The sequence below is a fragment of the Carcharodon carcharias genome, chromosome 16, assembly GCF_017639515.1.
Source record: "Carcharodon carcharias isolate sCarCar2 chromosome 16, sCarCar2.pri, whole genome shotgun sequence".
Classification (NCBI taxonomy): Eukaryota; Metazoa; Chordata; class Chondrichthyes; order Lamniformes; family Lamnidae; genus Carcharodon; species Carcharodon carcharias.
In genome coordinates, this window is record NC_054482.1 from 12,870,705 (window position 1) to 12,984,509 (window position 113,805).

The 113,805-nt window shown below is 44.5% G+C and overlaps 1 protein-coding gene across 1 annotated transcript; it reads left to right on the forward strand.

Annotated features, from left to right (window-relative positions):
- Window positions 1–56,080: 56,080 nt before the first annotated feature.
- Window positions 56,081–94,417, forward strand: LOC121289389 (coiled-coil domain-containing protein 190). Its single transcript, XM_041208779.1, has 4 exons — window positions 56,081–56,167; window positions 72,013–72,219; window positions 75,623–75,776; window positions 91,116–94,417. Exons 2-4 carry the CDS (start codon window positions 72,027–72,029, stop codon window positions 91,792–91,794), a joined length of 1,026 nt encoding a protein of 341 aa, XP_041064713.1. The 5' UTR covers window positions 56,081–56,167; window positions 72,013–72,026; the 3' UTR covers window positions 91,795–94,417.
- The last annotated feature ends 19,388 nt before the right edge of the window (window positions 94,418–113,805 follow it).

A 113,805-nucleotide genomic window follows, 5' to 3' on the forward strand; every position in this document is an offset into this window, starting at 1 on the left:
TGACAAGTATACCAGAGTGTCACGGACAGAACAATCCCTTTGGAAGGCTGAAAGGGCAAGGTGAGGCAAGATGTGATTGATGATGGTATCACATCGCAAGTGGTGGAACTGGTGGACGATCATTCATTGAATGTGAATGTTCGTAGAGTGGAAGGTGAGGACAAGGGGAACTCTCCATTATTCCGGAATAATGGAGAAGGGATGGGAGCAGAGATGCAGGCAGTGGATGGATAGCCAAGGGCCCTGTCAACCACAGAAGATGGGAATCCTCGAACGAGGAAAAAGAAAGACAAGTCAGAAGCACTGGTCAGAACAAATGCGATGGAGATGGAGAAACTGAAGGAATGGAATAGAATTCTTATAGGAAGCGGGAGGAAGCATAATCTAGTTAACTGTGGGAAGCAGTGTGCGTATAATAGGACTGAAACAAAGAATAATCCATGTATCGCATGAAAAGGCCCAGATGGGTTCCCATAGCTACATCTTTTATTTGGGGGAAGTGAGTGGAGTTTCTGCATTCCTTCTGAGATCAACTGTGAATGCACAGCTAGGTGTGAGGAGTTTTGTTCGTTGGGTTGATTGTTGTAGAACTTGCTCTGTAGTTTAAACAAGACACGAGGCAGACCCGAGCCAATGTTTCTAAAGCAGTTTTATGAAATAAATGTCATAGCCAATACACCAAAGTTATTTCTTAGAAACAACAGCTGCTAACCTTGTATAATCACACCATGTAATAATTTTCAATGGAACATTCTGGGGGTATCGCCTTTAAGGACTATCTGAAAGTTACACATTAACTGATATAAGACATTAGCCTTTTATGTGAGGAGGCTAAAGAGGTTTTGTCAACTTGGATAGTCCTTTATTTGCTTTAGAAACAATTCCATTAAACTAACATTGATTAACATCAAGGTAATGAAGTATTTTTTCTTGTTTAATACCTAAGCAAAGGACTTATTTGATTTGTACAGCAGCCAATACTTATTGAACATGGAAAATGTTACTTTGGGACCACATACTTGCAAGGTTTTCTCTCACAGCTCACCGCAGCAAATGTTTTGGCTTGAGAGTGTGTGGTTCTGGAGACCCATGACTAACCTTTGTACTGAATTGTTAACATGTCACATTTACAGGTGGATGGTAAACAAATGGGGCACAATGTTAGAGACTGGAAATTATGCTGTGCAACATGAACACTTCACAGTGTTAAAGTCCAAAGGCCCAGGATGATCCATGATCCTGGTATTCCCAGGCACACCTGCAAGTAAGGCCACACTGCCAGATTGTGCTGAGACAGAACTGTTGCTTAGGTTAAAACAGGCTGTTGTGATCTAAAATACACTTGTTCACAAATCACCTTAAAAAGCAGTGTTGGGACCACAGCAACTTTTAAAAGGTTACATCCAGGGTCATATTACTCAACTCTAGGTAGAACCTTGCTCATCTGAAAGAAAAGCTCACTCGAATCTGGCAGTAACTGTTACTGTTTTAACATTAGTTAATTCCTGGGCGGGGATTTTCCGTGCCCACCGGCGCTGGGCGTGTTCCTTGGTGTGAGTGGACAATATGGTGCGATCGGTTTCATGACAGCGTGAAACCAGATGAAAATTGTCCAACAGCTTGCCAATGGCGGGCCAGGTTCTCCACCATTGGATGTCGGGAAACCTCATTGTAATACTTCGGCATATCATTATTAGGCCTGCCACCGATATCGTTCTCCCCACCCCCCCACCTTCCCGCACCCACCCTTTGGATTGTCTGCCCACGTCGGCGGGAAAACATGCCAGTGTAGAACACATCTTGACAACTGCGACGTTCAGAAGTTGGGACTTAGCCACCAGGGCCTTGCTCAAATCGCAGTCATCCAAGGAGCAGAAGGTGCTGGAGCCCGACACCAATGGCACACTGGAGGGGCGTCCATGGCATGCTGGGTGGATTCTCACGGACGTGGCTCTGCCGTGAAGCAGCTCATGGAAGTTGGAAAGTCACCGTTGATGTTCACAATGGATGATGGTCAAGGGGATGGGAGAGGAAGGTCTAGAATCGGCTGGGATAGGACGAGGTGTCGGGTGTTGAGGTTAGGAGGGGGGAATGGAGGTGTCAGGATGGGGTGAGATTGGGAGGGGGGAATGAAGGGGTTCCAGGCTGGAATGGGTTCCGGGGGGGGAAGGGTGCGGAGGGGGTGGTGTGCAGGTGAATGTGCATGGGAGGGGTCAGATCGATCCATGTCTGCCTCCTGGCAAATTGAGGAGGGGTGTGGTATGTAGGAACGGTGTGAATGACCAAGGGCAGGGTGAGGTGGTAGAGTGGGAGGTTGAAGGTTTGACGGTAGTGATAAAAGGGGTGGTGAGGATGGTTGGTGGGGACCCGGAGGCAGACAAGGACCCTGAGGGTGGGAAGGAGGAGGTCAGGGAGGTGCATGTGGATGGGGGTGGGATTTTCAGGAAGGAAAGGAATATGCATGTTCACCTGGACATCCCTGAAGGAAAAGCTTTGGGGCTGGTAGATAATGGGGGGGTAGGTGGAATGTGATGCCGGAGGGGTGGTCAACTGTGATGGGGGAGAGGAAGTGGGTGACTGAGGGAGGGTAAAGGGCGGGGGAGTGAAAGTAAAACCGAATTAGCACCATGCTGTCCAAATCGAAAGTGAAACGAAACGAGAGTCATCATGGGCAAGAACATGTGCTGCATGGGGGTGTGGTCAGTGGGTAGGTGGAGAATCAGGTCAGCTCAGATGGACAAATGAAAGTGAACTCCAGCAGGCAGCATTCAAAACTCTCAGGACATTGAGATGAGTGTGAAACGTGAAGGATCCGCGTGCGTGGGAGAGTGCTTGCACGAGGCTCCGCAAGGTCCTGTCACACACATACGCTTTTCCCTCCAGAATCACTTGTGTACCGCTGCTCCCTCTGTGGTGATGGGTCTTCCAGGCTGCTTATTTCCACTTCTTCACTGGAGGAGGTGTCCTCTTGGCTGCAGATGAGGATGTGGATGGAGCTGAGGGACTGGCTGGCTGAGGGTGTTGGTCCCCTGACAGAGCTCCCAGCAAACCAAGGTAGAGATCATTAATGCATGGCAGCAGAGTCAAAAGCAGGAGAGAGAGCACCCACAGTTGCGTTGAGGGAGGGATGATGTGGTCCAGGATCCTCAGGTGGGTGTTCGCCGCCGACCTCACCATCGCCTCAGGCAGAGTCCACGTCCTCACCAGTCAGTATGTTAGCACGCTCCTCAAAGTGAGTGAGGGGCTTAATGTGGGCCACTCCACCCCTGGTCTGGGACCTCTCCAAGCTGATGTGAGCCAGCTTCTCCTGCATGTAAACAGATGGAAAGAGTGTGAATAGGATGCATGGCACTGTGTGGAATGTTTGTGTGGTGAGCGGAGCTATGGACAGGAATGAGGATGTGAATTTGAGAGGGTATGAGCCTGATGGAGATGTGAGGGTGTGTGTGAGAGTTGACAGTGTTGCCCCTTGAGGTGTGAGATCCCTGTGGACATGTGATGGGTTTGTGAGTGTGTGTGATTTGAGAGTGATGAGAAGAGTGAATTACCCTGGGGGAACAAATGAGACAATTCATCCTGTAGTGGCACTGGGTGGCTGTTCTCTTTTTCAGGGCACTGGCGCTGACCACCGCTGCCACCAAGCCTGGTTGGTCACGCCGCTGCTAATCCTGCAGCCAGAGCGGGGGTAGAGAACATCATGATGGGCCTCCGTCGCACCCAAAAGACATTCCAGTGCCCCATCACTAAACATGGGGCTGCAGTCTGCGTGCCTTTTGTGGACATCTTCACAGCAGTAATTGTGGGCTGGAAGCGCTGAGATGTGCCCACGACTGGATTTTAAATATGGCGCCTGACGTGAAGAAGCGGTGAGGTGATGGCAAGCGGGTGGGCGAAGAGAGCCAGCCTACCATGGAAGCAGCCTGTTTCCCGGGAATGCATAAACAATGTGGCGGGACTGGAACGATACAGCCTGAAAACCCATCATCGCTTTACTCGCTCGCTACCGCACTTAGTACAAATCTGGGATGATTCTGCCCCCAATTTTGAATCTTCTTATTTTGCTTTAAATCTGCAATCCCCTTGTTAATTCCTTAAGTGTCATGACTGCCTCCAGTGGAAAAAGCAACGAAGCTACCTTGAGCATCTGGTTGTTATACAAAGTGAGGAAAGATCAGCTACCGTCCAAGGTACAGATTTATTAAAGGACCTGCAGCTGATTCCTCTACTAGGACAATTGCCATTTCTTGTTTGTATTTTGAGGCTGAATTTCTTTCAACTTGTTCAATTATTTACCGCAGCTATATACATTAATGCATCATACCTGCAAAAGGGTCACTTAAGACTTTTCTGCTTTACGAAACAATCAATATAATCCTTGCCATGCAACAAGATTAAATCCAACACTTAAAAAGCATTCAGTTCTGAAGAAGACTCATATTGGACTCCAAACGTTAACTCTGTTTCTCTCTACACTGATGCTGCCGGGCCTGCTGAGTTTGTCCAGCATTTTCTGTTTTTATTACTTAAGAAGTATACTCACACTCAACACTTCAAAGGATCTAAAGCTTGGTCTTTATAGGAACATAAAGGAACTGTGCAAGCTCATATGCTAATGTTAGTGTGGTTGGTTGACTGTTGTGTCTTCAAAGCAACCTCCTATTTCCAGCAATCCAACTTCATATAAATAAATTATTAAAAATTATCCTTGCACAGATAAAACAGCCGAGGGATAAATTTACGAAGTGCCAATTCTAGTGGCAGTTCAAGTATTGCAATGGGGTGGGGTCTGATGGAATTCTAATATTCACAAGGTCCTCATGTACATTTGAATGGTTCTCAGTCCCCATCTTTGTGGAAAACTAAGCTCATCAATAAACAATGTGAGAAGAAAAGAGTTGATGTTTTGAGTCCTCATGACCCTTCGACAGAAATTGAGTGAATCCAAGGAAGGGGTGAAGAGGTAGAGGTCAGTGCTACCTCGCGGAGGCTGAGCGTCAACTCGCAGACACTTCCTCCTACCTCTCCCTGGACCATGACCCCACCACTAAACATCAAGCCATTGTTGCCAGGACTGTCACTGACCTCATCTCCTCTGGGGATCTTCCTCCCACAGCTTCCAACCTGATAGTCGCCCAACCTCGGACGGCCCGCTTCTACCTCCTACCCAAAATCCACAAACAGGACTGTCCCGGTAGACCGATCGTCTCAGCTTGCTCCTGCCCCACAGAACTCATTTCTCGTTATCTTGACTCCCTTCTCTCTCCCCTTGTCCAGTCCCTTCCCACCTACATCCGTGATTCCTCTGACACCTTACGTCACATCAACAATTTCCAGTTTCCTGGCCCCAATCGCTTCCTCTTCACCATGGACATCCAATCCCTCTACACCTCCATCCCCCACCAGGATGATCTGAGGGCCCTTAGCTTCTTCCTCGAACAGAGGCCCGAAAAATCCCCATCCACCACTACTCTCCTCCATCTGGCTGAACTTGTTTTCACGCTGAACAATTTCTCCTTCAACTCCTCTCACTTCCTCCAAATAAAAGGTGTGGCTATGGGTACCCGCCTGGGCCCCAGCTATGCCTGTCTCTTTATGGGGCATGTGGAACATTCCTTGTTCCAGTCCTCCCATTCTCTCAGTTCCTTCGCCTCCGTTGCATCTGTTCCGATGATGCTACCTTCAAAAACAGTTCCTCTGACATGTCCCCCTTCTTCCTTAACCGAGGTTTTCCACCCACGGTCGTTGACAGGGCCCTCAACCGTGTCCGGCCCATCTCCCGCACATCTGTCCTCACGCCTTCTCCTCCCTCCCAGAAACATGATAGGGTCCCCCTTGTCCTCACTTATCACCCCACCAGCCTCCTCATTCAAAGGATCATCCTCCGCCATTTCCGCCAACTCCAGCATGATGCCACCACCAAACTCATCTTCCCTTAACCCCCCCATCAGCATTGCATAGGGATCGTTCCCTCTGGGACACCCTGGTCCACTCCTCCATCACCCCCTACTCCTCAACCCCCTCCTATGGCACCACCCCATGCCCATGCAAAAGACGTAACACCTGTCCCTTCACTTCCTCTCTCCTCACCGTCCAAGGGCCCAAACACTCCTTTCAAGTGAAGCAGCATTTCACTTGCATTTCCCCCAACTTAGTCTACTGCATTCGTTGCTCCCAATGTGGTCTCCTCTACATTGGAGAGACCAAAGGTAAACTAGGCGACCGCTTTGCAGAACACCTGCGGTCTGTCCGAAAGAATGACCCAAACCTCCCTGTCGCTTTCCATTTTAACACTCCACTCTGCTCTCTTGCCCACATGTCTGTCCTTGGATTGCTGCATTGTTCCAGTGAAGCACAACGCAAACTGGAGGAACAACACCTCATCTTCCGACTAGGCACTTTACAGCCTTCCGGACTGAATATTGAATTCAACAACTTTAGGTCTTGAGCTCCCTCCTCCATCCCCACCCCCTTTCTGTTTCTTCCCCCTTCCTTTTGTTTTGTTTTTTCTCCAATAATTTATATAGATTTTTCTTTTCCCACCTATTTCCATTATTTTTAAATATTTTTAAATCTTTTATGCTCCCCCCACCCTCACTAGAGCTATACCTTGAGTGCCCTACCATCCATTCTTAATTAGCACATTCGTTTAGATAATATCACCAACTTTAACACCTGTGTTCTTTTGTTCTTTTGTCTGTGACATCTTTTGATGATCTGCTTCTATCACTGCTTGTTTGTCCCTACAACCACACCAACCCCCTCCACTTCTCTCCCCCCACCCAGCACCACCACCACCCCCCATCCGCCCCCACCCACCCCCACCTTAAACCAGCTTATATTTCACCCCTTTCTTGGATTCACTCAAGTTCTGTCGAAGGGTCATGAGGACCCGAAACATCAATTCTTTTCTTCTCCGCCGATGCTGCCAGACCTGCTGAGTTTTTCCAGGTAATTCTGTTTTTGTTTTGGATTTCCAGCATCCGCAGTTTTTTTGTTTTTAATAAACAATGTGACTATTGTGAAACAGAATCAAATCAATGCAACAGAATCAAAGTGTCTGTGGAAGGAACAAATAACAACAGGAATATCACTGGGAAAAACAGTACATATATCCCATTATAATTTCACACAGGGAATAACTGTGTGTGTTCCATGTTGTAGCCTTCTGGCAATTCTTTAATTCTCAATTTTCTTAAGCCAGTGACGGTTCAAAGAAAAAATACAAAGGGGCTGGATTTTCATCTTTGAGGTGGGGAGAGGGAGTCAGGAAGGTTCTGGGCTTGGCCCTCCTGTCTCTGGAGAAAGTGCCCACGCGGTCAGGATTTTCATTGTGGGTAAGGCGGGTGTGGGCTGCAGCTGGGCCAGCCAACCTGGAAACAAGTTCGGAGGCTGCCGGGTGCACAGGTGGGCTGCTTAAAAAGCTGTGGGACTTCATCCCAGTTCTAATAAAGACAGAAAAGTCTTCCAGCCCCCACCCCTCAACCTCTACAAACTCCCTATGTCCCACTGATGCCACCTCATGTCCCCCCCCCCCACCCCTCCACCATGCCAAGTCCTCCAAACAACTCCTATGATCCCTCATGCCCAATTATAGCCCCTACAGTGCCACAAACTCCACCACAGGTAGGGCAAGGAGGCAACTCCTAAAACAACTCCAGCCAGAATAGAATTGAACCATTGATGAGGCACGAACCTCAATCACACCATCTGTCCAGCCAACTGAGCCACCCAGCTCCCCCAAGGAGTCTGAGTTGCTGTGGCAACATACTCTTTTACATGCATGTTGTAGTCTGGAGCTATGGATAAAGACGGTGGAGGCTCCAATTTCTTTCCATCACATGGTTGACCAGGAATCTCTTCCGCTCTTACTGCCTGCCCTTGGTGTGTGTTGGAAGGATTTACAAGTTGAGAATCAATCTGTTAGGTTGCATTGTGAACACACCTACCATGGCTGTCAAGTCCTGGAGTGGGACTTGAACCCAGAGCTTCTGGCTCAGAGACAGGCATTATCTCCATAAGCCGCTGCATCACAGGACCACCGTTTGGATGAATACAAAACGATACAATTTCCTAGGCATTCAGCTAGACCTTCACCGTAAATTCAGTGGCAGAACAAGGCTAGATTCCAGGTGTACCATGTCCCAGTTTCAGCTGAGAAATTACATATTTTTAACTTATTTCTGGGATATGGGCATCACTGGCAAGGCCAGCAATTATTGCTCATCCCTAATTGCCCTTGAGAAGGTGGTTATGAACTGCTTTCTTGAACTGCTCTCGTTTGTGTGGTTTAGCATACCCACAGTGCTGCTAGGGAGGGATTTTGACCCAGTAAAAGGACAGCAATATGGTCCCAGGAATGGTTCCCATGTGCCTTCTATCCTTGTTCTTCTAGATTTTAAAGGTTATGGGTTTAGAAGGTGCTGTAGAACGAGGTTTGGTGAGTTGTAATGCATCTTGTAGTTGGTGCACACTGTTGCCACTGTGCATCGGTGGTGGAGGGAGTGAATGAGTCAGGTAATGGATGGGGTGCTGATCTAGTGGACTGCATTGCCCTGGATGGTGTTGAACTTCTTGAGTGTTGTTGGAGTTGCATTCATCCAGCAAGTGGAGAGTATTCTATCACACTCCTGACTTGTGCCTTGTAGATGGTGGGCAGGCTTTGGGGAGTCAGGAGGTGAGTTACTCACCACAAAATTCCCAACCTCTGGCCTGTTCTTGTAGCCACAATATTTTTATGACTAGTCCAGGTAAGTTTCTAATCAATGATAACCCCTAGGAATTCGACAGTGGGGGATACAGCGATGATAATGTCATTGAATTTCAAGGGAAGATGGTTAGATTCTCTCATGTTGGAGATGGTCAATGTCTGGTGCTTGTGTGGCATGAATGCTACTTGCCACTTGTCAGCCAAGCCTGAATACTGTCCAGGTCTTGTTGCATTTAGACATGGACTTCTTCAGTATCTGAGGAGTCTCAAATGGTGCTGAACATCATGCAATCTTCAGTGAACATTTCCACTTCTGACCTCACAATGGATGGAAGGCCATTGATGAAGCAACTGAAGATGGTTGGGTCTATTCCTGTCACAAATGGCAGATAGTTCACATTTCCCATATGAGGCCCAGTGTGAGACTGGAGGCCAGTACGTCAATTCAGGTATACCAGCCTCCAGTGGAAATGGGTGATACCAGCAGGTTTGTGGGCAGAAGCAAATATAATCCCGGTATCAATTGCGGGGTCACAGCCTGGGGATGTCCAGCCCCAAATTGCCGAGGTTCAACTCCGGTAACTCTTTTGGTGCTACAATGAAGCAGGAGCACCCAGCTCTCTCAAAATGTTGATTCAGTAGTTCTCCCATTCAATCACAAACCTCGGTCTGAAATAGATACTTCTCTTCTCATCTGATACATTGGGAGGTGAGTCGAGCGCCTATTGTGAGTTGGTTGCTTGACAACTTGGCCTCCTCTTAGTCTTTTTATGTCATTGAATTGCTGACAGTATTTTATTTGCTTTCGGATGGGGGTTAGGGAACACAGCTGATAAACTTGCACAAGTGAATTCTACATTGCCGAGCATTTGAATTAGAGCAACAGTACACTTCCTTCAAGCATTATATGCCAGCAATCCCAACTCATTCTTTCACTGACATTGTGGATTTCAAAGATGAAGAGGGTCATGCTCGCTTCTACACCAGCAATGATTAGATTTAAGGAGAAAACACATCACTCCTATTCCTGAAATATTGCATTGCATCTGTGTCAGAAATGTGCATAAATAATGGCCCTGACAGATTAGCAACTAGGCAGTTGTCAAGCACCAATTTAAAAAGTCAGGACTTGCATGTCTTATTGAGGGGTGCACCAAGAATGTTCCTTTAGCTAACATCAAAAGTCAACCACCCTCAACCGTGTCCGGCCCATCTCCCCCGCATCCGCCCTCACACCTTCCTCTCCCTCCCACAACCATGATATGGTCCCCCTTGTCCTCACTTATCACCTCACCAGCCTCCGTATTCAAAGGACCATCCTCCGCCATTTCCGCTAACTCCAGCATGATGCCACCACCAAACCCATCTTCCCTTCACTCCCCCCGGCGGCATTCCGCAGGGATCGTTCCCTCCGGGACAACCTGGTCCACTCCTCCATCACCCCCTACACCTCAACCCCCTCCCACGGCACCTTCCTATGCAACCGCAGAAGGTGCAACAACTGTCCCTTTACTTCCCCTCTCCTCACCGTCCAAGGCCCCTTTCAATTGAAGCAGCATTTCACTTGCACTTTCCTCAATTTAGTCTACTGCATTCGCTGCTCTCAATGCAGTTTCCTCTACATTGGAGAGACCAAACGTAGACTGGGTGACCGCTTTGCGGAATACCTTCAGTCTGTCTGCAAACATGACCCAGACCTCCCTGTCGCTTGCCATTTCAACACTCCACCCTGCTCTCATGCCCACATGTCCGTCCTTGACTTGCTGCATTGTTCCAGTGAAGCTCAACGCAAACTGGAGGAACAGCACCTCATCTTCCGACTAGGCACTTTACAGCCTTCCGGACTGAATATTGAGTTCAACAATTTTAGATCATGAACTCTCTCCTCCATCCCCACCCCCTTTCTGGAAACCCCCTTTTATTTTCCCCCAATAATTTATATAGATTTTTCTTTTCCCACCTATTTCCATTATTTTTAAATGTATTTCCATCCATTGTTTTATCTCTACCTTTTAACCACTTTCGATCCCTTCCCCCCACCCCACCCCCACTAGGGCTATCTGTACCTTGCTCGTCCTGCTTTCTACCCTTAATTAGCACATTCCTTAGATAATATCACCACCTTCAACACCTCTTTTTCCTTTTGTCTATGACATCTTTTGGTTGTCCCACCTATCACTGGCCCTCTATCCAGCTCTACCTGTCCCACCCCCCCTTAAACCGTCGTATATTTCACCTCTTTTCTATTTTTCCTTAGTTCTGTTGAAGACTCATATGGACTCGAAACGTTAACTGTATCCCTCTCCGCAGATGCTGCCAGACCTGCTGAGTTTTTCCAGGTATTTTTATTTTTGTTTTGGATTTACAGCATCCGCAGTTTTTTGCTTTCATCTTACTTTTTAATTGCTGCTTGACACATGAACCTGATCTCTTACCTGTACCTCAGATTACAAAGTGATTAGCTTCTCAATGTCTTGTGTCCAGGAGATAAGAGGTGTTATGTACCATTGTAAACAGGGGAAAATCAATTTACTTCTGTTCTTTGAAATACCAACCAGGATTGCTCCAGACTTCTTTGCTTATTCTGTGCTGATCTCAGCCAGGGTGGCAATAGGATTGATATATTTGACCATCAAGTCACTGGGTTAGCTGTAGAAATCTGCCTCTAACTCCTGATCACTGTTCAGTAACCCCAGCAATATCAAGTCAGGGGAGGATTAGATTTAACTGACGCACCCCATGGCCAAATATCCACTGGTTGCCTGGATTTCAACTTCGACAAGGCAAGGGTGACACCCATGGAAACAGGGCCCAGTGAGGAATTGATACTTACAGGTGAGAGTTAAGGGGAGATGAGAATTGAGGAAAAGAGAAACAAGCCAACAGTGTTTAGAATGGTGGTTTGAGGAATGTTTCAGATGTGAGAGAATGGACTCATCTCTCCAGCAGAATGCTGCATATCTGCTGCATCACGGATTAGGCAGAAAAGATTTCCTCCAAGTGCCACTTCTGACCTATAACACGTGCCAAGAGCTGTTCTTTTCTTTTTAATCTTGATATTTGACATGCATTCCGGTTGAAGTGGGAAATAATGATGTGGTTAGAATGAAAGAAGTAGTACAGGTGAACTATGATGAGCTGCCTCCTCAAACATATTTCCCCTCACCTCTTCCTTTCATCCCACCCCCAGCCCTTAGCCTAATGTTAAGCACAAAGGGCTCATGAATTTCCTTGGATATCTGAGGCTATCTGTGCTGCTATCTCTACCACTGCTTTACCCTGTGTTTGATCTCTCTTTCTCTCACCCCTCTCCCGGTCTCTCCACTTCAATCTCTCCTATCTCTCTCTCTCTGCCCTCTTCCAAGCCCATCTCTTCTTACAGACCCAATCCAGGCTCCTTCATTTCTCTTCTTATCCAACTCCTAACTACTTAACTGTCCTTATGCTATCAGGTCACATGCTATCTGCCGTTGTTAGTGATTCCCTATGTTGCAGGTAATGTGCACTTTCATAGTTTCTGAATAGAAGAACCAACTGTAGACTGACAAAGTTAGGAGTGTCCCTCTTAACATTGTGACAGGGTAGACAGAAAGTGTTGGAAGCAAATTCAATAGTAACTTTGAAAAAAGAATTTGCAAGACTTTGAGGAAAGAGCAGGAGATTGGGATGACTTGAATAGCTCTTTCAAAGAGCTGGCACAGGCAAAATGGGCTGAATGGCCCCTGTTTTGCTGTATTATTCTATGACTCTAAAGCAACATGTGGTACATTTTATAAATGAGTACACTTGGCTTCCAAATACTATCTATTCTTGTTGCACAAAGCTCCATCGTGTTCAATGAGAGTTAATGATTGATAAATTTATAAAAGCTCACACTATACTTCAGTTCTGCTTGCACTATTATTGCAATGATTACAACAGGACAAAACAGGAAGACATGTTGATGTTCTGTGTATGAAAATGAAGCAGAGACTTTGAGTTTATTTAATTTTGGAAAAATTTGTTCGCAGGATGTGGTGTGAAGTTACTCAGTGAGTTCCTTCATTTCAGTCATGCAGTGATCATTTGCAGCTCTCCTGTATCAGTCCAGTAGGTGGCACAGATTTCTCACTGAGTAACTTCACACCACATCCTGCGAACAAATTTTTCCAAAATTAAATAAACTCAAAGTCTCTGCTTCATTTTCATACACAGAACATCAACATGTCTTCCTGTTTTGTCCTGTTGTAATCATTGCAATAATAGTGCAAGCAGAACTGAAGTATAGTGTGAGCTTTTATAAATTTATCAATCATTAACTCTCATTGAACACGATGGAGCTTTGTGCAACAAGAATAGATAGTATTTGGAAGCCAAGGGTACTCATTTATAAGATGTACCACATGTTGCTTTAGAGTCATAGAATAATACAGCAAAACAGGGGCCATTCAGCCCATTTTGCCTGTGCCAGCTCTTTGAAAGAGCTATTCAAGTCATCCCAATCTCCTGCTCTTTCCTCAAAGTCTTGCAAATTCTTTTTTCAAAGTTACTATTGAATTTGCTTCCAACACCCTTTCAGGCAGTGTGTTCCAGGTCATAGTAATTCAATGCAAAAATCATCCTCATTTCTGGTTCTTCTACCAGTTACCTTAAATCAGAGTCCTCTGGTTAATCAATCTTCCTGCCAGTAGAAACTAATTCTCCTTATTTCATCTATCAAACCTTTTCATAATCTTAGGCACCTTCATTAAATCCCCCCTTAACTTTCTCTGCTCTAAGGAGAAAAACCCCAGCTTCTCTATCTCTTCGCGTAACAAGGAACATAGGACACATAGGACTTAGGAGCAGGAGTAGGGCATTCGGGATAAGATCATGGCTGATCTGGTCGTGGTCTCAACTCCACCACCCTGTTGTGATGAAACTTAGATTCTTACCTCCTTTAGTTTGGAGGTTGGGAACTCCGGTTCCCGAAGAACCTTAGACCTTCCACATATGCGCTGGCCACGAAATGGCCACACATGTGTAGTTTGGTTATTTTACTCTCTTCAGTCTGAGGACCGGCCCTGCTCACCTGCGCAGCAGGAAAGAAAAAGAACAGAGTGAAAATGCAGGTGAGATGACCTGAGATGGAGCACCATTATCAAGAGACTGTCCCAGGGAGCAGGACACGGGATGGGGGGCAGGGAGAAGTCCCTAAAGGAAGTCCCAGTCAGGGGATAAAAGTTAGGGAACAGAAGTAGGTCCTGTTAAGACAAGTTATAAGAAAGGAGCAGAGTGGGCTCAAGAGAAGTCCTGTAGATCCGAGAAGGCAGCCTTCGTGAGAGAAGGTGACTCTATACCGCAGGCCGCTGGGGCAAAGGTACCCCTTTTGAGCAGTGGTGTGCTGCTTGGCACAGCCAAAGATCTGAAATTGTGCTTGGAAGGTGAAACTTGAGGGTACTCAGAGATCCAGGGGAAAGGAATTTCAGAAGGTGAGATTGAAACCCTGTCAGGTGGCTCATTGTTGAAGCCGTCTGAGTGGGAGTGACTTTTGGAGAGATTTCCAAGGTAAAATCTTCAAATGTGGTGACTGGAAACCCTCGTGAGAATGATGAAATTTCAGTGAGATTGGTTGGCTCACAATGTGACAAACATCTGGGTCGGTTGTTGAAAAATACACGGAATCTGTTTTGGTTGCATCTGTCATCCATTGTGTAGAGTGGTGTGTCCGACCACAGTGCATCTGTTAATTCATATATACCTCATGCTTACCCTGAGCATTAGAGTGTAAGATAGATATTGTAAATTGTTTTGTCTTTCTGAACTTGTATAGTAAAGTTTATTTTTATTTGTTCAAAACCCATGGAATCATGGGACTTTATTTACTTAGTAAACATCTGGAATCTCAAACTTTATCTACTTAAAACAAAATGTTATTGGTCCCTAACCTGATTTCCCCTCACAATCCAGGGTGTGGCCAAGGATCACAATACTCTCTGCCCCCATAACACTTGACTGTCTTGTCTGTCAAAAATCTAATTCAGCCTTGCATAAATTCAATGAATCTGTCTCCATTGCTCTGTGGGGAAGAGAGTACCACATGCTAACAACCCTCTGAGAGAGAAAAATTCTCCTTATTTCAGTCTTAAAAGGAAGCCTCTTATTCTTAAACTGTGTCCATTAATTCTAGACTCCCCTACGAGTGGGAACATCCTCCTACATCCCCTGGTAGCTACACTGTCAAATCCCCTCAGGATCTTAAATGTTTCAATAAGATCACCTCCTATTCTTCTAAACTGCAATGGGTATAGGCCCAACCTGTTCAACCTTTCTAAGCCCTTCATCCCAGGAATGAGTCAAATGAACCTTCTCTGAACTGCTTCTAACACAGTTATATCCTTTTCAAATAAGGAGACCTAAACTGAACACAGTATTCCAGATGTGGTCTCACCAGTGCCTCATGAAACTTCTGTACTTTTATATTCCATTCCCCTTGCAATAAATGCCAAATTTCCATTTGCCTTTCCAGTAACTTGCTAAAGTAATGCTTTTACTATTTTGCTGTAAACAGACACCAGAGGAAATGTTGCCCAAGATCTGTAATTCAGGTAAATCATATAATCTCATATTCTTTATCCATGACATAAACCATAATTATTGGAGTGCAGTAGATTGTCATCTCAACTTTGCATTTGAAGCCGGCCATTAAGATAAAAGTCCACTTTATCTGCCAACCACAAGGTTTCGAACAAGTTCCCATGGGATGAGAACATAACATCACTCTGTTCATAAAAACAAACGAGCAAACAAATTAACTAATAATCTGTTTCAGGTAAGTTCTCCCATTAGCAATCTCTTTAACCAGTTAGCAAACTCCCTCACCAGCATCACCTGCAGGGAAAGCATGGTTAAAAGAAAGAAAGGCTTGCAGTTGTACAATGCCTTTCACAACCTCAGGTTAATTAGGCCTCAGTGAGTTAATGTATCCCCTAATAATTGAGGATCTATCCTTAGCTCATTGTCAGCTCATAACCTAACCTAACACTCTTGTGCGGGACTGAAGGAGTGTTGCACTGTTAGAGGTGCTGTCTTTTGATTGAAATGTTAAACCGAGGCCCCGCCTGTCCTCTTAAGTGGACGTAAAAGGTCTTTGGCATAGCTTGAAGAAGAGGGAAGAATTTCTCCCAGTGCCCTGTTTGATATATATCCCTTAGCCAACATCATTGCTGTTTGTGGGACCTTGTTATATGAAAATTAGCTATTGTGTGATTACACTTCAAAAGTACTTCATTGGCTGTGAAGCACTTTAGAATGTCCTAATGTCATGAAAGGCGCTATTTAAATGCAATATTTCTTCTTTTTGAGAATTCCAACTAGCTGCATTTGCAATGCTGCCAAAGATTATTTTTTCAGTAGAAACTCCTATTTCTTAGACAGCTGTTTCATGGAAAGAAGATGTTTGTGTTGGCTACTTGCAAATCAAGTCATGTTGTCAGCCACTACAGAAACACCAGGAAAAGTTTGCTTTGGATTCACTAGCAACAGTGGATGTTTCCATAGCAACCAGTTCAAGACTTCAACCTTTACAAGGGTAATATTTTTGAGGGTTAAAAGAAGAGGTTGTTAAACAATCAGTGCAAAGGATAACAAAATAATGTTGGACTTATTTAGCACACCATCAGGTGTGTGTTAGACAAGAAACCAGTGGGCCATACTCTTATGACGATAACACTGAGAATCATTTAAGAAACAGGTGGGTTGAAAAGTAAAAGCATTGAAAATATTTTGATAAAATTCTCAGCTCTTTGCTACATGTTAAATTTCTGCTCTAGGAATTTTCAATTTGGACCATTGGTTCATATGTATGTTTCTTAGTCTCATTCCCCATATTCCTAGCTCAATATTTTGGGTTTCTCTATCTACCTGTCTCTTCCATATATATCTATGGATATATGTTGTGAACAAAGGGAATAATGGAAACACTTGCTGCAGAATGTTTTGTTTACAAATTAAATTAGTCCATCTAAATCTGGCTGATCAGAATGGAAAGAATATCAGACAGGAAGTATATAAGTGCAGTACAGCATTTATATAGCATCTGTAAAACAGTGGGGGTGTGGGGAGTGGAGGAAGCAGGTTAACTGGATGCAACAAATAAGTAGAGAAGTGCATACCTCTTGCATCCAGCAGTACTCACCTTCCTTTAACTGTCGAGTATCCCAGTAGGCTAGAGTTAAATTTAAAATGGTGATTATTTCAGAGGCACGCATCCTCATTATAACATTTAAAGGACTAACCCTCCTCCTGTGAGCGGCTTGAGTGCTTGCCTTCGTTAAATCCAGAAGTGGGCAGGTTGGAGGTATTTTGGGTTGGCTTTCTGGTCTTTAACACCTTTACATTCACATAGGAACAGGAGTAAGCCATTCAACCCATTGAGCCTACTTCACTATTCAATACAATCATGGCTGGTCATTCACTTCAGTGCTTTTTTCCCCACAGTACCCCCATATCCCTTTATGTCATTGGTATGTAGAAACCTGTCAATCTCTGCTTTAAACATGCTCGATGATTGAGCTTCCACAGTTCTCTGAGGTAGACAATTCCAAAGATTCACAGCCCCCAGAGTAAAGAAATTTCTCCTCACCTCAGTCCTAAGTGGCTTCCTCCTTATTTTGAAATTATGTCCCCTGGTTCTAGACTCCCCAACCAGAGAAAACATCTACTCTGTCTATCCCCTTAAAAATTTTGTAGGTTTCAATGAGATCACCTCTCATTCTTCGAAACACTCCTGACTATAAGCCCAGTTTCCCCAATCTCGCTTCATCCCCAGTCCCATCATCGCAAGAGCAAGTCTAGTGAACCTTTGTTGCGCTCCCTCTATAGTAATAATATCCTTCCTAATGTAAGGGGACCAAAACTGCACACAGTACTCCAGGTGCTGTCTAACCAAACTTCCATACAATTGAAACAGGGCTTAGCTAGGGTTGTGCACAAATCCTCTTTCAAAAAAGGCTAACATTAGCCTTCCTAATTGCTTGCTGCACCTGCATGTTAGCCTTCAGTGACTTACTGATGAGGACACCGAGGTCCCTTTGTACATTTACACTTTCTAATCTCTCAGCACTTAAGAAATGCGCTGCACATCTGTTCCTCCTGCCAAATTGAATAATCTCACATTTTTCCACATCATAGTCCATCTGCCATGTTTTTGCTTACTCACTAAGTCTGTCCAAATCCTCTTGAAGCCACGTTGCATCTTCCTCACAACATACATTCCCATCTAGCTTTATGTCATCCGCAAACTTGGAAATGTTACAGTTGGTCCCCACTTTCAAAAGATTGATATATATACTGAACGGCTGGGGCCCAAGTACTGATCCTTGCAGTACCCCACTAGTCATATCCTGCCAACATGAGAATGACCCTTTTATTCCTACTTTCTCTTTTCAGCCCGTTAACCAATCCTTAATCCATACTAGTATATTACCTCCCAATCCACAGCTACTTGTTCTTGGGAAGTAAAGTTTCCCCAGCTGTATTGCTTTGGATGGTGAAGACAGGTCTGTCTGTGGACACCTAGGCGAGTGATCTGCCCAGTTTGTATGCATGTGTTCTGGACTGTTCAGCAGCCAGAAATTGTAAGACTATGCCATATCTAAAATTTAGAAATAATTGAGTTTGTACAATGTAGTGCACAATGGACTGTCAAGCATTTTTTCCATTTTGTTTTTGTCTGTTCTCAATCATTTACTTTCTGATGTTTTTTGAAATTTGGTATTGTAATGGACAAAGATCTCACACTGTATATTTTTATTAAAACTATATATATTATATATATATATATATATATACACACACACATTGCCATTTCTAAATTTTAAAACTGGACCTTGGATGAACAAGATTCTTAAAATGGCTGAACCTATGTCTGTCTGTGACCCCAGAGCAAAAGAAGCCACTTTGCAGTTTCAGGAAAACTCACACCTCGTTATCTCTGAGGAGACACTAACGATTACCTGGGGACTGCACAGCCCAACTTTAAAGAGAGCTATACAAAGGCTATTTGCATTTGATAACCCAGGCTTGCCAGCAGAAGACACAGGGTCTGCTAAGACAAAAGGCCCCACAAGCATTATGTTCAACTTAAAATGGCTGGGATGCTTAGCAGTCTTTGAGAGCCAGCCGAATTAAAAACGATAGATACACAATCTTTTTGAAGACCTGGTGGAGGGGGGGGTCATGTGACCTAGGCCTCTGGCTTGTTGAGCAAATTAATCTCGCCTTGCTGAGCTGAATTGCTCAGTCTGCTCTTTAACATCTGACTAGCAGCCACACAGAAAGGAGCTTTGCACAGGTTGACCTGCCCTTATCTACACTGCTTCTACTGGAAGTTCTGTTCCATTGCCTACAAGACTGATTCTCTGCATGTCTACCTCATCTCGTGAAGTCAACACCACGGGGAAAAGTGAAATTGTATTGCATTGGTTTTCAACCCACTGACCTCCATGAAGGAAAATCTCATTGGACTTTGATTCTGGACTCTGGACCTCACGTGAGCCAATATTTATTTTCTCTGTGGCCTCTGTATTGTAAAACTTTCTTTTTTTTTAATCCCTCTCTTTACTGTCTGAGTGTGGAGGTGATGTTGTGAACCCTCCTTCCTGCATTTTGAGTGTACATAAATAAACTAACCCTTTGAGTTCATCCTATCTTGAGTTTGCTATGGGGTTATTAATAGAAACTTGGATCACACAAAAAGCGAGGGGTTGAAGAAAAATGGCACTGCTTATAAAGAGGGAAACAAATCAAAACACCTTTCTGTTTACAGGCAAGTGGTGAGAGGAAAAATCAGGGTTGTTTAAATTAAGCCCCTCCTGTCCGTAACAGGATAATATTTGCTCTGGATCATGTATGTGAGCTAAAGTTTAATTTGTACACACCTATGTGTCCCTTATGTAGATGGATGGAAACCCTTCTGTCAGACAAAATAAATGAGTATGTTTATTTCCATTGCAGCTCAGTTCTTAATGGCTCATAAAACAGACTTTTCAATTGACCCTCATTTCAAGAGTGGCACACCCACTTCTGAACAATCGACCACACATTTTAATATACGAAGACTTATTAATTAGGTCACTGCTATATTTTTGTGTCGAATGGAACAAGGCAAAATAACCTAAAGCTTTTGGAGAATGAAGGCAGTTCTTGAATCTCCAGTCTATCTGGCCAAACAATGAGTCTCTGGTACTTGATGGATATTTTCACTTACATAAAATGTCCTTCCAGTTAGAAGGCAGATTGACTTGTAACTTTAAAAGATGTGAGGAGTCAGAGATTTCAAGAGGTCAGTGACTGTTTAGCAGAATCCACTGAATATTACCTATACAGTTAATAAAATGGTGCATCATTTGATGTTTTGTGGTTATTTCCCTTATTTCATTCACGGGATGCTAACAAGGCCACAGATATTACCCAGCCCCACTTGCCCAGTGAAGATGGTGGTACGAATCCCATCTCAAACCATTGGATTGCTTGTGCTGATAGTGCTGCTTGTGACTGAATTAATGCCCCCAGTGCATTGCCTTATACTTATCAGCGGCTGCGTTTTATTGCATGGGCCCAACTGCTCAGGAATTGGAAACAACCTCTGCCCTTACAGCAACACATTTTAAACCATGTGTCTGCTTTCCTGTTTCTTTCCCTTTCCAGCATTGGCAGGATATCATCCCACAAGGGGCATTGCTTGGTTATTAATGGCACAATGACAATGTGTGCATAAGGTTACAAATCAAGTTACCCACAAACTTCCAGGCACTCCACCCTGCCCCCCCCCCACCCCCACCTTTAGTGCAGTGATACAGAGCAGCTTACTGTAGGCCCACACTTTCTTATATCATTGCAGTAGTACAGGGAATATAATTTCAGCTTTACCCCACTCTTGTCACGCTAAAGCTGAAGAAAAGGGCAAGCCAGTTGTTTCCTGAAAGCCTCAATTGTTTAGACGGTGTAAAAATGGTTCATGAATACAGGACTATAATATACAATGCTTGATCTTTTGTCTCCTGCAGAGATGCTGATGGATTTTCTCCAGGCAGTTACTGGCTGTTCTTGCACTAAGATCACAAGAAAGTGTACAATGATTATGTTCAGCACAGCTCAGTGGAGTTTAGCAACACTGCTGGCCAAGAGTTTTGCTATTAACAGAATAAGTAATCGTTCACAGAATTATACAGTGTGTACTTCAAAGGCCAGTGCCTTGTGTGATAAGGGGGAACACAAAGATCTCAGATGGAAGCATTTCAGTCTGATAGCACTGTGAGAATGGATGTTATTTTTTAAAATATTTTTTGGGGAATACTGTGTTATTCGGTAAAGAATGCTGAGTATGTTTGTGTGTGTGTTTGATTTAATGATGCTGGGCAAGAGGTTGATGGGCATCAGGTTATCTGGGGGTTTGGAAACGAGGTGTTAAGTTGAAGTACAAGTAAATAGTAAAATGGGGATAGCTATAGAGCTGGATAGCTGTTGAGCTAGAGATGGCTGAAGCTGTTTGAGCTGTTGAGATAGCCAGAGCACTTGAACTGGGAGAGGATGCAGTTTGAATCACCTAACCAGTCAAGCCAGAAAAGTATTGAGCTACAGCAAGCACTTTTATTCTGAAGTGGATTCCACCGCGGAGTGGAAGAGGGTAAAGGTCATGTGGTACACCTTTATCAAAACTACAGCAGTTTGTCTTGTGCGATATTACTGGATTTATAAGGGAGTGTTGCTTGGAAAGTGGTTATTTGTGGGTTTGACCAAGTAGAGAGTCTTTTTGGGGAATGTTCTGTAAGACTGATCTTAATTGTGTAACTGTAATCTTATGTGCTTAAGTTTTTTTTTTGTTAATAAAGCTTATACTTTAATTTTTAAAATCACAAAAGTGTTACTGGACCTTTTACTGCTGAGATCAGTATGTCCTCTTCTCAGTTTCAGACTACAAAAATAAATGACTGTGGCCCGTAAGCCAAGTTGGTTTGCACAGCTGTGGTCATAACAGCACTAAGCTCTGAATAGTGAGACAATCACATTTCCTCCCGGGGCCTTTCTGTCTAGCCAATCACATTTTTCTCATTTTAGGTTGGAGTGAAACATGTTGCCATCTGGGTAATGTTTCAATCATTCTTTTACAGCATCCTGCTCTTTTCCTAATCTTCTCTGCTCCATTCCTCTCAAGGAAGTAATGACATATCTAGTTCTGATGAAAGACCATTGACCGAAACATTGACCCTGGCTAGGATTTTTGGTCCCCGCCTGAGGTGGGACCTGTCCCGGGCGGGACAGAAAACTCAGCGAGGCAGCCAAATGTCCATTGACTTTGGGCAGCAGTTTTCAGTCCCGCCAAAAATTCCACCTCTGTTTCCCTCACTAGAAATGGGGAAAACATTTTCTGTTTTTAATTCAGATTTTGCCTTTAGCATAGAATCTTACAGCACAGGAGGAGGCCATTCAGCCCATCAGGCTTCTGCCAGCTCTTTCATAGAGCTATCCAATTAGTCCTACATCCTTGCTCTTTCCCTGTGCTCCTTCAAATGTTTCCCTTTCAAATTACTATTGAATCGTCTTTCACCGCTCATTCTGGTAGACCATTCCAGATCATAGATGCTTGCTACATAAACCTATTATTCTTCAGCCTACCTCTGGTTCTTTTGACATCTGTTAGCTGTCATTCCATTGATGCCAGCTGCCCTAATGTATCTTTGCCAGGTTCATGAGATGTGGGTATCACTGGCAAGGCCAGCATTTGTTGCCCATTCCTAATTGCCCTTTAACTGGGTCCTTCTAGGCCATTTCAGAGGGCAGTAAGAGTCAGCCACATTGCTTTGGGTCTGGAGTCACATGTAGGCCAGGCCGGGTAAGGATGATGGATTTCCTTCCCTAAAAGAAGGGCCAGATGAGCTTTCACAACAATTAATGATTGTTTCATTGTCACCAATAGTGAGGCTAGCTTTACATTCCAGATTTATTAATTAATTGAATTTAAATTTAACCAGCTGCCCTGGTGGGATTTGAACCCATGTCCCAAGAGCATTAACCCAGGCCAATGGATTACCAGCCCAGTGACATTACCACAACAGCACCATCTCCCCATTTGAGCCTTGACAAGTGTTGGTTAAGTAACTTGTAGCATGGTGTGACCCCAAAGCTCTGAAGCTGTCCTCATCTGAATTCTACACATAGACATGCCTTCCTGTGAGAGTTTTTAGATAGTGGTCAGTGCTGGAGGCCCGGAGTGGTTTTCTCCAGTGAAGTCAATAGTAATACTCCATTCAACCACTGCAGCTGAGATATGTTAATTCAGCACAGGCTGAGGAATGAATCTTTCCTGATCTGTGTTGCTCAGGAAGACTCCAGGTAGTGCATTTAATCAAAGGGGAAGTGGATTATCATTTTACAGTTTACCATTTACACCTCTATCATCTATAGGTTGAGACACCAGCTCAGGTCGCGAGTGGGCAAGAATACATGGCTGCAATTCACTCAACCCATCCACATGTCAACTGAGGCTCTGTTGGCAACACCCTCATCTCTGACTCAGCAGGTTGTGAGTTGAAATCCCATTCCCAAGATTTGGGCACAAGATCTAGCTGGCCACACTGTGTAGCACTGAGATAGTGCTTCACTGTTGTAGGTGCCATCTTTTACATTGTGTCAACAGCACAGAAACAGGTCAGTTCTGGTTTATCCACCATGCAAGCCTTCACCCACACTTCTTTGTCCAACCCTATCACTGTATCCTTCTATTCTGTTCTCCCTCATGTGCTTACCTGGACTCCTGTTAAAAGCATCAATGCTACTTGTCGCAGCTAGTCCTTGTGGTAGCATGTTTCACATTCTTATCTGTCTTTTGGTAACAAAGTTTCTCCTGAATACCCTATTGGACTTATCAATAACTATATCATGACCTCTAATTTTAGACTCCGCTACAGGCAGAAAGATTTTCTCTACGTCTGTCCTATAAACACTTCCATTTCACCAAGATCATCATCGCCTTCAGTTCTACACCAGAGGATCTTTCTAGGTGGGAATAGCAATATCTCACAGTCGATTGCTACATTATGGAGTTGACAGAGACCCACTATAGAAGGTGAAGGGACTTCATCATCTTCTCCCTGGCCAAATGGAAACAGGAGGAGACAGTGTAGCGTTGCCAAACTGGCAGCATTTCCATTGATGTAGGGTGCCATCGACTGTGTGCACATGGCTCTGTGGGATCCATGTGTTAATGGGGAGATGTTCTGTAACCACAAGTTTCAGGTCTATTAACGTTCAGTTGATTTGTGACCATGCCCAGAAGATCCTCTCGGTGAACACCTACTACCCTGACAGCAGCCACAACACATTCATTCCATAGCAGTCAGCTCCACCCACCATCTTTGAACCACCATAAGGAACCCAAAGCTGGCCACTGGGTGACTAGTGAAAGCCACTGAACACCTGGTTCATGACTCCGCACCACCATCCAATCGCTCGAGGGCTATAATGAAAGTCATGCAGCAACCAATTCATGAAGCAAACCATTTGCGCCCTTAAATAACAGTTCTGCTGCCTGGACCTCTCAGGGGAAGCACTCCAGTACGCCCCAGGGTATGTGACCCAGTTTGTGATGCTCTGCTGTGTCCTCCATAACCTCCCTATCATGAGGGCATAGCCAGAAGCAAAATACTGCAGATGCCAGAAATCTGTAATATTAAACAGAAAATGCTGGAAATGCTCAGGTGGCATCTGTGGTGAGAAAAACAGAGTTAACATTTCATGACCTTATCATCAGATTTCCAGCATCCACAGTATTTTGCTTTTGGCTACGCCTTCATGATAGCTGGGTTTGGCACCTTTGTTACCTCTAGACTTAGCTATTCCAACCCACTCCTGGCTGGTCTCCTACATTCTACCCTTTGTAAGCCTGGTTATTTAAAACTTTGCTACCCTTGTTTTAACTGAACTAAGTCCCATTCACATATTAACCCTGTGTAACAGAGCATCACAAACTTGGACACATACTGGAGTGCTCCCTCTGAGAGGCCCAGGCAACTGAACCATTTTCGGTTACTGCAGGATTTTATATGCACACTGACATTGTGTGGCTGGGTGGCAGAAAAGGGTCATTAATCGGGTGTTTAGTGTCCTTAATCACGCCATACCCCATTCATCCATCACCCCTATGTGCACTGACCCACATTGGCTTCCGGTCAAGCAACCCTTCAGCTTTAAAATTCTCATCCGTATTATGAAATCCCTCCATGCCCTTATCAATACCCTATCTCTGAAATCTCCTCCAGCCAAATAACCCTCTGAGAAATCTGTACTCATTTAATTCTGGCCTCTGTTGGCAAATGCCTTTAAGGAATAGCAGCGTGCCATCACTAGAAGGGAAGTGCGTCATGTGATCCATTCTTAGTTTCACTTTGGCCTGTGAGCAGAACACAGCATGCACAGCAAAGCTGCTGATGTCTTCAAGCTTTCTAATCTTTATATATGTTCTCATGTGCCTGGTTTAAATAAATGAACCCATATGTTTATACAATCCCTTATGAGTGATTGGTACCTTTATATCATTATAAAAACACAACATCCTCAATTTTAATCATTCCACCATTGGTGACCATTCTTTCAGCTGCCTAGGCTCAAAGCTCTGGACTCCCTTCCTAAACCCTTCCCTGTCTCTACCTCTCATTCCTCCTTTAAGACTCTCCTGAAAATTTACCTCTTTAACCAAGCTTTTGGTCATCTGCACTAATATTGTGTCACGAATGCTGAACTTTACAAGACATTGTTTATGTTTAAAAGGTCCCCTTTAACTTAAGGTAAGACAGAGGGTTCTGAGAAAGGGGGAGAAGAGCAAATTCCTGATGAACACCTCAGTCTGGAGAAATGCTCATGTAATCCGGTTGTCATGGGGAAAGAAACTCAAATGGGAATCCATTGAGGTAGGGTGGAAGTTTTAACACCTTTCGCAGTGTCTCACAGAAAGAGGGCAGCTGCTGTGGAGAGGCAGGCAAGCAGGAGAAGAATTAGAACTCTCCCAGAAATAGGTCTTTGCTATTCTGTAAGAAATGATGGCGACCAGAAGTAAAGGTCTTTATGGGGAAAGCAGTTTTACCAGAGCCAACTAAACCATTTAAAGGAATTGGATGCTGGAATCTCTGGAATTCTGAATTGTCGGTACTGTTGTGACCCGAGGGAGAGGGGGATTCAGTGAGGTGTATCTTCTGGTGATAATGGCATCAGGGAACACTAGGGTGGAATGGGATGATTGCCAGAAAACAATGGCCAGAATTTTATGCATTAGTAGCTGGCGCACATTCAACCCAGAAGAGCATAAAATATCACGAGAAGACATTGGGTGCGTGTTCCAACATTATCACATGTTTGTGTGATATTTCAGTTGGTAGGCATGCACAGGACTCAGACACTTGCTGACAATTTTTAAAAATTTGTTCATGGGATGTGGGCATTGCTGGCTAGGCCAGCATTTATTGCCCATCTCTAATTGCCCTTGTTCAGAGAGCAGTTAAGAGTCAACCACACACTGCTGTGGGTTTGAGGTCTGGAGTCACATATAGGCCAGATGATTTCCTTCCCTAAAGGACATTAATGATGTGTTTTTAACAATTGACAAAGGTTTCATGGTCATGAGTTTTACTTCCAGATTTCCATTGAATTCAAATTTCACCATCTGCTGTGGTGGGATTTGAACCCAGGTCCCCAGAGCATTACCCCTGGGTCTCTGGAATACCAGTCCAGTGACAATAAAACTCTGCCACCACCTACCCCAGTCATTTAAGGCAATTAAAAGTGCAATTGAAGGCAATTTCACGTTGTCCATGCGATATTGTGCTAGTCGCACAGGCAGACGGCTAAACTCCTTCTTTTCATTTTTCTCATCCAAGGTTGGGATAAAAGGGACTGGAACGTTGCCTGTGTGAGTTGTTAGCTGTTGAGGTAAGAGGTTGCTGCTGCTTGTTTGCAGAGATTTCAGACCTTTTCCTGTGGTTTCTTCTGAAGTTTTCGCTTTGTTAGGTTTGTTTTGAGGATTTTTTTTTGTTTTGTCAGCTCCCGTGGAGCATTTCTGATGAGTGTAGCCTTCAGTAGACGGGACAGTGCCATCTACATCTCAGGAGATGGAGATTGCCTACTCCGCTGGGGTACCTGCTCTGCGGAGGAAGAGAGGGGTAGAAGGTAGAGGAGGACAGCTATCCGCAGGCAATGTCGCAGGGAGAGATCTGTAGGAGGATAGGCACAGGAGGTACAGGGCCAGCAGGGAGAGCAAGGTGGAAGGGACCACAGAAGACAACACTATCCAGCTGCCAGAGTGTACAGGCAGCGATCCAGCTCCCTCAATATGTCTGAGGTCCAGTGCCGCAGGAGGCTCTGCGTCTCTGGGGACACTGTGATATCAAATGCCAGATGATTGGTCCTGAGATCGCCTCCAACTGTGTGGGTGGGCTCTGACAGTCACAGTAGCGCTCAATTTTTTTGCATCTGGATCGTTCTAGGGGTCAGTTGGGGATCTGTGTGGAATGTCTCAAACAGCTGTCCATAGCTGCGTCAGGCTCATCACTGATGCTCTGTTCAGGTGGGCCCTCGCGTTCATTCATTACTGGACCAAGCCAGCCAGTCTGAGCGAGCCAGATGCTTTGCAGCTATTGCTGGGTTTCCCTGCATCCAGGGTGCCATAGACTGCACACATGCGGCCATCAAGGCACCAGTGGGTCAGCTGGGTGCCTTCGTGAACAGAAAGGTCTTCCACTCCATGAACATCTAGATAGTGTGCGACCACCAGACACAGATTCTGCAAGACAAAAACAGAATTACCTGGAAAAACTCAGCAGGTCTGGCAGCATCGGCGGAGAAGAAAAGAGTTGACGTTTCGAGTCCTCATGACCCTTCGACAGAACTTGAGTTCGAGTCCAGGAAAGAGCTGAAATATAAGCTGGTTTAAGGTGTGTGTGTGGGGGGCGGAGAGATAGAGAGACAGAGAGGTGGAGGGGGGGGGTGTGGTTGTAGGGACAAACAAGCAGTGATAGAAGCAGATCATCAAAAGATGTCAACGACAATAGTACAATAGAACACATAGGTGTTAAAGTTAAAGTTGGTGATATTATCTAAACGAATGTGCTAATTAAGAATGGATGGTAGGGCACTCAAGGTATATCTCTAGTGGGGTTTTTTTTATAATGGAAATAGGTGGGAAAAGGAAAATCTTTATAATTTATTGGAAAAAAAAAGAAGGGGGAAACAGAAAGGGGGTGGGGATGGGGGATGGGGGAGGGAGCTCACGACCTAAAGTTGTTGAATTCAATATTCAGTCCAGAAGGCTGTAAAGTCCCTAGTCGGAAGATGAGGTGTTGTTCCTCCAGTTTGGGTTGGGCTTCACTGGAACAATGAACTCTGAACTTACTGCACTCCATTCTCTCAGGTCCAACCCTGACATTGTCATCAAACCCGCTGACAAGGGTGGTGCTGTTGTTGTCTGGCGCACTGACCTCTACCTCGCGGAGGCTGAGTGTCAACTCGCAGACACTTCCTCCTACCTCTCCCTGGACCATGACCCCACCACTGAACATCAAGCCACTGTTTCCAGGACTGTCACTGACCTCATCTCCTCTGGGGATCTCCCTCCCACAGCTTCCAACCTGATAGTCGCCCAACCTTGGACGGCCCGCTTCTATCTCCTACCCAAAATCCACAAACAGAACTGCCCCGGTAGACCGATCGTCTCAGCTTGCTCCTGCCCCACAGAACTCATTTCTCGTTATCTTGACTCCCTTCTCTCTCCCCTTGTCCAGTCCCTTCCCACCTACATCCGTGATTCCTCTGACACTTTACGTCACATCAACAATTTCCAGTTCCCTGGCCCCTACCGCTTCCTCTTCACCATGGACGTCCAATCCCTCTACACCCCCATCCCCCACCAGGATGGTCTGAGGGCCCTTAGCTTCTTCCTCGAACAGAGGCCCGAAAAATCCCCATCCACCACTACTCTCCTCCGTCTGGCTGAACTTGTTCTCACGCTGAACAATTTCTCCTTCAACTCCTCTCACTTCCTCCAAATAAAAGGTGTGGCTATGGGTACCCGCATGGGCCCCAGCTATGCCTGTCTCTTTATGGGGTATGTGGAACATTCCTTGTTGCAGTCCTACTCCGGCCCCCTTCCACAACTCTTTCTCCGGTACATCGATGATTACTTCGGTGCCGCTTCATGCTCTCGTCAGGACTTGGAAAAATTTATTAATTTTGCTTCCAATCTCCACCCCTCCATCATTTTCACGTGGTCCATCTCTGACACTTCCCTTCCCTTCCTTGACCTCTCTGTCTCAATCTCTGGTGATAGACTGTCCACCAATATCTATTACAAACCCACCGACTCCCACAGCTATCTCGACTACAGCTCCTCACACCCCGCTTCCTGTAAGGACTCCATCCCATTCTCTCAGTTCCTTCGCCTCCGTCGCATCTGTTCCGATGATGCTACATTCAAAAACAGTTCCTCTGACATGTCCTCCTTCTTCCTTAACCGAGGTTTTCCACCCACGGTCGTTGACAGGGCCCTCAACCGTGTCCAGCCCATCTCCCGTGCATCCGCCCTCACGCCTTCTCCTCCCTCCCAGAAACATGATAGGGTCCCCCTTGTCCTCACTTATCACCCCACCAGCCTCCGCATTCAAAGGATCATCCTCCGCCATTTCCGCCAACTCCAGCATGATGCCACCACCAAACACATCTTCCCTTGATGTATCCGTCCTTCTCTCCACGTTCCATGTTCGGACTCTGCTTGCTGTTTCATTCTTTCTGTTGTGTCTCCTCTTCTTTGCATCTCTCTGTTTTGTCTTGTGGTGGATCTCTCTTTATTTCTCAGCTGTCTTTGTTCCTCTCATGCTCTCTCTCTCTCCCTTTCCTGTCTGCCTTTTTCTTTCCATCTCTCTCCCCAGTCTGTGTGTATCTGTCTTCTTTGCCTCTGCATTCCCTCTATCTCTGATTCAGTATGAGTTGTCTCCAAATTCCTTTGCCCTGTTTTATCCTGTGCTTGCATCCCTCTTTCTCTCACTCTCTGTTTCATGCTGGGTTCTTACTCATTCTCTCACTATTTTACATCTCCTTCAGCAGTTTCTCTCACTCATTTACGATGAACATCCTCTCATCGGTCTGTCCGCAAGAATGACCCAAACCTCCCTGTCGCTTGCCATTTTAACACTCCACCCTGCTCTCTTGCCCACATGTCTGTCCTTGGCTTGCTGCATTGTTCCAGTGAAGCCCAACGCAAACTGGAGGAACAACACCTCATCTTCCGACTAGGGACTTTACAGCCTTCCGGACTGAATATTGAATTCAGTCTCTTCTGGGTTGAATGTGCGCCAGCTACTAATGCATAAAATTCTGGCCATTGTTTTCTGGCAATCATCCCATTCCACCCTAGTGTTCCCTGATGCCATTATCACCAGAAGATACACCTCACTGAATCCCCCTCTCCCTCGGGTCACAACAGTACCGACAATTCAGAATTCCAGAGATTCCAGCATCCAATTCCTTTAAATGGTTTAGTTGGCTCTGGTAAAACTGCTTTCCCCATAAAGACCTTTACTTCTGGTCGCCATCATTTCTTACAGAATAGCAAAGACCTATTTCTGGGAGAGTTCTAATTCTTCTCCTGCTTGCCTGCCTCTCCACAGCAGCTGCCCTCTTTCTGTGAGACACTGCGAAAGGTGTTAAAACTTCCACCCTACCTCAATGGATTCCCATTTGAGTTTCTTTCCCCATGACAACCGGATTACATGAGCATTTCTCCAGACTGAGGTGTTCATCAGGAATTTGCTCTTCTCCCCCTTTCTCAGAACCCTCTGTCTTACCTTAAGTTAAAGGGGACCTTTTAAACATAAACAATGTCTTGTAAAGTTCAGCATTCGTGACACAATATTAGTGCAGATGACCAAAAGCTTGGTTAAAGAGGTAAATTTTCAGGAGAGTCTTAAAGGAGGAATGAGAGGTAGAGACAGGGAAGGGTTTAGGAAGGGAGTCCAGAGCTTTGAGCCTAGGCAGCTGAAAGAATGGTCACCAATGGTGGAATGATTAAAATTGAGGATGTTGTGTTTTTATAATGATATAAAGGTACCAATCACATAACATTATTTTGTTGCTGTCATACAAAAACAATCCATAACACTGATGAAATGAATGAATATCACCCGTGATAACCCCATCTTGTGCTCACGGTGCCTTAAACGTACGCTTGCAAGCTTTGCGTCTTAGTGTCACACCTCCCCCCCACAACACACCACCCCGCCCCCCCCCCCCCCCCCCCCCCCCCCCCCCACCACCCCCACCACCCAAGACCATTGCTGGAGGCAGAGAGACTGGGTGCCTCATCCATCTCTCATACTGGCACTGACCTCCTGAGGTCACTGCCTGTGTATGGGTTTGCAGGTCCGAGCGCGATCCCAGGAACCCCTGATTCTGTCCCTGGAGCTGCCTCTCCATGAGAGTCGCCACTCTCTCAATGGAGAAGGCTGTGAGCTCGGTGCTCAGAGTCAACGCAGTGCTCAAGTTCCTCAAGGACTCCTCGATGACAGAGACAATGGCATGCAGACCCTCAGGGATCTCTGCCAGGTCTCCATGTGCATCCTGCTGGACATTCAGCATCAGTCATGTGATGGACAAATCCAGAGGCTCATCATCTGCCTCAGACTCAATATCATCCTGGTCTCCAACTGCCCTCTGACAGCTGGCACCCTGGCACTCTCTGTTTCCGCCAGCTCCTCATGCAAATGTGCTGTGACCCCCCCACAGTGTACAACCATTTGGGCCAATGAAACACAGCCCACCGACATTGCTTACATCTGAGCTGATGCCTGGTAGCAAGAAAGGGTGTGACATAGGTGGATCTATATGTGACTCCTCCTCTGGTGTCAATTGTGGATCTTTGGGGTCCCAGCTGCCTCTGGAGGATGGTGCAGCTGAGGGAGAAAGACAATATGTCAGTGATATCAATCATCACATATTGAATGTGTACGCTAGGTGGCCTGTTGAGACTATGGACAGCAGCATCATGGTGCTATCGTCATTGCTGGATCACTGGGGACTCTTGATTAGAAGTTATCTTTTGAGATGAGCAGGCTCTACATTGTATGCAGTTTCTGCCTGTCCTGCATCTGTCCACTGGACTCTTACCTTCCTCCGAGATGCCTGCCTAACCTGATGACCTTGATGCGCACTCGTACTCGAGCTCTGAGGTGTCCAACTCACATTTACTCAGGATGAGCAGGTTGCCCACCCCACCACCAGCTCTTGTGAGCTCAGCAGCAATATGGCTTCTCTTCTCCTGTATGGACATCGGTCCATTCATTAGCCCACCCTCTACCTGCAACACCTTACGAGGCTCGCCCCACCCCTGACGCCTCCACCACCCCCGGGAAGCAGGTTGAAGTGTCCGTCATTTTTGCACACCTGACCCTTATATGCACCCAGGGCTACTAGTCTGATCTCCCAACCTTGCCAGGCACAGGTATATGTGCCTTCTGTTACTCTGAATCTTACACCCCAGAGCACCACGAAGGAAAGCCACCCTTCAAGACTTCTCCACACAGTACCATGCCATATTGGATCTCACCCTTCCCGGGCATAGAAGATCATTAAACCTTTTTCAGCACTGAATCCAGCTGCGGCACAGCACGTCATGCCCGCTGACCTGGGCTGCCACCTCTGTCCCAGGCCTTCTTCATTTGGTGGGGTGGCCTTCTCTTGCCATCCTGCAGCATCAAGATGTCCTGCCTGGCACTCACTGCCTCCACAAAAGTGCACAGGCGCTCTTCCAAGAAGCAGGTGAGGCAGAGTGCCCACCTGCATTGCCCTTCCGCCTGGCTTGTCAAGTGGGTGCTAATGCCATACATTCAGCTTAGATTTGGACAGCTCCCTGTGACTCCTATGGAACTCCTGGCCACCTTCAGGGTGGTGCCTCAGCCATTTAAAAACACCCTGCCGGGTCTCCAGTGGTCCCAGCGCCTGCCATGCTCCCACCCCTGCCTGCAGCCCTTCCCCAATGCGGGAGGGCATTTCATGTTGGCCAGCCCTTAATTGGCCGGCCAGCGTGAAATTGTGTTTTTCTGATGAGCGGAAGCGGCAATCGTGGCCACTCCCAGACCCACAAACCCCGCACGCACAACATGTGTAAAATTCAGACCAGTGGAAATTTTGACCTGACATGGCTGGGAGAGGTGACCCTCCACAGGAGAATTGGGAGTGGCTTTGGGATGGTTCCTTTAGTGTTACATATCTGCCAGAAGTGTGACATTGAGTAAACGTGTTTCATAAGACACATTTCAGCTCTGGTAGTTTGTGACTGTGAAACTCACCTTGTTCTTTAGTTTGACGTGTTAGTTGCCTGTTAATTAATGCTTGATCTGTATTAGTTTTAGTTTGTTTGTTACAGTAAAAGTTTTAAAAAGTGAACTTGTTTTCTTCAGTTCCTTTCATTGCTGTTTGGGAAGTTCATCTTTTTTAAAAGGTTATTGGTCTCTGCAGGGATTGTAACAATTGGCTTCTGAGGCTCAGTGTAAAATTTGCTTTGTAACTTTCTTGTCTGGAAGTGTGGTGGAGGTAGGTTCAATTGAAGCATTCAAGAAGGCAATAGCTTAGTATTTAAAGAGAAACAATGTGCAAGGGCACAGGGAAAAAGCAGGAGAATGGCACTAAGTCATGATGCTCATTTGGAGAGCTGGTGCAGACACAATGGGCTGAATGGCCTCCTTATGCGCCATAACAATTCTGTGATTCTGTCAAGTGCCTTGGGATATTTTAGAAGGTCAAAGACCCTATATAAATGCAAGTTGTTGCTGTCGTTGTTGAAGAGGAGGCACCCGGGACCCCTCCACTCTGGATAGGCTTTCCGTGAGCAGCTATGGGGACTCCAGTTCGCCTAAGTTACCATCTCTACACCACAACCCCCCCATCTTACAACACATCTGCTATGTTCCTTCACTGTATCCTCTTACCCAAAATCCTGAAATAAAAGCCACCAAAAAAAATCATAAAAACTTTAACAAATAACATTTGCAATAACACATATGTGCATTCTCTTGGTTTCTTAAATATATCTCCCTAGTGCTTCCACACAGTGCTATTCCAGTGGCCACAGCACGGAGAGTGGAAGGCTGCTGACTTTCACTGGGAGAGACTGCAGATGGCCTTGCAGGACAAACTCGAGCAGCACTTGAGGGCCTGGCTTTGGACTGCTCCAACTGGGCCCGGGTAGCAGCAGCCTGGGGCTAAAATAAAAGCAAAATACTGCGGAAGCTGGAAACCTGGTATGAAACAGAAAATGATGGTAAAACTCAGCAAGCCTGGCAGCATCTGTGGAGAGAGAAACAGAGTTAACATTTTGAGTCCGTATGACTTTTCCTTGGAGTAGTCTGGGCTGCCTGGCTGATGAACAACAGCAAGGGCACTGGCAGAGTGGCAGTGGTGGGGAGAAGAATGTTGCCGTCCTGAGAGAAGACAGCAGGATGGGGCTCCCCACAGCCAGTGTCACTCCCATGAGTGGCATACCAGTAATCCTGGTAATCTGTTGGAGGACATATTGCTGGACTGTTGTGGGGATTTCCAAACCCCTTTGTGTACTGGTAGCTACAGCCATTCTGGTAGCAATCCAAGCCTGCATGGTGTTAATTATATATTAATTATATTTAGTTTTATGCAGCTGGTGAGCATTAACTAGAGATTCACTTGTGCCCATATAAATAGACTGAAAGCTGTGATTGTTGGGTTAGGAGGTGCATGCTTATAATGTGTACCTCTGCAAAGAAATGCTTATAAAAGTGTGGAAAGATTGGCTCCAGTTCTATCCTTCACCACCTGGCTTTCTGGAATATAACACATAGCACCATGGGCTGATATGGCAACAAGCATGGATCTCATGAGCTCAGTCCGAGTTTCCACTGCAGAGCTGAGACATTGGGCGGCTTCCACCCATATTGCAATGGAAGCTGAGATATCAGTCATCAGACAATGCAGCCCGGTGGTTCCCAATAGGTCTCATGGAGCTGGCCACCATTTGCATTGTGGAAAGGATGGACTCCAAACTCTGTGCAAAGCCATGTCTAATTGGAGCTGGACTCTACCATGCTCTTTGACAGTGACAGGTTATCTAGGAGGCCTGACAATGTACCAAGCAACTTGGTGTGAATAATCCTCAGTGTTGTGCTGTATGCTGTCCCATCCAAGTCTTCAGCAAAGAACTCGTTATGGCCTCGCTGTCTGGCGAGTTAGTGCATAAGCTACCCACTTCCCCTTCCCCTGCAGCCCACTCATACCTGGTGACACACCATGTTCTGATGCCAACTCTACATTACCCTCTAAGATACATGATGTGCCAGAATCTGAGCTGATGGCTGCAGGGCCAGGGAGAGAAATCAGGGGCCCTGGAGGCTTCTCCTGTTCCTGGGGCCTCAGGTGTGTCTGTGTAACACAACATTTTTAACAGGCCAGAGAACAAAGACTGAATGGTTCACAATTGTATCTGTTTCATGATCAGCAAGTCTGAAGACTCTGCTGATTTCTGCTTCCCGCTACATTATATCCACTTTATCATGGCATTTCAATACCTCAAAAAACTCATAATAAGCACCAAGATAGATTGGATAATTGATAAGTCGACAAATAGGACAAGATTGAAGTCAAAGGATAAAACTCTTGAGAATCATGTGCAGTGTAAAACAGGTTACTGATTCAATTTGAGGCCGTTAGACACTCCTGTCCTGGCAATCTCACCCCACAAAGCTCACTCACAGTAAACTCTCCTTAGCAAAATAAACAGAACTCCAGCCATGAGTCTACCCTCTGTTCGCAAGATAATCATGGATGACAAAGGCCATCTAGCCCAGCTCATCTCATCCGTCTCAGAATGACATACGAACATACTTATTAGGAGCAGGACTAGACCATTCAGCCCACCAAGCCTGCTCTGCCATTTGATAATCTTGCCTATGTTATATCAGTGACTACAACTCATAAGTACTGAATTGGCTTTAAAGCAATTTGGGACGCCCTGAAAGGTGCTGCATAAATGTACATTTTATCATTCTTTCATTACACCTACATGAAGTACGCAGAGTGACTGTAGCAACAGTGAAATTGAAGGCCCAGTGCTGATTCCCTCAGGATAATTAATCACAGGGCAATCAACTGATGTTAGGAAAGTGGCTAAGAAATCACTGCATTTAAAAAAACAATTCAAATTTGTAGCTAATCTCCCCCCAACCCCACATCCTAACCTCCCCAAACTCCCAAACCCCCATTCCAACCTCCCCCCCCACAAACAACCCCACCAATATTCCTCCAACCCGCCTAACCTCCCCAACCCCCCGACCTTCTCCTGCACCCTCCTTCAACCTTCCACCCACATCCCCAACCTTTCCCCCAGCTTCCCCTCCAACCTGCCCCTCAACACCACCCCCCCACCACCAACCTTCCCCCAAAAGTCCCCCTCCAACCCCCCTCCAGCCCCTACACGACGCGCCCCCACCCTTCGCCCATAGCATCCCATCAGTTCTAAAACTAGAGATTTTTGAAGCAGGAACATTCTCAGTTGCTGCTGATGTTGCTTCTCACCATTGGGCTGCTTTGTGGTACCCTGGTGGGCTTTTCAAAAATGAAAATTGGAATTGCAAAGCTGCCCAAAGGTCAGAAGCAGCAGCAACAACTAGTGAAATTGACCTGACGCTGACAGACCAGCTTAAAATATATCGCAACTCTCAGCCTGACAGATCTGGGGATTTTTCAGCGGGTCTTTCAGGCCTGCAGGTCTGGCTGCTCAGCGTGGACGATGAGAAACTGTTTGAAACACCAAGTCTGAGCCAGGGCACCCCCCACCACCCCAATTCCAGTTTTTGGTACCATTATTGCACACCGCTCTCCCAGGCCCTGGGTAGCTGCTAGTGTCACATCAATTCCGGTGCTTCCTCATCAGAAGTCTTGCGTAGCTCTCCCCTTCCTCGTGAGGCTGCACTAGCTGGTCAGGCAGCAGATCTTGGGTTTCCCCGTAAGCAGGAACGCAGAAGGGGAGGGTTGGGGTGTGTGGGGGGGCAGGGGTGGGGGGGAGGTGGGTTGGAAAGCAAGAGGGTCCACGGTCACACCATCTTCCTGTCAGATAGCAGGATGAGGGTGAAGTGAGATTTGAGAAGGTGCAAAGGCAGGAATAAACTGTTATGTTGAATGTTCTTCAGTGTGACCGGATGCTACAGCGTTCAGTCACAGCTGACTCCATGACGTAACAAACTATCTCCTTTAGAGGCCTCAAGTGATGCAGGCCTGCCTGTTACCTACCAATCCCCAGCTGCTCCTCACGGCTATAGGCTGCCTTGTCCTGCAAGACAAAGGGGAGAGTGTCAGTCAATGTGTTGCAATGCATTTGGGAGATATGCCTGCCACAGCTGAATAGTCAGAGATATGCAGAAACTGCAAGAGGTGGCTGTGGTGTTGGCAGCATTAGTATGTGTGAGCATGAAGTGAAATATCTGAATGTTAGGCCTGGCGCCTGATTGCTAGGGAGTAAAATTGGGTGAGTGGGGAGCATGCGATGCATTGAGCAGCGCGAGAGGTGGGCGGTCTGGTGGTCGGCGGATGTCATGTGATGATGTATTAATTGACCTTGACCACTGTGTGAAGTGACTGAACTTCTCCCAGCACAGCAGCCAGGTCCTTGAAGCCAGACTCCAGGAATTGATCTCCGAGGCCCCATGCTCCCACTCCATTCTCAGGGTTTGCCTTGAGAGACTTCTGCACACCATCCCCCACTCCCCCTCCAGCCCTGGCCCCACCCCGTAGAAACATTACACCTCTCCTCCATTCTACCTCCATCGCTAAGGCCTCCAATGTTACACCAGAAAACCTGGGAGCCCTCTCTCTCTCTTCCCTGTTTCTCCACTTGTTGTACTTTTCCTTCAGCCAAGTGCTCCAGAAGCAGTCTGCAGCAGCGTCTGTGGACTGAACGCAGCTCTCCTTTAAGAGGAGCAGGGTACCTTAAAGAGGTCCAAGATATCTGTGTATTGTGCTGCTTGGGCCCCTGATAAACATGAAGCCAGTCAGCAGCACTTCACCCTTGGCTGCAGGCTGCTTATCTCGATGAGCAGGCAGAACCTGCTTAAACAGAACATCAAAATCCCTGTGCCTGAAAATAGGCCTTATCACATGTCCCCCCCTTATCTGGATACTAAAATCATTAAAAGTCATATCTAGGTTCTTAAACACTGCAGAGTATTGACCTGCTTGGTCTCCCCAAAGTCTGTTAACTCCCCTTGAGCAAACCCATTGAAAAACAGCTTTTGAGAACAGTTGGATATCATATATACAGAAAATTCATTAAAATAGTACTTTTGACAATATGATATACAATGTTTTTCTAATAGTAGAACGGCTATTCTTTCAAGCATTTATTTCAAAAACATTGGAGTGATACTTATTCATGATACGATTGCATTATATCTCCATGGTGACTGTTAATCAGCCAATCAGTAAATAATGTACTGGCACATTCTGATCCCTTTTACCTAGCAGCAAGCCGCTCACTGAAAGCTTGTCAAAAGAACATGAACATTGAAGAAACAGTACTGTTCGAGTACCGCTCCTACACAACAAAGCTGAGGTGGGGAGGCTGTGTGTGCCCAGATCAGAAAGGATAGATTGGAAAGATCATATTCATATAGCAGTACATGATTTCATAAAATTAGCAGATACCTTATTCAAAGCTCTTGAGGCTGTGAACTACAGGCCTGCTCTAAGAATTATATGATTATGATCACAGGCTTGATTTCAATCATGAAAGTCAAAAGAGTTGAATTAAATCATACTGTGCCAAATTAGCATACTGGACTTAGAACCAGAAGACCATAGAAAAGTTACAGAAAGAGGCCATTCAGTCCATTGTGCCTGTGCTGGACGAACAAGAAAAAATGAAAAAACTAGCAGCTCATTTTAATCCCACTTTCCAGCACCTGGTCTCTAGCCTTGCAGGTTACAGCACTTCAGGTTCAGATCCAGGTGCCTTTTAAATGAGCTGAGGGTTTTCTGTCTCCACCACCAAACCAGGCAGTGAATTCCAGACACCCAGCACCCTCTGGGTGAAGAAGTTATTCCTCATGTCCCCATCTAATCCATATATGACCCCTGGTAACTGACGTCTCTGCTAGGGGAAACAGGGCATCCCTGTCTACTCTATCTAGTCCACTCAATCTTGTACAGCTCAATCAGGTCATCCCTCAGCCTCTTCAGCTCCAAGCAAAACATCCCCAGCCTCTCCAATCATTCCTCACAGCTGCAATTTTCCAGCCCTGGTAAATTCTCGTAAATCCCCTTTGTACTCTCTCCAGAGCAGTTATGTCCTTCCTGTAATGCAGTGGCCAGAACTGTACACAAAATTCCTGCTGTGTCCTAACCAGTGTTTTATACAGTTCCATCATTACATCCTTGCTTTTGTGTACAATACCTCTCCCAGTAAAGGAAAGCATTCCATATGCTTTTTTTAACCACCTTATCCACCTGTCCTGCCACCTTCAGTGACCTGTGGACATGCACTCCAAGGTCTCTCACTTCCTCCACTCCTCCCAGTAACCTGCCATGGATTATTTTCCCTCCCTAAATGCATTACTTCACAATTCTCTGGATTGAATTCCATCTGCCACTTTTCCACCCACTGAACCAAACCATTGATATAATTCCAGAGACAACAGCTATCCTCTTCATTATCAACTACACAGGAAATTTTTGTGTCAAATTTCTGAATCATGCCACTCATCTTCAAGTCCAAATCATTAATGTATACAACAAACAGCAAGGGACCAAACACTGAGCCCTGTGGAATGCCACTGAAAACCGTTTTCCATTCGCAAAAACATCCACCAACTATTACCCTTTGTTTCCTGTCGCTGAGCCAATTTTGAATCCAACTCACCACATTCCCCTGTATCCCATGAGGTCTCACTATCCTGATCAGTCTGCCATGTGGAACTTTGTCAAATGCCTTACTAAAATCCATGTAGACAACATCCACTGCACTACCCTCATCAATCCTTCCTGTTACTGCCTCAAAAAAAATTGATAAATTAGGAAGCCATGAACTCTCCCTAACAAAACCAGGCTGATTATCCTTGATTAATCCATTCCATTCTATCAGTTTATGCTGTTTCTCAGAATTGATTCTATTAATTTTCCCACCACAGAAGTCAGGCTGACCAACCTATAATTATTTGGCCTATCCCTCGCACCCTTTTCAAATAATGGAACAATGTTCCCAGACCTTCAATCCTCCAGTACCTCACCTGTATCTAGTGAAGATTGGAAACTGACCCTCAGAGCATCCATTATTTCCTACCTGGCTTCCTTTAACAGCCTGGGATACAATCCATCCGGCCCTGGTGACTTATCCACCTTCAAGCGTGCCAATCCCTCCGGTACATCCTCTCTCACTATGCTTATTGTATCTAATATTTCACACTCCTCCTCTTTAACTAGAATATCTGCTTCATCCCTCTCCTTCGTGAAGACAGAAACAAAGTATTCATTGAGAACCCTGCCCATATCTTCAGCATCAGAGCACAAGTTACCGTATACACCTCTGATTGGCCCTACCCTTTCCTTAGTTATTCTCTTGTTCTTCATGTACTGGTAAAGCATCTTTGGGTTTTCTTTGATTTTACCTGCCAATATTTTTTCATATTCTCACTTTGCTTTCCTAATAACCTTTTTCGCTTCACCCTGTGCTTTCTATACTCCTCTAGGCTTTCGACAGTATTAAGTTTTTTTGTGACTGCCATAAGCTTTCTTCTTCTGCTTTATCTTACCTTGCATACTATTTATTTAGAACACGCAAAGATATCACAGGCAATTGCAGTTGTGATGTATTTAGACTTCAGAAGCTATTTAATATGATTCACTATATAATTAAAATGAGGAGGAGCAGTAATGGGAGGTTGTGATTCAAAATTGGCTCAGCGACAGGAAAAAAGGGTAATAGTTAATGGATGTTTTTGCGAATGGAAAACGATTTCCAGTGGCATTCGACAGGGCTCAGTGTTTGGTCCCTTGCAGTTTGTTGTATACATTAATAAAAATCATCTGGATAGATAAGCAATTTGACAACAGAAGGAAAAGTTTAACAATGTTTTAACAGCTGACAAAACCAAGGAGCTTCATTAATTCATACATCATGATATTGACAACAAACATTAAGTTCAGGGTTAATAAGACACTCAGTTGTCTAATATAAATGCTTATAATTCAATAAAATTAAAAATAAATATTCAAACACTTTGATTTTGTATCCTCTGCCATATTTTTGCAAAGGTTTTCAAATGGGATCTGGGCTGTATTAACCAGAACAGAATGAGGGGTTGGAGGAATAATGACTAGAAAGCACATGTGAGAAGAATTTGAAGGAATTGTTAGCCGGTGAAAGTGATTTCAGAAAGTTAAGAAGATTGATGCTACTCAATAATCCATTAACTAAAATAAACATCCAACTGTACATTCAATCCTGATCTCCACACTTCTATACAGAGAAATACTTTGAAAAACATGAGAAACTAGAAAGATTCCCAGGCTCAACTCCTAAAACTATGAGAAAGTTTGAAAGTTACATGTCTGTTATCCAATGGGACAAAGTTAGGATCAAAAGTGATGTTTCCTATTGGTTGAAAAGTCTATTGTCACTCATTAAGCTGACATGAAGTGTAGTCACCCAGGTCAAATACTGGAGGGCTACCATAAAATATTAGTTTGGAGAGAGGGAGGTGCAAAAGAGAGAAACTTGGAAAAGAAGTACACCAGGATATTCTGCTGAAAGCAAGAAATATACCATCAGCCGTTTGAAATCATCTGGGAGTTTATTGTGGCGAATTTGCTCTGGACTCCTCCCAACTGCCACCATAACAGTGGGGGAGATTTGGAGGAAATCCCATTTATACATAGAAACAGGGCTTACACTAGAGCTATGGCAACAGATTGGAAGAATCCTGAGAAGATTCCCAATGTATTGATATTACTCTGATACTGGAATCCATGGAGTAGAATCATAAATACACAACATTTGGCAGTAATGATTGAGCAGAAGACATGGGCTGCAGTTCTCCTAACAAATGGATGTTGTAAGCTATGTCTAATGCAGTTGATGTAATAACAACCAGTTAGAAATGAACCAGAGGAACTGTGTAGCAGCATCATTAGGTTGGTGCTCCAACATGATGTGTGAGGTTACAGAAAATCAATTTGTGGCTGGAGCCTCTGCAGAGTGAGTTCCCATCAGAGATCAGCATTGGTTCTCATCAGTGATCAGGGCATCTTCAAGTGAATGATTGGGAAGGAGAAAGTAAATTCCACTGGCTCACTTTCATAGTCAGAGCAATGATGAAAGAATGTTCTCTGACAAGTCTCTCAATGAAACAATGAACAAGTGGACAAATCCTAAGGATTTTTTAAAATCTTTTTCTCTGAGCAGAATCAAAGGTGGAATCCAACATTAAGAAAGAAGTACCATTGGGGCAAAAATAGCTTATTACCTTCAATAAAGGCAAAACTGCTAATACACATGTAATGGTTGAATTTTTGTGACCAATTTTCTAAGCCAAAAGTCATGGAGTCGGCCCTTGCACAGGTAATGCTTTCGAAGGGTCATCGTGCATCCTTGATTCGTCTCAAGTGAAATCCAAAACAATAGGCTGTTGCAATACAATAAAGCAAAAACAAACAACGTTAAAGAATTCATTTTAATTATTTAACATTTATTAATTTATTTACCAGAACTCATTTGCATCAGTATATTTACATTTGCAATGAAATCAAATTGTTAACATTTCCAGGATTATACTTTGGTTCTGAAATTTTTAAGCTTTGATCCCTGAGAAACTAGAGTCAAATCCTTCACAAGGTACGTGGAAGATTATGGGTTCTTTAGGCCCTAAATCATGGGGACAACTTTTACATGAGTCTATATGGTGAATACTAATAATAACAGAGACAGTTAGCAATTAAACACTGAGCAATTATGTTGGAATATCCCAGAATCTGTTGACGTGGAGCATCTTGTAGTCTTCTTATCGTGTCCATGGACAGTCTATACATGGCCCAGCCAGAACTGGACATATTTTTGCGCCTTGTTGTTGAATCGGCAAGATCTGCAACAGTGCAGGGTTCCTCTAGCGATAGGCATTGCAGGAGATGTTGCATAGTCTGTGGCTCAGTTCCACATTCACAAGTTGTCCGGCTTGTAGTGAGCACTGTTAAATGTTTTCCTGCATCATTCAGCTCAAAAAAATTTTGCCCTGTAAGTTCCTAGAAGTACAAGCTGAGAACAGCGCATCGAGACCTTTGGCGAATGACAGAACTAATGGTCCGACTCCTTAACTAATGATATATAAATGTCTTTATTATTCTTTCTTGGGACGTGAGCATCGCTAGCAGGCCAGCATTTATTACCCATCCTTAATTGCCCTTGAGAATCATAGAATCAGGGAAAGTTTACAGCACAGAAAGAAGCCACTTGCTCCATTTTGTCTGCGTTGGCCGAGAAATGAGCCATCCAGCCTAACCCCACTTCCCAGCATTTGGTCCGTAGCCCTGCAGGTTATGGCACTTGAGGTACATATCCAGACACCTTTTCAATGAGTTGAGAGTTTCTGCCTGTACTACCCTTTCAGGCAGTGAGTTCCAGACCCTCACAGCCCTCTGGGTGAAAAATGTTTCCTCATCGCCCCTCTAATCTTTCTATCAATCACTTTAAATCTATGCCTCCTAGTCACTGACCTAAATAGGCCTTTCCTATCCACTCTATCCAGGGCCCTCCCAATTTTGTACATCTCAATCAGATCTTCCCTCAGCCTCCTCTGCTTTAAGGAGAACAACACCAGCCTATCCAATCTTTCCTCATAGATGCAATTTTCCAGCCCTGGTAACATCCTCCTAAATCTGCCCTGTACCCTCTCTAGTACAATTACATTCTTTCTGTAATGAGGTGACCAGAACTTCACACAGTACCCAAGAAGGTGGTGGTGAGCCACGTTTTTGAACAGCTGAGGTCTAGGTAATGTAAATGCAGCCAGAGTGCTGTTAGAGAGGGAGTTCCAAATTTTTGACCCAGTGACAGTAAAAGTACGGTGATATAGTTTCAAGTCAGGATGTTCTATGGCTTGGAGGGTGGCTTGTTCATGGTGGTGGATGCAATGGCAATCAAGCAGGCTGCCTTGTCTTGGAAGGTGTTGAGCTTCTTAGTGTTGTTGGAGCTGCATTCATCCAGGCAATTGGAGAGTATTCAATCATACTCCTGACTTGTAGATTGTGGATAGACTTTGGGAAGTCAGGAGATGAGTTACTCACTGCAGAATTCCCAAACTCTGATCTGCTCATGTGGCCACGGTATTTATATGGCTGGTCCAGTTATGTTTCTGGTCAATGTTAACTCCCCAAGATGTTGATAATGGGGGATTCAGTGATGGTAATGCCGTTGAACATCAAGGGGAAATGGTTAGATTCTCTCTTGTTAGTGCTACTTGCCATTTATCAGCCCCAGCCTGAATGTTGTCCAGGTCTTGCTACATGTGGTCACAGACTGCTTCTGTGTCTGAGGAGCCATGAATGGTACTAAACACTGTGCAATCATCAGCAAACATACCCACTTTTGACCTTATGCTGGATAAAAGGTCATTGTCAAAGCAGCTGAAGGTAGTTGATCCTAGGACACTACCCTGAAGAATTCCTGCAGCGATGCCCTTGGGGCTGAGATGATTGGCCTCCAACAATCACATTCATCTTCATTGTGCTAGGTATGTCTCAAACCAATGGAGAGTTTTCTTCTCATTCTCATTGACTTCAATTTTGCTCCTTGATGCCGCACTCTTCAAATGCCACCTTGATGTCAAGGGCATCCACTCTCATCTCAACTCTTGAATTCAGCTCATTTGTCCATAGTTGGACAAAGACAGTAATTAGGTTGGGTGGATGCCAGTGTTTTAGCTATACTGGAATCGCTTGGCTAGAGGTGTTGCTAGTTCTGGAGCACAAGTCTTCAATAATACGCCAATATGTTATCAGGGCCCAACAGCCTTTGCAGTATCCAGTGTCTTCAGCTGTTTCTTAATATTATGGGCAGACAATTGAATTTTTTGAAGATTGGCATCTATAATGGAGGACTCCTCAGCAAAATGCCAAGATAGATCATACACTCACGACTCCTGACTAAATATTGTTACAAGTGCTTCAGCATTGTCTTTTACACTGATGTCCTGGGTTCTGCCACGTTTCTGCCAGGATGTGATGTTTTTGAAGCCTCTTCTCCTTAATTATCCATCATCATGCATCACTGGATGTGGCAGGACTGCAGAGTTTTGATATGATCCATTGATTGGGAGATTGTTCAGTTCTGTCTATAGCATGCTGATTCCAATAATATAAAAACAAAAAAACTGCGGATGCTGGAAATCCAAAACAAAAACAAAAACAGAATTACCTGGAAAAACTCAGCAGGTCTGGCAGCATCGGCGGAGAAGAAAAGAGTCGACGTTTTGAGTCCTCATGACCCTTCGACAGAACTTGAGTTCGAGGAGACATTGGAGAGACCAAACGTAAACTGGGCGACCGCTTTGTAGAACACCTGCGGTCTGTCCGCAAGAATGACCCAAACCTCCCTGTCACTTGCCATTTTAACACTCCACCCTGCTCTCTTGCCCACATGTCTGTCCTTGGCTTGCTGCATTGTTCCAGTGAAGCCCAACGCAAACTGGAGGAACAACACCTCATCTTCCGACTAGGCACTTTACAGCCTTCCGGACTGAATATTGAATTCAACAACTTTAGGTCATGAGCTCCCGCACCCCCCTCCCCACCCCCTTTCTGTTTCCCCCTTCCTTTTTTTTCCTTTTTTTTTCCAATAAATTATATAGATTTTCCTTTTCCCACCTATTTCCATTATTTTTTTTTAACTTTTTAAAATCTTTTATGCTCTCCCCACCCCCACTAGAGCTATACCTTGAGTGCCCTGCCATCCATTCTTAATTAGCACATTCGTTTAGATAATATCACCAACTTTAACACCTATTTGTTCTATTGTACTATTGTCATTGACATCTTTTGATGATCTGCTTCTATCACTGCTTGTTTGTCCCTACAACCACACCCCCACTCCACTTCTCTCTCTCTCTCTCTCTCTCCGCCCCCGACACACACACCTTAAACCAGCTTATATTTCAACTCTTTCTTGGACTCGAACTCAAGTTCTGTCGAAGGGTCATGGGGACTCGAAACGTCAACTCTTTTCTTCTCCGCCGATGCTGCCAGACCTGCTGAGTTTTTCCAGGTAATTCTGTTTTTGTTTTTGTGATGCTGATTCCAATGTTTAGTATGCGTGTAGTTCTGTGTTGTAGATTCACCAAGTTGGCAACTCATTTTTAGATATGACTGGTGCTACTCCTGGCATACTCCCCTCATTGATAGTTAAAGATTGAAATCAAAAAGGGAACAATAGAGAAAGAGGATGAATTAGAGTCTGCTCAAGGAGCCCCCAGTTCTCAGGCCTTGCCTCCCCACAACGCCTACCCGAGATATATTGCACATGCTGCCTCCTGTCCCAGTGACCAAATCTGTCCCTGTGCAGGTGCAGCCGCCGGGGCAGTCTTTGGCAGGGTCCCAAAACCTAGAAGACATCCACCACAGACACCTCAGCTGACGGAGCTGTGGAACAAGCAGCCTTCCTCCAGCTCTGCTGAAGCCACAGGGGTAGCACCATGTAGGAGTAAGAAGTGTATGAAAAAAGACAATTTAGTTGCACAAGGGGATACTCCTGGATATGTAATGTTTATGATGCTATGCTGATGTTTATTTCAGTGAATGAAATACTTTATTTGAACCCCTCATTCTTGGTCTCTATTTTGTTTCATCTTTCATTCACCCTGGACAAAATCCTTCAGGTGAATGGTATGAGCAGCTTGTAAGAGAAGGTAAGGTTGTGAATGTGTCAGTTGGACTTTTGACTGCGTGTAACAGAGCTAAGATCTCACACTATATTTTTATGAAACATATATAAATATATGTATATGTATGTATTATTTCTGATGAGACACTAATGACACTGTGGGTTGCAGAGATCAAATTCAAAGGGAATTATACAAACACCACCTACATTTCAGAAACCAGGCCTGGCCACTGGAGTTCTCCAGTTTGCTAGGACAAAGGACCCTGCAACCTCCTTTCAAATTCTTAATGATTGGAACATTAACATCAAGAACCCAAAGGAAGATCCACCCTCTGTCAAAGCCAAAGTGAAGAGGTGGGAGTCGTGTGACATGACCCTGCCCCGCCTCCTCCCCCACCGCCCCCCCCCGCCCCACCCACCACACACACCCCCACCCCGCCCCCCACCACCAAACCTCGCTAGCTGGAAGAACCTGTAATATTACCTTGTGCAGCTGCAAAGTTCAGTCTGCCATCTAAAATTTAGCAAGCTCAGAACAAGGACTTGGTGCAGGTTTGAATGCCTGACTCCCCCATCTACAATGTTTCTACTGGAGCTTCTGAACTTCTACACCATCGCCCACGAGACTAATTCATCTCTTTATGCCTATCCCTTCATGCAAGTCATCTTTACTGGAAAAGTGAATTACCCAGCATCAATCTTCAACCTGCTGGCCTCTATGAAGGAATACACCATTGGACTTTGATTCTGGTCTCTGGACTCACGTGAAACAATAATTCTTTGCTCTGTGGTCTTTGCCCTGTAAATCTTTCTTTCTCTATCCCTCTGTTATTGCATGAATGCACCAGGAGCTATGTAGTGACACCCCACCACCCTCTAAAGTTTTGAGTGCATGTGAATAAACTAACCCTCTGAGTTTACTCTATCTCCAGTTTGCTGCGGGGTTATTAATTGAAATTGGATCACAGCAAAACTGAGGGGCTGGGAAATACACCATCACTTATAAAGGGGAAAATCAAAATCAAAACACCTTTCTGTTTATGGACAGTTGGTGAGAGGAGAAGTCAGAGCTGTTTAAATCCTGTCCGTAACACTGCGCAATGGATTGTGTTGGGGAGGGGGAGTGCCATATAGTTAGTGCTTGTACTAACAGATGGTCTCACACACTCAGATGAACTAAAGTAAAAGCAAAATACTGTGGATGCTACTAATCTGAAATAAAAACAGAAAATGCTGGAAAAACGCAGCGGATTTGGCAACATCTGTGGAGAGAGCAACAGTAGAAGAGTCATATTAGACTCATAATGTGAACCGTTTCTCTCTCCATAGATGCTGGTAGACCTGCTGAGTTTTTCCAGCATTTTCTGTTTTTATTGAACTAAAGTGAGCCTCAATGTTGCAGGCTTCTCTGGCAGCCAGTAATTGGCTGCAGGCACTGTGACCATATTTGGCTCCTCCTCCTCCTTGCCCTTGGAATTTGATGCCAATCAGCGTTAACCTTCCTCCTCCTGTAGTTGGTTCCTCTCTGCAGCACCATGGTGTAAAGCCACAGCAGACCACTGCCATTCTGGACACTCACACTTGCTGAAGAGCACCCTGGATCTTTCGAAGCACCTGAACCACATTTTCACCAACCCAAAGGCTTGCTCTATGATCAGGCTTGTAGTCATGTGGCTCTTGTCGTAACTCTCCTCTGCATTTAGTTCCAGTCATCAGCCAGGTCCTCTTAGGGTAGCCCTTGTCCCTATGGAGCCAACCACTGAGACTGTGTGGAGATGAGACTATCACAAATGAATGAATCACGACAACCCCTTAGAAATCTAGCCTAGACTTGCAAGAAACCCTTCCAGTGGTCACACATTTTCTGAACTTTGAGGGAGTGGAATGAATCCCTTGCAATTAATGAAGACTCCCAGCTAATCTCAGGGCAGCTTGTTTACCACGTGTACAGTCTGTGACTCCTTGTACCTGTGGGAACCCAGCCACTGTAGCAAAGCTGAAAGTCCTCTATGTCTGACTGGCCTCATTTGTGGCAAAGTGGACATAAGTGGCAGCCTTGGCAATCGTGGCATTGGTCACCTGGGAGAAGCATTCCTGGGCAGCAGTATGAAAAATCCTGCAGATGTCACCGAGAGATCTCTGGAAGGAACCGGAGGTGGAGAAATCCTGTCTGTGGTGACCTTGATGGCCACTGGCAATGGGTGCCCACTTGGTCCACTTGGAAGGAGATCTTCTTCCAGATGGCTGCAGATGTCAGCAATGACCTGCCATGCAAACCTGAGCTTCATGAGGCACTGGTGCTCAGTCATGTCCAGGAACCTAATCCTCTACCTGTATACCCTGATAGTAAAGGCTGACAACAGTCAAGTTCAGACGAAGGTGAGTAAAGTGCACAGTAGGTGAAGCAGTGAAAGCACAAGTCCTGTGAACACAAGCCTTTCATATGGACAGAGCAGCAGCAATGCAGTTTCACTGTTTAAAAACCTTCCAGCTTATCAGTTTCATTGATCAATGATGACTACCTACCATACTCTCAACTTGTTGTCCCTGCTAAGTTCCACACATGTCAGGAAATCCATGTGCTGCCAGTTAATGCCAGAATGCTATGTTAAATTCACAATTAATTGCCAATTTCTATATTGAAATTACTTACCTGACAGTCCTCTTTGCCTCCCAGCCCGTCTAGTTAAACCCAGAGATGGTTGGGCTTTCTGCTCAGATGCCAACTTTCAGGGCTTTAACCAAACTCCCTCGCTCACTGCACCCCCTAACACCCCCTCCCCAACCCCCACCCTTGACTCTCACAGTGAAAAATCTGCCCATTGATCGTGTTGCTTGAGGCAATTCTTCCTGAGCTTGAACTGAAGAGTGATTATTGTTGTCAAGCATGGTCAACAGTATGATCTTAGAAAGCAAGCCTGAAATTAACTGGACCAAATCACAGCTAACCCATTCTGCAAACTAGTGTGATGAAGAAATGTCATTATAATTTTGTCCTTTGCTGTTTGCCAAGATTATTCATGCTTTGAGTCATAAAACGAGTACAGACTCTTCTTACTTTCAGGACCATTGAATGCTGTTTGATAAACTTCCTCTTGTGCTGACAATTCCTTCTCGAGCAAGGCAATGTCACTTCTCTGAAGATTAACAATAGACCAGGTGTACTACCTTGATGCCAGTGTGATTCTATTATAATTAAAGAGTACACAACAGGCCTGCTTTTAAGTGATATTTCATCACATAAGAAATTCAGCATTGGGAGGCTGACAGTTCTATTCTTTTTAACACCACCTGGGAAAGTTCGGTATGTATTTATGTGTTACAACTTCAGTCATTGCTTATCTGTTGGCATCCTTCTGCTGCACTAGCTGTATGACTTTTAGATCTTGCTGCAGCTAATGTGTAATAGTATGTGGATATGAAGATTTTATTTTGAGTTCTGTTTGTACAGCTATTATTGGAGCAGGCACTTCATTTAGATTTGGCCAATGACAGGCAAAATACAGTCAAGAACTGCTGAAATGTCATCTGAATCTATTGTGAGATCTCTGCTTTGTATACACTACTAGGTATCTGCATGTAATTTGTGGGAGAAAGGAATCTTACTGTAGCAGTATTCCTCATACTGACCTTTTGGAATATGAATAGCCTTAATTGACTACAGGCAGAGAGTACAGAGTGTGGAGGGAGGGAGAATTAGGGAGATGGCAAAGGGAAGAGCAGAGATGAGAGAGAAGCTAGGAGGTGTTCAGGAGAGAGCTAGGAACATAGGAACATACGAACAGGAGTCAGTCATTCGGCCAGTCGAGACTGCTCCATCATTCAAACAGATCATTGCAGATCATCTACCTCAAATGCCACTTTCCCACACTATCCCCATATCCCTTGATATCATTAGTATCTAGAAATCTAATGATTTCTGTCTTGAACATGCTCAATGTTTGAGCTTCCAAAGCTCTCTGCGATAGAAATTCTAAAAATTCGCCACCCTCTGCTTAAGGAATTCCTCCTCATCTCAGTCTTAAATGGCCTTCCCCTTATTCTGAAACTGTGTCTCCTAGTTCTAGACTCACCAGCCAGGGGAACATCCTATATGCCCTGTCACACCCTGTAAGAATTTTGTAAGTCTCAATGAGATCACCTCTCATTCTTCAAAACTCTAGAGAATACAGTCCCAGTTTCCTCAATCTCTCCTCATGAGACAATCCTGGCATCCCAGGGATTAGCCTCGTGAATCTCCACTGCACTCCCTCTGTGGCAAGTATATCCTTCCTTAGATAAGGTGAACATTATTGCCCATCCCTAACTGTCCTTGAGAAGGTGTGAGATGCCTCCCTGATCCCATCTGATTCAATAATGCCCCTTGGGGAAGGAAGTCTGCCACCCTTACCTGTGATTCCAGACACACAGCAATGTGGTGGACTCATAAAATGCCCTCTGAAGAAGGGCAAGTAAGGATGGGCAATAAATACTAGCCAGTGACGCCCACATTTTGTGATCAAATAAATTTGTATAATGTCTTTAATGTAGTGAAATATCCCAAAAAAATGTTTTGCAAGAGCATTATCAAAGAAAATTTGACACCAAGCCACATTGAGACAGATGACCAAAAGACTGGTCAAAGAAGTAGGTTGTAAGAAGAATCCTGTAAGATAGAGACCTTGAGAGGCAGAGAAGTTTAGGGAGGCAATTCCAAAATTTAGCATCTTTGTAACTGAAGGCACAGCCACCAATGGTAGGCCAATGGAAATCAAGGATAGATAAGAGGCCAGACTGGAGGAACAGAGAGATCTCAAAGAGTTACAGAGATAGGGAGAGGCAAGGCAATGGAGAGAGTTGAGCTAAAGGATAGGCATGTTAAAAATTAAGGCATTGCTAAGCTGGGAGCCAATGTAGGTCAGTAAGCGCAGGGGTAATGGGTGAACAGGATTTGACGTGAGTTAGGTTTTGGGCAGCAGAATTTTGACAAGCTGAAGTATTTAGAGGGTGCTAAGTGCAAGGCCTACCAATAGAACATTGGAATATTCAAATCTGGAGGTAACAAAGGCATAGAAGAAGACTTCGGTGTCAGATGGACTGAGGCAGTGGTGGAGAATAATTGAGATTAACTCGTGTTTTTGAAGTGCAAGAGGCTTGCCTTGTGAACTAATCAAAAGGATTTCCAAAAACTTTCATCTATGAATTTCTTAATTGTCAGTAACTGAAATTTTTAATGTCCAAATTAAGTTTTTCATTCAAAAATATACTTATTTCTCAATAACATTGTTATATTTACCCCAAAAATTCTCTTTAATACATTAATAATGCCACTTCCAAAAACCTCAGCAATTGATATGAATCCCCAGCACAAATAACCTGTGATTTGAGGTAGGTCCCACATACTGAGCACGTGCAGTATGCATAAATTCCCAGGATGTATCAAAAGGATTTTGTCAGTCTGTTTCTTTAAACTGCAATCATACATAATTGGCTAGAAATTTTCCAAATTATTTTTGGAAAAGCAAAATGTTGAAGTGCAAAAGTTTTACTGAGGTTAATGTAACAGCCTTTATTAGCTAAAAATATAAATAGGCGGAGATCACCTTAAACAAGATGAGAAAAATAATAATTATACACAAATAAAGTAATAATTGTACAAAGATAATAAAAGCAATCCATTCTTTTTTCTCAATGGAAAAGTTGAATTGTATTTAGTTTTAGTTGGTACAGTTTTGAAAAGGATTTGGCAACAATTTGGACATTTTGAATTTTAAGATGTTTTCAGTGAGCTGAAATTTGAAATACATTTGATATCCCATTCCTTACACTTCTGGGACCTGGGTTTAATTCCAGCTTGGACTGATGGGATGAAATTCTTTTATCTGTAGGTTGTGTAAGGCTCTGGTTAGAGAGTGGGCTGACAGCATAAACTGGCCCCGAATTTGGCACCAATTGGCAATGTCACGCAGAAACAGGGGGAATTAAAACACTGGGTAGAAAATGCCATAATAGTGCAGAAGAGGAGTGGGTGTTGAAAACGTTGGAATAAAGTGCAAGGAACTTTACTCTGAAGTACTTCTGCAGAAGAGTCATATTTGACTTGGAATGTTTCTCCCTCCACAGATGCTGCCAGCCTTGTTGAGTATTTTCAGCATTTTATGTTTTTATCTCAGATTTCCAGCATCTGCAGTATTTTCTTTTGCTTTACTTTGAATTTCATTGTGTTATGCATTGCTTGGGACAGTTTGCTTCTGGACATTGGATGCCTGGAATGAAAATTCCTCAAGATGAATCCTTCATCTTGAGGAATAGTTGGGAGGAGTTGGGGGAGGGGTAGTGAAAAGAAATACACTGGAATACAGTGTAAGCATTTTGAGGAGCCTAAAACAAGTTTCCTGGATTTCAGCTGGGATTGCTATTGTGAGGTACAGTAGCAGTGAGAGGTGGCAGGAGAAATAAGGGAAGTGGGAAAGTCTTGAGAGGGCTTGGAAGGCTGCTGTGGGAGCAAGAAGAATCTAAGACAGGCCAAGCCTTTTACAGGTTTCAGGTTCTCTATGCCTTAGAGACAGAGTTGAGAGGACCCAATCAGTGGTGAGTATAATAAATTGTTCATTTTAAGCATAAGACTGGTATGGGAAAAATGAAAAGAGCCTAACAGGAAAGTTAGGAAGTGTTAAAATTCAGGAAGTGTTAAACTTAAAGGAAAGGCGAACAAAAGCGTTAGTTTATTATGGCTATCTATCTATATCTTTATTTGTAGAAATTAGACGTAATTTTAAATGGTGGAATAGTGTTCCTTTAAACTTAAATATCAGCCTAATAATGACAATTATGTTTCTTTTTGCTGAGATTAGAAATGATGCTGTGTGGAATATAACACACTAATGCTTTAAGGAAGCAAATCAAAACCTTGTTTAAAATGGCTGACAGAAGAAATTGCCATTCAGGTGTTAAGCCTTCAGACAATAATCTCACACAGTACAATGAATGCTATAATGAATGGTAAACAACAGAGATCACATAGAATTTACAGCACAGTAACAAGCCATTTGGCCCAATTGATTGATTCTCTGTTCGAGCCTCCTAGGCCTGTATTTACTGGAGTTTAGAAGAATGAGAGGGGATCTCATTGAAGTATATAAAATTCTGGCAGGGATGAACAGACTAGATGGAGGGATGATGTTTCCTCTGGCTGGGGAGGTCTAGAACAAGGGGTCACAGCCTCAAGATAAGGTGTAGGCCATTTAGGACTGAGATGAGGAAAAACTTCTTCGCTCAGAGGGTGATGAACCTGTGGAATTCTCCACCACAGAAGGCTGTGAAGGCCAAGTCACTGAATATACTTAAGAAGGAAATAGATAAATTTCTGGATTCTGAATGTGGGGAGAGCACAGGAGAATAGCATTCAGATAGAGGATCAGGCATGATCATGTTGAATGGCGGAGTAGGCTCAAAGGGCCGGATGACCTACTCCTGCTCCTTTTTCTATGTTTCTATGTTCCTCCTCATACTGGACTTCATCCAGTAGCTTACCCTTCTATCCCCTTCTCCGTCATGTGCTTTTCCAGCTTCCCTTTTCAATGCATCCATACTACTCACCTCAACCACCCTCAGGATAAAGAAGTTTCTCCTGAATTCTTTATTGGATTAAATAGTGACTATCCGATATTTATGACCTCTAGTTTAGAACACTTCCACAAGTGGCCCCAGTATTTACCTGCGTTTGATTTCCAAGTGGGCAGGGAGAATTGTTCTGGTGAACACTATGGAGCTTTAACTACACGGTGTGTGCTTTTTTGATTTATCAGGACTTCTGCCCAGAAACCAGCCTGATTAACAAGCCTGGCTCCCTGTTGGGTGGGTGTGCTGCAGTGGAGGCCGCTAGGAGCAGGTAGGTTTCCTGCTGCTTGGGGTACAGGTTGCAAGGGGGTGGGTATCATATGGTTTTCAGGACTGAAGGAGGTGAATGCAAGGAGATAGATCAGCTTGGTGGGGGAGTCAAGGAGAGATTGGAAGGGGTTTGGGAAGAGAAGGGGAGTCAGTGGGAGAGTCTGTGATCGCTGGGTGTGTCTGATAGCTGGGGAACTTTCCAACTTTTCCTTGGGAACTGGGAGCACATCTGGTCCTCCAGCCTAAAACATGGAAAAGTGTTGGAAAAGCAACTACTACCTTATTGTAGCAGACCCCATCACCGTGACAGTCCTCTAGCAATGAGGTTTTCCTGAAACACAGATAAAATCTTAGACACAAAGCCTCAACAAAATATTTAAATGAGCGACCCACCCCTGAGAGTGGATTGGTCATGTTGCAGGTTCAATGCAATTTGGGTTCAGTTTTTTCACATTTTAACTTCCCACTGGACACTAACCCATTCTTTTCTGAGGGATTAATATTACCCATATTTTCTCTACATCCCTATTAACCCCCTTCATAATTTGAAGGCATCTATCAGTTCACCCCTCAGCTTTCAGCTGTCAAGAGAAAAGAGGCCCAGTCTGTTCGGTCTTTCCTGGTAATCATAACCTCGCGGTTCTGCTATCACCCTTGTCAATCGTTTTTTGCACCTTCACCAAGGTCTCTTTTTGTAATATGAAGACCAGGTTTGTGCACAGCATTCCAAAGTGTGGTCCAACCAAAGTTATATGCAAGTTTAACATGTCTTCTCTGATTTTCAATTCTATTTATCCAGAAATATACTTAGTTTGCATTTCATACCTTATTAAACAGTGTAGCTGCTCTTAAGGATACTCCTAGCTCCCTTTTGCCCCTTTGTCCGTTCAGACTCTTAAGGTTTAAATAAAAGGCCTGAGCATGGTGAACATCTGAAATCAGAGTACAGATTCGTCAGGACAAGATTAAGGTTCAGGTGGTGAGCTTTAGATGAGAACCATACCTTGACCCTTCTGTCTAAGAAGGATATTTGAATCCTTTTCTGACCGAAGGCTTCTACTGCAAACGTTTCGTGACTTTTTTTTTGTTAACTAAGAACTCTTGTTATCATTATTTTTTTTTAAAGCTATTTTGTTACTCCCTCTGTCCCCTCACATGACAGCTTAATTTACTTTCACAAAATTGAGTTACGGCGAAACAAAAATAGGCTTGTGACAAATTTTGACTGACAGCTCGTTCCCAGTGGCAACGCTGAATTTAAAAAGCCGGCGTCCAGGCGAGCGGGCTACTCACTGAGATGCTGATTTATACAAAGGAGCAGGGAACGGCATACAACAGCCAGCAGCAGTAGCAGTAGCAGCAGCAGCGAGCGAGTGAGCACAGAGATAGCCCAGGCAAATGGGCTTCAGCACTGCAAGAGCTGCGCCACTCGCCAGCTAAAGGTGACCCACAACAAAGCCTTCATCTCCAGGGACACCGGCTGGGTTATCTGAAAAGAGAGAGATGGATGTCTGCTGGCTTTTATTCCTCTTCTGACTTTTCCCGAGTGGACAAGTGTAACTTTCTGCGAGCATTGCAATTGGTGGAAGACACAGCAACCAGGCTGGGAAAGTAAAATCAAAATAGCGACCAAGCAGGAGAGACAGAAAGAGGTACTGCATAATGGTTTAATTTAGTGTCTGCGGTCCATTAACCCCCTCTTGAGGTGTAACTATTATTGTGCAGTGATTACTAACCTTTCCCATTAAACCCCTATTTATTTTTTAATTAAATTGTTTATTTATTACTAATTTTGAATCCTTTCCACTCATCCAACATGAACTTTGCTGTCAGAATTTTTACCTAAACGCTATTCATCTGACTGCATATTCTATTTTGTTTACAAATGAATGTTGTAATGTAGGAAATGTAAGCAGAAATGTGATAATGACCTGGACATTGAGGATAACTCCCCTGCGCTTCTTCAAATAATGCCACGGGATCACTTACAGACACCTAAGAGGGCAAATAATGCCACGGGATCACTTGCAGACACCTAAGAGGGCAAATAATGCCACGGGATCACTTGCAGACACCTAAGAGGGCAGTTGGGACTTTGGTTCAATGTCTCCTGTTAAAGATAGTGCAGTCTTCCCTCACTCAAGTGTCAGCCTAGATTTTTGTGCTTAAGACTTTGGAGTGGGATGTGAACCCACAGACCTCCTGGTTCAAGAAGCACTGAGTCACAGATAAGAACAAGTCAGGTCCGCATGCAGAATTGCAGGACAGCGACCCTGTCTCGCTAATGGAACCCACAGGAGTTGGGCAGTTGCCTGCAGCTGAGATTGTTCTCACTCATTTCCAGCTGGATGTGCAAGCCAACAGGTTGGAACAGCAGTGGGAAATTTTGGTAAGGCTACACAGTTTTACCTGATTAAATCCTGTCAGTATTCTTATACACAGAATATCCTAAGTACATCCTAAGCCTTGATACTGCCAACCTCTGCCCCAGTTCTCAACACTTAAATAAAGCCAGTGCCCAGGGGTGGGTTTGCAATGAAACACACTGTGCCGTGGCATGCCCCCCCCCCCCAAACGACAGTGGGGCCCCAAAATAACGGGTGGGTGCTGAACAGTTGGACGCTGAGATGTTAAACTGTCTGCTCGGTTGTATCTCCTGGCAGTTTCCCCCCTCTCAAGACACTAGAACAAACCATGACCTGATCTGCGAGCTTGATGCGGCTGAAGCAAAGGGGAGGGGGAGGAATAGTGGGAGGGGGAAGGAGGATTCGGGATCAGCAGCCTCAGTGTGTTCCAAGCAATGTGGATGGATGACCAAGAGAAGGGATTCGGGAGGCACTCTCCAGTGATGTCAGAACACTTGAAAGCAAAACAAGGAAAGATGTACAACCAGCTTAGAGAGTTAGGACTTTATACACTCTTGAAAGCATACCATTCAAACTGGTTTCATTGAAGTCTTCAAAATAATGAAAATATTAAATTTGATCCACATAGACAGACTATTTGAATTGGTGATGGTGGGTGGAACAGGACATGGGCAGAGTTCATACAAGTGTAGAACTAGGCTCTAGATGTCAGCCGGTATTTGTTTTCACGGAAATATCAACTTACCAAACGAGTTTTATTTCAGGCAACCATTTGTTACAAACATTGCAAATTGAATCAAGGTGATGTTGGGGGATGGGAGTGGCACAATGCGTCTCCCATAACATCATATCGTCTTCAGGGCCTGCAATGAATTTCCTGGAGCCCACCCCACTGAATTGGTCTGGGGTTCTGGGCTGGGTTTTTTTTTGCTGATGTGGTTGCTTGGTTCAGGATCCTGGACTGCATTATCATGCACCAGGTTAGTTTGAGACAGACCTGGTGAAGTGGCTTTTTCCTTGTCCTTCCTCTTTGCATGTTAGCTAATAGTTTGTAAATACAACTCGAAAGTGATGAATTTGGGCAGGTCATACCCCCCTCATAATGCCACCTCTTGTGGCCTTTAGATTCACCTTTCTGTGCTTACTGGATTATAATGTGCAGGCTGCTTTCGCCAGAGCGCTGCAGGTTTCAGTCATGCAGGGTGAGTACAATGAATACAACACGGTTCCAGGGAGAGGGCTGGTGACGTGGTTCTACCTTTCTGAGGTTCCAGATTGCATTGCTGGGTGCTCACTTTTCAATTTAGGTGAGAAACGAGAGGGCTGGCGGGGGGGGGGGGTTGTAGAGAGAGGAATGATCCAGATGCACAGCACGTTCGTTTTACTGCATAATAACCCTGCTCTTTGCAGGCAGTACAGCGGCAGGGGAAAAAAGCCTGAATATTGCAAAAACCGAGTTGAATTGAGCAATGGCTGGGAAGATAGGGGAGTGGGGGATGGAGCAAGAGGCGATGGGGATGCCATTCTATTGCGGTGCTATTCATTCAGAGGGAGCCGGGCGGGAAAGGGGGTGGTTTTGAAGTTTTCTTGAAGCTCCAGCCCTTTTTGTTGTGTGTGTTAATGGGGGTCGGGACTGGCACGGTTTTCTGGAAGATCTGGGGGATGGATGTTCCCTGCAGTCCTGCTATCCATCAACCAGCATCACCAAAGCAGGTTATCCGGTAAAGGTCACGTGTTGTTTGTGGGAGTTTCCTGTGTGCAACAGTGTCTGCGACTAACAGTACTTTATTGGCTGTATTGTCATTGTTCACGACCACCAGGTGTCTCAAAGTGTTATAACATTTCAGTCTTTCTTTTAAAAACTCCAGTGTAAAGACAGGGAGAGAGATCGAAGAGAGTCACAGGTTAAATTAACCTGGAGACTGCTAGTCGGGAAAATACATGATGATCCCCAGGTTAAATTAACCTGGAGATCACTAGTCGGGAAACTACATGATGACCCCCAGGTTACATTAACCTGGAGATCATTAGTCGGGAACTTACTTAATGACACCCCTCCCGCCCACACTGTCTAACGTATTTCGAAAATTCTATTGCCTACTTCATATATTGATGCAATAAGTAAGTTGTGAGGTGAACTCAGGTATAAATTAACTGTTTTATAAGATTGAGCTTAACCACAGACTTTATTCTCTGTCCTGAATATTTAACCTATTCATAACATCTTCTTCTACCGATAAACATCGGATGGTTTATGGTAATCATATTAATTATAGTAAGCATCACTGCAACTTTTCTTGATCCAAGAAATTGGCAACAAGTTGAACAACATGAAACGAGCTAAAAAAGTGAATGCCGAGAGGAAACACACTGTGCAGGATCAGCGATATCAAAAGGATCATCGCCCTCGTTTCTCTCTCCACAGAAGCTGCTTCATCTGCTGAGTATTTGCAGCATTCGTGTTGATACTTGAGATGTTTAACCGGGACAGATCCGTTCTCAATCTACAGAAATTGGTCCCTTCCAATTAAATTATTTTATTGCTGGAGATTGCACCGTGTCCCATTCCACAGCCAGTCGAAAATTCATGTGTTTCACAACATGAGCTGCTCAACAGAAGTTCCTCTAGGTTTGGCTCAAACTGACAACCTCGCATTGCACACGTCTCAATCCTGCCATTAATGTACCACATGCTAACCGATTGAACCACAAGAGTAAAGCAGTGCTCATTTGCATACAGGTTTTCAGTTGTATCATCTCATTAGAGACACTTAAGTTTTTTCGATTGAGTGACGAGAATTGAGGTTATATGATAGTCTGCAGAAGTTGTTAGATGACTGCGAAAAAGCCAGCGAAATAACCAATGCCCTGAAGTTTTGGGTTGTGTCCGGTTGTCGGGGGAGCCCCAAACATGAGGCTGAGCACAGGGCCCCACTAAGTGTCAATCCGCCACTGCCAGTGCCTTTAACATAGGGAGAAAGCATTACAAAATGTTATACCCAAAAGACTAAAACCCCAGTTTTAAACTCATGTACCTGGTGAGAATAGAATCATTCAGACTGGATGTCCCATTTACACTCTAGCAGGGTCTAAGTCACGAGTCCAAATCCCAGGAATGCCCCAATTTCAATGGGTGTGTTTGGGTTAAAATCTCGGTTTAACTCTTTGGAGTTTGCCAAGGTGGGTGTGTTCCTACAGCTGGCAGTCACTTGGGGCTGGATTTTCAGCCCTCGCCAGACCAGGATCGGAAGTGGGCGGGAGCAGCCAACTGGCATGCTGGTCCCTCTGCTTCATGCTACTCCCTAAGCCATTTTGTGGACATGGGATCAGGAAGGGTAGCAGGGCTGCCAGCCTGCATGCCACATTAAGTACCTAATTGTGGCCAATTAAAGGAGCCGACTGGAATTCTCAATTTTATAATGTTCCATATTTTCAAAGGCCTCCAGGTTTGTGCAGGTGTCAGAAGCCAGATTAGCTGTCTAGGTGGCAAGCCAGGAGGCCAGCGTTCTGGACAGGCCTAGAGGACCTCCCTGCCTGCCTGGGCACAAAAGCAGTTACAGGCCACCCTGTGGCCACCATCCCAACACACACAGCACACACACACACACACACACACACACACACAGACGCACACAGTGGTGGCCTGGCTGCAAGAAACCATTTGTTTAACTTATGTTTTAAAAAGTTGGAGAGAGGGCGCCTTCCTCTGGAAGTAATAGCCCACTGCTTCCTTCATTTGGAAAAGCTCTGTTTTGCCCTCAAGCTTTGAGAGCCTGCCACTGTCCTTAAGGTTGGCAAGCCTGTCCTCCAGGCCAATAAAGGGGACATGCCATGAAAATCACAATGAGTGATTGTTTCCCCCCCTGGGCCAGAATCATCACCTGGAAGCAGCCCAGACCTCTGTTTCCTCCTCCCCCCCCCCACCCCACCGAGTCTCCATCAAGAAAAAATCCTACCTTAGGTTTAAGGACTTGTCAGAACAAACACAGTAAAGGTTTTCCATGCTTAGCAACATGACCAGGCTGACCAAAACAAAATTCAAAAGGCAGCTTCACCAATATCCAGTTTCTTATACAAAAATGCAAGGGAACGACAGATAATCCTGGCTTCTCCTATTGGCAGAATTGTTTCTTCATAAAATAAATAATCTCAAGTCTATAATTTTACTACCTACTTTAAGAATTCCCTTAAAACTCAGCATCAACCATGACACTCTAACCTTATCCTAATCGAGATATAGTCTCACCAATACCCTGTATAACTGAAGCATAATATCCTTACTTTTATGTTCAATTCCTCTTGTAATAAAGGATAGCATTCCATTAGCCTTCTTGATTGCATGCTGTACCTGCATACTAACATTTTGTGACTCATGCACAAGAACACCTAGATCCCTCTGCACCTCGGAATTCTGCAGTCGTTCTCCATTTGAGTAATACCCGGCTTTCTTATTCTTTCTGCCAAAGTGAACAACTTCACATTTTCCCACATTATACTCCATCTGTCAGATTTTTGCCCACTCACTCAACTTATTTATATCAGCCAGGGAAATCTCCATATGTCTCATTCACAACGTTCTTTCCTATCTTTGTCATCTGCAAAGTTAGCTACCATGGGCTGCATTTTCCAATCGGCAAGCAGGGACGGGGCCCACTCGCCAACACGTAAAATGATGCCAGGTGGCGTCGGGCATGCGTCCCAACGTTACCCCGTGGCATTTAGGTTTTCAGTTCGGCGGGCATGCAGCCAAGTCAGCTGCGCGCCCGCCAAACTGTCAACAGCCATTTAAGGCTTTTAAAAAAGTCTTTTTTATCAGTTAGGATTACATGGCACTCAGGTTGAGCAGCTTTGCTTTCATTAAATAAAGACTTGTATTCTGTACACAAACAAAAAAGGCTAAGATTTGACAAGGACCAATCCTCCTGAAACCATGAATTCATACATTTTAAATATTTTGGGCAGGTTTTGGACTGACCTTTTGTCATACATTAATCCTAGATACATAAGTATAGTCAACATAAAACATTTCAGAGTCACTTACAATGGACACCAATTATTGAAGCTTTATGGCCAGGCAACCAAAAACATGATGGAGCAGGTAATACAAATCGAAGTGAATGCTATCATTGTAGCAGGAACATGATTACCTCAATCTTCAAATTCTTTTTGTGGTTTCAAGAACTAAGAAGTGAATGTAAAATGCTTTAATAAGATTAGTGTAACTTTAGTATAAACCTCCAAACTACCAACCTGTATCATTAATCTTTTGCTGACAAAAGAACTGAAAGTATTTTACATCATTGGAAAGTGGAGTCTTTAAAAATCATACAGAGCAAATCTTTCAAAGTTGTGCAATGATGTATATCTTACAGAGACATGTCAGAGCAATTTATTTTCGTAGATAATAGATTTTTTTTTTGGTGTTAGCTTACTAACACTTTGGGAATGAGTGGCGTGCCTTTTCCTGTTCCCAAGGTTCTAGCTTTGCCTGGTTATTTGAATAAAATGAGGGAAGATCTCCTCTGTGTGTTATGTAAAGTAATTGTAAATGCGTTTCTGAAGAGCGAAAGAAATCTGCACCCAATCCCCACAACCCCACTGTGTGCTATCAAAAGAACTTTAACAAGCTGTCCAAAAAGAAAAAGTGCAAAGAATCTGTAAAATGGGAAACTTTTCTGCACAGCTAAATTGTGTGTCAATTGTGTCTAATTATATGCAGTTGGAGGGCATTAATCGGGGTTTCACTTGAGTACACACAAAGAGACATTTATTGAAATTGTGGTGTGATTGAGTAGGAGGTGTATGTTTGTGATGTTTCACTTTGTCAATAAATGTACTGAGTAAAGATCTCCAGTATCATCTTTCACCAACTGGCTTTCCAGAGTAGAACACTTAATACATAGTATAACTAAAAAAGTGTTGAAATTCAACTGAAGTAATTTTCACCTCAATGGTAATCCTGGTGGAGTGGATTACTCCCCACCACAACGCCGCACCCACCTGCTGCCGCACCCCCCCCCCCCCCCCCCCCCCCCCCCCCCAACACTTGTAGAATCCACATGGTTTTCGTCCGATTAATGATGAAGGTAAATACTACTCCCAATGTGTCTGATTCTGTTAACCAGGGCTAAATGTGAAGCATTACAAATGCTACAGATTTATTCAGATGAGCACATCTGTATTACTGATACAAAAACCAACATAGTGGAGCACCACCCATTGAAGAATTCAGTCCTGATCCTTGCATGTCTGAATGAAAAGTAATGGTCTGAGATTTTTAATGAAGACTATTGATGTTCATTGCTGCCCATCTGCGATAAAAAAGGCATCTGGAAAGTGTTCAGTATATTGTCAATCTTTAATTTGCATGATAAAAAGAACAATGAAAAGCAAAACAGAAAACTCTGGGAATAGACAATGGGCTGGTTAGTCAACATCTGAAAGAAAATAAGAAAAATGGGATAAGGTTTTGGGGGTCATCTGTAGCTATGCCTTCAAGTTGTGCACAATTTTGGTTGGCAAGTGGAACACTGCTCATTTGTTGTTTAATTGCCAATCAGGTCCTGTAAGGATATGGAGTACAACAGCATGGATAAGAACAGACAGTGTCTGCTTTCTGTACACTGGTCAATCCCTATAACCAACAGCGCATAGCAACCACTTGAGGAAGAATGTGTGTTTTCAGCAGGGTTTATTTCTCATGAATTCTACAGTAGTTTAAATTCAATTTAAACACTGAATGTTCTCTGCTTTACTCACCTTTAAAGTTGCCTACAGTTACCACAAGGTTCATTTTTGGGTTGACTTTATTTAGGTTTACAGCGAATAAATTGGATACAGAGGCTTTCCTGTTTGCCCGGCAGCCTAGCCTCTTTGTTACCAATGCAGTTTTCTGGTTATACAATAATTAATATCCCGTAAAGATGATGGTCCATTTTGTGGCTGTAATGATGGTAAAACTATCAACTTTCAATGTCATTACTCATCTAAAACTCACAGCAACTTCTAGAGTCTGCACATGCGCAGCTAGATGCAGAAATCCAGTAAGTGTTATCATTGATTCGATATTTTCCAATAGGGTGCACTGTTGAATTCACCCAAAATTGTAATCAAATATAAATTACTGATGACAAGAACTTGTCATCTATTCACACTATTCGTCACACTGCAAAAGCCCTTGATAAGTTACACCTTACTGAATGAGGTGTAACTGGGTTTTTAACAGTCCACAACATTTATAATTACTGCTGAACAACCTTACTGACCCTGAAAAACTAATGTTTATATTTAACATTATGTTTAAATTTAAATGATAAATTCCACATCAATTTTTTTTTCAAATTGTGTTTATGATATTCCAACTTCCAACTTAGTCCCATGTGTAGGCCCCAATCATTTACTTCACTTTCTGTAAAATTTAATTTGAAGTGGATGGTAATCAGGACATTTTACTTCCTAGCGACAAACAAGCAGTGATAGAAGCAGATCATCAAAAGATGTCAACAACAATAGTACAATAGAACACATAGGTGTTAAAGTTAAAGTTGGTGATATTATCTAAACGAATGTGCTAATTAAGAATGGATGGTAGGGCACTCAAGGTATAGCTCTAGTGGGTTTTTTTTTTTATTTTATATAATGGAAATAGGTGGGAAAAGGAAAATCTTTATAATTTATTGGGAAAAAAAAAAAGAAGGGGGAAACAGAAAGGGGGTGGGGATGGGGGAGGGGACTCACGACCTAAAGTTGTTGAATTCAATATTCAGTCCGGAAGGCTGTAAAGTCCCTAGTCGGAAGATGAGGTGTTGTTCCTCCAGTTTGCGTTGGGCTTCACTGGAACAATGCAGCAAGCCAAGGACAGACATGTGGGCAAGAGAGCAGGGTGGAGTGTTAAAATGGCAAGCGACAGGGAGGTTTGGGTCATTCTTGCGGACAGACCGCAGGTGTTCTGCAAAGCGGTCGCCCAGTTTACGTTTGGTCTCTCCAATGTAGAGGAGACCACATTGGGAGCAACGAATGCAGTAGACTAAGTTGGGGGAAATGCAAGTGAAATGCTGCTTCACTTGAAAGGAGTGTTTGGGTCCTTGGACGGTGAGGAGAGAGGAAGTGAAGGGGCAGGTGTTGCATCTTTTGCGTGGGCAAGGGGTTGTGCCATAGGAGGGGGTTGAGGAGTAGGGGGTGATGGAGGAGTGGACCAGGGTGTCCCGGAGGGAGCGATCCCTACGGAATGCCGATAAGGGGGGTGAAGGGAAGATGTGTTTGGTAGTGGCATCATGCTGGAGTTGGCGGAAATGGCGGAGGATGATCCTTTGAATGCGGAGGCTGGTGGGGTGATAAGTGAGGACAAGGGGGACCCTATCATGTTTCTGGGAGGGAGGAGAAGGAGTGAGGGCGGATGCGCGGGAGATGGGCCGGACACGGTTGAGGGCCCTGTCAACGACCGTGGGTGGAAAACCTCGGTTAAGGAAGAAGGAGGACATGTCAGAGGAACTGTTTTTGAATGTAGCATCATCGGAACAGATGCGACGGAGGCGAAGGAACTGAGAGAATGGGATGGAGTCCTTACAGGAAGTGGGGTGTGAGGAGCTGTAGTCGAGATAGCTGTGGGTGTCGGTGGGTTTGTAATGGATATTGGTGGACAGTCTATCACCAGAGATTGAGACAGAGAGGTCAAGGAAGGGAAGGGAAGTGTCAGAGATGGACCACGTGAAAATGATGGAGGGGTGGAGATTGGAAGCAAAATTAATAAATTTTTCCAAGTCCTGACGAGAGCATAAAGCAGCACCGAAATAATCATCGATGTACCGGAGAAAGAGTTGTGGAAGGGGGCCGGAGTAGGACTGCAACAAGGAATGTTCCACATACCCCATAAAGAGACAGGCATAGCTGGGGCCCATGCGGGTACCCATAGCCACACCTTTTATTTGGAGGAAGTGAGAGGAGTTGAAGGAGAAATTGTTCAGCGTGAGAACAAGTTCAGCCAGACGGAGGAGAGTAGTGGTGGATGGGGATTGTTCGGGCCTCTGTTCGAGGAAGAAGCTAAGGGCCCTCAGACCATCCTGGTGGGGGATGGAGGTGTAGAGGGATTGGACGTCCATGGTGAAGAGGAAGCGGTAGGGGCCAGGGAACTGGAAATTGTTGATGTGACGTAAGGTGTCAGAGGAATCACGGATGTAGGTGGGAAGGGACTGGACAAGGGGAGAGAGAAGGGAGTCAAGATAACGAGAAATGAGTTCTGTGGGGCAGGAGCAAGCTGAGACGATCGGTCTACCGGGGCAGTTCTGTTTGTGGATTTTGGGTAGGAGATAGAAGCGGGCCGTCCGAGGTTGGGCAACTATCAGGTTGGAAGCTGTGGGAGGGAGATCCCCAGAGGAGATGAGGTCAGTGACAGTCCTGGAAACAATGGCTTGATGTTCAGTGGTGGGGTCATGGTCCAGGGAGAGGTAGGAGGAAGTGTCTGCGAGCTCTGTGTTTAATTGACTGCCACTGCTCTTCAAGAAATGCCTACCTCCTTGAAGAAGTTCTGTTCCTCTCTGCGACAAGATTTCCGGATTTCTCTGTTGCCTTGTTCACCTTCATTGCTTTCCATTTCTCTCCTAGTGTTTGACAAGGTGTTTACTAAAACCCGCTTTCACAGCCATATCTCCTTTCTCAGTGACTGTCTCCGTCTCCGACTTACCCCACATGGATTTCAACTGAAATTCCACCCCTCATGTTTCGAACCCACCCAGGATTACAGGTATCTCCGGGACATAAAACGTTTCTCGGACTGCTGTTCCCGTCACATTCTGAAATCCACTCTCAGTGCCATGCGCCGCCATATGAACACACTCGACCTCTCCCTCCAGCAGCACCGCCGTACCCTTTTTCAAAGCTGCGCGTGCCCCCAGTTTCATTTTATCCTTCGGCTCATCCGACGCCTCAACAAGAAACTTTTTCTCTTTCTCTCAAGTGCTAAGGAACGCAAGCTCCAACAACTCATCGACACCAACACCCATCTAGGACCCTCCACCCCTGCCTGTCCCTCCGTCCCCACCCCATCTTCCAATCCCAACCCCAGCCGTGTATTCACTATACCCCCTGACCTTCCCCTCTCCGATGCTGAACGTTCAGTGCTCAGCAAAGGACTTAGTTTCATACCCTTACGCCCTCACCTCAATGAATTTCGGGCTCGGCATGATACTGAACTCTTCTTCCGCCGTCTTCGTCTCCGGGCTCACTTCTTTGGGCAGGAGTCCTCTCCCAGTTCAACGGATCCTTTTACCCATCTTCAATATTCTCCCTCCACCTGGACCCCTCCCTCTGGATTCTTACCTTCTCTCGATCTTTTCATTGAGAACTGTCGGCGCGACATTAGTCGTCTCAATTTCTCTGCTCCTCTCACCCATTCTAACCTGTCTCTCTCTGAACTTACTGCACTCCATTCTCTCAGGTCCAACCCTGACATTGTCATCAAACCCGCTGACAAGGGTGGTGCTGTTGTTGTCTGGCGCACTGACCTCTACCACGCGGAGGCTGAGCGTCAACTCGCAGACACTTCCTCCTACCTCTCCCTGGACCATGACCCCACCACTGAACATCAAGCCATTGTTTCCAGGACTGTCACTGACCTCATCTCCTCTGGGGATCTCCCTCCCACAGCTTCCAACCTGATAGTTGCCCAACCTCGGACGGCCCGCTTCTATCTCCTACCCAAAATCCACAAACAGAACTGCCCCGGTAGACCAATCGTCTCAGCTTGCTCCTGCCCCACAGAACTCATTTCTCGTTATCTTGACTCCCTTCTCTCTCCCCTTGTCCAGTCCCTTCCCACCTACATCCGTGATTCCTCTGACACCTTACGTCACATCAACAATTTCCAGTTCCCTGGCCCCTACCGCTTCCTCTTCACCATGGACGTCCAATCCCTCTACACCTCCATCCCCCACCAGGATGGTCTGAGGGCCCTTAGCTTCTTCCTCGAACAGAGGCCCGAACAATCCCCATCCACCACTACTCTCCTCCGTCTGGCTGAACTTGTTCTCACGCTGAACAATTTCTCCTTCAACTCCTCTCACTTCCTCCAAATAAAAGGTGTGGCTATGGGTACCCGCATGGGCCCCAGCTATGCCTGTCTCTTTATGGGGTATGTGGAACATTCCTTGTTGCAGTCCTACTCCGGCCCCCTTCCACAACTCTTTCTCCGGTACATCGATGATTATTTCGGTGCTGCTTCATGCTCTCGTCAGGACTTGGAAAAATTTATTAATTTTGCTTCCAATCTCCACCCCTCCATCATTTTCACGTGGTCCATCTCTGACACTTCCCTTCCCTTCCTTGACCTCTCTGTCTCAATCTCTGGTGATAGACTGTCCACCAATATCCATTACAAACCCACCGACACCCACAGCTATCTCGACTACAGCTCCTCACACCCCACTTCCTGTAAGGACTCCATCCCATTCTCTCAGTTCCTTCGCCTCCGTCGCATCTGTTCCGATGATGCTACATTCAAAAACAGTTCCTCTGACATGTCCTCCTTCTTCCTTAACCGAGGTTTTCCACCCACGGTCGTTGACAGGGCCCTCAACCGTGTCCGGTCCATCTCCCGCGCATCCGCCCTCACTCCTTCTCCTCCCTCCCAGAAACATGATAGGGTCCCCCTTGTCCTCACTTATCACCCCACCAGCCTCCGCATTCAAAGGATCATCCTCCGCCATTTCCGCCAACTCCAGCATGATGCCACTACCAAACACATCTTCCCTTCACCCCCCTTATCGGCATTCCGTAGGGATCGCTCCCTCCGGGACACCCTGGTCCACTCCTCCATCACCCCCTACTCCTCAACCCCCTCCTATGGCACAACCCCTTGCCCACGCAAAAGATGCAACACCTGCCCCTTCACTTCCTCTCTCCTCACCGTCCAAGGACCCAAACACTCCTTTCAAGTGAAGCAGCATTTCACTTGCATTTCCCCCAACTTAGTCTACTGCATTCGTTGCTCCCAATGTGGTCTCCTCTACATTGGAGAGACCAAACGTAAACTGGGCGACCGCTTTGCAGAACACCTGCGGTCTGTCCGCAAGAATGACCCAAACCTCCCTGTCGCTTGCCATTTTAACACTCCACCCTGCTCTCTTGCCCACATGTCTGTCCTTGGCTTGCTGCATTGTTCCAGTGAAGCCCAACGCAAACTGGAGGAACAACACCTCATCTTCCGACTAGGGACTTTACAGCCTTCCGGACTGAATATTGAATTCAACAACTTTAGGTCGTGAGTCCCCTCCCCCATCCCCACCCCCTTTCTGTTTCCCCCTTCTTTTTTTTTTTCCCAATAAATTATAAAGATTTTCCTTTTCCCACCTATTTCCATTATATAAAATAAAAAAAAAACCCCACTAGAGCTATACCTTGAGTGCCCTACCATCCATTCTTAATTAGCACATTCGTTTAGATAATATCACCAACTTTAACTTTAACACCTATGTGTTCTATTGTACTATTGTTGTTGACATCTTTTGATGATCTGCTTCTATCACTGCTTGTTTGTCGCTACAACCACACCAACCCCCTCCACCTCTCTGTCTCTCTATCTCTCCGCCCCCCACACACACACCTTAAACCAGCTTATATTTCAGCTCTTTCCTGGACTCGAACTCAAGTTCTGTCGAAGGGTCATGAGGACTCGAAACGTCAACTCTTTTCTTCTCCGCCGATGCTGCCAGACCTGCTGAGTTTTTCCAGGTAATTCTGTTTTTGTTTTGGATTTCCAGCATCCGCAGTTTTTTTGTTTTTATCATTTTACTTCCTAGTTTGCTGTCTGTGAGAATACTTCAATGTGATTGATTGCTTACCTTGCTTGATGACATCATTGTTGCTGGACACCTAGGGGCAGAAATATTTGCTCAGCAGGCAGGCGTGTGCCCAACCCACTCGAGCATGAAATGATGCGCATTGAATTTGGCCGAGCGTGCCAATGTCAACATGCAGTCACGTGATAGTTCAGTTGGTGGGCGCGTGCCAGAGCCGGCAGTGCACCCACCGACAATTAAAAGGCCTTTTAAAGCCTTTAAGTTATCAATTAAATTAAATTTTTCACTGCATTTTTTTGGAAACCTCATCCGCGGGCAGGATAAGGTTTCCAAAAGCAAATAAAAATAAAATAAAACCTTTAGTTTTTCATTAATAACTGTCCCTGCTCATGTGACAGAGTTTTACATTTAAAACATTTTTTTAAATATCTCTTCACCTCCCTGAGATTATGCAGCGTTCACTTGCGTGCATGTGCAAAGTTCCCGCTTGGCCGGTTCATACTCCCCCCAGTCTCCCCCCTACCCACCACCCCCCCACCCCCACCCCATCCCCACCCCAGCCCCCCCCAACGTCCCACCCCCACCCCAGCCCCCCACCCCCTCCCCACGACCCCCCTCAAACCCCCGCCCTCTCCCCCCCCCCACAATTGGCCCGCCAGCGTGAAATTGTGGCACTGTGCTAATCATGGGCAGCAAGCGCCCCCCCCCCACTGCCCCCAACTACCCCCACCTACCCCTGCCAAGCCCGCATGCCAAGGGCAAAATTCTGTTTCAAGCGATTCCCATGACTTGGCATTGAATTCAAACTGACGTCATGAAATCCACGCCACAGAAATTATTAGCTTTATTCAAGGTCCATGGTGAGCACCATTACTTTGCCACCGACCATGCAATTGGGCCAATGTCACAAACTAAGGAGGAAGAAAGATCATTTATAATTAAGCGAGCTGTGGGAAACACTGCAAGAATCATTATTTGGGATTCTGCTAGCTCTTTTCACAGGAATTTGGCCCTGTCTATCACTGCAGCTAAGATAAAGAGTTGTAAATTTCTGCTACAACCAAAAGCTGGCAACATTCACAACCGGCATGGACAGATTTGAACAGCAACCCGCAGACAACACTTATCCATTGTTTACTTCTGAGTTAACAGTTCAATACGGATTTTACTCAATTCCTAATTTCAGTAAGCATCATGTAAAAATTGTCAATGCATACATCAAAAACTGTAAAAACCATGCATTATATAATTGACTGTAAACTCCAAAACATTCTAGACTTCAGGTAACTGGGGAGATTTGATTTTCGATTCTGAATGTCCTTTTACCAGACCTGGCCCAAAACCAATTCAATCTTAGTGAATTACTGATTGCCAAACCTCATGTTGCAAATCCAAATGCCAACCTTAGCTAATACTTGAATTAGCCTGGCATCATTCAACCATTTTCTCTTTCTCTCTTCCAAGCAAATATGCACAAAACTGTCTTTTAAGCTGTTCACCTCCCCTTTTCCAACTAAAGATCTTACCCTAAGTATTAACACATGGCTGCAAGAAGGCAAATGGAATGTTGACCTTTCTCTTAAGGGGACTGAAATACACAGGGTTGGAGATTATGGTTTAGTTATATAAAACTCTTTTAGATTCCACTTAGAGTGCTATGTTCAGTCTGGACATTTCGCCTTAGGAAAGATATATTGACCTTGGACAGGATTTACTAGAATGATACCAGGGTTAGAAGGGTTAAATTCTAAGAACTGACTGGGCTTATATTCCCTTAAGTATAAAAGATTAAGGGGAATTCAACTTGAGGTGGGTAAGATGATTAAAGGAGTTAATTGGACAGATAGAAACTCTATCCTCTGATGGAGGAGCCCAGGACAAGGGGCATAATCTTAAATTTACAGCTAGGCAGCTCAGGGCGACAGCAGGAAGCAGTTCTTCACAAAAAGGGGAGTGGGAATCTTGAACTCTCTCCCAAAAAGCTGCTGTTGGCTGGGTCAGTTGAAAACCTCCAGACTGAGATTGATTGATTTTGCTAGGCAGGGGTATTGGTTACAGAACCAAGGCAAATAAATGGGGTTAAGTTACAAATCAGCCCTGATCTAATGGCAGAACAGATGCAAGGGCCTTTGTGAACTCCTCCTGTTTATATATTCCTCCTTTCTAAGTTCCAAATGCAGATTGAAAATCTTCAAATCTTTCTCTAATTTATAAATGCTACCTGAAAGTATTTTCTGTGTCGTGCTATTAATGAAGATTGACCCTAATATTTGCAGGATTATCTTTGCATTAAGTGTCAATCTACAGTGTGGCCACTAATAGCAAATGTTCACCTTGCAGCTCCCACCAAGAAAATGCAACGCTCTAAATCGCACATTTTTGAGGGGGACATAAAGCGGTTTGAGGCAGAGAGACGCCAGTCCAAGCGTGCAGAAGTAAGACTCCAGAATGGACTACATGATTTGGAGGAGGCAAGATTTTATTGCATTGACAGAATGATCAAAGAACAGAGACGGATCCAGAGAGACCTGATAAGAATAAATAATGGTGAGTTGCTCCCTGTTCACACTCCGATTTCCACAAACTGTATGGCTTAAGGATGATGATGGATAATACTGGGGAGTAGAATATTTGTTTTGCCTTGCACCCAGTGATAATAAATTCACAGGTCAGCTATTTCACATTTCAATGCAATACCAATCTCCCTAAATGCAAATTATTTTGAAATAAATTAATGTCATGACCTCCATACATCACACAATCTCTGGGTTCTGTTTCCCATACTCCTCCCATACATCATCCCTCTCTTTCAAGATACTGAATCATTGTCCTCACAGGAGGAATCGTGCGCAGAGAGAGAGAAAATTACCCCAGCCTGGAAAAACTCAACAGAACTGTAACATAATTGGGCCATTGTATATTTTCACCGTGGAAATTTATGTGTGACCAATTTATGCTATTTTTTTCCATTGAAACACATGCATTTCCTTGACTGTTTCTGAGATGCAATTGTTGGAGCCCTCTGCTGCTCACACACACAGGAGACCAGCTCATGCCATTTCACTGGGTTTACTTGAATTATGTGCTTGCGTACCCAAAATGAACATGGCCTTAAACCATCTGATAATGGCATAACTGAGATTTCTGGAATTTAATAGCAATTTCCTTAACTTTTGTATTTTTTAAAAAAACTGAGACCTGCAGTATATGAAACCAAGTGTTCCATCAATCTAAGCGCACTCAGAATGTTTTGAATCCCCACACACATTCTGAAGGAGATGCAGCTGAAACGGACATATCCCTGCCCTGCGTAACAATGGCCAGGGAAGGGGAGAGCCTCCAAGAGTGAGGCATCCAGGCAGAAGACAGAAGCCAAGCTGCCATTATTTCTAATGCTGTAGCTACATTTGCATTTGCATCACGTTGGTAATCACCAATAGGCACAGCAAAAGGATGCCACGGGAAACTCAGGCACGGGTTCTCATTCGCAAGGTCGGTGCAGAAACCGGTATAAATTTCAGCCTAAATGCTGTGTAAGTGTAATCTGCAGGAGTGGGTACATAGCTGGGATAAAGACTTTGGGGGAGATGAAGAGTAAAGCGTTAACATCGGGAGCACCTAGGTGACGTGGCTATGATGCAATGTCACATGACCAAGAGAGTGAGATCAGATGGGAAGCAGAAAGACAGTCTTGTGTAGAGCACTGAGGTGTACATAGATCAGTAAATAAACAAGAAGGGTTTTTACGAATAACAGCCTACGGTGGCATTCTTCGGGTAACAGGCAACCCTAAAGAAATCCCATCGAGACCCTGAACTCGAGTCGAAACATAATCCAGGAAATCGGGGCCCATGGCTTGTCAGGGTATCCAAGGTACCTGGGACAGTAACCTGTGCACAGAATGTCTGCCTACAGAGAAAGAAAAATGATCACTGAAAATTGTCAACAAGTGTCAATGATTTGAATATTGTTGTGAATTAATATCAGCTAGAAATTATTGTGATTTAAAATGTGGGGTGAATCTTTAATGAATAAGGCAGTTGGGTTAAAAAACACCAGTTAATAGATTGGGACTGAAGAGATGACCCAGAATACCTTACTGATGCTTACTCAGATTAATACCTGTCATCCATTGGTTCAGGAAAAGAATGCAGTAGTTTGCATTTATTTTCATGATTTGACAACTGACAGACTCCATTATGGCAGTGGCTCTGTTCACATTTTACCCCAAAATAATAATCATTCTCAATCACTACCAAATTTAGATTTTTTAAGTGGTAGAATTTGGAAACCATTACTTCTAAGATTTTACCTCTTTTTGTCACAAACCCCTAGCAATCCTGATCAGATCTTCATAATCACAAAAATATAGAAGTTCGGAGCTCCTCTGGTTTATTTTTGCAACTTATCTCCCTTCCCATTATGTCATCCAGCTACCTCTGAATGATACGGAAGCCTTTGCCCCTCCCTCCACTTACTATCCTGGAATCATTCGAGAGCATCAGTAACAGCAAGTATATTACCACCTGACACTATTAGTGCTGTTTGCCCCATATGCATGTCTTTACAAATCACAAAGTAATTTCACAGAAAGAAAGCCATCTGAATCATCTTAATTTAATCAATCAAAAGCACCAAATTGCAGCATATAATTGCTTCTTAAATAATTCCAGGGCTTTCTTTCACTAGCATATCCAGGAGTCTGTACCAGATGTTCATCAATTTTCTGCGTGAAAAGGAGCTTCTTTTATTGGTTTGAACCTGTGTTTCCTTGTCCTACTCGCACAATATACTTTAAAGTAATAAGCTGGATTTACTATTTCCAGAGCCTTAGAGATTATTTCCTAGACACCTTACTGAGTTGAAAAGGCTACATTTTTTGCAGTCTTTCCTCTTAACTCAGAAATCTAACAATAAGGATCACCCTTCTACACCCTTCTCCACACTCCCTTCAACAATTTATATCTCCTTTGAGTCTCTATGACAGCTTGACATTGTACTTAAGATATAGTCTGACCAGACCACTGTGTAGTTTGATAATTTGATTCCTTTAACTTAAATTCTATTTTTTTGGATGTGCATTTCAATATTCCATTGGCTTTGTTGACGGCCGCTTTGGACATGTTTAACATTGGGCTGAATAAAACGGTGTGGGGGTGGGATGAACGGATTAGCACCACTCCCGACCCGCCCCCGCAGAAGTAAAGACAGCTCCACACCATCCCGCTCCGCAGCCACAGCTGCAGCCTCTATGGGTGGGTTTAACAAGGGCCGAGTGGGACTTGCCACTCCTCACTGGCGAGGAAGACCCGCCCGCTGGATCTGCCAGCCAATCTGATTGGCCAGCAGCTCCATCAGTCCGGGCAACGCCAAGGGTGCATTAGTGGCCACTGCCAGGATTGCAAGAGAAGGACCAAGGTCCCCCCCACCGCCGAAGCCAGTAAGTCAAGTCTGGGGTCTTGGCCAGGGAGGGGAGGGGTTTAAGGCTGGGGCGTGCAAAGGGCAGCCCCAATGATCGAGAACCCCTCCTTCCTAACCGCCCTTTAAAGGTTCCCTTTTAAAAAATTGGGTTGCCCGCTCCCACCCAGCTGCCCACGCCAAATATTTTATGGCATGGGTAGCGTATTATCAGGGTCAATTGGCTTGTTGATGAGCCTAATTGACCCATGATTACCTATATGGCAGGTGTGCTGCCGATTTCATCTCCAGCCCCCTCCCCATATTATGGGAGTGAGCTCGGGGGTGGGATGGGGTAGGCACCCACCTCCAGCAGGGGCATGTAATATGCAGCCCACTATGTCAGTTGAGACCCTCTGCTCTCTTTCAGCTTCATCCTGAGCTCCTTCAACACCATTCACAAAACAACAACGTAACTTAGATTTCCTTCCGATGCACAGTTCTGGCTGTATGTCATTCACTGTGACTGGTTCATGTATTTAATACTCCCCAGGTTATTCCAAGAAGGTGGCAGTGGATAATTTCAGACTACTGTATCCAGATAATAGCACTTCAGCCAGAGGAAAGTCTGGCTCCAGCAAAATCATTTTACCTACCATCCCAGGTGTAAAGGATCACGCTGTCATACTGGAGTCAGGAAGAAGCAGGTAGCAAAATATTTACCTGGATTTGTATAAACCTACAGACCCTTTCCAAGCTTTAATATTCAGTGCTAGACGTGCAACATTTAAGGTGAAGAGGGAAACTCAGTGATGCTGAGAAATTTTGTTTTTACCTTTAAGACTAATTGGTTCACTCAGGCAGTGCGAGTTGCTGTGGAACATGAACTTTTACACACATATTGTAGTCTGGAGCTATGGATAGTAACGGTAGAGACACCAATGTTCTTTCCATCACCACCAACCCCCAAATATTTCTTTCAAGTACTTAATCCCTTACGGGCTGAATTTTTTGCCTGTCAGGTGGGTGGGCCTGACCCAATCTCTGGCGGGCGGGGAGCTGATCCCCGCCGGAGAAGCGGGCCCTGCCGCCATTTTAAGTGGGCGGGACAATTAAGGCCCGCCCAGTGTGATGTCCGACGAGAAGCGCTATGCGCTTCCTGTGTGGGCGGGGTTGGATTCCTCAAAAGCGAGAGTGCGATATTTCATGCATGCCCACGAAAGAGCGCACATCTCCCTGAGGCTAAGCGCTGCCTCAGGGAGATCACTGAAAGGTTTTCAAACTCTAAAAATAGAAAAATTTAAAAATCATTAACATGTCCCCCTCATGTGACAATGTCACACGAGATGGGACATGTTAATAGCTTTCACAAAAACTTTAATAAACTTTTTTAAAACCTACATGAAACCTCATCCCGCCAGTGGATGAGGTTTCATGTTTTTTCAGAAGCCCGCTGGGGCTCCTGGCCTGCCCACCAGCCTCAAGGTTGGACGGGCAGGTCCTTTAATTGTTTTAATTATCCTGCCAATGGCCTCAATTGGCCATTGACAGGTCGGCAGGCGGACAGCTGATCGCACTGTGTCCCCGCTTTCCTGAATATTTAAATGGGGCGGGATGATGTCGGGGGTTCCAATTATGTCATCAGCAAGCGGGCCCCACCTCCTGCTCGCTGATGGAAAAATTCAGCCCCGTGAAAACATATATTTGTATTCATAGCTCCACATCAAAGAAAGCTAGCCTGTTTATAACCACTTGGAGCTGTCAGTCAAACTGTAAAGGTATAGCTCCCCTCACCCCACCACTGTGATAATAATGTGTTGTGGAAGCAGTCAAATCCTTATGTCAGCAAACAGTGAAATAGCAAGCACTGATTCTTTTCAACTGCCGGATTGATTTTTTTCTCAAAATGTTTAAATGCCTTGGGGTTTTAAATGAGCTTAACAATTCAACTGAGTTTATCCATTTTTTACACACATTCATTCTTACTGCTAACAATCCCAAAGGGGCACCTGACCTCTCCCAAAGGGCACCTTACCACTCCATTTTCTTCAAATGTTTAAAGCCCACAAGTCATGCTTTGGGCATCCCAATAACGAAAATTGGATCAGTCTGAAGGCAGCTGCATTTTACATGTGCAGCTGACTCCATGAACCACAGATGTGCAAAGTACAATCCGTCCCCTTTCTAGCCCCAGCAAAAATGGTGGATGCCGGGTTCAGAGGCGGGACTTCTGTAATTGGGGTCGGTGCTATTTTGGCTAAGACGCGGAGCCTTTACCACTCCGTGAAAATTCAGGCCTCTGTTCTCTTCCCTTACCCACCAACCCCCAAAATGCCAGCTCATTGTTTGCTACAGAAATTGTAAGAATGCAGGCACCTAGGGACAGTTGGCTTGAAAACATTAACCAATCTGGGCTGCCCTCGGATTGTGTGTGTGTATACTTATTTCTTTTCAGAGCTCTTAGGAAGTATTACATATTTTCTCATTATTTCTGTAGCCAATTTTGAAACAATCTGCACTCCCATATCCTAACCAGATGGCTCCTGGAGCTCACCTATGTTTCCTTGCATTTTATTGTGTTTTTCTCCAAACGCCCAATTACACATACCAGAAAACAAGAATGGACATGACAGGCTCACTCACTCAAAACCCATTCACTGTCACAGAGTTAAAAATCGGCCGCGGTGAAGATTTGTCTCTTTTAATTGCTTCAGTTTTCAAATTATGCTGTGGGATACGTGTGTTCAAAAGGGGTAACTTTGCATGAAATGAACTGCTTTAAAATTGTAACATTTAGTTTATTTTGCCTATCTTCTTTCTTTCAGTCAAAATACATTTCTTCACATTTCACTGCACTAAATTTCATCTGCCGAGTGACTGCCCACTTCATCAATCGGTCTATGTCTTTCTGAAATTTGTTGCTATACTCCTCATTGATAACCATATTCCCAAATGTGCCATTTGCAGATATTTTGAACTTATGCTCTATACATCAATGTCCTGGTCAAGAACTGGTTAACATTGACACCTGGGTAACACCACTGTATACTTCTCTCCCTCTGACAAATTCTCTCTACTTCGAGTCCCTTAACTAATTTTATATTCATGCTGCAACTGTCCCTTTAATCCTATAGGCCTTAATTTTGCTAACAAGTCTATTAGGTGATACTTTATCAAAAGGCTTTTGAAAGTTCACATACACAACATAGACTGCACTACCCTCATCAAACCTCTCAGTTATTCATCAAAGAACTTGATCAAGTTGGTCAAAATTGATGTGCCTATTAACAAATCTGTGCTGACTTTCATTTATTAGCCCATATCAAATGTCAAATAATTTTGTCCTGGGTTATTATCACTAAAAGTTTCCCCACCAGCAACTTTAGGTGGACAGTGTTCACACAATTCCCAAGCTTGCTTGTGAAGAAGACAGTGAGACTAGGACACTTTTGGTAGAAACTGTTTATTGTGGAGCTTATTTCTACACTCTAACGTAACCTGCCCCGGTGCTGGCTGACTCTTCTTTATATACATATCTTAGTATAATTAATCAATACCCAACATTAATTCACCTTATTACCTTAAACTACTAGGTATTCAACATCCATTAACAGAAACTATTAGATACTAACAGATTCCTCTTTTTTCTTTAAATTAAATTGATATGCAAACAAAACTCATCATTTTGTATTTTTTCTTACAAAAATACATTATCTTATTATACAACCAATCTTTAACATATTCCATATTACTCCCCTTGATGAAAACAAAAAAAGAAAATTAATAAGGTTACAACATTAAAATGTCCATGTTCTCATGATCCATTATAACACAAGGAGGCCCTCCTCAAGGATATCCAACAATTTCTTTGGATAAGCAGTTCCTTTTGTGAAACTATCTGACAACTGGTGACTTGCGTTGACCCATTTTATTTTTGAAATCTCCTTCCTTTACAATATCTCTTTTTTTGTTCCCGCAAGATCAATGCTCAGCCTCTTTTCTGTAACACTCTGTCGAATGGACATTATCCCAGAGCAAACAGTTACCTATGCAGCATTCTATAGGCACAATTGCCTCCGATTGCCCCTTATCTAGGAGTTCCTTTAAAATGCTCGCTAAATACATAGCGATATCTGTTGCTTCTGCCACGCGAGTATCTCAGCAGCTAAGGTGATTTTAACTACTCTATTTTCTTCGATTCCCATGCTAAAGGACATTTATTGATTCTTCCCACTAAAAATATAATGAATCCTGCTGTACTCAAATAATCATTGGGAAGGTTAGCGTGTGAGGCTTCACTAAGACTAACTATTTTCATCCCTTCTGGGTCACCCAAGTCTGGAAGTCTGAGCATACATTCTTTTACACTTAATTTCGTCAATGTCTTATTTGCTTTTAGCACTTCCCCAACAGTAGCATATTTCAGGATGGTGCTCAAGTCTAATGCATCATAGCACACATCCGGTCTAGTTTGTGTGCCCAATCAGGTTAATTGCCCAATTAAGCTACTTAATTGATTTGCTTCTTCCTTGGTTGTAGAGTCCTCCTTTTGCAATGATCTGGCCCAATTTATCAGGATCCTATCAACATTTTCTGTTGAGTCAGGGTCATTCCCAACTTAGTCTGCCTAATGTCCAACCCTACATACTTAAAAGCTCTAGAAGCCCGGATTCCAATTTTTAATTCCTTTATAATTTTATCTATCGCAAATTTCTCAAATGTACCCCCCCCCCCCCCCACCAAACAGGAAATCACCTGCTTAGATTAAGAAAATGCCTGCTAGCTTTCCTCGATCATGCCAATAAAACATTACTGGATCTGCTTTTAGCTGAATATACGAACAAGGAGCAGGAGTGGGCCATTCAGCCCCTCAAGCATGCTCCACCATTTAATAAGGTCATGGTTGATCTGATAGTAACCTCAAATCTGCATTCCCCTACCCCTGATAGCCTATCACCCCTTTGCTTACCAAAAATCTATCCACCTCTACCTTAAAAATATTCTGCTTCCACCGCCTTTTCAGGAAGAGAGTTCCAAAGACTCATGACCCTCAGAGAAAAAAATTCAACTCATTTCCATTTTAAATGAGCGACCCCTTATTTTTAAGCAGTGACCCCTAGTTCTAGATTCTCCTACAAAAGGAAACATCCTCTCCATATTCACCCTATCAACACCCCCCCAGGATCTTACATGTTTCAATCGAGTCACCTCTTACTCTTCTAACCTCCAGCGGATACAAGCCTAGCCTATCCAACCTTTCCTTATAAGACAGCCCGCCCACTGCAGGTATTAGTCTGGTAAATCTTCTCTGAACTGCTCCAAAGAATTTACATCCTTCCTTAAATAAGGTGACCAATAGTGTACACAGTACTCCAGATGTGGTCTCACTGGTGCTCTGTATAACTGAAGCATAACCTCCCTACTTTTGTATTCAATTCCTAATTACTTGCTGGAGCTGCCTACTAGCCTTTTGCGAATCATGCACTAAGACACCCAGATCCCTCTGCATTTCAGAGCTCTGCAGTTAGATTATGTGCTTCTCTTTTATCCTTCCTGCCAAAATGGACAATTCACATTTTCCCACTTAATACTCCATTGCCAGATCTTTTCCCACTCACTTAACCTAACTATATCTATTTGTAGCCTCTTTATGTCCCCTTCACAACTTACTTTCCTACCTATCTTTGTGTCATCAGCAAATTTGGCAACCATCCCATCCATCCCTTCATCCAAATCATTTATATAAACAGTTAATAGTTGAGGTACCAGCACTGATCCCTGGGGCACACCATTCATTACATCTTGTCTACCTAAAAAAGATCCATTTATACCTACTCTCTACTTCCCATTAGCCAGCCAATCTTCTATCCATTCCAATATTTTTTTTTAAAAAAATATTAAACCAATCTTTATTCCAGTAACACGGACCAGCAGACACAGAGCTGCACACATGCAAAGGGCGGGGGGGGCGGGGGGGGTGGCAAGTCTCCCCTACCCTCAGAAATGGGACTGAGTCTCCCCGAAAACTGCAAAGACCCTCACCCTCAGACACCCACAGTAAGCGGGATCATCAGCATCAATTCTTCTACTTCTTGGGGGTTTTGGTCGCGAGGGGTGGCTGGGGGCCTGCCTGGTATAGGGCGGCAGAGAGTTTGTTGAGGTAGTACAGTCCAATCATCAAAAAGCAGGTTGTGACGCACACTCGATGGATCAGTGCCGATGCAAAGAGAGGCAATAGTAAGCACACCGTGATCTCTGGAAATATCATGGCCTGGAATCCTTTTCCAAATACCACACTTTCCAAATTGTTAAAGGCTGTTAAGGAGAAGAGGAAGAGAATCGACCCCAGGAATCCTCCGAGAATGGTCAGCCACTCCAAGGATGCCAGCTGCTGACTGTACATCTGCATCCCAGCAAACAGCAGGAGGGCGAGGAGTGAGGAAAGGACAAACGATGATCCTGAGCTGACAGCCATCGCCTCTTCTGGCAGCTGCTATTACCCCCTATACCATGAGCTTTTATTTTCCGCAATAACCTTTGATGCCTTCTGGAAGACAACCAACTTTTTAGTAGGATGGACCTAACTGAAAAATACCATATCCTGGATGCATTGTTTAGCCCATAAACACACTTGGTTAGCCTCCATAATTTCCCTTCTATATCTCCAGCTTCTTTGAGGTTTTAAGAATACTTCTTTTTGAAACTGTTCCCCTTGCAAAAATGCTGCTTTGACGTCAATAGATTTACATTCCCATAAATGTGTCACTAGAAGTGCTAGGAAAATCCTCAAACTTATTTTTCCAATGTTGGGGAGTCTACCCTAGATTTCTGGTCATCTAGTTGTTCCTCAAATCCCTGAGCTACAAGCCTGGCCTTAGCTTTATACATACTATCGGGAAATACCTTCTCCATACATTTCCTTCTATGGGACAATGCCAGCTGTCCTTTGTCTGGCACCTCCATGTAAATGCCAAACTCTCTCCAACTCCATGTTCTTTTTGTTTTGCCTCTTTCCCAATTTACCATCTAACTTGTTAGTAGCCACTAGAGCTTCTCTATCGTAGGGGCTCCCACAACTTGTGTCGCTCCTCACCTGTTATTTGGTCCTTGCTCTTGTTAAACTATGTCCCCTACTAGATCTCCTGTCCCTATCTGGACGACTGCTCAACTTGTCCCTCCTACGACTAGACTTCTTTTCATAAGTTCTTGATCTTTTCCTTGGGCTGTGGTCACCGGTAGGTCCACTGTCAGAAGTTGCACTATGTTTCTTGGCTCTCCACAATTTTACTTCCTTCTGCCAGTCCACCAATCTGATATCCTGCCCCTTGTCTTGTACATTCAGCCAGTTTTTGTATTTCCCTGTGGCCTGTCCTGCCCTTCCTACTATGGGGGATTCACTCCACTCACTAACCCCTTCTGGCATGCATGCCACCTGAGTTCCAACTTTTGCTGGTTGATCTTTATGACAAGTTGCCCTATTCTGATCTTCACTATCACTTGGTCTGCTCTCAGTTATTCCATTGTCTGCCACAATCTGTTGTTTGTACAAGTCCAGCATATGTGTGTGTGGAATGCATGGTGCATCTTCAATTTCTGTCCTCTGTTCAGATTCCGTCTGTAAATCCCTGCCAGTGAGACACTTGGAATGTACTCAAACAGTTTGGTTGCTATGTTGCAAGATAATCACTTTGCCATCAGTGCCTATTACTTTTCCTGGGCCTCCCCATGCTTTCCGCCCTTCTCTTTTATAATACCCCTTGTCACCGGGCTTAAAATTAATTTCTGACAGCCTGATCGATACCTCAAAGCTCTCCTGATTTTTTTTCTGAAACCTCTGTCTTAATAAGTGTTCTCCTCCCTGCATGTATGATATCCAAATGTTCCGCAAAAATTGAACTAATGGTAGTCCCCTCCAAAGCCAGGGGATGGTCCCACAATATTGAAGGTACCTTCGGCCCTCTTCATAAACTAACTGATAGGGGCTGCAACGCCTAACCATCTGGAGCATGGTTGCATATACTGCCCACGCTAGAGCTGTTGTCAATTTACAATTCAGTTGGTCAGCTAAAATTTTTCAGAGCATTTTTGTCAATCACGATGTGATTTCTCTTACATATCCCATTGCTGAAAAGAATTTCTGCTGCTGTGTGCATTGCTACAATATTCACATTTTCACACATACTCCTGAATTTATCATTGGCACGTTCTCCTCCACTGTCTGTTAAGAATTTAGTTGGTGCTCCCAGCCCCATCCTTATCCATCTTTCCATTATCTTATTGAGAATTACTTTTTTGTCTTTACTAAAGGTCACCATTGACAGATTATATCTGGTCGCTACGTCTACAAAATGTAGAAGAAAAATATTTTGTTCTTTATCCCATACTTTGAGGTCGATCGCTATTGTTTCATTAAAGTCCTTCACCAATGGAAGACTTACTAATGGTCACAATGGCTTTCTCCTGTACTTTTTACAATTACCGCATTTTTCACTAATATCCTCAACAAGTGTAGTGTAATCCTCATCCAGTACCCCTGCATCCTTTAACAGAATCTTCAACCTACAGCCAGAGAGATGGGAAAATTTTGATGTAGTTTTGTACTAATTTGCTTCTTCTATAAATCCCTATCCCCAGCTGCCATTCATATCTCTAACAATCTGTCTTGAGATGAAAGACCTTAAAGGAATACAATAATGTCCCAACTGTGTAAATCGCACATCTACAGATCTCCCAAAAACAATTGCTTTATCATGCTCCATGCCCAATTTCATTTGGGCCTTTTTCATTGAAGGCTTACATAACAGTATTTCACTCGACACCACATCATAATTAATAAAGTGATTCAGCTTTGCTATTTGACGTGGAATTACTATTCTTTTTTTCTGACTTCAACATGTTACTATCACCGAACCTGAAACAAGTAGAACTGTCATATCCTTTGAATTTACTTCAGTCTTCCTTACTTTAAGAATCCATGTAAAAGTTTAGCCAGTCCATTCCACATACCCTGGACGTACATCCACTATCTTAAACTGTGCAATTGAATGAATCTGCCACTAGGATAATCATTACTGGACTGAAGCTTCTGGTGACTAATACAATTCCTCTTGATTGGTTGGCATTGTCCTCATTGCCTTCTGTACCTTCCATGTCATGTGTTGTCTCAAAAACCTTGGTTTTCATTTTTGGGCAATTCAACTGATAATGATACTCAGAGTTGCATTTGGAGCACCTGTTGGCCACCTCTTGGTTATTCCTGGGTCCATCCTCCTTCCATAATTGTCCAGCTTCTGCCGCCTGTTATAGCTCCCAAAAAGGTTCTCTACCTTCATAAGTTTTGTTTGTAATTCTTCTGTCTACAGGTGTTTTGGTCCTTTTTGAATGGTCTCAATGCTACTAGCATTGTGTTCTCCATCTTTGTGTCACTGCTGAAGAGCCCATTTGCTCCATAAAAACGACTGGAAATGAATGCTTCCCCAGAATTTTTTTAAAAGGTTCAGACATTTGATCTTTTTCTTTGACTCTAACTCTGGTTAAAACCAAGAGCCTATCCATGTTTGATATCCTAGCACAGTCCAATAATGTAAAGGCAAGGACTGATTTAGGAATTTCCAAGTGAAATTGTTGCAATCTCATATACAGTTTGTTAAACTCCATGATATATTCTTCTATGGAAAAATCACCCATTTGTCTAAATTTATCAAAGTCTGACCAAGTCTCATAGGCATTCAATAAGTTATCTTTCATATAAATTTTATCCATGAATTTTCATTTGAGTGTCCAAACCTTCGGTATTGTTCAGTTTCTGAGTGTCTATTCTGAGTGTACTTTGCACCAGATCAGGAAGTGAAAGTGCCAGAACTATCCCTTGCTTCCTTTTCAGTAGAAATGCAAGTCATGTCCATGCCCCAACTTCATTTTTCCATTGGTCATAAGGTTCCTTGTCACAAAACAGTGGTGGAAAATCATATCCTGCCACTTTATGCCCTGTTTCAGTTATATTTCTTCAAAGAGTGTCCATTTGCAGTTTTCTCTCAAAAAAAAACTCCAATCCCAACCTTCTGTCTCGAAGTAAATCTTAGCCTCCAATCTTCACTTTCAGGCAACCATCCTCTGCTACCAACAGCAGAGCAATTCCCAAGCCTGTTTGTGAAGAAGGCACTGAGCTAGGATGCTTTGGTGGACTGTTTACTTCTCCACTCCAACACAATCTGCCCCAGTGCTGACTGACTCTTCTTTATATACACATCTGAGTAAAATTAGCTAATAGATACCCAACACCTGTTCACCTTATTACCTTAAACTACTGGGTATTTAATGTCCATCAATGGAAACTATGAGATACTAACAGACAGACGTGTTGTTGCTGAGTTTATGCATCCCCCCCGCTTTTTTAACAGTTATGTAACAGTTGCAATCCTCCAGTCCTTAGGTACTAACCTCATATCCAAGAGGATTGCAGCATTATGGCCAGAGCCTCCTCATTTTCAACTCTTCCGTCTGTAACTGAGGAAGCATCCCATCTGTGCCTGGATGACTTTTCTACCATGAGGACCGCCAACCAATTTCTCTACTGTCTCTTCCTTTATTGCCACATTAACAGCATCCTCTTCTCTAAGTAAAAACAGATACCAGGTACCGCAGCAATGCCCTCTGCCACCTCAAGGTCTCCATTGTGGTCCCTAATTAGTCCTGTCCTTCGTTTAATTACCCTTTTACTATTCATGTGTTTACAAAAGACTTCTGAGCTCCTTTTAATGTTAGCTGCTAATTTATTCTCATACTCTCACTTTGCCCCTCTTATTCTCTTTTTTTTAGATTCCTTTGTACTTCCTTTATTCAGCATTGTTCTCTGCTGTATAATTAACCTGATATTTGCCAAGAGTTGCCTTTTACCTGTCTTATTTTAATAATCTCTTTAATCATCCAGAGCATTCCAGCTTTGGGTGCCTTTCATTTCCCCATCACAGACATATGTCTACTCCGTACATGAACCGCCTCCTCTTTGAAAATTTCCCATTGTTGAATTACTGCTTTGCCCACCCATTTTTGATTCCATTCCAACTGGGCCAGACCCTATTTCAACTCACTGAAGTTAGCCTTCCTCCAGTTAGGTATTTCTATGCTTGATTGTTTCTCGTCCTTTTCCACAACTATTCTAAATCTGATGATATTATGATCACTGTTTCCCAAATGGCCTCCCATTGAAACGTGCTTCACTATTCAGAGCTAGATACAGCACTGTTTCCTTCCTCGTTGGACTGGAAACGCATTGAAATTTCTCTTGTATAATTTCAGAAATTCCTTCCCATCTTTGCCATTTACAATTTATTATCCCAGTATATATTAGTATACTTGAAGTCCTCTATTATCTCTACTCTGTAATTACATAGATTTAAATTGAATATACATATAATTACATTCAATATAACTACACAAATAGGCTACGCAGGCTAACTAGTCCATGTTGCCTCTCTCCATTTGTCCTCATGCTGCTAGATTAGTAATCCAGAGACCCAGGTTAATGTTCTGAGGGCATGAGTTCAAATGGCAGCTGGTGGAATTTCTTTTAAATTCAATTAAAGTCTGGAATTAAAAGCTAGTTTCAGTTATAGTTTCCATGAAACCTTTGTCGATTGCCTAAAAACCCATCTGGTTCACTAATGCCCTTTAGGGAAGGAAATCTGCCATCTTTACCTGGTCTGGCATATATGTGACTCCAGACCCACAGTAATGTGGTTGACTTTAATTGCCCTCTGAAATGATCGAGCGAGCCAATCAGTTGAATCAAACCACTACAAAGCCTAAAAGGAATGAAAATGACGGAACACCGACAATGGCCTGGGCACCAGAAACGACAATGGCACACCTAGCCCTGTCAACCCTGCAAAGTCCTTTTACTAAAATCTGGGGGCTGGTGCCAAAATTGGGAGAGCTGTCCCACAGACTGGTCAAGCGACAGCATGACATAGTCATACTCAAGAAATCACATATTAATGTCTCAGACACTACCATCACCATCCCTAGGTATGTCCTGTCCCACTGGCAGACACAACAGAAGCGGCAGCATAGTTGCACAGAGTCGGGAGGAAATTGCCCTGGGAGTCTTCAGCATTGAGTCTGGATCCTATGGAGTCTCATGGCATCAAGTCAAACATGGGCAAGGAAACCTCCTGCTTGCTACCACTTACTGTCCCTCCTCAGCTGATGAATCAGTGCTCCTCCATGTTGAACACCAACAGGAAGAAGCACTGAGGGTGTCAAGGGCACAGAATGTACTCTAGGTGGGGGACTTCAATGTCCATTACCAAAGGTGGCTCGGTAGCACCACCACTGACCCAGTTGGCTGAGTCTTAAAGGACAGAGCTGCTAGACTGGGTCTTCAGTTGTTGGAGAGGGAGCCAACAAGAGGAAAAAAACCTACTTGACATTGTCCTCAGCAATCTATCTGTTGCAGATGCATCTATCCATGACAGAATCAGTAGGAGTGACCACTGCACAGTCCACATGGAGACAAAGCCCTGCCTTCATGTTGAGAATACTCTCCATCATGGTGTGTGGCACTACCACCATGTAAATGGGATAGATTTCGAACAGATCTAGCAACTCAAGTCAGGGCATCCATGAAGTGCTGTGGGCCATCAGCAGCAGTAGAATTGTTTATGACCGCAATCAGTAACCTCATGGCCTGGTGTATATCTCATTCTACTGCTACCATCAATCCTGGTTCAATGAAGAGTGCAGGAGGGCATGCCAGGCATACCTAAAAATGAGGTGTTAACCTGGTGAAGCTACAATACAGTAAGCAGCATGCAATAGAAAGAGCTAAGCGATCCCACAACCAACATCCAGTCGTGAGTAGTGGTGGACAATTATACAACTCACTGGAGGAGGAAGCTTCACAAAGCCCCTTCCTCAATGATGGGGGAAGCCCAGCACATCAGGCAAATGACAAGGCTGAAGCATTTGCAGCCATCTTCAGCCAAAGCTGTTGACTGGATGATCCATCTCAGCCTCCTCCTGACATCCCCAACATCACAGATGCCAGTCTTCAGCCAATTCAATTCGCTCCATGATATCAAGAAATGGTTGAAGGCATTGTAAATTGTAAATTGCAAAGGCTATGGGCCCTGACAATAATCCAGCAATAGTACTGATGACTTGTGCTGCAGAGCTTCCAGTGCCCCTAGCCAAGCTGTTCCAGTGCAGCGTCAACACTGGCATCTACCTGGCAATGTGGAAAATGCCAAGGTATGTCCTGTCCACACAAAGCGGGACAAATCCAACCCAGCCAATTACCAGCTGATCAATCTACTCTCGATCATCAGTAAAGGGACGGAAAGGATCATAGCCAATGCTATCAAGTGCCGCTTACTCAGAAATAACTTGCTCACTGACGATCATTTTGGGTTCTGTCAGGGCCACTCAGTTCCTGACCTCATTACAGCCTTGGTTCAAACATGGACAAAAGAGCTAAACTCTAGAGTTGAGGGTGAGAATCACTGCCCTTGACATCAAGGCTGCATTTGACCAAATGTGGATTCAAGGAGCCCTAGCAAAACTGGAGTCAATGGGAATCAGGAGAAAACACCACTGGTTGGAGTCATACCTGGCACAAAGGTTGTGGTTGTTGGAGGTCAGTCATCTCAGTCCCAGGACATCACAGCTGGAGTTCCTCAGGTTAGTGTCCTAGGCCCAACCATCTTCAGCTGCTTCATCGATGACCTTCCTTCCATCATAAGGTCAGAAGTGGGGATGTTCATTGATGATTGCACAATGTTCAGCACCATTCGCGACTCCTCAGATACTGAAGCAGTCCATGTCCAAATGCAGCAAGACCTGGAGAACATTCATGTTTGGGCTGATAAATGACAAAGTTGCATTTGTGCCACACACAAATGCCAGGCAAAGAGCATTTCCAACAAGAGAGAGTCTAACCATCTCTCCTGGTCAGAATATATAATAATTTACAATATCTATCTTATATTCTAACAGTCAGGGTTAATATGAGGTAAATAAGAATCAACAGGCAAACTGTGGTCAAACACACACTGCACAATAAATGACAGATGCGAGCAAAACATATTCCACAGATTTCTCAACAACCCACCCACGTGTCAGCAACGCTGTGAGTCGATCAATCTTACTGAAACTCTGTTTCTCTCACAAGGGATTCCCATCTTCACCTTTGACCATCTCGCCTTGCAATTCTCTCCAAAGATCGCTCCAACTCGGCCGGCTTCAACAACAGCCCACCTCACAGTGTTTTAATCTTATCTCCTAAGATTCCGTTCATAAGCCTAAACTCAAGCATCAAACTACAAGCACAATTTCAGCTCTTTGGCTGTGCTGAGCTGAGCATTACTGTTCCAAAGGGATACCTTTACCCCAACAGCCCACAGCATGGAGTCACCAACTTTCGGCTGTCTTCTTGGATCTTCAAGGCTTCTCCTGAATGCTCTTCAATTACCAGGGCTTCTCCCAAGTCCACATTACTTAAAGTCTACTACCCACAACCCTTCCTCAACTCCTCCTTTTCCTTAACTTAACTGGGACCTGTTTCTGTGCCCTGTCCCTTATTTGAGACTTCCTTTGGGAACATTTCCCTGTCCCCTGCCTGGAACACTTGCTGGCAATGGCACTTCTTACACGGTAACCTGACCCTGGTTTTCGCACCTTTTTTCCCTGTTTATGTGCAGGCACACTGGGCCTGCCTTGGACATGTAGGACTTACAAATTGCAGAGCTGCGCATGTGCAGCCTGCTCCCAGCCTGCGCATGTACAGAAAGTCAGAGGTCTATCAGGAGTTGAAGTTCCCAACCATTGAGCTCAACAAGGTAAGCATAGTTTTCGTAACGCACCGCACAAGTCAGGAGCGTGATGGAAAACCCTCCACTTGCCTGGGTGAGTGCAGCTCCAAAAACACTCGAGAAGCTCAACACTGTCCAGGACAAAGCAGCCCACTTGATTGGCACCCCATCTACAAACGTTCACTCCATCCACCACCAATACACAGTGGCAGCAGTGTGTACCATCTACAAGATGCACTGCGGCAACTCACCAAGGCTCCTTCGACAGCACCTCCCAAACCTGCAACCTCCGCCAAGAAGGGCAAGGACAGCAGTTGCATGGGAACACCACCACATGCACATTCCCCTCCAAGCCTCTCACTATCCTGACTTGGAAATAAATCACCTTTCCTTTACAGTCGCTGGGTCAAAACACTGGCACTCCCTTCCTAACAGCACTGTGGGTGTACCTACACCACAGGGACTGCAGCAGTTCAAGAAGGGGGCTCAACATCACCTTCTCAAAGGCAATTAGGGTTGGTCAATAAATGCTGGTCTAGTTAGAGATGCATACATCCCACGACAGAATAAAAAAACCCTCTTGTCATTTCTCCCTCATATGTTTATCTAGCTTCCCTTAAACATGGGTCTGGAGTCATATGTAAGCCAGACCAGGTAAGGACAACAGGTTTCTTTCACAAAAGGTGAACCACTTGGATTTTTATGACAAACCATTTATTTCAGGGTCACCATTACTGATACTAGTTTTTTTATTCCAGATTTATTTAATTGCTGGACTTAAATTCCCCAACTTTCAGTGTATAATTTGAACTTAAATTCCCCATGAGTAACATAACCACTACACGATCATGACTGTCTCCATATATAACATCATAGTAGGATTTGAGCTCCTATATCCAGATTATTAGGCCTGGTTTATTAGTCCAGTAATATAACCACTAGGCTAAGGATAAAACCTGGTGAGATTTGAGATTAAATTTTTAAGAACCAAAATTTCCTATTGATACCTTTCAGACCATGAAACTCTGAATTATCTCCTTTTCCCATTTCAGTCATTTCAGCAGGAGTAAATTTGAAATGCATTGATGGGATATGACCTGTATGGCACTTTCAGCCTCAAATAAGTGATGGTTTAAGGTGCCAACAAGAAAAAAAATGTGACATGGTACAAGGAATCAGGATGTTTTCTTAATGACTTTACAACTCAAATGTTTTTGCTTTGCTTTGCAATTTTAGGACACAGAGCTGCTACTTTACAAAGGCGGGCAAGATTGGGATGCCCTCTAGTGCCTCTCTCGCTCTACAGATACAGATCAATGATTTCCTCAATGGGTTCAGTACCAAGCAGGGAAAATCCAATGGGCACACAGAAGCAGAGGAGACCAAGCCTTCCACGCCATCCAGCAAGCTCAAAACCCCCTCAATCAACAGCATCAACATGTCAGGCCTGAAACACTGCATTGCCAAACACGTGAGTATCCCTGAGAAACCAACAGGCCTGGATGTGGCCAATGGAAGAGAAAGCCAAGCAGCAGATGGCCAAATGGAGCAGGATGCGAGCGATGCCGAGGCAAATAGCAATGTCTCCAGTGATCAGGCCCAAAGGCAAATCAAATCCAGGGAGTCCACAAGCAGCCCGCAGCTCTCAGCGTGCCAAGAAAGCACTCCATATGATTCCGAGTTTTACGCTCCAGACGGACTGCCCAGAACCATGCATACCATGCCCAGTTTTCTTGAGGCCTTTGCGGAAGCGAAGAAAGCGAGGTACATCCGGCACCGAACCAAAACCGATGATGAGAAGGAACTGACGATCAGTGAAATTTTTGGAAAGAGAAGGGAACGTGTCCAAGATATCGTTGTAAAAGAGGTGGAAACCAGCAATGAAAAATACTTCACAGGAAAAAATACAGTTTAAAGGAATACTCCGGGATCTATTCGAACAAATAAAAATAACACATCTGTCCCAAATATGCTTGGGTTGCAATCTCAGTGGTTGAGCTGAGACAGTGCCTGATGGTGCCTCCAGCACTGACTCCACTGCAGTTTGCAAGGTGAATGGGAGGGCAGATTGTTAGCTTGGGACTGGCAGGTGCAAGTGTGACCAGACACCTCTGCCTGTCCCAGCCTTGTTCTGTCCAAATGAAGAGTGGCGAGTGCTTGTCCCCCTTGACCCAAGCACTAGTCCAATCAACCCCAAGCAAAGGGACCAATGTGTGTATCGTAGAAAGAAAAAATGCCCAGTTCAGACTCCATATGTTTCTTTGCAGAGGCCTGTATAGCTCACCACTGAGCATGCTGGCCACTGCTGCAACATTGCTACTAAGCCCTGGCTTCAAAATTCCTGCTTCATTGCCCTTGATTCTCTCACTTAATAAAAATCTATCGCTCTCAGTCTTGAAAGTTCCAACAGGCGCCGTATCTCAGCCTTCTGGGGGAGAGAATTCCAGATTCCTGCCACCTTTGAAGAAAATAGCAGAGTTCTGCGCACAGATTGGATAAATACACTGCAGTCTTTTGTTGTCAACCTGAGTACGTAGTTGGCAGCAACTTCTGTCTGCCAGCTTGTGTCGCACTCACACAGGTGAGATCACTAGCTGCAATGTAGATTCAGCTTACATTCTGCCCAGCCAACCGGGCAAGCAGCTCATTTCTTTGATGAAAAGGGAAACCACAAGGACAGCTGGAGGGACAGCACATGAAGATTGGCCCACATTTTGCTGCCAAAGTAACAAGTTTAATGTGTATTTCATTATTAATGTATAAATCATTCATCAACTTGTGGTGGGGAAGAGATAACCCATGGATTACGGATCTCTGGATAATCGGTGCTGCCCAACCATTCACCTTGCACAAATGACATCTTGCCCCAAACGTTCCCATGAATTGAAATTCATGAAATTGTTGTATTTGTATATTAATTGACCATTAAACCTGTGATAGAAAGTGAGGGCTGGAAATTAACAACAGAACTACTTTTTAATGAGATTTATGTTCATGCAATGCTGTGCAACCTTCCTAGCCCGGAAAAGGAACAATTTAAACAGTGGAGTCTCATTCCTACAGGTAATAAATTGTCCTTGGAGATTAATTATTTTTCTATTTTTCCTTTCTCGTCTCTATTTTTTCTTGGTCTTTTGATGTAAGCCAATTAACAACATGCTGCCATTAGTCCAAAAATACATTCTGATTACCACACAATTGACTTTCAATGCCAGTGCAATGCCAGATACATAGGCAATTGGCTGATCAAATCAAACAGCATGTTCTTTCAGTTATCCATAATGGGAGAATACGGACCCATACTCAACCAGCCCAGGCTTGCAAACCCAAATCGAACGCCTACTGTTAAATGTGATTTCACGATTGGGTGATACTGAGTGCGCTGACAACCAATTTAAGAGAATCAGTTAAGCTCGTAATGTGGCTCATTTATGCTTGCTAGAAGCGACATTGATTCATAGGCAGGGTTTGAAGCCATTCCTCGCCCAATCCAGCCTCCAGAAAAATGGCCATGAGTCAGGGCCAGAATGGAGAGCCAGCATCCAGGAAATTCCTTGCCTGCCTGCTTCTGTTCCTTCCCCAAAACTGTATTATGGAGAAGACATACTGACAGTGTAACAACCAGAGTAAACTAAAACCAAAGGGGCCACAGAGATACAGCAAGCCTCTCACCTTCATCTGTTTAAAATATATGAGTGATGCTTATTAACTAGCAGACTTGCAATTAATGTTGATAAATGTTCAATCTTTATTCTTGCTTTTAGCATCAATGTTAATGAAAATACTTATAAAAAGTTTAGATGTGCCAAATGCTTTTTAATAGCTTTAGTTGAATATTTAAATCTTTGTTGCAAAATTTAATCATACCAATTGGTTCTCCAAAGCAAAATAGGAGTCTACAGCATGAAGTATATGAAACAGCTGCTTAAGATTAAGAGAAGTGTAAATTTCTGGTCTATAGCACCAAGTCAAATGTATGTATAAACCTGTGGCAGAACAAATTATATCTAGTATCTATATTGATTTATAGATGGATTCTGCAAATAAAATGTAGCCCACTATGATACCTTTATACTGATTATAAGACTTCTTAAAATTCACTTTAAAAATGAGTATCACAATCCATCAGCATATAAATGCATAATCTCTCCAATCATCTTTCATTGCCTGATTTTACCCTTTAATATGTTGCTACGTCATTGTATGTGTGAACTCTTTTCACAGATTTTTACTGGGATTTATACACATTTCCTGATTTATATGAATGAAAACTGAAATGTAATATTTCTGTTCTCTCATTTAGAATCATAGAATTGTTACAGGAGGCCATTCAGTTCATCAGGTTGATGCTGGGTCTTTTGTGCCATTGTGATAACTTGTGAAGTCACTAAATGTATGGAATAAGGTGGGAAATGTAAAAGAGAAAAGCAGAATTCTACTTTTTAAATGTCTGTATTAATTATAAAACAAGTAATGATGTGACCTTTCTTGTCAGTGCAAAATAAGAACATACTTAATAAAATTGTGTGTGTAATTGTGGAAAAGTTTGTATTATTTTGGTATTTCTGTCTGTAGGCCTTGCATAGAATAACTAACTCACAAACTCATTGAGAAATGTTAGCTCACATTTTCCCCCCTCTCTTCGACAGTATGTGACTTTTATACTTCAACAAAACTGAATGTCCTTATATCAAGTGACCTTTGCTCATGTCTAAACCTAGATAGTCTCACAGCTGAGACTAAACGTGACCCTGTCTGAAATCTGTGGACTTGCACTTCCAGCAGAGATGGCTAGATAGTGATTAACAGCAAGACTTAGTGAATATCAGGTGATGTGACTGTGCATTTGTTGCTTGGAAAGTGATAATTATTCTCAAACAAAAGGTATGACGCAGCTTTGCTTTTAAAGATCGACAAAGAACATTTCAGTATTTTCGTTTCAATTTTCTCAATTTATTATTCATCCTATTCCAGCATAAATTACAATGGTACATTCATTAGAACCATGTAATTATCTCTGCGTGTGGATGGTACAGTATGTGCTTCAAGTTGTTAAAAAACAATTCTGAGCCAGACCCCACCTGGAGATCAGTTGATCATTGCTACAAAGCCAATTCCAACTGACAACAGCAACTTGCATTTATATAGCGCCTTTAACATAGTAAAAAGTCCCAGGGTGCTTCACAATGACCTCAATCTTCCCCATACTTGGGGGAAATTTCTGCTCATCTATGATTGGATGTAGGACAAGCAGCATGACTAATGAGAGGCAGTGGAGGGGTTGAGAGATGTGCTAACAGGCTAAAGCTGGAGGTTGTCAGTGTACATATAACCTGACATTTTTTCCAATGGTATCATCATGGGGGTACCAGAAGCACAAGTCCTCAGGAAACCTAGTGGATGCCATGTTAAAGTCCTGGCACATGTTCAACAGAGTGCTGCCACAGTTCTGCTAGTCCCAGGGAAATCTCCACTCAGTATTACACAGAATACAGTGCCTTAGGCTGTTACTGTCTACAGCGTATCACCTGTCTGCTGCAAACAAAAACTCAAACAGGGTGCAATTGCAGGGCAATATGGGGTGAAAGAAAACTGGCAACTCCCCTTCAACTTTTTCAAGCCGTTGTGGAAAATCAGGCATGATGTTAAATGGTCACCTAATACACCATCAACTATCAGTCTCCAATTACTCCAACAGCCTCAATTACTCGATCAACCCCAATTACCCCATCACACCCCAATAACCCCATCACATACCAATAACCCCATCACCCTCCAATCCACCCCCTGACCCCAGTCACATCCTCACCGCAATAACCCCTCACCCAAATCACCCCCTCACCACCCCAATCCACTCCCTCACCCCCTCACCCCATCCCATTCACCTCCTCACAGCAATAACCCCGTAACCCAGTCACCTTCTCACTCCCATTACCCCCTCAACCCAATCACCTACTCACCCAATCATCCCCTCATCCCAGTCACCCCCATTACCCCCTCACCCTACCCCAATCACCTACTCACCCCAATCACCTCCTCATCCCAATTACCCCCTCCCCCTAATCACCCCCTCACCCTACCCCAATCACCTACTCACCCCAATCACCATCTCATCCCAATCACCCCCTCCCCCTAATCACCCCTCACCCTACCCCAATCACCTACTCATCCCAATCACCACCTCATCCCAATTACCCTCTCCCCCTAATCACCCCCTCACCCTACCCCAATCACCTACTCACCCCAATCACCACCTCATCCCAGTCACCATCTCATCCCAATTACCCCCTCCCCCTAATCACCCCTCACCCTACCCCAATCACCACCTCATCCCAATCACCACCTCACCCCACCCCAACCACTTACTCACCCAGATCACTCCCTCAACCCAATCACCCCCTCATCCCACCCCAATCATTTACCCCAATCACCCCCTCACCCAACCCCAACCACCTACTCACCCCAGTCACCCCCAACCCCTTCACTCCAATCACCCCTCACCCCACCCTAATAACACCTCACCTTAATCACTTCCACACCTCAATAACCCCATTACCCCAATAGCACCCCTACCCCATTCACCCCCTCACTCCAATAATCCCCTCACACCAACAACCCAACAACTCGCTACCCAAAACAGGTCCTCACCCAAACAGCCCACTCACACCACAACCCCCTCACCCCAGCAACCCCTCACCCCAATCACCCCCCTCACCTCTACCCCAATCACCTCCTCACACCAATAACACCCCCAAGCCAATCATCTCCTCACCCCAATCACTCCCTCACCCCTACCTCAATCACCTCCTCATCCAAGTAACCTCCTCACCCCAAAACCCCCTTACCCCAATCCACCTTCATCCCAATCACCCCTCATCTCAATCACCTCCACACTCCAACAACCCCATCATCCCAATAGCTCCCCTACTCCATTCGCCCCTCACCCAATTATCTCCTTGCACCAATAATCCCCTCATCCCAACAACCCTCAGCCCAACAACTCCCCCCAACAGCCCACTACCCAAAAAATCCTCACCCCAACAGCCCACTCACCCCATCAAACACCTCACCCCAACAACCCCCTTACCCCAATCACCGCCTCACCCCAATCACCCCTTCCCCAATCACCTTCTCACCCAATAACCCTCTCACCTCAATCACCCCCTCACCCCAATAACCCCCTCACTTCAATCACCTCCTCACCCCAATAACCCGATTACCCCAATAGCTCCCCTACCCCATTCACCCCCTCACCCCAATGATCCCCTCAACCCAACAACCTCCTCAGCCCAACAACTCCTCCCAACAGCCTGCTACCCTAAAAAACTCCGCTAACCCCAACAGCCCCCTCACCCCAACAGCCCCCTCACCCCAACAACACCCTCACCCTAATCACCCTCTCACACTCCAATAACCCCATCAACCCATAGTGCTTTTGTATAATCAAATCCTGTGTCAGTTCGACCTCTCAGCTACCACTGACAACACTTACTCACCCAATCATCCCCTCATCCCAGTCACCCCCATCACCCCCTCACCCTACCCCAATCACCTACTCACCCCAATCACCTCCTCATCCCAATTACCCCCTCCCCCTAATCACCCCCTCACCCTACCCCAATCACCTACTCACCCCAATCACCACCTTAAAAACGAGCAGGTACAAAGAGCATCCCCACCAGCCTCCACCCCACCAGCAGAAATACAGCAAAGGACAGAATGGAGTATAATGGGCCTTGAAATGAACAGACCACTACGTGGGCCGAAACTTGACAAGCTACAAGGACATCATAACCACTGCCAACAATCTCATTTTCAACAGCCCACAGCTGTTGTCCAGTTTATATTGGATGAAGTTATTTCGCTCCACATTGATCGAAAATGGAGTCCCAACACAGAGCAGTAGCTTTCCCATGAGACTTCATTGAAAATATCTTTCCAGATACACATAATGTTACAGAATTAGTGCACAATTAAGGTGCATTAATCGACGTACATCCTTTGTTCATTATTGCCAGTCCAGCTGAGGGACAGTGCAGGTTTCCATCTGTGGCAACATGAACAGATTTCTTTTAGACTGTCCCCTATTGGTGCTTGAATGCTGTTATTTTATTTAATAATGTCTCACAAGCTTTAACACACCCTTCAGCTGGCAATACGCACCCCCCACCCTCCCCCCGCCACCTCCGCACCCCCCCCCCCCACCCCCCCACACCCCCCTGCACTCCACCACCACAGTTGCTCGTCACTCTGCTTTCCATTTACTTCCCAAATAACAAGCCAAACCAGTTCAGTCAACCCACATTTATATGATTTATGATACATGCAATTTTGAAATGTTTTGATATCAAGAGCATTTCTTTAAATCACAATTTGACTGTAATATACCAAATCACTTTTAATTTTTACTTCACCTTTTGCACCCGCTCCTGACCTTTCAACTCATGCCAGTGCCACATGGGAACAATGCAATCCTATTTTCCACTACAAAGCTAGCCATATCCTTGTGGATATGTTGCAATTGTTTACTCTTTTGTTCAATCTCTCTCTCTGTCTTTATAAACCAGGCCCCAAAGTCCAAGGCTCGACAAACACTGCCAGTTCTAACATTAGACAGAATTTTCTTGTTGGAGAGTGGGCGCAGGCCCCACACACAAACACGTGTAAAGTGGCGCACGGTAATGTCAGGCAGGCGTCCCAATATCAACGCGCACCATCGTGATATTTCATTGGGCGGGTGCGCAATGCTCTCCGATTCACGCCCGCCATTAATTAGTCGGCCACTTAAGGCTCTTGAGGCACCAATCGACAGCGATTTTTTCGGTACCCGTGCGATCTTTGGGTCAGCGCAAGGGCACAAAGGGCAGGTGTATAAACCTCATCCACAGGTGGGATAAGAGGGGTCAGTGGGGTCGCGAGCGTGCTCTGTCAAATATTGATGTTTCAAAGTTGCTGATACTTGCTTGTGTGATCTGCAATACTTCAAAACGCATCCCAGCTGCTTGGTCCGGACTCACAACCTTCAGGTCAGCACTCTGCAGTGAGGAATCTTTTTTGGGCCTGCATGTTTCAGGAAGCCTTCCCTTAGCCTGGGAATGGGAGCTGAAACCTCCACTGGAGGTACCTCCGCTGAGGAGGAAAGAAGGGCTAGAAGGGGGAGGAAGTTGTCAGGGGTGCACACTCAGCCTCCAGGGGAGCCACCTTTGTGAGGACAGGCGCAGGCACAAGGGATGTAAGACCAAGAGGTAATCCAAGGTGGAAGGAGCTGCAGAAGATGCCACTATCCTGCTGCCAGGCTTTACAGGCGGTGAAGCAGCTACCTCAATATGTCTGAGGTGCAGTGCCGAAGGAGGCTCCGTCTCTCAAGGGAGACAGTCAACTATATCTGTCAGATGATTGGGCCTGAGATCTCTGTGAACGGTGTGGGTGGACACCCCATGTCAGTGGCTCTGAAGGTCACAGTTGTCCTCAACTTCTATGCCTCTGGCTCCTTCCAGGGCTCGGTGGGTGATCTTTGCAGAGTCTCCCAATCAGCTGTCCACACTTGTGTCAAGCAGGTTACAGATGCCCTGTTCAGGTGTGTATTGACCTTCATCCTCTACCGTTGGGACCAGGCAAGTCAGGGACAGAGAGCCAGAGGCTTCGCGGCCATTGCTGGCTTCCCCCATGTCCAGGGTGCTATAGACTGTACACATGTGGCCATCAAGGCTCCAGGAGGTGAACCCGGTGCCTTCGTCAACAGGAAGAGCTTCCACTCCATGAACGTGCAGATAGTGTGTGATCACAGGATGCTGATTCTACAAGTCTGTGCAAGGTACCCAGGCAGCTCCCACGACGCCTACATCCTCAGACACTCCCAGGTGCCGAGTGTCTTCAGTGCTCCTGCTCGGCTGGATGGATGGCTGCTGGGTGACAAGGGCTATCCCCTCAGAAGGTGGCTCATGACGCCTCTCCGCTATCCAAGAACAGAAGCTGAACAGCGGTACGATAGGAGCCACGGCACCACAACGGCTGTGGTGGGGAGAGCCATCGGTCTTCTCAAGATGCGCTTCCGATGCCTGGACCAGTACCCCCTAGATCGTGTCTCACTGATAGTGGCTGCATGCTGCGTTCTCCACAATCTTGCGCTGGAAAGGGGGAACACTGTGGATGACGAAGATGTAGACGCAGTGGCTGCGGCTGCACATGATGAGTCAAGCAGTGAGTCCGAGGATGAGCACACACAGGGTAATGCTGACGGGGTAGACATTGACCTGGGCATACTCCAGGGAGGCAGGGACACCCGGGAGGCTTTAATCCAATGAACCTCCAGCTAACACACCACATCTGGACCTCCAGGACAATCCTGGGCTGCAGGCTCCATACTCGATACCTAAGTGCAAAATCTGCCTGGAAAGGAACATTATCTAAGGTCCTTGTTAATAAAGATGAATGTCCCACAAAACACAAAACATTATTGGAAACCATCCAACTGCAGAACAAAGGAGACAACCTCAGCCATGGTGACTCGTCTGAATTTAATATTGCAACCAAAGGAACTTAATGAAATAAAATGAAAAAGGTGATAGAAATCACACCAACTCAAAAAAACCTCATTGCGGGCCAACACAAAAGTACCAGTGGTAAACCCGTGGTGTGCCAAAGGCGCCCTATGTTTATGCTTTCGGGTGCTATTTCTTGGTGCTGACCCCTCGCTGGGACTGGCATCTGAGACAGCCTGCTCACTCTGCTGTCCTGTTGGCCTCGATGACCTTGGCGGTCATCCTCTGGCCCGTGGAGCTTGTGCTGGCCCCGCCTGGGAGGGAGCTGCCAGTTCCACAGCTGGCATCTCCACAGTCATCGCAGCTTCAATGGATATCACGGTCACTGGCAGAGAGGTGGAGGAGCTGCCGCCCTCATCCGGAGCGCCCTGAGAGGAGCTCACAGAGATGACAGGCAGCTGCTGCACTAACGTGAGGTCGCTTCGGACCTCCCTGCTCACCATGGATGGACGGGCACTGTGCTGGGAAATTTGATGCCCAGACCATCTCCCATGCTGGCATTGATCAGCTGAGGTCAACGCCAATGTGAGGGCTTGCTGGTCCAAGCGCATCCCCAGGAAGGCCTGATTGGTCTCCTGGAGAAGCCTCTCCATGAGAGTCACCACTCGATCCATGGAGGACGCATGGCGCTCGGTCACGAGACTCATTGCTTCAGCGATAGTCTGCGTAGACTCCTCCACCACGGACACCAAGCCAAGCATAGCCTCATGTATCTCCACCAGAGGTTCCCACACACCCGACCGCATTTCCTGCCCCTGCTGCATCGCAGACGACTCCAGGGGCATATCATCAGGCACCGACTGAGAATGTACCTTGTCCCCTGCAGTCCTCCGACTGCTGGCACCGTGGGCACTCTCTGTCTCCGCCAGCTCCTCTCGTAACTGTGAAGTGCCCCAGGACACTAGCCAATGTTCTAATTCCCACCGAGGTGCTAGTATCAGCGCTGGTGCCTGCCTGGCAGAGATGGTGTGAGACTTCAGGGCCCTCGGGTGTGAGAGGGAACCCCTGCTGCTCCTCCTGGCCCTGCTCTGCTGATGCTGAAAGGAAGAACAAGGACATTGGATCAGTTAACGTGGAGACAATGTCAATCTGCATCCCTGTCCCCTGGATCATTATGTGCTCATCCTCCCATAAGCAATGGTCAAGCCATGTTGTAAACTTCAATCACTGAACATCCAGCACTGCCATGGCTGTTGGGAGAACAATGGTGACCTCACTGCTGGGCAAACATAACTGCCCGTGGCACCCCAGCCTCACCAACACCAGTGGACCTGGGCACATGGCGCCTCTCCAAATCTAGGGCCTCCTGCTCGAAACAGCTGAGAATCACTGAGTGGGCCGGCCCTCCGCCAATCCTCACCCACTCGGTGACATTATGTGCATTCTTCTCCTGAAAAGGAGAGAAGAGCATTGATTAGTGCTACTTGTACCTAGATTCTCTTCGTGGGCGGCCCACCCCAACCAGAGTGGGACATTGCAAGGCTCCAGTGCCTCCTCACCCCGCTGCTGCCGAACACTCACATGAAGATGCCAGGCCTGTCCCTGTCCCCACCCCCAACCCCCAAACCCTTGGGCAAACGCTGGCCACATCACATTAGGCACCACATGGTCTAAATTCCATAGCAAGGAGGCGCAAGCACGTGGAGCACAGAGGGCAGCAGATTGATCGGTGCCCACGCCACCTTGAAGCTCCCCTCCCAGCATAGCATCACCCTGACTTTGACATGTCCTGAAGTTCCAGCACTGCGCCTGGGTGCAGCTCCTCCAGGTTGCCCCAAAAACAGTAATGTGGGTCTCAGTGTACCACATGCTGCGGGGGCAAAACCCATCTCTTCACCACCCTCTCAGAGTGACCTTGGCATGGGCAATATCTGCTGGCCCACCCAGCGAAGGACATTTGTTGTCAATGATTCAATGCAGTCACTACACTCAGACTTGGGGTGTGGGGAGGATGGTGGGCACCAGGGGGGAAAACCTACCTGCTGGGTTAAGTGACCAATGCCAACATTGTTCTCACCCTTCCTGAGCGCAACAGATCGAGGAAACACTTGTGACACTGGATCCAGGTGCACTGCACCACGTCACGGGAGCTCACCACCTCCGCCACCTCCTCCCAGGCACGCTCAGTCATGTAGGGGGGCCTCCTCCTCCAGTCCTGATGTACCAGCCCCTCCCACCGTGCTGCCACCCCCTCGAGGAGGGCAGCAAGGCAATCATCAGAAAAACGAGGGCCACAGTGTCCCCCTGCCCTCCCCTCCTGCCTGGGCCTGTTCAGCAGCAGCGCTCTGGGGAGCCCTTCCACTGGCCATGATTCACAGCCTTGGAAAGGCCGCAGCAACTTTTTAAAACAGGCCACTGGGTCGCCATTGGACCAGGTGGTCATTGCAGTCCTGCCGCTGCCCGCCCGCTCCCACTGTCCTCGGAAGCCAGGATTCACGCTGGGCAGGCCTTAATTGGCCCGCCCGCGTAAAATGGTTGTGCAGACCCGATCACAGGCGGCAATCGAGTCTGCGCCCGCTCCCGCTTCACCACTCCACCCCTGCCAGCCAGAAAATTCAGCCTATTGAGTCCACAGATTGTTTAGAAAATCTGTTACCAATAGTAACAGATATATGTTTATATAAAGGCTATAGATACATGTCTGTGTGCGTATTTTATACATATATTTCAATGTTGATGTTTATTTATATATGACTTTATGTGTATTCTACAGATATACACATCAATGTATATACATGTATACAATGTACACATAATATATTATAGTCATGTTTGCACATAGGGTTTAAAGACCTGTGCAGTAACAGTGTTCCAAAGACATTGATGAAGGCTCACCCTAACACACTAGTAAAACAGCACTGCAAATACAATAACATGGAGATTAAATAACATGAAGGTTACAAAATAACTGAATCAGCTACAGAACTTAAACTGGAACAAAATATAACATTTTGGGGGGTTGTTTTAACATCAAATAAGTGCAAATAGAAGACTGAATCCAGGATACCAGCAAAACTCACTACCCTGGACAATAAATTATTGATAGCCAGTACAGGCACAATTATATGAATGGAATAGTGGGCAGCATTAGAATCACTGAATAATAGGACACAGAAAGATGCCATTCATCTCATCGAGTTTGTGCCAGCACTTTTGGGAAGCAATCTGTTCATCCACTTCCTTGTTTTTCCCCAGATCCATGCAATTTTTTTTTCTCCTTCGAGTATTTATCCTATTCCCTTTTGAAGGTCACTATTGAGCCTGTATCCACCTATCAGGCAGTGCTGTCCAAAACATAGCCACTCGTTGCATAAAAAAGTTTATCCTCATGCCTTCTCTGGTTCTTTTGCCAATTGCTTTAAATCTATTCCCTCTCACTATCAACTCTTCAGCAATTTACTCTATCTAAACCGTTCATGATTTTAAACTCCTCCATCAAATCTCCTCTTTTTTAAATCGGTTCTTAAGGAAAACAACCCCATTTTCTCCAGTCTAACCACATTACTGTAATCCCTCATCCCTGGAACCATCCTAATAAATCTCTTCCATCCCCTCTCCAAAGCCTTCACCGCCTTCTTAAACAATGATGCCCAGAATTGTACACAATACTACAGCCTAGGCAGAAAAAGTGTTTTCTATTGGTTTAGCACAACTACCTGGATTTTGTACTCTATACTTCTATTTATAAAGCCCACAATCCCATATGCTTTAGTAACTACTTTGTTCACCTGTCATGCCACCTTCAAAGATTTATGCAGAAACACCCCAGGTTTCTCTCTTTGTGCACCCCCTGTAATGTCTCATGATTTAACTAGTATTGTCTCTCCTCATTCTTCCTACCAAAATGTATCGTCAAGCAATTTTCTGCAATGAATTTCATCTGTCATTGCCCACCATTCCACCAGCCTTAATATCTCCCACAGTTTATCACTTTAATGCCCAGCGTGAAATTTCAGACAATACTTTTAAAATTTGGATATAAACAACCTGTTGAGATGGCTGCCACAAATCACATTTAGCATTTAACATTTGGGCTGCAGACAGTATCAAGTCTCCAGTGAATATCTAATTAAATGTGGACATAGGTGAGGGTACCTCATATCCATCCATAGAGTTCACCTCATTTTTTTTTAAGGATGGGCCACACAAAAGACTATAATCTTTCCACGCTGCCTATCTCCATGTTTCATACTGTACAAAAGGGAAGATTGAAACTCAGTTTGTGGCAGATGGAAGTGAATGGTCACTATCAATTTCCCATTGTATCACAATAACCTCTCCCGTCCGAACTAGACTGGGTGTGCCTCAGAAGTGTTAGCCCACAACACATGACGGGGAATCAAAATGAACACCGCACCTTATTTGGAAAAGAGCATGAACTTGTGAAAAGTCGCATGGTGAGATAGCCATGCTTCCCTTGTTTAAAAGATTAACTAAGACCAGTTTGTTGATCAATTCCTGCAGAGCCATCAGTTCAGCCAGTCTGTGAAGCAGACTCGGAAACTAGCTGCAAGACATCAAGCAGCCAAGGTACTTAACCCGTTCCTGTTTTCAAAGTTCACCTGCGAACCCATCTGCCAGATATTTGACTAGAAGAAACCTCACAACCTGCTGTGTACCCTTCGCTTTACAAGACCCTCACTTCAGCTTTATAAATAACCATCTTTATTTTAAATTTACGAAAGCTTACTGCTGAATTATTACACACTCCAAGGGTAAGAAAAGACATACCTCTTACCATACGAAAAAAAATGATTACAAGCAGTTAGAAAGTAAATATATCTGCCCATGACACTACACTTCCAAGTTGCATGTCATTTGCAAATTTCAAGATAGTGCCCTGTATCCCCAAGTGCAAGTCATTGATCTGTACCAAAAACTGTCGAACCTCATTGCAGATGGGGTGGTGGAGAGGATTTTGAAAGATCTATCCAATGAACAGCAGGGGCCCTTAGTCTTTAGCCCAGCCTGGGCCGTACCTACCTGATCCCATTTTTAAGAGCGGTCTGAAAACAAGTACATAAAAGCAAAGACACAGATTGGAACTCAGTGCAATCAGACTGAGGCTCAATCACACCATGCTCTGAGTAATCTCAGCATTCATTAAAATTATGTTAGTCGCATTAACTTGGAGCAAGACAATGTGGTTTCCACAAAGGCTTGGGTTTTGTGGACAGCGAGATCTTATCTGCCATTTACACTGCAGCATGCTTCCATAATATAAGTGAGATGGGAACACAACTCTGGGGAATGGTTTCATTCTGGTAGGAGCAAAGCACCTCCACCAGCAAAGAGCTTCCACCAGTGGCCACCATCTCCTACCTGCTACCTGTTGAGCTCTCAGAGTCCAATTAGCATATTGTTGGCATGCAGGCCTTGTGGTTTTAACTTAAAAGCAATTGTGTACACAAAATCTTCCACTTGTACCATGGATCTGGCTAAATCTGCACCCCTTCCCCCCCTCAAAAAAACTACTCCATCCACCCATAACCTCCTCTGACCACCCACCCAGTACAAATGGAACCTTCTGGCACAATGGAGACCAGTTCATGCTACAGAAATAACTGTACTCTAAGCTGGAACTTCAAACTGGGTTGGGAGGCAACACAGAGCGTTCCAGCCCGGAGAATACTATTGCCGATGGCAATCAATTTTTGTATTTCTCCTTGAACAGTTACCCCAATGAGTGTTAGCTGTTACTGCTTTGGAGGAAGCACTTCACTCAAGGCTAGGGTAGTGTGGTGGTCATGTGACAGGGTTAATAATCCAGTTAGAACGCAAGTTCCAATCCCACCCAGTTTAAAAGATCTGGAAAAAATGAAGCTATTGGATTGCTGTAAGAACCCAACTGGTTCCCTAATGTGTCTGAGAGAGAGGAAACCTGCCATTCTTACCCACACTGATTAAATGTGTCTCCACACCAACTTGAAGTCTCCTACCTCACCTGCTCCTTGCCAGACACTCAGTTGTATCAAACAGCAGTAGGAAAAGGCTGAGCACCATCTCAGGGCAAATAGGGATGGGCAATAGCTACAATAATTGCCAGTAGCGTCCATATTCTGGGCGCGGTGGTGCCGTAGTGGACTGATAATCTAGTAGACCCAGGTTAATGCTCTGGGGTACCTGAGTTTAAATCCCACCACAGCAGATGGTGGAATTTGAATTCAATTAAAAAAAAATCTGGAATTAAAAGTCTAATAAAAACCCATCTGGTTCACTAATATCCTTTAGGGAAGGAAATCTGCTGTCCTTACCTGGTCCGGCCTACATGTGACTCCAAACCCACAGCAATGTGGTTGAGTCTTAAAATACCCCCTGAACAGGGCAATTAGGGAGGGGCAATAAATGCTGGCCTAGTCAGTGATGCCCCATATCCAAAGAATACATTTTTAAAAAGTATCCTGAGAATGAAGTTTTTAAAAAATCAAGAAATAAAATCTCCCTGGTCCTTATACAAGAGAAAGCCTCATGTTTTATGGGATTTGGGGCCATCAAGTGGTAAAGATTAGACAGTACAGATATCTTGCTGTTAAACTTACATACGGCAACAAATGACAGTTTGAAGTGAGACAAATTTCACTGGTTTTTATTTTGCCAGGTCTCTGACTGGAAAATATGCAAATGAGAAACGCACACAGAACAAAAAAATAGAGTCTGAGGGACTTAAAAAAAGAGAAAGTTGCATAAAATCATGAGAAGAAAAATCATAGACAATTTGAACAATTTCCATTATTACCACACAATGAAACTGGGGAACAAATGAAACCACAGAAATAATCACGGAGCTCAGTTCAAAACTAAGTATTGACAAGAAAAGAAATGAATAATCCTGGAAAATCAAAAAGAAGAACTATTAGAAACAATCAGCTAAAGAACGAGCCGCATTTAGTTATGGCTCGGAGAAATGTCTCATGGTGCTTTGTAACAAATTACTTCTGGAACGCAGCGCTGTTGTCACACACGGTGTGACATACAAGATCAGAAAACCAGCACCGAAATCAGTGTCTGGTTAATCTGTTTAGGGTTGGGGTTGAATATCGGTGAGTACGCCAGGGGAACTACCTGCCTTTCTTTGGTGGGATTCAATCTGAGCAGGCAAACAGGACCCTTGGTTTGACATCTCGTCTGAACGACAGTGCTCCCCACAACTTGGCAACCCCTTCATGATTGCATTGATGTGTCAGCCATGGAAAGCACTCACACCTCTGAGTCAGAATGTTGTGGGTTCAAGTCCCATTCCAGGACTTGGGCACAAAAATTAAGGCTGACATTCCAGTGCAATGCTGAGTGAGTGCTGCACCGGTTGGAGGTGGCGTCTTTTGGCTGAGATGTTAAACCTCTGGCATGGGCGATGACATGAATTATTTTGAGGAAGAGTAAGGGAGTTGTCCCCAGTTCCCTGGTCAATATTTGTCCTTCGATCATCATCATCGTAAAAAAGAAATTATCTGTTCATTAACACGTTGCTGCTTGTGGTAGCTTGCTGTATGCAAATTGGCTGCTGTGGTTCCCACGTTGCAACAGTGACTACAGAAAATATTTCACTGGCTGTAAAGTGCTATGAGACATCCAGTGGTCATGAAAACACTATATAAATGCCAGGTTTTTTGTGTTGATTTAGAGTATGTGTTTGGCTCCTAGAGAGGGATTTAAATCCACAATCTGTTGGCTCAAGGATGAGAAAAGAAAGACCTTACATGTATATAGCGCCTGAAATACTGGGTGAAGCATTACAGGGAGAAGGTGGATCCCAACAACATACCATGAATATTATGTCACAGTAAGGCCAACCTGGAAAATTTGACAAACGATTCCTGAAAAAAAGCTGACGCTGTCCCAGAAAAGCCTCTGAGAAACATTCCTGGACATGGGAAAGCAAAGACACATAGTTAGACTGTAATTGCAGTGGGGCATGGGGTATTTATGTGTGTGGTAGAGATAGGGCACAGTATGGCGAGGAGGTGAAATAGATACTATTCACCGCAGCCATGACTGGAAGTTCCAGCGGGTGTGTTGCCTGCCCAGTGCCAGGGTTAGAGACATCTCCTCGTAGCTGGAGACAAACTTGGAGTTGGAGGGGGAGGATTCAGTTGCCGTTTCCTATATAGGAACTAACAACATAGGTAAAGCTAGGAATGATGTTATGCTGTGAGAGTTTGAGGAGTTAACATCAAAATTTAAATGCAATAACTCAAGTAATAACCTGTGGACTGTTTTCTGAGCCAAGCACCAATTGACATAGGGCCAAACACAGTAGAGAATTAAATGCATCAAATGCAGAAGTGTCGGGGGAAAGAAGGAGTTCCAATTTGAAATAGTGGTTGAAGTGCAGAGTATAGATGCATTTAAGGGTAAGTTAGAGGAGTATTATGAGGAAGAGGGCTACTCTGATGAATTTAGCTGAGGAAAGATGGGAGGAGGCTCAAGTGGAACATAAAGACCGGCATGGACTGGTCAGGCTGAATGGTCTGTTTCTGTGCCATACATCCTGGGGCTGGGGGAGGAGGGAGAGTCGGGGCCATGCGCAAAAGAGCACTTCAATCTCCCTGAGGCACAGAGCTGCCTCAGGGAGATTGAATTGTTATTGAAATTATTAAATACGTGCTTAAAAATTTAATTAAACATGTTCGCTCATGCGACTGTGTCTCATGAGATGGGACATATTTTTATATTTTGGAAATTTGTTTTATTTAATTAACAAAAGCTTTAGGAAACCTCATCCTGCTCATGCTCCCCGCACGCTGACTGAAAAATCCTCCCTTGGGGATAGAGGGAGCTGCTCCAGTGAGGTGGGCACCACTTAAACTGGACAAGGATCAGTGCTCTGGCGAATGGTATAACCAGGAATATGGATAGGGATTTTAACTAAAAGTAGGATGGTGAAGCAGGGTTCAGGTGCATGAATATTTAGAACTGGACAATAGAGAAATGTAACAGTTTAGATAATGACAAGCAGAGTGGGAAAGGAAAGGACAGAGTGTTTAGTGATAATAGTGCATCAGCAAAAAATAAATGCCCAAGAAAAGAACAGTGATTGCCATTGCAGAGAAATGGGATGGGAGTTTATGGTCCTGTCATGATGGGGGGCAGGGTTGTAAAACGCGGCAAGCTGGTCAAAAGCCCTTTGACTTGGGCGAGACTATAAAATCCCACCAGCGGAAAATTCCGCCCTCGATTACAAGGTGACCAAGGTCAGGAAATAAATATTCCAGGGCACAAAACATTTGAAAGGTCAGGCAGAATGAAAAGGAGAGGTAACCATGACAATAAAGGATGACATAGGGACTGTCGTTAAAAAAAAAGAGCTTGGCTCAGAAGATCAGCAAGTTGAATCAGTGTGGGTGGAAATTAGGAATAATAAGTGTCAGAAAATGCTGGTGGGAATAGTTTATATGCCCCCCTAACAAGTTATACCATTTTGGGACAGAGCATTAAGCAATAAATAATAGAAGCTTGTAACAAAGGTAATGCAATAATCAAGGGAGACTGTAATTTTCCTATAGATTTAACAAATCAAATTGTCAAAGGTAGTCTGGAAAATGAGTTTTTATGTCAACTTCTTAGAATAATACATTGTGGAACTAACTAGGGACAAAGCTATTTTATATCTAGTGTTCTATAATGATGGAGGTCTTGTGACGCATTGAGTAGCGCCCTGCTCTGAGCCAGAAGCTTTGGGTTCAAGTATCACTCCATGACTTGATGGTCAAGGAAAGTTGTAATAATCTAATATGTAATATACCTTTAATCCAAGCATTGTAATGTAAGGTCACAAGATCTAAATATCCAATAGCAGAGTAGCACAGGCTACCTCCATGTGAGAGAGTCTTGGGTTAGACACTGATGAGTGAAGATAGAGTTTTATGCTGTGAACACACAAGTGTAGCTGCAGAGTTTAGTTTGTAAATAAACAGCATGTGTTTATTCCAACAATGTTCTCTGTCTCTGTACCAACTCGATCACCCTGAAGCAAATGTGATCCTTTAGCCCCAACAAACCAAAGGCACTGGATCCAACAAGCTGGCGACGAGAGTTAAAAACTCAAAAAATTATGGAAAAAAACAAGCTGGACGGCTCACAATGAATGTATGCATTGAATACTAATTGTATTATAAATGTATTGAAGCACCTCAGAGTGCAACATGATGCATGTTGATAACTCCAATACCATTGCAATGTCTGACTGCCTGTCATATTGAAATGATTGTAATATTCATTGATTGTATTGAAGCACCTCGTGATCCATGTGTAAAAGTTGAATCTGATTGTACTTTTTGTGATGGTGATTTAGAAATGTTTTGTAATGTTCTTCCAGATATTTTATAAATAAAGTATATTTCTTGGGGAAAAAAAATCATGGAAAAAAAACCAGTTGAAAAACGAGGAAAAACGAAGGAATCCAGAAGAACCGAAATTGGGCCTTACGTTGTGAGTAAAAGAAAATTTCCTTCTGATTGTCGAAGTAATCCCCTCAAAGCTGCAACATGGAAGAGTGGAGCCTTTCAACCCAACCTTGGACGACTGAGCTCACTACGTTGAACACCTCGCGTTCTTCTCCCAAATGAGCAGCATTGCAGGGGAGGAGAAGAGGTACACGATCCTTCTGTCCACGTGTGGGAGTAAGACATACGGACTAATTTGGAATCTGTTGGCGTCCAGTGTCGCAGACTCAAAAAGTTTTGATGATTTGATGAACCTCGTAAGGAATCGTTACCAGCCCAAGCCGTTGGTGACGATGCAACGGTTTAAATTTAACTCAAGAAATAGAGCTGCAGGGGAGACAGTCGCTCGATATGTGGCAAGTCTGAAGCAATGAACTGAATTTTGCAAGTTTGGAACATCTATCAATGATATGCTTAGGGATCATTTGGTGTGCGGTGTAAACAAAAACGCGGTTCAGAAGAGGTTGTTCGCTGAAACAAATCTAGGTTTTCAGAAGGCACTGGAAATCGCTCTTGCAATGGAAAGTGCAGTGCGAGACTCAGAAGCCATTCAAGGAGTGCAAATTGGAGGCGTTCTCATGTTGGGCGGGAGCCTCAACAAAAAGAGCAAGAAAGTGCAGAGCTTTGTTCCGAAGCGGGAAGTAGCCACCGCTAGCAGACAAATTAAAAGGAAACACTTAGCTGCAAAAACATGGCATAATAGTGACAGAGGCGTAAGCAGGCAGCCCTGTACTGAAATCCCAGTTTAAAAAGATTGTATGTTTCTTCTGCTATCAAAATGGACACCTCATGAGACATTGTAAAGATGGAATCAGGCAAACTTTCAGACTAAAACAAAAACTCAATGAGATAAACAGTGTTGAAAAGCCTGAAGTAATAGATGCTGATATCTATTCACTGTATAATTTAAATGGAGCCTTATCTATATAACCATGAGAGTGAAAGTGAAGCTTCTCAGAATGGAAGTGGATACTGGAGTAGCCAGATTGGCGATTAGTGAGCATGTGTTTAAATACCTGAATCATGGAGAATGTAAACTGAATTTAGAAGAAACGGATGTAAAATTAAAAACTTACACAGGATAAGACTTACAGGACAAGGGCGTATGTAAAGTCACAGTACATTAAGGAGGTCAAACAGTGAAATTACCCATGATGGTAGTAGCAGGAGAGGGACCTAGTCTCCTCAGATGAAACTGGCTGAAAGAAATTAAATTGGAATGGACTGAAATCTTCCAACTGAAAACTAATGGGCTATCACAGCTATTACAAAAAATATACCTCCGTTTTCAAGGAAGAGCTAGGGGGCTACAAGCAAAAATTCACGTAGATCCAGAGGCAAGACCAGCACCTTATGCAATGCGGGATAATTTTGACACTGAACTGGTCAGATTAGAAAAACTGGGAGTGATACAACCAGTGCAATTTTCATAGTGGGCAGCACCAATTGTACCTGTTCTCAAACCTGCCCAAAGTATTAGAATATGTGGGAACTATAAATTAGCAGCAAAATTAGATAGACACCCATACCTAAAATAGAATATTTATATGCTGGACTGGCAGCGGGAAAGGCCTACATGGAATTAGGTATGAGTCACGCCGACCAGCATTTAGAATTAGAGAAGGTGTCTCAGACATTTGTCACCATGAATACACATAAAGGATTGCACCAATACACTGGTTTACCATTTGACATATCTTCTGCTTGCGTCATATCCCAAAGAACCATGGGAAGTTTGCTGCAGATATTGCCCCACGTTGTAATTTACTTGGATGACGTTCTTGTGACTGAACTCGCTGAAAAGGAACATTTGATGAACTTGGAAGAAGTTCTGAAATGTTTTTCGCAGGTGGGAGTGAGACTGGAAAAGGAAAAGTGCACATTCCAGGCAGAAGGGATAACTTACCTAGGTCTCAAGGTAGATTCACAAGGCCGACATCCAGTTGAAGAGACAGTGAAAGCCATTAAAGCACCAGAGCCAAAGAATACATCCGAACTGAAATCATTCATGGGGATGATCAATTATTATGGGCATTTCTTGCTTAATTTGTCACAGAACTGGTACCCCTGTACTGCTTGCTCAAGAAAAACCAGAGATGGTCTTGGCAACACCACAAGAAGAAGCTTTCACAAAAGTGAAATAGTTGTTACAGTCATCTACACATCTTGTACATTTTGACCCAAAGGAAAGGAAGAGTTGACATTAACATGTGATGGATCACCTTATAGAATGGGAGCAGTGCTTTCCCATCGAATTTACACAAATTAACTATTTACAAAGTCAGTCTCTCTGTGTGTAGAACAGCTCAGCTCTACAGCTCCTGAAGTTTGCTTTGGAGTCTCCCTTACTGTAGTCATCTGAGCATCAGGTTCTACGGCAGGTACCTGTGAATTTGTTTCTTTGATTCTTTCAGGTACGGTCGGCCTTTCAAATACATTTGTACTTGGTTGAGTTCTTCCAATAGGAAATGTTGATACATTCTCAAACACTGGTGGACTCACTTCTGGATATTTGGTTTCTCCACTTTGTACGTGATCCACATGGTCTCCTTATTCTTCGATCTCTGACTAGTAGGAAAGAGGTCCTGTTACAGCACGTATTTCACCGAACAACCATGATGCTCCTTCTCTAAAATTTTTCACAAATACCCTCTCTCCTACATTAAGTGTTCTGTACCGACTGTGACAATCATGTCCCATTTTCTGACTTCCCGGCCTTCTTTCTATCTTGCCCCCCAAGTTTGGCATGATTAGGTTCAGTCTCAACTGGAGACGGCTCTTCATCAACAATTCCCCAGGTGTGACACCTGTTGTTGAATGAGGGATGGTTCGAGAAAGGAAAAGAAAATATGCTAAATAAGTCGCTATCGAATCTCCAGATAATTTCTTCATACCAGATTTGAATGTCTGAACTGCTCTCTGTTTTTAAAATGTTTTAATGTG

Bases quoted from the DNA above. Each gene is read 5' to 3' on its own strand.
- LOC121289389 (XM_041208779.1), top strand. From the start codon at position 72,027: ATGCAACGCTCTAAATCGCACATTTTTGAGGGGGACATAAAGCGGTTT. The intron at 72,220-75,622 runs GTGAGTTGCTCC...AATACTCCCCAG, and splicing joins CCTGATAAGAATAAATAATG to GTTATTCCAAGAAGGTGGCA. The intron at 75,777-91,115 runs GTAGCAAAATAT...TTGCAATTTTAG, and splicing joins CTGGAGTCAGGAAGAAGCAG to GACACAGAGCTGCTACTTTA.